Genomic DNA, 135,331 nt, shown 5'->3' on the forward strand with positions numbered 1-135,331 from the left:
GCCCACCCTACCTGATTTCTATTGGGTGCACCCCACACACACCCCATTGAAACCAACTATGGGGTTTTTGTACCTTCCTCTGCAGCATACTAGCCAGAAAGAGGCCACTGCACTAGATGGACCTTGGATTTGATCCTGCCTGGCTATTCCTAAGTAAGGTATATTAGTGTAATGCAGGAGACCAGAGATCAATATCCAAGCTCAAACCCCCCTGCCCTGGAAGTATCATGGAGTCATTACGTCAATTACTCCTCTTAGGGAACAACATACACATGCTAGTGAGTGTCAAAATCTTACTTGGCCATAACTACAGTAGCCAACTGCAGGTGAGGAGGAAACAGGGGGAAAATTAAGGATTATCGCGGGGGGTCTAATAGAAAATTGAGGGACTTTCCTCCCCAGGGAACCCACTCTTCTGGCTGTGACATTTCAACACAGATACACGCCTGTCTGCCATAGTCTATGGGTATGAGATCACAATGATCAGACCAGCTTCTCCCTCTTAGGATAACTCACATCAGGCACAACCTGAGCTTGGGCGGACACTGCAGAGATGCAATGCAGCACGGCCTGTCAGCACATGCCCAGCCCTCCAACCTCACCTCTAGCACGATCACTGATGGAAACAGACACCAGTAGACTGGTCTATCCCATATTTGCAAGAGATTTATGCTTTCCGTATAAATCATTACCTCATTCATATAAAGGACCATGGAGCTACGCTGATCTATGCTAGCGGAAGACCTGATCCCAAAGCTATATCGCTCTTCCTTGCAAGAGATGAGGAACAATCCATCAGTTACAGTACCTGCTCACTTCCCTTGGCTAGCCACTTTGTATTGCCATCATCATCCCTGTCTGTACATAGAGGACTGCAGGTTCCAGGGCTGTCAAGCTAAAGGCGGTCAGGACTTAGGCCAAATGAGAAGGCATTTTGACATGTTATCCCATTGCAATGCAATTTTTCATGGATCATGAAAGCTAATTTGTGACATGAAAATTTTGTCTCCTCCAAAACATGAAAGCTATTCTGGCAAAACAACAATGATCCCAGAAAATTTAGATGCCTCTTCCCAACCTCTTGGGGTAACCTGCTCTCACCAGTGCTCAAGGTCTCTCTTGTATGGAAATGCTTTTAATGTAGCTAGTAGAACACAAATGTTTTAGCAAAAAAAATTTTATATAAAAAATACACATTTTTGTTTCCTTTCAAAATTCAAAAAATTTTGATCCACTCTCCTAGCCAGTGTCTTTATTTGAGAGAGCCATACAAGTCTGAAACTGCAAAGTCTTATTCCAGGGGCTGCAGATTCAGCAGAGATCCCCTTTGCATTAGCAGATCTGGGGGCAGAAACAAAGGTTAGGTCAGACTGGGCTCGTACATTTTCCCTGTGACAACAGTGCCACCAAGTGGCCAAATGTACACTTGTATCTTTCCTATGCCTTCTCCTCTTTCACTATCAGACATTGGTCCAATGAAAGATATTCCCTCACCCCACCTGGTCTCTCATATACCCTGGGTACAACACCGCTGCAAACATTCTCCTTTTTCTCTCATAATGTACAGTGAAGATAGGACACTTTTAGTCATTTAGAACAGTTTAAAAACCCATCTCCCCAAACCTAGGTTAGCCCTTACCACCTTGATTGGACATACCATGTCCAAAATGGGTCTCCTTGAGCAGTGTTTGACAACTGCTTTTTGAGTAAAGCACCATTCTAGACAGGTCTAAAAGGGGTTCATTCCTTCCTGCAAGGTGAGAATCTGTAAATCCCTCCCTATGGGAAAGTGGTGGAGTGAAGGCAAAGATGGGGCATGCACAGGCTCTTAATCCTTAGATAGTGTTGCTCCTGTTTACACACCCCAAGTGACTGCTCTAAGAGTATATTGCAGGACACCCATTTTGCCTACGGTTGCAGCTTGCCAGGATCCACACAGCTGCTTCAATTCTGCATAAAATGGAGATTGTCGTCTCCCTCTAATGTGGAGACAACATATCCCACTGTTCACTGCGGTCTTCCCTTTCAGTAGATATTTTAAATTGTATTAATTCAGTGCTAGTGAAAGGTACCACACCCTCCCTGGCAGGTCTAGAAATGGGGAACCCTCTCTTACCTAAATAGCATTACTCATATGAGTAAAGTTACACAGGTGCCTAAGCGTTTGCAGGATTGGGGCCTTGGACTTTTTACATAAACCAAACTGCAAACACATTGAAAGTGTGTTCTCACGTGCTAAGAATCTACAGTAACTTTATCAAGTAGCAAAGTGTATTTACTGTAAACCCTCCCGAGAATGATGCTTTTTTATTACAATGCCTCATTTGATTCTAAACTAGTCTTTGGCCCAGATACTGCCAACACTTAGACACAAGTTTAACTTTACATGCATTGCATAAAGTTACTCAAGACGTGTCTGTAGGATCAGATTTATTAATCCTACCCTGCTGTTTCCTGTTTATTTTAACTATTGCCATTTTCTGTGTCACCCTATATTTTCTATATTGCTTTTCATATTTAACCCTCGCCTTTTTCTTTATGTTACCTTAACTCTTACCCTCTTTTATTGGAACCATACCCATTTTTAATCAGTTAAATAACTTGTTATTTTTAACCTTATTTTATTTCTGGTATTCTTATAGGTATTTCTTGCTTTATTATTTTTAGCCTGTGCCTATTTTGATTGGTGATAAAGCAGGTGAACAACTCATAGCAGCACAGCAACAGTCATTGATGAAGATGTCTGGAGTCCTGGGGATGATGTTGAATTTGGCAGAAATCAAGCGATCATATCAAAGGACAGAACAGCTGGAATCTGAAGCTGAACCTTCAAGGGAAGCAAGGGCTTCCAAGCCCAGGCCCCCATAGCAGCAGTCAGTACGGGGGGCTACTGATGTGACCCAGTACCATCATCCAGTTGTTAAATTTTCAAACAGGTACCTTCATGCTTTCTCTCAGGCTTGGAAGGAACTTCCTGTAAACACTCACAAAGCTCCTTGTTACCCTCATTAAACACTCACCTTTCCCATGATGCCTACAAAAAACACGACAACAGTTAGACCACTGTGTGCTGACCACAGCCTATCATGCTGACCAATAACATCTCGTTTCCTTGTACGCCCCCATCTGTCTGTATCCATCTGTTATCTCATACTTTTAAGCAGCTGGGGACAGGGACCACCTTTTTGTTCAGTCTTTGTATAGCACCTAGCACAATAGGTTCCTTGGTCCATAACTACAGCTCCTAGCTGCTACAGTAATACAAATAAATAATACTATTCTGGTTGAAAAGTTTGCCAGCCTGTCAGGCAGCAGAAACAATATCATGGTTACAAGTCACAATCACAAACCATCGGTCAGCAAGTAGTTAAAGTTAGTGAACTCAAGCGGTTCACTGAATAGTGATTAAAATTGGAAAATCAAAGTCTGCTCATGTGACTTGTGAGCAGGAAAACCTGCCAAATGGGGAAAATTATAATTTTTAATTAGTAAGTTGATCAGCTCCCCCAAGTAATTCAGAGATTATCTATCCAAAATATCACTTTTCACACCTACATAATCTTAACACTGTATGAACGGCTTGTTATAAATTGTGTGCACTTGGCATTGATGAGTAGTGCAACCACAACACAATTGATTAAGCCATTGTGCCGAGGGTATTTGTAGCCTTATTCTTCCTGTCAGTCTGACCAGAGTCCTTTTACTTAGGAGAAGTGCTCAATACAAAACCATCACAGCTAGCATCCACGAAAGCCTAGTGCTGGAATCCCAATGGTACTTGCCTCCTCACTAGAGGTACACAGAATACAGCACTATTAAATATTTTAAAAGGACTAACCACACATCTCATGGCCTTTCTGCAGTAGGGTTGGCTACTGTATTAGCTACCTCATTTTGAAATGGGAACACACACATCAGTTAGGCAGTACATAAAGCATGAGATTGTTCAGAGCTGCAGGCAGCCTTTTGCAATGCCTAACAATTTTATTGACCCTACAAACTTAGGAACAATGCCACATATCCTTATGTGGCAGTGGCTGCCACTTGTTGCCTGATCTGTTTATTAGGTATCCTTTAGAGTCTCCAATGTAAGATGCCGTGGTCTGGCCGGGTTCAGCTGCCTCTATATCGGCCACAGAATTATTAGAATGAGGACTCTGGTGTACATTGGAGAGGTACTCACACTTAGGGAAGACTTTTTGAACTAATAGTTTTATTAGGTCAGCAAGATGAAACACTACAGCACAGTAGACAGATCATTCAAAATGTCCAGCACTCACATATTCACATAATCCTTCTTGGGGAACTGAAGCTGCGAAGATATCAACAGCAAAATAACTGGCTACACACAATATTATCTTCATACACAACACACAAGCATACACTGCTTTTGTGTAGAGTTTTGTAACAATCCTGATGTAGAGGGCCTCAAAATTCATTTGTAAAGGGCGATCTGTTCCACTTAAGAAAACAAACCCTCCCAGAAGCCACGTGGACAAGCAAGAGATACTCTGAGGAACTCTGATCAAGCAAACCATAACTCATCTTGAAGGGACTGGTCATTCATCTTCCAGAGAAGAAGCCAAAAGTTGTCTCACGCTATGAGAACCCTTGAGATTGAACAGGAGATTTTCTCTCATCTCCTTCGCTTGTGTAGACCTATTACTAGCTAGCTAATCTGGTTTGATTGCTTTCTCTTTCTCCACCAGTAAGTGATGGGTGGAAGTGTTCAATTTTACACCCGAATGTCCCAACATAGGAGTTAAGCTTTTTTTCCCCATTATAATGGGCTTGACAATTAAAAAGGCACTGATCACAGAATTAAAAATTAATGGTAATTTAGGTATAAGTGATGATTTGATCATGTGTATGATGTGCAAACAGAATAAAGTCCAGACTAGTGATATATATCTATAAATATCAATACTGGGTGCTTTAACAGGGCAATTTCACACCTCTGAAAATGATTGAGCCAAATCAGCTGGGAGGAAGAATTTTATCAGAAAAAGGTGACTGATCACTGAGAATTATTTAAGAACACTTTACCAGATGCCAAAAAAGCCACAATCAAGGAAGGAGGTTGTATTGGTTAAAAATCAACCTGGTTTAGAGGGCAAGCGAAGGCAGTTATATATTTTATTTTTTATAACAATGGAAGAAAGGGGGAGTGGAGAGTAATGTATATAAATCAAAAGCTAGGAATTGTAGAAAATTGATAAGGGAAGCTAAGGGGCACAAGAGAAATCTATGGCTAGCAAAGTTAAGGAAAATATAAAATTTAAGTATATTAGGAAGAAAAAGAATCTTAACAATGGTATTGGTCCATTACTAGATGAACAGGATAGAATTATCAATAATGCACAAAAGGCAGAAGTAATAATTATTTCTGTTCTGTATTTGGGAAAAACATGATTAGTCATATATGACAACTCTTTCCATTTCAGTAGAGCTTCAGCAGAATGTTAAATAGCAACTACTAAAGTTAAATATTTTTAAAATCAGCAGGTTGGAATAACTTGCATCCAAGAATTTTAAAAGAGCTGACTACATAATTTGCTGGACCGTTAATGTTGATTTTCACCAAGTCTTGGAACAGGAGGAAAGTTCCAGAAGACTGGAATAAAGCTAATCTTAAGCCAATATTTAAAAAACAGTAAACCAGAGGAACTCAGTAATTATACGCTTCACAGTAGGACATCAATCCCAGGCAAGATAATGGAGTGGCTGACACAGGAATTGATTAATAAAGAATTAAATGAGGGTAATATAATTAATGTCAATCAGCATGGGTTTATGGAAGATAGATCCTGTCTAACTGGATATCTTTTTGTGATGAGATTACAAGTTTGGTTGATAAAGGTAACAGAGTTGATGTAATATACTTACACTTCTGTCAGGCATTTGATTTGGTACTGCATGACATTTTGCTTAAAAAACTAGAAAGAAAATTAACATGGCACAGATTAAATGTATTAAAGAGCTGGCTAATTGATAGATATCAAAATGTAATTGTACAGGTGGACTCAAACAGGTGTGCTTCTAGTGGGGTCCTGCAGGGATCAGTTCTTGGCCCTACACTATTTAACATTATCAATGACTGGAAGAAAACAAAATCACTGATAAAGTTTGCAGATCACACAAAAAATGTGGGAGAAGTAAATAGAGGACAGATCACTGATACCAAGTGACCTATCTCACTCTAAGCTGGGCTCAGGCAAACAATATCCATTTTAATATGGCCAAATGTAAATGTATACAGCTAGGAACAAAAAGAATGTAACACATACTTACATGATGGGGGATTATCCTGAGATGCAGTGATTCAAAAAGATTTGGGGATTGTGGTAGATTATCAGATGAACATGAGCTCCCAGTGCCATGCTGTGGCCAAAAGGGCTAATGCAATCCTTGGATGCATCAACAGGGGAATCTCAAGTAGAAGCAGAGAGGTTATTTTATCTCTGTATATAGCACTGGTGTGACTGCAACTGGAATACTGTCCCCGTTTCTGGTATCCACAATTCAAGAAGGATGTTGATAAATTGGGGAGGATTCAGAGAAGAGACACAAGAATGATTAAAGGATTAGAAAACATGCCGTATAGTGATAGATTGAGCTCCTAGAGTCTATTTAGCTTAGCCAACAAGGTTAAGGAGGAACTGGAGTACAGTCTGTAACTACATACATGGGGAGCAAATATTTGATAATGGGCTCTTCAATCCAGCAAAGAAAGGTATAGCACAATTCAATTGTTGGAAGCTGAAACTAGACAAATTCAGGCTGGAAATACGGTGCAAGTTTTTACCAGCGAGAGTAATTAACAACTGGAACAATTTACCGAGGGTTGTGGTGGATTCTCCATCACTGAATTTTTAAATCAAGTTTGGATGTTTTAGTAAAAGATCTGCTCTAGGAATTATTTTGGGGATGTTCTATGGCCAGTGTTATACAGGAGGTCAAAATAGATCACTTCAATTGGCTCTTCTGGCCTTGAATCTATGATGGCTGTGTTGCAGACTGTCTTTAGGACAGCAGCTAACCGCCCAGAAAACCATCCTCATCTCCACAATTTCTCTGTTGAAGATGGCCCTTCAGGTAATTTTTCCATGGACTAATGATTACAGAATCTGCAACGGGACTGACTCATGCAGAAGGACTAATTTTGATCAACTGATCGAACTGGTATGAGAAGGGATATGCAAGCCCACCTGCTCTGTGGACACACCAATATGACATAAATGAGATCTCAGACAACAGTATAAATGAATAGCGTTCCCTCCTCAGGTACTGGAGATATGCTCACTCATACACACAGAGTCATATGCTCCAGAGAGCTCACTTTCCCCCTAAAAGAAGCTGTCAAATATAAAGAACTGGAAGCGAGAGAAACAGAAAAAAAACCAAGAGGCTGCCCACAGGAGAGCTATGGAGGCAGCAAAAGAGGCAGAAAAGAACCAAGAGGCTGCCTACAGGAGAGCTATGGAGGCAAGGGACAAAGAACTGGAGGAGAAGGAAAAAGAGAGGAATCATGCACTGGAGATGGAGAAGGCAAAGGCTCAGCAGAATATACCAACAAACTTTAGCAATCCTTCTCCAGGTACCACTTCCCATCCCAGAAAGTTCCCCACTTACAAGGCAGGCGATGATACCGAGGCCTTCTTAGAAAGCTTCAAAAGGACCTGCCTTGGGTACAGCATCTTTACAGACCAATACATGGTAGAGCTGAGGCCGCAGCTCAGTGGACCCTTAGCTGAGGTGGCAGCTGAAATGCCTAAGGAACACATGAACCAGTAGGAACTGTTTAAAACCAAGGCGAGAATCAGAATGGGGCTAACACCCGAGCATTCCCGTCAGTGGTTCAGAGCCCTAAAGGTGGAAACCAGACATGTCACTTACCCGACATGCCTACTACATTGTGAAACATTGGGATGCCTGGATATCAGGAGCAAGTGTTAAATCTCCAGAAGATTTGCCCTTCCTAATGCAAATGGAACAGTTCTTAGAGGGTGTTTCTGAGGAAATAGAAAGATACATCCTAGATGAGAAGCCCAAAACTAATCGAGGCAGGGGAAATTGGAGCCAAATGGGTGGAGGTGGCAGAAAAGAAACAGGTCCAATCCTTCTTAGGCTTGGCTGGTTATTACAAGCGATTTGTACAGCAATACAGCCAGATTGCCACCCCACTGACAGACCTAACCAAAAAGAAACAGCCAAATGCCATTCAGTGGACCGAAAAGTGTCAGAAGGCCTTTAATCAGCTTAAAGCGACACTCATGTCGGACCCTGTACTAAGGGCCCCAGACGTGGACAAACCATTCCTAGTAACCACAGATGCGTCCAAGCATGGTGCGGGAGCAGTCTTAATGCAGGAAGGACCGGATCAAGAATTCCGCCCTGTAGTGTTTCTCAGCAAGAAGCTGTCTGAGAGGGAAAGCAACTGGTCAGTCAGTGAAAAAGAATGTTATGCCATAGTCTACGCTCTGGAAAAGCTACGCCCATATGTTTGAGGACAGCTTTTCCACCTGCAAAGCAACCATGCTGCGCTACAGTGGCTTCATACCACCATGGGAAATAAACTTATTCAGTGGAGTTTAGCTCTCCAAGATTTTGATTTCAACATACAACACATCTCAGGAGCTTCTAACAAAGTGACTGATGCACTCTCCTGTGAAAGTTTCCCAGAATCAACTGGTTAAAATCGTCCTTGAGATGTGGAAAATATTGTTAGTCTTTATGTACTTGGTAATATATTTAGAGATGCATTTGTCTTAACTTGGTTTTCTCCTAGAGCTCCAAGAAGAAATCACAGCCAGCGTTTCACCCTATCTGTGATTTGGGGGGAGTGTCATAAATATAAAGGGAAGGTAAACACCTTCAAAATCCCTCCTGGCCAGAGGAAAAACCCTTTCACCTGTAAACGGTTAAGAAGCTAGGATAACCTCGCTGGCACCTGACCAAAATGACCAATGAGGAGACAAGATACTTTCAAAGCTGGAGGGGGGAGAAAAAAAGACTGTCTGTGTGATGCTTTTGCCGGGAACAGAAAAGGAATGGAGTCTTAGAACTTAGTAAGTAATCTAGCTAGATATGCGTTAGATTCTGATTCCTTTAAATGGCTGATAAAATAAGCTGTGCTGAATGGAATGTAGATTTCTGTTTTTGTGTCTTTTTGTAACTTAAGGTTTTGCCTAGAGGGATTCTCTGTTTTGAATCTGATTACCCTGTAAGGTATTTACCATCCTGATTTTACAGAGGTGATTCTTTTACTTTTTTTTCTTCAATTAAAATTCTTCTTTTAAGAACCTGATTGCTTTTTCATTGTTCTTAAGATCCAAGGTCTGTGTTCACCTATGCAAATTGGTGAGGATTTTTATCAAGCTTTCCCCAGGAAAGGGGGTGTAGGGTTTGGGAGGATTTTGTGGGGAAAGAAGTTTCCAAGCGGGCTCTTTCCTGGTTATATATTTGTTAGATGCTTGGTGGGGGCAGCAATAAAGTCCAAGGGCAAAAGGTAAAATAGTTTGTATCTTGGGGAAGTTTTAACCTAAGCTGGTAAAAATAAGCTTAGGGGGTTTTCATGCAGGTCCCCACGTCTGTACCCTAGAGTTCAGAGTGGGGAAGGCACCTTGACAGAAGCATAGTTATTCCCCACCACCACCAAAAAGCACCTGAATTTGCGTGACCTCTATTGATCTCTGAAGCAGTATAGTCCTATATAAAGTTCTCCTCCCTTCCCTGGTATTCCGAACATATGAAAGAAAACAGCTTCCCTCCTTTGCCTAGTGGTACAGGTTCAGGGTCACCTGTCAGGGTTTATAACCTTACACCTTTGTGTTATTTTACTTCTTTGAGGACAACATAATTCTGCGTATGTTTTGTTTACACACATTTTAGACAACTACATAGATATTATGTTAACTGTAGCACGTGCATATTAAACCTATATATCAGGACACATGCCTTGGAACAATATAACCCCAAAATGTTGCTCCATATACTGCAGGTTGCTGAGGCATTAAGTTAATTGGTAATAACTGGTAATGAGAGGCAACATGATCTTGTTCATTGAGCATAGAACTAGAAGCAGATTCCAGAATTCTAACCCTGTCTATGACACTTACACTTGCTACATGGACAAGTCACTTAATTGGGGTCTCAGTCTCTATATTTGAGAAATGGGACTGTATTAATATACATACCTACCTCACAGTGGTACTTGTGTGTTGCAACATGTGGATAAATAAGAGGAGGACCATGTTTAGTTACACCATTGGTAATATTAAAATCTTTTATGGTCTCAGAACTCAATGAAGATGTCTAGCATATAACATATAATTACTGGACTGAAAATTATAGCAAGTTATATTCACTCACTTGAAAAATGATGTTTAGATCATTAGTTCTCAAATAACCATCTGTGATCGTTAGAGAGTATATTTAGGTGATATGAAGAGTATTATTCCTGTAACTTTGTTCTAGATAGAGAAAGATATGTTATTTAACAATTAAATACTACAAGAATTTTTTGTCTATTATATGGAGGAGGGGGCCTACGATTTTGTCACGGACTTCCAAGCCTTCAGCCCCAGCAGCTGGGAGATGCAGGATCACACCGCCTCCCGCAGCAACAGGGAGCTGTGAGGTACCCCCACCGTCTGAGGCAGCAGGCCCCCAGCCGAAGCGGGGGTGGCAGGGGGACCCCCGCAGCTCCCCAGTTGCTGCAGGGACAGGGGCAAGGGGACCCCCGCAGCTCCCTAGCTGCTGTGGGGGTGGCAGGGGGACCCCCATAGCTCTGAGCCCCCACAGGTGGTGGGGGCCCAGGAGCTCCCAGCCATCCCACAGCTGCCCAGCCCCTTCCCATTTTAGCATGGATATTTTTAGTAAAAGTCACAGACAGGTCATGGGTAATAAAGAAAAATTCACAGAAGCCCATGATCTGTCCCTGACTTTTACTAAAAATATCCATGACAAAATCTTAGCCTTACTATTAAGTGACCTGGTTTTCAGAGGTTGTTGAGCATATCCACCACTCCTAGTGACATCATTGGGAGCTATGCATTGTCAGCACCTCTGCAAGTCACTTTAAAAACATACTTAAAAGATTTTTTGGTCACAGTTTGAAAGGATATTGCATACACAGGTCTAAAACTACTATAAAATTACTGACATATGTCCTGTACCTTTTTAGTTATATCCATTCTTATGAATATACTGAAACCAATGAGTGATCAAATTTAATTTTATTTATATGGTACAGAGACAGGCTAAAATAATCTAAACCAGAAGTTGTATCAACAAAAACGTTCCAACAGTTCAACTAATGGAAGATTTGAGATTAAGGGTAACATTTTCAAAAATTATCAAATCCTCTTTTCAAAAGCATCCAAGTTATTTAAGTGCTTTTGAAAACTTTACCCATGGTGACTTTAGAAAGTCTCAATGATTAAGAAAAAGACATTGGGGAAAAAACAGATCCAAATGCAGAAAAGAGGCAACAAGTAGACAAACTAATATTTCAAGTCTCAGTCCTGAAGAATTACAAGAACAGAGCCCAGAAGTATAAAATCTAACCAAAGAAACAGGATAAACAGAATGAGATCTGAAGAGGAGCTCTGAGTAACTCAAAAGCTTGTCTTTCAACAACAGAAGCTGGTCCAATAAAAAAAGATATTACCTCACACACCTTGTCTCAGGATAAACATAGGTCAGACATAAAACTCAAAAACTAAAAATTACGTGAAGGAGAGAATGAACAAACAAGTAGGCCAAAAGAACACAATAGAGAAATTAGGCTATCCAAATCTTTACAGCAGCTATTTAAATGTAGCATTTTATGTTCCCAAGGCAGTCTGGCCAAACATTTTAGAAGAGCAGTTTCAATAGAAACATACAATGAATCTCAATCAATGTCATTTTATTTTTAATTCAGTTATCTGACCAAACATGGGCTTATCCTGTACAACCACAAATGGGTGTTCAATACACACCAAGCAGAGACCATGGATTTAAGCTTCCAGAAAGAGACATTGCAACACCAACTTAAATTATGTAGTTCCCCAATAGGACTCTTTCCTTTAAGGGCTTATTTATTGCTGGACGTCAGAGGTAGAGCGAGCCAGAGTTCGTATAAGAATCCACTCTCCCATCATGATGATCTCAGTAAGACTTGTCCCAAAATCAGATGGAACTTAAGATAATTCAGACTGTTTGATATACCTGGAAAATACTACAACCAAGATCTAAGAAGATACCTCCATTCAAACCAAAGCTACCCCAAACCAACATCCTCAGTGTAGTTTCTGCAAAAACTGTAGTTATGCTAGAAGCTGAAATTAACCCTCAAACTATTTTATATAAGAAAGATAAATTGGTAAACTTATCGCTAGAAGAATCAGAACTGGGAAAGATAATGCAGACAGGATGTTCAAGTCCATTTTTACCAAGGTTAATCAGCTGACAATACCAGGGCCTGTCTAGAATACTAAATGTGTTCTGAGGTGATTAAGAAGTTTCCCACATAAAATGCAGTATTTTAAAACCCAAACATGGAGGATAAATACAATAAGCAGAGTCCAAATGAAAGCCAGTATAACAGCTAGTTCAGGAAGTCTGAACTCAAAGCATTCTCCTCTTTAGTTCAGCAGTTTTTTCATCTCGTGAGACCGCATAGCTCTCTGCTATCTTTGTCAAAGCTTCATGGTATTTCTCCAAGCCAGCCCTCAGGTTAAGATAGATCTCCTAAGGTGAGAAAGTTAGTCAGTCAATTAGGTTCTCCCATCAGCAGTGTTAATGCTGATGCCTTACAAAGGATTTAAGAGACAGCAGGGAAGATTTTGGGTGAATCAGAGCTGCGCTCAGTGCTGCTCAGGAGTATCCACGGAACAGGAGGGGAAAGGTAGAGCTGATGATCACAGAGATGGGAGCGTAATGGGAACTGCAATCTCCTAGAATTCAGGGGAATCCCGCTATACTGCACTCATCTTTCAGCTTTGCCTGGCTCCCCCAAGCCCTGCACGCCTCAGAAGGATCACAGGAGGGGAATTCCCAGCTGCAACAATGCAGTCCTCTCCCCTTCCCAAGCCCGCTGATCCTTGTAAGATTCAGAGGAGAGCACTGATTTAGACGACCACCAATTATCCATACAATTGGGGCTCTCATGCAGTATTATGAAGACCAAATGTGTTGCGCCATAGCATCCCCTTGGTCCACTTCTCCTCCGTCCCACAGACTACTTAAGGGTCACCTGAGAAGAGCCTAGCTCATATGGTCTTTAGCTGGCATAGAGCAGGGCATCAAGTCTGTTGTGGACATCAGGTCTGCTGCGGGAAAAGTGCATGTGTTCGGGGGAGAAAGGGTAGGCACAGGAGCTGGCAAGTTATATCCGAGCTACCTAACAAATTAGTTCAGGTTGAACAAAATCCAAAACTACTGTGAAAAAATTTAGAAGAATCAAAAAAATCCATTTAGGGTTGAACAAAAGTCATTCAAACCAAAATATTTGATTACAGGCATTTTTAAAGGGCTGGAGGAAGAAGTGGTCAGGCCCTCAGAACTTTTGTCATCACTGTGAATTGCCACTATGAATATCCATTTACAGTCATTGGGCCAGGGAAACAGTAAGAACGACTATGGCCTGGTGGTTAAGGTACTCCCAAGGATTTGGTATAACCATGTTCAAGTTCTTGCTCCTATGACTATTTATAAGAAGTGGAACGGATTCAACAGGAGAGACAGACGTTCACACCAGAATATCCCATAGCCTAATGGCTATGGTATGCTCCTGCAATGTGGGAGACCCAAATACAAATCCCTTTTCCACATCAGGCAGTGAAGGGAATTCAGCCTAAGTCTTCCACAGCCAAGTGAGTGCCTTAACTACTGAGTTAAAGTTCTGAAAGAACCATCACTTCCGCACCCTGGTTTGTGAATAGTGCCTAAGTGCCAAAGAGGTTTATGGAGGGGGAAGAGGTGGTTTGCGGGGGGTGAAACTATTTGGCAATTTTATGTCAAATTCACACATTTTCTGGTCAGCTGAAACTGCATTTTCTGGCAAATAAAAACAGTTTTGGCCAGCTCTTCTCTCCAGTACTTAATAGAAAAGAATTCATGCTTACCTGTGCTTTCATTTTTTCCTTTTCAGTGTTCTCGTTCAGCTGCTGGACTTTGAATCTGACTTGCTGGATTTCCTTGTGAATCACCGTCACCTTCTCATAGACAGCCCCTCTCTTCTCCTGAACTCTGTTACAATACCTAAAGGAAGAAGGTATGAAATAGTTTGTGCTGAACCAATCACATCATCCCAAATTAAATACAAACACCAAGATGGATTCCACACTGGATATGAATGTCAAGGAAAGTGATTTTCTAAGTTACAGTTAGAACAGTCATTTGCAAGAGTGAAGGAAAAGCTGCATTTGTGGGATAAGTAACATTTATCCATCTAGGTGTACAATTTATCTCCATCACACTGACATCAGAAAAGTTGACTCCTTCTTAAATCCTAGAGCTATATAGCATCAAGAAACAAAACTCAAAGAAGTTAACATAACTTGTCAAACAAATTGCCCAGTTGACTTCAATGGAGCTACACTAATTTAAACTGGTTGAGGATCTGGCCTTAAGTGTTTTTCTACTGTTGGGTGATGCATTCATCATACTCTAGAGCAGTGGTTCTCAAACTTATTTGATCGTGCCCCCATTCTTTTGGTCTGTAGTCATTTACAAAACACACACGCCACTTAAGTACATATACCTCTGCCCAGCTCTGAAGGCAGAGTGGAAAGTAGCAGGTGCTGGCCAGGTGCCCAGCTCTGAAGGCAGCCCCACCGCCAGCAGCAGTGCAGAAGTAAAGGTGGCATGGTATGGCATTGCCACCCTTAATTCTCCACTGCTGCCTTCAGAGTTGGGCATCCAGACAGCAGCCACCACTCTTCCAAAGCTTTTCATGCCCCTGCAGAATATATTTTGCACCCCCCAGTTTGAGAACCTCTGCTCTAAAGGCAGCATGGTGTAGTGGGTCTGGAATCTTGAGTTCAAAGGCCAGCTCAGACACAGACTTCCTACGTGATCTCAACTTTTCCTGCGTCTCAGTCGCTCCATCTTTAAAATGGGGTTACAACTGATCCATATCACTGATGTGAGAATTAGCTAGTATTGTGCTTCAAAAACAGTTTAAAGATTAGCTGTCTGACAATGCAGGGTCTGAAAAAAGATTTGGATAGTTCATGTTTTCAAAAAATACTTCAGGACAGAATATAGCTAGGTTTTGTACTGAAGTTGCACCATCACTCATTGAAATTGCTATTATGTCTAGACCTATGTATTTTGCACCATTCTCTACCTATAGAACTGGCCATACAATTCAACCAACCACAAAGCTGTGCTGCACAAAATAAGTTTTAATTTGAAAAGTGCAGTAACTCCTCACTGAACATTGTAGTTATGTTCCTGAAAAATGCAACTTTAAGCGAAACGATGTTAAACGAATCCAATTTCCCCATAAGAATTAAAGTGGATGGGGGTTAGGTTCCAGGGAAAAATATTTTTTGCCAGACAAAAGACTATATACACACACACTATAAGTTTTAAACAATTTAATACTGTACACAGCAATGATAATTGTGAAGCTTGGCTGAGGTGATGAAATCAGAGGGTGGGATATTTCCCAGGGAATTCCTTATTGCTATGAAAAACTAGCAATTGGCTGAGCCCTCAGGGGGTTAACTCATTGTTAATGTAGCCTCACACTCTACAAGGCAGCAGGGATGGAGGGAAGGGAGACAGCATGGCAGACAGAAACACACACTCTGTGTGTGTGTGTGTGTGTGTAGTACACTGCCTTATTAAGTTAATCAGCAAGCTGAGACCACAGCTGCTGCCAGGAAGCTCCCTCCATCCTGAGCCCTGTTGTGTGTCCCCCTGCTCTATGGAGATGGGGTAAGCGGGGGACAGGAGCAAGGGCGAGGGGGACACCCTGACATTAGCCCCCCCTCTTCTCTCCCACCACCCAGCAAGCAGGAGGCTCAGAGAGCAGCACACTGCCGGCGGGGTGTGGGGCGGGGGGGAAGGGACAGCTGAACTGCAGGCAATTGATAGCCTGCTGGGCAGCTGCTGCACAGGGAACTTAGGGGAGCAGGGAGCTGATAAGGGGGCTGCCGGTCCACCCTGGTTCCAAGCCCCCACCAGCTAGCTGCAATGGGCTGCTCTTCCTGCAAGCAGTGGACAAAGCAGGCAACTGCCAAACAACAAAAGGGGGCATTGCACAACTTTAAATGAGCACGTTCACTAATTGATCAGCATCGTAATAATGAAACAACGTTAATTGGGACGACTTTAAGTGAGGAGTTACTGTATTAAGTCTCTAGCTCCTGGAGATGCACTGGGGGGGTAGGAGGAGAGATAAAATGGGCCCAGCCAGTGCCACCCCCCCAGCATCCCCCAGGACCCAGAACAGTGCAGGGTAGACCCACCCCACTGTGGGGGCAGTAGGCAGCTGTGTGCTGTCAGATGGGACAAGGCATTCAAACTTAATAAACAGTTTTAAGTCATCTCTGCCCCTACCCACAAAGGGAAAGAAAAGATGCATTCTTCTGCTCACCACCAAAAATCCTTCTGCTCTCCTGGATGCCAAAACCCAAAGCCACCTCCCTCCCGTTCTTCACTGCTAAATCCCATAGTTGTCAAAACACAGGAAACATCTACAAGGCAATTATGTGTTAATGCAAAAATCTACAGCTACACTAAAAATTGAGAAGAGCATTTAGTATCAAAAGCAAACAATTCTATATTGTGCTGCCTTCATTTTTGATTTAATTAAAACCTCCATTTACTTTAAGTTACTTCAAAATTTAGTAGAAGAGTGACAGAAATCAAGGGGATCTGCCACAAATTCTAGGCCCAGCTTTCTGCAGAAAACAGAAGCCCTTAAGTAGGGCCAGAGCACTCAGTTAACTTTCCCCATCTAAATGAAGATGCTTCCTATACAACACTCCATTCATTTGGCCAGTAATGTTCTGTATCCCCTTTGACACTATTGACGATTGGAGTTTAAAATACTATCACGGGCCAGCTCCTCCTAGGTCCTATAGTAAAATCATAGCCCTGTGTTTACAAATATTACAGTCTGCCATCATGGAAAAGGATTGTGGTGTTCCAAGCTCAGCCTTACGACATGCCTGCAGCATCACGTAGGAAGGAAGACGAGCTGGGAAGCTTTGATCAAATGACACTTTTCCTTTTGTTTTAGACGTGTCACATCACGATAATACCGCCCCCCCCCCCCCCGAGATACAAGACCCCATTTCCCTGTGGGTCTTGAATGGCTTTGATAATGAGCAAAAGTGGCAAGGGAAATTATGAAAAATTCATGAAAGACAAATGGGGCTTTGTTGAAGTCTGATGAGTTGGAAAATTATCCCAGTGTGACATTTTCTTTAAAAAGATTTTAAAAAAATCAAGCCTAAGCATTATAAATTGAATTAGTAATCCACTGAAAGAGTTACTATCAACTCACATTGCAATTATTGATCCATGTCCCCAAGTGCTTGCCTGCAGCATTACTGGTCTTCACAGAACTATCCCCCATCACTCTCATTTCATCTATACTACTTGTTACAAAAATTCACATCCCTGATACAAACATGTAAGTGTATGTCAGATAAAGTAGCGCCAGGCAGAAATGCCAACTCATCCGTACTCAAATACTGTGCGCTTGTACTGCTCAACGTCCTCCTGTTTCTTCTTTATCCTTATTTCAGCTGTAGACAGCTTCTCACGCTTAGCATTGACCAGTCTCTTTAAGGACATTTCATCTGTCGCAGCATTCTTCAACTCTATCTGGCCATTCTCAATCTGGTCCTCGAGATTTCTGACCTACAGTATTTTCAAAGAAAGACTGAAAAGCAATTCTATAAAAGCAAAGAAATGCAATATCCCTCTATTGGATATTTGCCAAAATAGAACTTTGTTCATTCTCATTTTGATAGTCTAAAAACCCAGTTAATTCTTCCCAGAAATCCAACAGTTAACACACTTTGTAAATATTTTACAGATCAGGCTTGGTGGATTACATCACTTAGACTTCCAGTAATTACTGCAATATACTACAGTAAATTATGTAGGACAAATATTCAAAACTTTACTATGTTTTACCAAAAGAAATGAACAGAAAGGTAGCTATTTTTATTTTTACTTACTAAAATACTCTGTCATTCTCCAAAACTGTTAGCCCTAATTAAGAAGGTACCATTTATCATGACAAAAAATTTTGTCCAGTGAAAAATGGGCTGGTAATACTGATAAAATTAAGGTGCTTGTTAAAATGATCGTTTTGGGTACAATGATATTTCCTCCTTTTGGCTTCCACTCTTCCCAGAAGTAGAACAGTTTAAAATTCAAACTTCCCTCCTCCCAACCCTCTAGAAAACAACCCTCTAGAAAAAGAGAAGACAGTACATGCTATTTTGGCTTATGTTTCTACGGTAATAAGTGCTTCCACTATTAAAGATGGCAACAAATTTACAGGAGTTTGTCAATGTGACCTTAAATCAAAAATTTTCCCTCCTACCTACAGATGTGCTAAGGGAAGTTACTGTACTCAACCCCAACAGTAGCTGCATTTTGATAGTGCTGCTTATAAATAGTTTTGAAGCAGCTTTGGATCCTTTAGGATAACAGGAACTATTGAAACAGAAGATTATGATTAAGAAAATAGCTACAGTACTGGCTGTTATGTCTAGGTGCTGGAAGGCAACATGCTTTGCTTTGAAATAGATTCCATTTTAGCAAATATCATTTGTACTGTTGCATAGCAGTTTGTTTTTTTCAGATTCATATCCTAAGCAAAAAATTAGAGCAAAGGGGAGCAGCACTTCCATGAAATTAAAACCCAGTAGTTAATTGAGAGCAATTTACTTCTTACATGCAGTTAGAGGGGGACACACAAGTACATAATACAAACCTCTGATGAGATATTGGCCATTCTCTCCACATTTGCTCCTTGGCTTTGCATTTTCTTTTGGTATAATTGCACCTCCAATTGACATGATGGCAGAATCTCAACTAGGTCTCGATAACCTTCATACTTCTCAATAACCTCTTGCTTTACAAAAAACAAGAAAAAGATATTTACTTAAAGAAATGGGTGAAATGTGGTTTCTGTTATGTAGTAATGCATATTTGCTCTTGTAACTAATCCTTCAATGTCTGGAATTAAAGAAATCAAGTAACTTCAAAATTGTTGCTTAAAAGAAGTAAATTTTGAGTTTGCCAACAAGATTATGTATCGGAGGAAAAAGCTGTTGGTTTGGGAAGGCAGGGATGACACCTAGGTGCTGTACTCAACCAAACCTTCAGATATAAGGAAGTAAATGTATCCATTAAATGTGCTACAGTGCCTGTTGGGGAAGAGAATGCAAGTTATACAATGGAAAATCCTATGTCAGTAGAAGTGCAATTATGTTCATTCTCAACTAGCATTACACATGAATGTTTGATTAGAGTCAGATGGCAACAACTTCACACCTTAAAAACAAACCGTATAAACAGAGAGAAATCTGAAGAGCAAGTTGTGAGCTTCACTGATGCATAGATGAATCAGTCTGCTCACAAGACACAGCCAAACATGAACCTCATGGCTGTTGTACTTAAATATATACTGTCTGAACTTTCTCTGCCAACTATTTTTACAGTTAACTGAAAAGATAGGTATATAACTGAAGAAGTTAGAGGAACAGTTTTCCTGTATTTTTCTCCTATTTAGTTTGTGCATTTCACAGATATGTCTGGGGGGGGAGGGGCAGGTTCCAGTGTTGCCCCTGAACAGCCACTTAGTTTCTTCTTGTTTATCATGAGTCTTCACACATCAGTAGGAGTCAAACATTTAAGAATACAAAGAAGCGATTAGAAAACCACAAAGTGGAAAGGGGACTCAGCTTAGTTCCTGAAGCTACTATTGCCTTTTTTTGCAGTTTACTAAGATTTACTAAGATTACTAAGATGAAGTGAGCTGTAGCTCACGAAAGCTCATGCTCAAATAAATTGGTTAGTCTCTAAGGTGCCACAAGTACTCCTTTTCTTTTTGCGAATACAGACTAACACGGCTGTTACTCTGAAACCTTCAAGTTGATTGTGTACCTTACATTATCAGCTTCCTTTTGATTTACTTCCTCTATTTTAACTGAAACGAACTTATGTCAGATGATTTTGAAATTAGATTGTTATTTTGGGATAAAGTGTTCCCAGAGAGCAGAAAGCAAGCCTCCAGATTCAGAACTACTGAGTGAGAACAGAGGTAACCCTGGAGCACCTCGTCAAAAGGCCAGGGCCTAGGAAGAGGTGTCAAAACAGTGCCAGCTATATGTGGTAGTGTCAGGATGATGGATGCAGTCAGCTGGACAGGTTCAAGGACCCAACATTTCTAAGTTTAGTATTACAGGTGGAACAATCAATAACACTACTTGTGATCCCATCCTTAAAGGAGGTGTTCTCTAAATATCAGATGTCTTTGTTTTCTTTCATTATAAACTAAATTCTTAAATTCCTGGCTAGTCACCTATTGCTGGTCTTTTTGAAAATGATGCACAAGCAGCTCTCAATATTATGCCAGAAGACAGACTCATATCATTACTCATGTCTTGCCCATCAGAGGGAATTTAATAGACTGTACTAAGTACAAAGCAGCCATAGTACAGTGATCAAGACTCACCTTGGTTTTCTTGAGTTTCTGGACAGTCTCCTTCATATGTTCTTTGTAATTCTTCAGTTCCTCTGGAGACTCTACAATTTTTGATTTCAATTGCTCTTGTTCTTCTTTCAAAGTAGCCATTGTCACTTTTAGCTGATTCTAATTAGCAAGACAATTAAAATGTGGTTGATCTCTATTTTACTCAATTTTAATAATGCTGTAAGACTTAAACGTGATATAGCTATTCTGCCTTCTGATTAGCTGCTATCTGCCTTCTGATGCTTTAAGTAGAAGGGAGAAAAGAAGTTCAGTGAGGCAGGGTTCTGCAGTGAGCATCTTGTGGAGGAGAGCATTTTACTGCTATCATAACATTTTTGTTTTAGTATTTTTCTTTTAAAAAAACAAAATTCTATTAAATTCTCTTAAGAATGTTACAGTTGCCAAGCAAAGCACTCAGATCAGCAAATGCCAAAGTGAAGGCTGCCTTAAAATCTGCTCCCTTTTGTATGTGTGTTATGGTACAATTTTGAGTTACAGAACTGCATGTTATTTTTGCTGCACTCATACTTGCTGCAAACATTCATGCCAATGAAACTCACTACCCAAATGTTAATGAATAAAAGGTCACAAATACCAGTAGAGCTAAGCTAAGCTGTATTCACAAGAATATTCATAATTTTTTTCCTCCATTTGCCCAGTTCTAGTCCTGGCCAATATTCTCTCGGTAAAATAGGTAATATCTAAGAAGGTACGGGCTACTGCTGAGAATTTAGGGGATGCCCTGTTTCCCCCACTCATTGTGGAGTGTTTTCACATTCTTTGAAGACTTAAAGGTGATATAGCTATTCCATCAAGAATTAACAACTTTAAAAGGATGTCACAGTTCTATAGTTAGGCATTCAAATCAGGAATTTCCAGACGTAGCATATCCGGCCTTAATGCTATCCTTTTATTTGCATGAAACAATATAGTCTTCAGTTATGGGATCATTTTATTTCTTTAATACAGTGCAAAATACAGCTGTTCTACAACTTTAGATACCAGCAATATTTCCACCTTGCATACTTACACAACTTTAAGTGTTCTAATGGTCCATTATCTTTTCTGATTTAGGACCAGATGTACTTAACACCTACATATTTTTCTTTCCAAAGAAGAAAGATGGAGGCAAGGTACAACAGGAATAATACATCCCAGGCACCTTACAGGATCAGTAAGAAGGAGCTCAGCTTCATTTGATGTGCAACATACAAAATGGGCATCATACCAACTGCACTATGCATATATAAAGTGAAATTTTCAAAGGCTCACAATTTAATCAATTTAAAACCCAATTTTCAAATGCTTAAAGGGACTTTTCCATGAGGGCTTCTTCTGTGCCAAATTTCAACTTTATAACTCCAGCTCTGTCAGCATTATTACAGCAGTTCACAAAGTTGTAAGATTTTGTTTTTTATAGCTTCCCACCTCCCCCACACTCTTCACATGCAAACGGCTGAAATCTTTCAACTCAAGCTTGCCCAAAGTATCACTTATGGGCAGAGATCAAGCCTGGAAAATTTCAGCCTGAAAGGTGAAAATAGGGGTTTGGAATGGAAGTGTTTAGGCCTTGGCTACAAACAAAAGTTGTACTGCTTTTACTATACTAGTACAGTTGTAATGTTACAAAACCTCTTGTGTGGGCACAGTTATACTAATATAAAGATGCTTATACCAGTATGTTCTATTCCTGTAAGGGAAAGGGAATAAGCTATATTGGTATTAGCACCATTATTCCAGTATAGCTGCATCCACATTAGGGTCTGTACTGGGATAATTATTTTGGTATATAAAAGTCTCATCCTTAACTAAAATAGCTATACTGGTACAAAAATTGTGTTTAGACCTGGAGTTAGAAACCTTAGTTACAAGAGCTGGAGTCCCAGATATATCAAAACCAAACTTTATTCTTATCATGCAAGTTTCCATGAAATACAAATATAGACGTGGTTTTTAAAATGCAATCAAGTTTCATTATCTGAACCATTCACACCGCACATAGCTAGTAGAAGTCAGGCAGAAAAATCTGATGCTATATTAAAAGAAGCTCCATCACTTACTGCAGGCTACTGTTCAAATCTCATTTAAATTGAGTTATACTTACCAGACTTCGAGTTCTCTCTGCAACTTCTGCTTTCTTTTGGGAAGTCACTTCTTGCAAAGCTGTCTAATGAAGAGAACAATTGTTTGACAATTAAAAGAGGAGAATTATTAGTATGGCTTCTGGTTTTAAGTTTGAACTTTTACTACAGAGAAAAGACTACTGAAAAAAGCAGTTACCAGCTACCTGCACAGCTATCCCTTCTCAGCAAGTGCACCCCACAGGTGTCAGGCTTTGGGTGGAATTCCACAGTTCACCCACCCTTAGACAAGGACCTGTGTTACAGCCCTCGGAGTACCAACCGTGACTACTTCAGCAAGTCCAGCTGCGGTTTGGATCTTGCTATTGATGCACCTGGGAGTGGTTACTATTGATTTATGCACAGAGGCCACACAGCCTTCTCAAACAGTATTGCTGAATATTAACAGAACAGCTTTCAGAAACATGATGGGTTACAAACAACAAAAAGGGAGACCTAACTACATGGATCTTGCCTTTTAACTACTCCTGGCCTAGATGCTTAGGCCCTGCTTAGAAAGAACATGCCTGCCTGCAGCTCCTATCTCTTCCCCCCACCACCCATGTGCACATGCTGACTACTTTCCCCCTCCCTTTCTATTAGGGACATCTTTTAACCAGTCAGTGTCTTTTGATCTTTAGCATGTCCCAGTGATAGCCCCATAGTACTCTTAGCTGCTTTGAAGATGTGTACTTGCTGCTGTCTTATCTCTTAGGGTGTCTACACTGCAATCGAAGGAGTAACTGCAGCTTGGGTAAACACACCTGTGCTAGCGTGGCTAAAAAAGAAGCAGTGCAGATGCGGCAGCACAGGTTTGAACAGGTAGCCAGAACCCCTGGTGTGCTTGTACAGCCCTTGCCCCCACATCTACACTGCTATTTTTAGCCATGCTAGCACAGGTAAAACTAGTATGGGTATATCTACCTGAGCTGCCGTCACACCGCAAACTCCATCGCAGACATACCCTTAAGTCCCTATTTCCTGCCCAAGCCAATCCCTAGCTCTGGTTTGACTTAACCCTTTCAGTTAAAGTAGGCAGCAATACAAAATTAAATGAGGAATCAGTCTCACAATATTCATTATAATGCAGCAGATCTCAGTTCCTCACACAAGCAATGTGTTTCTGTAATGAAAAACAGACTATTTCACACACTGCTTCTGATCCCTATGGACCCAGCTGATAGCTTCATTCCCTCATAGGTACCAGCACAAGTTAATGCTAGGGAGTACCATAGGACTCAGATCAGGATAGACATAAATACCTTAACTATTTTGACTTGCTTTTAGTTTTAATCAAATTTTCATGGGATAAATCCAAAGAAATAATAAATGCCCACAATCAGAAGTCATAGTAGTTTTACTTTGTGACAGAACTTCAGAGACACACGTAAATAGGGCATACCGTTTTTTGACGATAGTCCTGGTTTAGTACTTGCTGTAGTTCTTTAATATCATCAGACAGCTGCTTGAACTCTGCTTTTTGCTCTACTGGAATCGTGCTAAACACAAAGATATGATGTTTGATCTTGTTAGTGCATGTCAGGTGTCAGTGAGCTCAGGCTGTGTAGTACAGAAAGACTTTTCCTGCTCGAAGGGTCTTAGGTTCAGCTACAGACAGTGATCTGGATGAACAGTTGAAGACCTAATCTCACATAGTTTTCTTTTTAATCTTGCTTTGGTGGGTTATTGTTGAAAGATTTCATAGCTCCGGTATAATTTAAGGAGTGATTTAAGTAAAGAGGGAGCACAAGGAGTAAGATCTGTACGTTTAAGAGGCAACACGGAAGAAAGTGCAAAAACAAGAGTGAGAGAATGATACTATGACATATTGCTCTATCTAGATATTTTAATTATAAAATGTAATATTTTTGTAGCAATATAGCTTAAAGTGGTAGACTTAAAGCACAGGGCTAACATCAGACAGGAGACTCTCCCAGTGTGTACTGAGAGCAATTCTTGGGTACTGGAAAACTTCTTAGTTTTCAAATTGGTCTTGGAAATTAGCAAAGAAGAACAAGAAGTGGCTATGGATATGGGGGGGGGAGAATACAGTGCCACAGTGGGGAGCTGGACTGATGAGAATGGGCCAGAAAACATGAGTAAAGGAGGCAGCTAACCCCATGCAGGGAGTCAGAAGTAGTTGTATAATTGTAACTAAGACTCTAGAAATATTAGTCTGAGGCATATTTAAAATAGGATCTTCATCTTTAACATACTTTTAATTCGAACAACCCGAATTTGGAACTAGTGACTGATAGTGGAGCAAGTCACTGGTGGGACATCCCAGAGAGAGAAACTGACCTGTAGTCCATAACGGTGACAAAGTATAGTGATGATAAACTTGAGTACTCTGCCAAAGGAATGGGCATAAGGGAGCCCTATCTGATGGGGTGGAAGCTAACGGAGGGCTGGAGGAGAGGGAAAGTCCATGGAATAGGAGGAGTGCAGACTTGCTTAAATATGCAAAGGGAGTGAGTAAGACAAGGGAGCAAAAAGAATGAGAAATCAAGAGCAGAGAAGTAACACTAGACAAAAAAGTAAAGCGGGACAAAGTCTTAAAGATACAGAACAGAACACTGAAAACTTGATGCAGGACAACTATTTAGCTTTTCTATGGTGCTTTGCAAATACTAGTCTAATTAACCCTCAGCATCTCCTGTGAGGTACATAAGTAGCATAGTTCCCTTTAAGGCGAGCAGCTGCATACACTGCTAGCTGGTCCTGCAGTGCTCCCTCCTCCAGTAGTGTTCACCAAGAGCTACCAGACAGCACAGCTGCAGAGCAGGCTTTGATGTGGCTCCTCTTCCTCCGCATGCTGCGGTTTGAGAAAAAAGCTGACCCTGGTTCAGATAATACAAGCAGCACATACTAATGTATACAATAAATATAACTATTAGAGAGAAGGTAAATGGAGACAGGACTGGCAACTTTACATACAACTGTAAGAGCTGCCATACTGGGTCAGACCATGGTCCATCTTGCCCAGTATCCTATCTCCGACAGTGACAGAGCTTCCAGGGGAGTGTGCAGAACAGGGCAATTATGGCGGAATCCACCCATCTTTCTCTGCTGGCTTCTGGTAGTCAGAGGGTTAGGGTGACCCCGAGCATGGGATTTCTTTTTTGAACCCAGTTATACTTTTGGCAATCAGAACATCGCATGGCAATGAGTTCCACAACTTTAGTTTTGCACTGTGTGAAAAAGTACTTTCTCTTGCTGTGTTAAGCCTGCTGCCTATTACTTTCATCAGGTGACCCCTGGTTTGTGTGTTGTATGAAAGGGTAAACACTTCTCTCTTCACTTTTTCCTCACAATTCAAGATTTTATAGACCTCTATTATAACCCCCCCCTTTAGCCATTTTTTTTCCTCTGAGCTGATCAGACCCCATCTTTTTAGTCTCTTCTCATATGGAAGCTGTTCCATACCTGTGACAATCTTTGTTGCCATTCTCTGAACCTTTTCCAGTTCCACTATATCCTTTTTTAGATGTGGCAACCAGAACTGGACACAATATTCAAGGTGTGGACACACCATGAATTTATATAGTGGCATTATGCTACTTGTCTTATTTTCTATCATTTCCTAACACAGTGAGCCTTTTTGACTGCTGCTGTACATGGAGCAGTCATTTTCACTCTGACTCGAAGATCTTTCTTAGGTGGTAACAGCTAATTTAGAACCTATCACTCTAGATGTATAGGGATTGTTGGGATTATTTTTTCCAGTATACACTACTTTGCACTTAATGTTGAATTTCATCTGCCTTACTGTTGCCCAGTCACCAGTTTTATGAGATCCCTCTAACTCCTCACAGTCTGCTTTGAATTTAACCTCTTGAATAATTATGAATCATCTGCTAACTTTGCCTCTTCAACATATTTATTAATCATCTGGAAAAGGGGGTGAACAGTGAAAACAGGTAGGAGTATGGACCCTTGGGGGACTCCGATGGTCACTTCCGTACATCGTAAAAATGGACCATTTATTCCTATCCTTTGTCTCCTATCTTTCAAACAGCTACTTGTTATACTACATTTTGGTTTTCATTAATAGATTCACAGATTTAACACCAGAAAGGACCATTGTGATCACCTAATCTGGCCTTCTGAAAACACATGGGCCACAGAATTACACCCTGTAATTCCTGTAGCAAGTCTAACTTGTGGTTGAGCTGGAGCATGTTTAGTTCTTTAAAAACTTCAAGTGATTTAGAAGCCACTACACATCCAACTTAGTTACTTGTCCCAATGGTTAATTGCCCTCACCATATTAGAAATGTGTACCTTATTTCTAGTATGATTTTGTCTAGTTTCAAGTTCCAGCTATTGATCTTGTCAAGCAGGCAAAGGAATAATTAAAGAGCCCTCTATCAGCCATCTTCTCCCCATCCAGATACCTTTAGACTGTGATGGAGTCACCTCTCTACCTTCTCTTAAGCTAAATAAAGTGACAGACGTAAGCTCAGTCTAAGACATATTTTCCAGACCTTGAATCATTCTTATAGCTCTTTTCTGAATCTTTTCCACATCCATTTTGAAGTGTGGACATGAGAAATGGACACTAGTGTAGTAATGGTCTCAATGCAAAGGTTATACAGAGAATACCACTTCCTATTCAATATTCCTCTGCTTATACATCCAACAGTCACACTGGCCATCAGCCAATGGAAGGTCACATTTAGCTGGTTATCCACCATGAATCCTAAGTTCTGAAAAGGACTTTAAAGTACTTTAAACTATATCCACTGTATATATGCTCTTGAACACAGCATTCTTTCATTCTAATAAAATGGTACTATGTTTCTGAAGTTACTATCTCCCACAATCAATGCTAACAAGACGCTCAGAATATCAAATCTCTAATTCTAAATACGACTCACTAGGGCATTGAAAGTAACCCCCACAAGCTCTTAGGGAAACAACTCAAAGAGCAACCACCAGCAAACAGAGAAAGATGCCATGGGAAAAGTTTTATGTTTGCCTGAATTATAGTTATGGGCTAGCTAATCAAACGCCCATAGGATTAGCACTAGGTACAAGAGAGTCCCTCCCTCTCTCCACAGCTATGAAACATTTGACCAACAGGAGAAGGTTGATCAGCTCAGGAGACAGAACTTTCATAGGAGCTGGACCTCAACTATGGAAATAAATAAAACTGATCACCTGCTTCATCAATTTCAGAATTAAATGCAAACTCATCTTAACTTTCCCCTCAATTGCTTTACACAGAAAAATAAGTCAATTTAAAAACTTAACCAAGCTATTTCTCCTACAGCCTGGAAGGAAGAAAGATGGTTACCTCTATCTTTAAAATAGATTCTCAGACACTGATGAGGCCACATAATGCCTCAGTTGATTTAGAAAAGTCAGTCAACAACCACATCGTTTCTGTTCTAAGACAACAGCTTAATATTTCCCGTTAGACGTCACGTGCATGTGTTATAACTGCAAAATCCACAGAGGTCAATTACTAGACCCTGTACTCACTCAAGTTTCTCTAGCTTCACTGCTGCCTCCTGATTTGCTGTCTGCAGTTGCTGTATTTTTTCCAGAGCTGATTTCTGTAAATTAAGTTTAAGGTATTTTAGTGATTGGTTTACATTATATGGGAGAACAAGCAGATTTATAGTCAACCCACAACATGCTCCTCACACAGCCAGGTTGGTCCTACAATCCATGTGCATTTCATAATTTATTTGTACTGCTACCCTACCCAGTTGAGATAATTACTGGTAGTTCTTGGTCTGTACTTCGTAGTTAGTGGTCTGTTGTTCTAGCTTCATAGTTTCTGCGTAGTGACCATTACCTGTCATGCTCTCCTCAAAGTGAAAGTTTTCCAAGTATCCAAGTTTTTGCTCCCTATGCTTGAATATTTCACGAGATACTAGAAGGGGGCCCCAGTTGCGAGGCCTAAAAACTGACTTGACAATTACCCTGTACTGAAGCCCATATTTTAAAGATTCCAGTATGCATGTTTATTTCCAGAAATATCCAAATACTAAATTTAATGTGCAACAGGAAAAACAAGCACATTGATAGACAGGTAGTCTAGTTCATACCAAGTTACAAGGATGGATATATTCAAATATTGATTATAACAAACTGTAGTTATGTGGCAACTGGTGTCCTTTAAGATACTGTCACAGAATGGGCTCCTACGCCTACAGAAACCCCCATTCTCTCCTATAAGAAGTGTGACTTTTAACGTTACTGTTCCACATAGTTAGCAAGGGTCTGTCAGTGTTTGTTACGTCTATCCTGTGCCTTTCAATTGCCAAAGACCCTGTTAAGTAAGTGATGAAATCCAGGATGTATATCAGAATCAGCAGAAAAGCTATACACAGTTCATGTACTTTATCTTAACTCCCAAGGCAGCAAGCATATTAGAAATAATCAAGTCTTGAGAAAGACACTCCCCTTTTGTTTCTACACCATGGTTTTTTGGAAGCCATTATTAGGCAAAGGCTTTATTGAAAAGGTTGGTCTTAAGTGTTTGATCTGAATGTGTTTAGGTTTGGGCTCAATCTGATCTTCTCTGGCATTAAGTTACATACCCAAGCTCCATCAGCTGAAAGCATCTTACCTTAAGTGCCCAAGTCTTATCATGGGTATCACCAGCTGCATCACCCCTGTAAGTGCAACTGTCAAAATATTGCCAACAAGGCAGTCCGTATAACAGATGGGATCTAACCAGTTGTGGCTTCGTAGGTTAGCACTCCCACTTCCAAGTCAGATTGGAAATGAAAAAGAAACTAGAGGAAGTCATGGAGCACTAGTCAGGTTTTGTTGGCTAGGATGCAGAGAACTGTGTGCTTCACCAGCTGAATTTTCCACATACTGGTCAGATTCAACACCAGGTGAGGTAAGAAAATAGGCAAATTCCTAACTTCCCCTTCCTCCCATCACCACTACTGTCTTTCCTAGACTGACTTTGACCCAGCTTGTCCTTTATACAGCTGTTTATTTCTTCCAGACACTGAGGCATGCTTAAATGGGCTGAAGTTAGTTGAAAAGAAGAATTGACATGTTTCCACAGAGTACCACACCAAAGTGTTTCTGAAACTATATACCAGTGCCTCATGTTTGATCAAAGCCTACAGCACAATGGCACAATAAGACTTGCCTGTATTCAGCTGGTATCTGTAGGTGCTGCCTTTCCAACAGCTGGAAAAAATTAAGACTCCTTCCTACCCTGTAAACACTTAAATGTTTTCCCTAACAGATAGGCAGGAGTCACCTGGAATTTTATATTTTTTTCTCTTCAAGATCTGTCTTACAGAAAGACAAAAAGTTGTTACAGCCCCTTTAAAAAAAGTTGTAACACATGGCATGCTAGTGTAATTTCCCAAACAGTACTTAAGCCTCCTCTAAACTTCCAGATATAAATTAATATTAATTATATTTTTGATGGTCTTATCTGAGCTGTTTCTTATAAACTATACATAATCTTACATATGCCCACTGGAATTCCATGTAGATCTCACGGCGCGATTCTTGGAAGTGAATAAAGTTAAGAATGCCACTCAAGAAACGAGCTGTCCGCTTTGCTTCTAAAAGAGAGGAATAGCAAAGAATGAGTGTTTTGGACTCTATATGCCCCATAACTGGAAAACTTGAGCATAGCAAAACTCAAACAGCTAAATGGAGGCAAAGACTGAATGAAGAAAAGTACCATATACTATACTCCAAGGAAAGTTAGGAAGTTAATTTACCCATATTGGCTTAGAAGAGAATTTCTTACAGAATTTCAATGCCAGTTGGGGGGTGAGGGGTATTTTAAGAGATATCTATTACTGAACCAATTACGTTTTAGAGAGGAACAAATCTTCCTCAGTCATGAAATGTACTTAAATTGATATGATTAAGTCATGTCAATCTCTGAAAAAAATTAAACAAAACCCAAGTCTTATAGCTATTACCTTACCAGTATCTGAAAAAGATATAATTTGATTGTACGACCAACTGCACCAAGCCATGGATTTATGATGCATCCAAATGCATTGTCAAGGACCTTATACAATCTAAAAATAAATTTCAAACTGGGCATAATGTCTCAGGAAAACAGCCATTCCCCTGAAAACACTGAGCACTGACTAATGTCAGTACAAAAAATATCTGATAAAAAGAAAGAAGGGATAGCTCAGAGGTTTGAGCTTTGGCCTGGTAAACCCAGGGGTGTGAGTTCAATCCTTGAGGGGGCCATTTAGGAATATGGGGCAAAAATTGGGGATTGGTCCTGCTTTGAGCAGGGAGTTGGACTAGATGACCTCCTGAGGTCCCTTCCAACCTTGATATTCTGTGATTCTAAGGGAGGCAAAAAAAGGTCAGCAACCCAAACAGGAAAACTTTGTACTAAACCCTGAAGACAGCTACACAGGGACTTCAGCAAACATATTCAAAGAGAATCCACAGCTAGGTCCCTGAACTGAGAAGGCCCTTCTCTGAGCTCAATTCAAATTGAATTTTGGAATAGAGAACAAGGACATTCCTGGCCAACCTCAAACGCTCTGGCAGGAAAACAGGAAGATGCAGAAATCAACTTAAAGAAATGTCTTTAGCAAATTCACAAAGTCTTTCCTGAATGGCCTGTGCCACACCAGAACTGCAACACTGCGTTGGCAAGAGAGTGGAAGAAAGGAGGAAATACAAGTGTTTTCTATAGAAATATTTCCTGCAGGAAATCCACATTATCAAGTTCCAATCCTGTCACCTACTCAGAATTATTTCTACTTTTTAAGAGTAATTATAATCACCATATATTGCAAAACTACTGTAAAACATACGATTACTATCTAACCTAAAAAGAAAAGGAGTACTGTGCTCAAATAAATTGGTTAGTCTCTAAGGTGCCACAAGTACTCCTTTTCTTTTTGCGAATACAGACTAACTGCTGTTACTATGAAACCTATCTAACCTAGTAGCAAGACAGAACTGTAATGTTTTGTAAGAGAGCTGAGATTTAACAACTAATTAGTTGTAACAGGATTGGCCAATTTGGCTAATAAGCTAATGGCTAATAAGCATTTTAAGAACGCTTTACTGAACTGGTCTTCTCTGCAGGCCATACCATGAGGTTCAAAAATAGGCAGCTACTGGTTCCACTACACCACAATTGTGTACCCCAGCGTATAAAGTAAAACCCAAGAGTCTTCAAAGATCTTTCATAGAAATGGTCCAGGCATCATGTGTGAGCATGTGGAGACATGGATGGGTTAACAGATGCTTGCTTACTTGGATTTATGACATCAGCAAGCTGAAAGTCATTAATACGGCAGACCGGAAGAAAACGCTCCCTGTGGGAAGAAAAAAATTTAAAAAGATACTGAATGTTATTAGTTCTGTGAACAAGCCTACTTCAAATGGCCACTACAGTACTTTTGCCCTATACAAATCTAGAGTACATGGGTGTTCTCCCACAACACTAGTGTCTGAATGTATCCTGGTACTGTACACAATGGTGATCAGATATGGCAGAATAAACTCACAAACAACATTTTAATAGTACTGCATTAACAAACTAGTATTATAGATCCTGAGTTGTTACAGTGCCTTGCTTAAGGATATTTTTTTTTAAGTTACTTTTCACAGGACACTTAAATTTAGAGCATTTTAGTGGGCAGTATCAACCAATGCTTCGTGAGGTGTGTCAAGGTTCCTTTCCCACTCTGAACGCTAGGGTACAGATGTGGGGACCTGCATGAAAAACCTCCTAAGCTTATCTTTACCAGCTTAGGTCAAAACTTCCCCAAGGAACAAAATATTCCACCCTTTGTACTTGGATTGGCCGCTACCACACCAAACAAATACTGGTTACTGGGGAAGAGCTGTTTGGACACGTCTTTCCCCCCAAAATACTTCGCAAAACCTTACACCCCACTTTCTGGACAAGGTTTGGTAAAAAGCCTCACCAATTTGCCTAGGTGACTACAGACCCAGACCCTTGGATCTTAAGAACAATGAACAATCTTCCCAACACTTGCACCCCCCCTTTCCAGGGAAATGTTGGATAAAAAGCCTCACCAATTTGCATAGGTGACCACAGACCCAAACCCTTGGATCTGAGAACAATGAAAAAGCATTCAGTTTTCTTACAAGAAGACTTTTAATAGAAATAGAAGTAAATAGAAATAAAGAAATCCCCCTAGTAAAATCAGGATGGTAGATATCTTACAGGGTAATTAGATTCAAAACATAGAGAACCCCTCTAGGCAAAACCTTAAGTTACAAAAAAGATATACAGACAGAAATAGTTATTCTATTCAGCACAATTCTTTTCTCAGCCATTTAAAGAAATCATAATCCAACACATACCTAGCTAGATTACTTACTAAAAGTTCTAAGACTCCATTCCTGGTCTATCCCCAGCAGAAACCAGCATATAGACAGACACACAGACCCTTTGTTTCTCTCCCTCCTCCCAGCTTTTGAAAGTATCTTGTCTCCTCATTGGTCATTTTGGTCAGGTGCCAGTGAGGTTACCTTTAGCTTCTTAACCCTTTACAGGTGAGATGATTTTCTTCTCTGGCCAGGAGGGATTTTAAAGGGGTTTACCCTTCCCTTTATATTTATGGCAAGGTGCTAGTAATGTTTAAGCAGATATTTGAAGAACTTCCATTCATGTTTTATTTTGTGGGATCTTTTCTTTAAAGATGGATAACTTATTCAAAACCAATAGGTCTCTCAGTAGACTCAATTTAAGTTTTCTGAAACTTCTGTAAGAGTGTATTCAGTTCAGCTGATTCTGTTGCAGCATGCTGCATAGACAGAATGTTTGGTTTTACACACCTGGGTTGTTTATTAGTGCAGTAGAACAAGAAAGGGATTTTTCAGTGCTTTTTCCATGGACTGGCACATAAGAACTACAATATTTGTCAGATCTGGAAAACTTTCTATGCTAGCCTACCAAATCAGAATGATGTCATTCACATTCTGTTCAATTAAGGGCTTGTCTACTTAGTTCATGGCCAGCTGAGGTGTAAATCTATCCTACACTGCCTGCCATGCGCCAAGCATCCGTGTAAACCCCACTGTGGCAAACTGAAAGTTCTGTAGAGAGCTTTGATCTACCCTGACTTGAACAGGAATGGATTAAAGTGCATTAGGGAACTTTTAGTGAGCTACAGCAGGGTTCACATGGACATTTGTGAGCAGCAGATTAGAGCAGGGTAGATACATACCCCAGCTTCCCAAAAACTCAGTGCTTGTGTAGACAAGCCCTAAAGTGATCTCCAATATCCAGCATACTAATTTTAAATTGTGTTTTTGCAAAGATTGTCCTCAAATGCTGATCCACTGTAGATCTTTGCCTCATTCACCATCCCACTGTGCACAGTGAAACAGGGAGGGGTCTGGCAGAAAAAAAAAAAATAGTATATGCTCATTTTATTCAAGGTTGAAAGTAAGTACACAAGGAGACAGATACCATGGAGCAATTTACTTTACAACCTTAACGTTCTCTTATTGTAGCTTTTTATATTAGTATATCTTTAGTAAATGCTGAGTTTTAACTGCCCATTTAGAGCACATCCTCTTCTTGTGGGGAATATCACATTAAATGCATTCTTCAGTTTTGCACTGTTTTCTTGTAATGTCCTTCCTTTTCAACATAGTACACCCTCCAGCTTCTCTCAGAAGCTTAAATTTATTTTTTCAGTGTATTAGGGCATATCTACACTACACTACTCTACTATCTTAGGTCAACTTACAGCCACCACAGTAATTATTGCTGTGGCTGATGTCCACACCATCCTCCTTCTGTCAGTGATGTGTGGCCTCACCATGAGCACTTCCACCAACTGAAGAGGAGCAGCATGGGGTGCCAAGAGCCAGGGCTCTCAGCTCCCCACAGCTTCCTGCTGTGACCCCAGGTGCCCCCCCAGGCTCTCATCTCCATGCTCCCAGCCAGGAATGGGGGGAAGGAGATGGGAGGGGACAGCCACCTGGGACTTCTCTCCTCCCAGCCAGGAAATGGGGGCAGCCACCCAGGGCTACTTATCTCCCTGAGCAGGGAGCCTCTGGGCAGCAGCCTGGCTGGGAGCAGAGAGCCAGGGGCAGTGGGCCTCTAACTGCCCAACTGTCTTGTCAATTTCACGGCTCCAGCATGAAATTGACAAGACAGCTAACAGCCTAGGTAAAGCAGTGTCTACATTTACATCCACGAGAAAACAGTGTAGTGTACACTGCCATAATTGAACATAAGCTGTTGTACACTGACCTAATTGTGCAATGTAGACAGGGCCTTAGAAATGGAAACAGAAAAAAATAGGAGTGGTCTAATATGAAACTTATAAGTCAGTCTGCCCAATGTCAATTATTCCACCACACGCTGAATAGAGCAGTGTCTGTTAGATGCCTCTAACAGTGCCTCTAACAATGATAGACATAACTGGGGTGATACTTCAGGCTTATGTAACAGCTACTCTAAGATCCTCCTCCGTATCATATGCCATAGGCCTCAGTGAACTGCTTCAAGCTATTCCCAATTCAATTGCGTGCTCACTAGCTTGCCATCATTTATTGTTGATCTAAACCTCAGTCTCACAATCCTAAAGCATTAAAGCTATCTCACACATTTGGATAAAAAGCAGCTGGCAGCAGATTCTTAATCTACTAAACTGTTAGCCACTAAACTGTTAGCTGCCTCTTGTTAGTCTGCTAAATTTTATTTCACACAAGTTCAACAAGTTGAAGGACAACCACAATTACACAGAGGCCAATCACCTAAAAATTAATTAAACTACAATCAAATAATGAATGAGCGGTATGAAAAAATCCATTTGTTGTACTCACATATTAATATACAAGTTACAAATAGGTAGGAAGCCTTCAACAATCTGTGGATACATTATGTCAACAGTGACCGGCATCTAAACACAAGAGTCAATAAATAAGACTATTACAAGGAGTATTCATATGGGGAAAATACTAGTTTTTTTTTTATGGGCAAGTCACTCAGAGGTGATAAACATGGGTGGGGAACTATCACTAAACGTCAAGGCAAAGGCAAGTTAGTGGTTCCCAAACTGCAGCCTGTGGATCCCTGTCCTGGTGGCTCACAGAATAATGTTTTGAGAACCAAGTAGTTGAAAACTGGACAAGGTGGGAAGGTTGGTGTTTCCAGGGCGGGGTTTCTCAAACAGCTGCTAAGTGATAACATTGGAAGGTGCTTGCCTAGTCAATACCACCTGGAAACAAGAACGGTTTGCTCACACAATACAAAAATACAGCATCCTAACTAAAAAAAATAATCACCTGGCCCACTGAATCCTTTAGATGGAATCAAAGAAATACAGTTAACTAAGGCTATGGTCAAGTAACATTACAGGCTAGAACAGGTGTGAATGTTCAAGTGCAATAACGGATTTATGATGCACTGCCATGTTTCAGACTAGAATTGAGCCTTAGATATTAGCACAAGCTGATAATTCGTAAGGAAATTCTTGGTTTACCCCCTCAAAACAATGTGGGTCTGGATTCCTGTGCTGCCATGTAATGTTATAGTATTTTTTTACACGCCTGCATTACATTTTAATGCACTCATTCAAGTATATTATAGTGTAGCACCAACTCCACTATAATTAAAGGGTGGAGTGTTGCTTTCTGTTTGAAAGTAGACTATTCTAAGTACTCTAAAATCCACATGCTGGCTCAGATTGTTTTGAAATTTGCTATGCCTCATGGGGGTGCTGAGTAGAGTCCGTGAGCCAAGTTGGTGTCATTTGAGAAAGTGGCTCCCAAGAAACAGCCCTACCCCCAAAAAACAAAATTTCACAAAATCATTTTGTTCCTCTTACTTTTTTTGCACATATCTGGGGCTCAGACTACAGCTCTGATCCTCCCCACACTGATCTCAGTTGCTCTGGATTTATCTCAACTAAAGCATGGCACCCACTGCCCCTGGTGGGAAGGGAGAACATTATACTGAAGAAGTTACTCAATGTTAGTTAAGAACTCCAGATCAGCACATGCCAAACTGACATGCCTAAAAGAGTAGGCAGCAAGTCTCGGGCTCTGCTGAAGCAAGGTTTCCAGGCAATCTTATCACAGTACCTGGGTGACTCAAGGTGACATTCTGTGGTCACTGAAACATGCATTGCGCCCATTCTGCAGAGGCTCATTTTGGGAGTTTTGCCCTGAAACCAAAGTTTCTGGAAGCCAGGAATCCTTACGTTATTCATGGCTATGACAGACTTCCCTTGACCTTGGCAAGTTACAACTTTTGTACCTCAGTTTGCCCATATGAGAGATGTGGCTAGTACTTATTTAGCCACAGGGCTGTTAGGGATTAGTTATTATTGTAACACTTTGGAGATAGAAATCTATATAGTGTTAAATTAATGAGGAATCAGTTTTTAGTTTGCCCAGGCTGTCTATTTCATGGACTGCTTTGTTCTCAACTCTATTTTTAGTGGTATTTTTAAAGTACTTTTTATATTTATTTTGTCTTGAGAAAGGTTAAATCCAAAATACAGCAGACTGGGAAAATAATAGTATCCAGTATTTCTAGCTGTATTACACCTGAAGTTATCCATTAACTAAATGCTGTAGATTCAATGCAAAATACCACAGGACTTTCAAATTCACATTCAGCTACACAAAGTGCTAGAAGGATCAGCTAATTTAAAAATTAAAAAAACCCAGTGCTTTAATAACTGTTAATTTTCATTATTCTGGAAGCTGAGTTTCACTTTCTTTTTTTTTCCCCACTTAATTGTGCACAACTGTATACGCACCATATAGAAGTGCTCCAGACGGATTCCATACACATTCTGCAAGGTTCTCATGAAGATCATGTGCAATACCTCACGCTACAAGAGGGAGAGAGAGAACATTTAGTTCCAGTAATTACAAGTACACTAATACCAAGTGACTTCTATTGATGAGCTTCCTCTCTGTAAATTACTATTTAGACTTCCTTGTGATTTATAGCACACAGAATAAATCACAAACAAGTAGTACTCTGCCCTTAACAAATGAAGAGACATTTCATTTTTTCACAAAGACTATGAAGATTTATGACAATGTGTAAATATAAAGAAATTCAGATATTCAGTGCATTCCATCATTTGAATTCTGCAACTTCTGTACTGTAATACCAGAGCTTCAAATTTCACATTACTGAATACATGGCTAAGCACCTTCACCTGGCGAAATGCACGGTCTTTAAGGCAGAACTGTTGCTAACAATTAAGCAACAGACAAATGGCATTCACTATCATTAGGCTAAATCTGTTACACAGAGGATGGCCTGGTAAAGCAGGTTTCCCAATTTCATAAAACCAAGTTATGGGTTCCAATGTCCTAATCATGAAACTGCATGCAGATGCAAGGGTCTATCTGCTCACCTGTAAGATGGCAGACCACAACTGTAATATTTCCTCATGTGAATATTTTTACCACAGCCAGGACTACTTTTGCAAATAAGTGTTATGTGGTAAAATCCTGAATACACTATTCTATTTACATTGTCCTCCAGCAGCAAGCTACTCTGTTTCCAGAGCATTCTTACCTTGGGATTTGGAAACAAGTCATTTTTGGAGAGGTTTTTAGCTTCGGATCCTGTTAGGATCTGATTGCGGATGTGAGTTATGATGTCACTAGGATTATATCTGGGAAACGTTAAGAGATCCATTTTGCGGGTCTGCAAAGAAAAACAGCAGCACAAAGAATGCACCTTTAAAGTCCCACAACTGTCAGAGCACAGGCTGGGAAGATTATGCAGAGGAGCACAGATCAACAGCTGATCCCCCCAGGGCCTTTGCATGACACCAAGCAACCGCCCAGCAGAGTCGTCTATGGAACTATCATAGAGGTATGGGCTCTGGGCTCCAGCTCTGGTTCCACAGACCCAGACCCAGCACCACCACAGCAAAATTCCTTTTCCCAATGTGGAATTGTCACCCACTCCCATTTCCCTGCGACTGTTCCTCACATAGCCCGACACTCCTCCCACAGGCACTAATGGCCCCCTACCCCACTCCAGGGCCCTCCACAGACCTGACCCAGCCATGAAGAGCACTAGATAAAGTGTGTATCCCGTTAAATTACCATCAAGCAGCAGTAAACCTTTAAAATAAAATGTCAAATCTTGAGGTTACATGACCTATGCTGAGAAAATAATTGGGAAGCATTTGGAATTTGACGGGACATGATTAAGATGTGATCTATTTTTATTTATAGGATTATTTTATGGTGCATACAGATCAGCGATCAAACAGCAAATACACTTTCCTTTGACCTAATCAAACTCCTTACTCCCTTGCTGATCCCCTTGCCATATTTCTTGGAAAAAGTTTTTGGGTTTAATGTTTTTTGCAGCTTGTATGCACAAAATAGGACAAAGGTCAAAAAGAACTGCCTTTTTTTTTTTTTTAAGCCTAAACTCATGATGTTTGATAACCCCAATACTTTGGGGCCCAAAGGCACAACCACCAAATGTTGTCCCATTGCTAAAACTTCAGAGTGAATAAACTGTGCCTGTGAAGCATAACACCTGTCTTGATGGCCTTTAAAGGTCGGGAAGGAATTTTCCCCCAGGGCAGATTGGCAGAGGCCCTGGGGGTTTTTCGCCTCCCTCTGCAGCATGGGGCACGGGTCACTTGCTGGAGGATTCTCTGCACCTTGAAGTCTTTAAACCACTATTTGAGGACTTCAATAGCTCAGACATAAATTAGGGGTTTGTTACAGGAGTTGGTGGGTGAGATTCCGTGGCCTGCGTTGTGCAGGAGGCCAGACTAGACGATCATAATGGTCCCTTCTGACCTTAAAGTCTATGATTCTTAGGGCCCCCATCAACCTTACACCAAGCACTGACAGCCCCCCACCACATCAGGTCCTCCCATGGACCCATGCTAACCTTAACCCCAGTCACCGGGACCCCAGGTGCACTGCTGCCACCCACCACCACCAGGCACTGACAAGCGCCCCCCCCCCCCCCCCCCAAAGGGACCCATCATATCTCTGCCCAAGGGACAGGACCTCAGGCACCCCAAAGGGCCCCATCACTCCTCCTGCAGGCACTGACAGCCCCTCCTGCTCCAGGATGACTGAATTTCATCTACCATTTTGTTGTCCAATGTTGATAAATGCAAAGTAATGCACATTGAAAAAACAATCCCAACTGTACATATAAAATGATGGGGTCTAAATTAGCTGTTACTACTCAAGAAAAATCTTGGAGTCCGTGTTCTCTGAAAACACCTATTCAATGTGCAGCAGCAGTCAAAAAAGCTAACAATGTTAGGAGTCATTAGGAAAGGGATAGATAATATAATATATAAATCCATGGTAACGCCCACATCTTGAGTACTGTGTGCAATTCTGGTCAGCCAGTCTCAAAAAAGATATCTGAATTGGAGAACATATAGAAAAGGACAACAAAAATGATTATACAAAAGAAATGCAGTAGATCCAATCTACCTAGATTTCACTAAGGCACGTGATACAGTTTCACATGGGAAATTATCAGTTAAATTGGAGATGATGGAGATTAATACAAGAATTGAAAGACAGCTAAGGAACTAGTTAAAGGTGAGACTACAATGTGTCATACTGAAAGGTGAACTGTCAGGCTGGAGAGGGGTTACTAGCGGAGTTCCTCAGGGTTCTGCCTCAGGACCAATCTTATTTAACATTTTCATCAATGATCTTAGCACAAAAAGTGGGTGTGTGCTAATAAAATTTGCAGGGGACACAAAGTTGGGAGGTGTTCCGAATACGGAGGAGGACCGGAATATCATAGAAGAAGATCTGGAGGACCTTGAAAAATGGAGAAATACAAATGGGATGAAATGTAATAGTGCGAACTGCAAGGTCATGCACATAGGAACTAAGAACAAGAATTTTTGCTATAAGTTGGGGACATATCAGTTGGAATTGATAAAGGAGGAGAATGACCTGGCTATATTGATCAATCACAGGATGACTATGAGCCACAATACAACGCAGCCATGAAAAAGGCTCATGCAATCCTAGGATGCATCAGTAGAGCCCTGAAAATCCACGGATATCCACTTCATATCTGCAGTCCATTTTTGCGGTTAGTGGATTGGATGTGGAGACAACCGTACATGGCTCTATCCACCAGCGGCACCTGACCCTCGGCATCCAGCTCAGGCAGCCAGGGGGATGCAGCGTGCTCGGGGCCGGCGGCCAGCAGCTGGGGGGCAGGTCGGAGTCACTGATGTCCAGCACCTGCTCACCGCACCATTTCCTATCCAGAAGCTCTGGCCCCTCAAACAACGCCAGCATTCCCACCATGGCCCACCCAGGCAACACTGGCCACGCTCCCAGCCCCCTGGGAAGCAGGGCCTGCCCCAGCCACAGAGATTGGAGCGGGTGGCGCCCGAGTGCCCCATCCCTCTGCCCTGCTGTGATGCAACATACCCAGCTGCTGCCATCACACACGAGCCCCCAGGGAGCGGTATGCGATGCCCCTTCCCTCCAACCCCCATGCCACGCCTTCTCCCCGAGACCCTGCCCCCGTGCCGCCCCCTATGCCCAGTACCTGCCCTCATACCACCTCTTCACTGCAAGACCCCACCCCCTCCTCACTCATCTGCACTCTCCACCCTGTCACTATCTTTGGCCCTTGTGAGACAGCTTGTTGCTGCTTGTGCAGATACACATAAAAGACAGCCAGTGGATAGCAGGTCAGATGCACATTGATTCTGGCAGATGCGGATCTACATTTTTTGTATCCACACAGGGCTCTAAGCATCAGGCAAGGTATTTCCATGAGAGACAGGGAAGTGTTATTACCATTATACAAGGCACTAGTGAGACCTCATCTGGAATACTGTGTGCAGTTCTAGTCTCCCATATTTAAGATGAAATCAAACTGGAACAGGTGGAGAGATGAGCTAGTAGGATGATCAGAAGAATGGAAAACCTACCTTAAGCCAAGCTCTTTGAGTCTCCTCTCACGTTTAGCCGAGTCAAATGAAGGGTCAGGGGAGATATGATTGCTCTCTATAAATATATGGTTAGAGGGAGAGGAGTTATTTAAGCTAAAGGCCAATGCTGGCACAAAAACAAAAGCATATAAACTGATCATCAACAAGTTTAGGCTTGAAATTAGATGAAGGTTTCTAACCATCAGAGGAGTGAAGTTCTGGAAGAGCTTTCCAAGGAGAGTAGTGGGGGCAAAAAACCTACCTGGCTTCAAATTGAGCTGGATAAGTTTATGAAGGAGGTGGTATGCAAGATTGCTTACAATGGATGTGGCTATCTGCAACTGCTAGTAGCAAATATCTCCAACAGCCAGACATGGGACACTAGATGGGGTTGGCTCTGAGTTATTACAGTGAATTCTTTCCCAGCTGTCTGGCTGGTAGGTCTCTCAGATACGGTGAGGGTCTAATCATCATATTTGGGGTCATGAAGTTTTCCCCCAGGTCACATCAGCAGAGACCCTGGGGATGGGGTAGGAGGGTTTCATCTTCCTGTATAGCATACGGCACATGTCACTTGCCGGTTTGAAGTAGAATAAATAGTGAATTCTCTGTTTTCAGAGTAGCAGCCATGTTAGTCTCTATCTGCAAAAAGAAAAGGCATACTTGTGGCACCTTAGAGACTAACAAATTTATTTGAGCATAAGCTTTCGTGAGCTACAGCTCACTTCATCACATGCATCTAATGAAGTGAGCTGTAGCTCACGAAAGCTTATGCTCAGATAAATTTGTTAGTCTCTAAGGTGCCACAAAGACTCCTTTTCTTTTTGGTGAATTCTCTGTAACTTGAAATCTTTCAGTTGTGATTTGAGGACTTCTGTAACCCAGCCAGAGGTCAGGCGTCTATTACAGAAATGGGTGGGCGAGGTTCTGTGGCCTGCAATGATGGTCCCTTCTGGCCTTAAGGTCGATGAATGAGGGTATGGAACAGCTTGCATATGAGGAAAGATGCAAAAGACTGGGACCGTTCAGCCTAGAAGACAGACTCTGAAGGAGGACAGAGCTCCATAAAGTCATGACAGGTGTGGAGAAAGTAAATAGGAAGTATTATTTACTCCTTCTCATAACACAAGAACCAGGGCTCACATAGTGAAATCAATAGGCAGCAGGTTTAAAACAAACAAAAGGAAGTACTTCTTCACAGAACACACAGTCAACCTGCCAACTCTTTGCCAGAGGATGTTGCGAAGGCCAAGACTACAGCAGGGTTCAAAACAGAACCAGATAGGTCCATGGAGCATAGGACCATCAACAGCGGGGAGCCAAGATAGTCAGGGACGCAACCCGATGCTCTGGGTGTCCCAAAAACTCCAACTGCCAGACGCTGGGAGTGGACGACAGGGGCCGGATCACTGGACAATTGCCCGGCTCTGTTCACTCCCTCTGGGGCAGCTGGCACCGGCTGCTGTCGGAAGACAGGGTGCTGGGCGAGATGGACCTTTGGCGGGACTCAGTCTGGCCGTTCTTATGCCCGGGGCCCCGGGCACGGACACCCCCGCCCGGGGCCCCATCACCCCCCCCGCGAGGCACTGACGCTCCAGTGCCCAGCATCATCGACCCCCCTCCCCCTGCGCGCTCTCCCCGGGCAGCCGGGGGCTCGTAGCGGCAAGCCCCGGTGTGGGGGAGGGGTGAACACCGGCGCGCGCCGCTCACCTGACCCAAGAGGAGTGAGGTTCACACAGCTGGGCCGCCGCGCTACCCCTCACGTCACTTTTTCAAATCTGGCGGGCACTCCGCCCCCGGTAACGTCACTTCCGGCGCGACTGTGTCCCTGCCCACAAGCCAGGCAGGCATGAGTTAGAGGCGGGGTTAGGGGGCGGTGCCTGAACGCTCCGGACCCGCCCCCATCGAAGGCGCTGCCTGGGGTCCGGCGCCTGTCGCGCGCACGCCGCCCTGCGCATGCCCGGGGCGCCGCGGAGCTTGGCGAGGCTGTCGGGGGACTCGGGGCGCGTGGGCGCACGGCGCCCCCTACTGCAGGCTGCTGTGCAGGCTGGCCCCGTGCGGATGGGTGGGACGGTGGGGCTCTGGTTAATTGCACGTGCATTTGTCCAAGGGGAGTGACAGAGAGCTCACAGCATTGTGCTCCTCCAGCGATTATTTCTAAAGGGCTTTGAGTGTAGGTGGAGAAAATGCTGGTAGCAAAGTGTCACTGGCACATGTGAAACACAAGGAACCTGACCTGATGGAAACGATCCCATTGACCTCGATGGGCTGTGGTCAGAGCCAAGAGCAAAATCCAGATGGTCAGATTCCACTGTTAATTTACATTCATGCAGGCAGGCCATTGACCTCAATGGGTTTGCCAGGCAAACATTACCCTTCTCGGTAAGGTGGAGATCCTAAAGCAGGGGTGGGCAAATTTTTTGGCCCGAGAGCCACATCAGGGTGCAAAACTGTATGGGTGGCCGGATAGGGAAGGCTGTGCCTCCCCAAACAGCCTGGCCCCTGCCTCCTACTCGCCCCCTCCCACTTCCTGCCCCCGACTGTCCCCCTCAGAACCTCCAACCCCCTGCTCCTTGTCCCCTGACTGCCCCCTTCTGCACCCCTGCCCCTAACCGCCCCCCCTGGGATCCCACTCCCTATCCAACCCCCCATCCCTTGACTGCCCTGACCTATCCGCACCCCTGGGACTCCTACACCGTATCCAACCCCCCCATGTTCCCCGACCCCTGACCACCCCAGAACCTCCGCCCCATCCAACTGCTCTCTGTCCCCTGACTGATCCCCAGGCCCACCGCCCCTAACTGCCCCCTGCTCCCTGACTGCCCCCCCAGGACCCCCTACCTATCGAATCCCCCCACCACTGCACACACTGCCACCCCCTTTCCATGCCGCTCAGAGCGGCAGGAGCTCATAGCCCTGCTGCCCGTGCAGTGGCATAGCTTTGGGGGTAGGGTGAACAGCAGGGGAGGGGCTGGGGGTGAGCCACCCGGGCCAGAAGCTCAGGGGCCAGGTAAGATGGTCCCACGGGCCATAGTTTACCCACCTCTGTCCTAAAGCCATATTTAGGCTGACATTCCCAGATGTGTAACCACCTACTGCACTTCAGAATGTGCATATTCATGTGTAAGCAGGGTGCCCTCTACAAACAACATTACCCTGGGCCTGGCATTTTCCAGACATCGGTAAATAAACATGTAGAAGATCAAATATATATATAGATCAGTGGTTTTCACTTTTTCCATACAGGACCTGCCCATTTAGCAATATGGGAAGGGCAAGATGGTCCCTGATACCTGGTCACATGCCCCAGGCTGAGAACCCCGATACAGATCATATGTGGTCTCTGAAAGTTAATTCAAGAAAGTATCAAGAGGACTCCAAGAGAAACTGGCTTCCACTGGAATTCTCAGCTTGGGGGGGATGGAAGGTGGCCTCTTGGCTGTTATATCAAGGGCTTTTTTATTTTTTTTCCTGAATATCAGCATAATACTAATTCTACACAGAGGGAATAAGGCAGAAATCATAATGACAGAATGAGCTGCTAAAGTGAATAACTACTGAGTATTTCTCAGCATGAAATAAGTTTATATTCCATACACAGAATAACCAGGGGATGGCATTGCTGTACTACCAAAATCCCTGTGTCAGTTCAGCATACAATAACACAGTGGTTCTCAAACAGGGATCTGGGGGGGCTGTTGGCATGTTTCAAGGGGTCCACTAAGCATGGCCAGTGTTAGACTTGCTAGGACCCAGGGCAGAAAGCTAAATCCTCGCTGCACAAGACTGCAGCCTGGGGCCCCGAGCTCCACCACCTGGGACTGAAGCCGAAGCCTGAGCAACTTAGCTTCACGGTGCCCCCTGAGGCATGAGGCCCTGGGCAATTGCCCTGCTTGTTACCCCTTAACGCCAAACCTGGCTTTTATAGGCAGTTGTTGTGGCACAGGTGTGCCATGGAGTTTTTATAGCATTTTGCGGGGCCTCAGAGAAAGGTTGAGAACCTCTGCACTAACATATTAACTCATGACAGGAACCCCTGCCCGTTCACAGTTCTTTGACCACCTTTGGGGGGGAAAATTTTGACCATTTTGTAGCTAGTTTGGGGAACTTTTTAAGAACACATTTTAAACCATTTTGAAGCTTTTTTAAAAAAACAACCTAGCTTGTGTCACTTTGGGCATTTGGGGGGGCAGTTTTGATAATTTCTGTGCATTTTTGGTCCTCTTTTGGGGAATTTGGGAGCATTTTTGAGGGGAAGTTGTTTTCACTGCTTTTTGGTAGTTTGGAGGAAAGTTTTATTTTCTCACCAGTTATTTGGTACATTTAGTGTCTAAAAATTGCAAAACTCTGGCACCACAAATGCCCAATTGAAGTCAAGGGGCTCATTCAGGTGCATGAAGTTAAGCACATCCTTAAATGTTTTCAGGGTGGGGGCCAAAGAGAGGAAGGAGAGAGAGGGGAATATTTTGTTGTTGTGGTGACTGACACGTGCAGGGTTATTATTACTCTGGTTATTTACCTCTCATCGTCATTGCTTGGTAACGGCAGCACTTACTGAAACTCCTCAGGAGCTAGAGGATGCAGTGTTGGAGAGTTTGTATATCACCTGTGTCAGAACAGAGTTGAATGCACACTGTCCAGGATCCATTCCTCACTTTAAAATGCTTTCTCCCTCCCAGTGTGCAGACACAGATTTCTATCAGACTCCAGATTTTCAGAACTTTGATAAACATTTTTTTTTCCTGTTTTTCAATGCTTTCATCGGGTTGAACTTTTGGAACTTCAGATTTCAGTGATAATTTTTCCACCAACTCTATTTCTCAGCACACCCCAAACAAGAAGTTTTGAATGCATGCCTTCGGCTTCTCATCTCCCGTGTCTGTTTCCTTTCAAAAGTTAAGATGGAGGCAACAGTCCAGCTGAAGCAAAGCTGAAGGCCATGCGGATTAGCACCCTCATACACAGGATCTCTCTTACCACAAGGCATCGCACAACAGACTTCATGCCTTTTAATAAAATACAGAAACTAGCCATGAACAGCACCAGCTGGGGATGCCTAAAACATCTGTGATAGGTGGAGAGTTGTAGTGACTTTGTTGAAGAAAGTGCATTTTAGTCGTGAATGTTTAAAAAAAATTAAATTAGACTTTCCTTTTTCAGAATAGCATGAGACTCTGTTCCAGATTATAAAGGAATAAATTACTATAATAAAAGAGCTATTGCAGAGTTTAATTAACGGTGAGTAAAAATGGTCTAAGCAAGCCACAGTGAGACATTAGAACCTATATTTACCAAAGGAAGAGATGAACAAATACAGAGGGCTTTGCAGAGAGCAGGCGTTGTTATGTGCAGCATAGGAATATCATAAATGCTTACAAATTTGGGCAGTGCTGGCTAGAAAGGCTTACAAAGTGCTCCAGTTGGGTAGGTCATTTCAGAACTACATGCAGCTCAGACATTGGGGATCTCAGGTTCTGGGAAAGGATTATTAATATCCAACACTGGCACCCGCAGCAAGTACTTGGTTTTATGGATCTCTGGAAAGTCTCTCTCTGTCATTCCTATTTCCCACTTGGGAAAATCTGGCGCGGCCTTCAGCCATAAGTCTTCCATGGGGTCTTTTCCAGTGAACCACCACTCCTAGGAAGAACAAAAGAGAAATGAGAGGCCAGAATGAGACTGGTTTCAGAGTAACAGCTGTGTTAGTCTGTATTCGCAAAAAGAAAAGGAGTACTTGTGGCACCTTAGAGAGAAAGCTTATGCTCAAATAAATTGGTTAGTCTCTAAGGTGCCACAAGTACTCCTTTTCTTTTTGCAGAATGAGACTGGATCTTCAGAGACAGCATTTCCGAGATGGTCAGGAAGGGGAGAAGTCTGACAAGAGCCACCCTATTCTTGCTATCGATCACTATCTATCCCACACTGCCCCACAGGCAAACCAGGGAACAAACGGATTACAAAAGTTGCAATTTGATCCTGGGTTCCCAGCTGGCTTCGGGGAAGGAAGTAAGCTGCACCACGCCTAAACCAGGCACAGATCTCTTCCCCCTCCATGCTGGCTCAGCACTGCTGGCTGGCATGTTGGATTCCCTGCCTGTATGTAGGAAGGGAAGTAGGACCCCATTGAAACTACTCAGCTCCCCATGCTGTGACCCATGATACAGATAACCCATACAGGAGTGTTGAGGCCCCTTAAGCCCCCTTACTTACACCCTTTTAGGGTGTAAAGTGAATGGTTTTCATTTGATGATTTACTCGTGCTTCATGCTACAGAGGTGCTATACTGGAAGTGTAAATATTGTCGTGATTTATCTTTTTACAAAAGACTTTATTAGCAATAAAGCAGGCCAGCTGCCTTTACAATGACACCAGAACAGAACCGTCAAACCACAGAACTGTCCTCCGAGATGGTAAAAATGCATCTTGACAGGGGAATTGTTCTCTCAGTTTGCCACCAGGGTGGAATTTCTCAGGCTAGGCTGGCAGAGCCTGTGGTTGGAAAGGCTGATTCCAAACTCCAGTCTTCCGCATTTTGTATGGCAGAGTACTGTAAACAAGGAGCCGGAGAAGGATCTTACTCAGGTGGTTAGAACTCTACCTGTGTCCATTTGGATCTGGAAAAAGTTCTCAGACATCCGTATTTCAAATCCCCTCTCTTCCTGGTCCATGTCCTTCTGATGAAAGTAGTTGACCATGATTTATTTGTCATCCTAGCTGTAGACTTCCCAGACTTCTTTTTTCCCTTCTCCTCCAGCTGTGATTGGACCAAACATAATTCTGGCCAATGTCTTTTTAAAAGGCCAATAGCAGGTGCTTCCGGGCTCCAAAGCTGTCAGCCTGCCTATTAGTATTATTATTTATTATTTGTATTGCCTCATTGTGCTAGGTGCTAGACAAACAGAACAAAAAAACATAGAATCATAGAATATCCGGGTTGGAAGGGGCCTCGGGAGGTCATCTAGTCCAACCCCCTGCTCAAAGCAGGGCCAATCCACATACCTGCCCCAAGGAGCTAACAATCTAAGACAAGAGTCAATGGGTGGATACAGACAGATAGAGGAGCACAAGGAAACAGTGAGATAATATTGGTCAACATGGTAGTCTGTGGTCTCAGAGCACTTGGCATCATGGCAAAGGAGAGTTTTAACTCCAGCACCCACACTGGCCTTTGTTGCCTTGGTTCAGAACAGAACTGTGCAGCTGGGGCCATGGTAGAAGGCCCTGTTAAAACAAACCAACTAATTTTGAGTTTGCATCCATAGTAAGCTATCATACCTTTCTTAGCCTAATACTTTCAAGGGATGAGACAAATGTATCCATTTTGCTTAACTTCTAAATTCCAAACTATACATCCCAGCCATTTGCTCCAATCAGCTCCCTGGGCAGGAGAAGAAAATCGGCTCTGCGAAGAAACGCACAAACTACATTAGAGCACTGGCTTTGAGATATTTTCTGACATTACCTCACAAGAGTGGGTTAAAATTAGAGCAGGTACTAATATGATCAATGGAAAACTCTTCCAGTAAGAATGCTTGTCACTGTTATATGTCCATTGCGCCTGTGGTTGCCTTCACTTGTTCCATATCCCGTACATTCAGAGTGTACCATGAAAACGTATTTTAGCGTCCACTGATTTTCATGCATTGCAGGCATGCTACCATCTGGCAGTACGTTCCAATTATACCAGCCTCTTTGCAGGTGCTTCAGGGCACATGGCCCGGCAGATATGTTGTCATGTAGGTGTCTGGGCCAGACTGCACTAGATCTTTAGTAATGCTCCTGTTTTTAAGTCTTTCTGCATTGCTGCTTGTGGGCCTTTTATATTTTTCTCTGCTTGTCTGACATCTCAGAACAGACATCTGCTGTTCATCAGGGACTGGGCATTTCTGTCCCTACTTGGAACAGTCGGCCAGGCAACAGGAAGGGGTGGGGTCAAGAAAGGGAAATTGTGGTGGGGACGTGGTGTGCTGGGACCAACTGACCAGGCGATGGAGGTGTAGAAAGGAAGGAAGGAAAGAGTGGCTTGTGCAGGGCTCTTACAAACACACACTCAGGAGAACCTGGGAATGCATTCCCTTCCCAACCCAAATCAGACCCCATCTGTACATTTTCACAACTAAAAAGCAGCTTACCAGATCTGAATGGCATTTCTCCTGCTCTCCAGGGTTGAACCTGCAGCTGTCTCAGGAAGCACCTCATCAGATTCCTCTTCCCCCTGGCACTCAGATGCCTTCTCCTCTATCACTCTCATAATGCAGTCTCCAGGACAGGGAATGTCCATCTCTGCCTGATGCTGGGAAATGCCACCATACCATACACCTTCCCTAGATGCTGTGGTCATGCAGTACCACAGCCTCTGGCCCTGTCCATAAGGCAGTCAGCATGCTGATGTCAGTGCTGGCCAGCTGGCAGCCTGGTCGGATGATCCAACGAGGCAGTGTAGAGATCAGATCGCAAATCAATCAGCAGAAGAAGCCTGCCTCTGTGGAAGCACTGTGCAGATAGGGGCCATCCATGTGTCCTGCACTGTTTGTACAGGTAGGTGGGTGCTGGCCAGGCTGACTCCTGGGCAGTGAAATGCAGACAAGTGACCAGACAGGCCACCTCTGCAGTATGAGATTGCACTGGGAGGTCCATTTGCACTCTTTGGGCTAACACAACATTACCCTCTTCTCACAATGACACTGAAAACGACTGAGGCTCAATCAAGGTGGACCTCAAAAAACCTGTGACAGCACAGTCTGTAGCGTAACAGAAACCTAAGTGTGTGTGTAGATGTGGAGCATGTTACAGCCATGCTAGGGAGAACATGCTATGTTAACCACGACAAGTTTGACTAAGCCATGATGGGCAGGCAGGCGTAGACAGAAGAACGGACAACAAGAAAAGGAGATTTAATTTTGCAAATATGAAGTTTGCACTAGAGAGAAAACCACTGGCCCCTAAAAATGATGCTCCTATAGATCTTCCATCAAAATTTACTCCAGTCAAGGAGCCAAAGCACAAGTTCCAGGAGGCACAGAGCAGGAAGCAATGTTATTTTGGAATGGTTGGACTTATACTAGAAACGATCCTAAACCTGTTAAATGTTTTGAATGGGATTTTATGCTTCTTAAACCGTAGTCCTGAGAACCAGTCCAGTGACGTCAAGGTAAGTGCTGTGCACAAAATACTGAGTGAGACACTTGGGTTGAAATCTCAGGCTGAATCTCAATCCCCAGCTTGGCAAATGTGGGCTTGTCTACACTTACCGGGTGCTTGACGCATGGCGATCGATACATCGGTGGTCATTTTTGCAGCTCAAGACCTACTAAATCGACTGCAGATCACTCTCCTGTCAACTCCTATACTCCACCAGATTGAGAAGAGTGCGGGGAGTTGACAGGAGAGGGTCTCCCAATAAACATCGCGTAGTGTGGACCCCGCGGTAAACAGATCTAAGCTACATCGACTTGAGTTATGCTATTCACGTAACTCAACTTACATAGCTTAGATTGACTTTTCCCTGTAGTGTAAACAAGGAGTACTGCAGAGTAACCCTGGCAAGACTTGGGGGCCTATTTGTTGGGTTTTGTAAATAGTCACCACTGCAAGGTAAGCAGTAGCACAGTTAATAGAGTCCTTGAGAGATTCTATTCCATTCTGTTGGAGAAGAGTCCTGATGATGTGGGTGGGTGTGGATGTACACAGCAGGGTGAAGGATCAGGTGCTGCGCACGCTCCTCCCCCAAGCCTTGTCCCCGAATATCATGCCAGCCCCGGGCTGTCTGAGAATATACCACAAATGTTAGCAGAAGTTAGCAGTTAGGTGGGCTTGGGGTGTATGTCACAGTGGTGGGGCAGTTCCCTGCCCCTGTCAGGAAGGAGTTAAAGAGCTCCTCTGGCACAACCAGCCTCAAGCCAGCGCAGCTGTAAGGCTTGTCCAGCCTAGGTATGGGGGTGGGGGCCTTAAAAAGGAGGATCCCAACTCAGTTTGGGACAGCACTCTGAAGGAGCAGGACTGCAGTGCACTCCCAGAAGCAGGGGTTGCTGACAGGGGAAACAGCTGGAGAGCCTTGCCCGCCCAGGCCCTCACAGAAAGGAGAAGGGCAGGTACTTTTGTCTTTTTTTGCTTTCTTTTTCTTTGGCTTCCCAAACTTTTTGTTTGGGCTACTTTAATTCCCCCCACCCCTGGGCAAGGGGGCAGAGGCCTTGAACAGCACTGGACTCTGCCACAGGAACAGTGCCCACCCTCTCCCCCAAGGGGTGCTAGGGAGGTATAGCCTACTGCAGACACCCACCAGCTCCATCCAGGATTTTGATCATTTGCCTTCACAACCTCTTCCTTGACTTTCTCTATATTGCAGCCATTGACCTGCAGCCAGCTCCACTTTCTTCTAGGGAATCCTAAATCCCTTCCCAGAGACGAGCTCATCTGGTGCTCAAAGGAAAAAGCTTTCACATTACCAGTTCTCAGGACTTACATTGCTGATCTCCAGCCAGGATTTCTCCAGGAGGTTTCCATATATGTCACAGAGTTTGAATGCTTTGGATAGGTAGATTTGGCTCTGTTCTTCATTGCCCAACACCAGGAAGGTATAGGCTTTCAGGTGGTAAACCCTAGGGTAACAGATAGGGCTTGTGGAGCATCGAGAGAGAACCTGGTCCAAGTCCTAACAAGAGAACAATTGAGATTCATGTCAGGATGACATCCCAGAGCTTTGAGATCCCTTTGCAGGAATACAGTATGCCTGAGGAGAAGAGCCAGCTAGAAAGAAACAGGAAACCTGCAGAGAGATAAAAAGTAGCAGGGGGTGAGATAAAATCCAAGAGGATTCAGACTGTATGAACTTGTCTTGATCATGCACTTAGGCAGCACGCACTAACTTGGCTTTGCACTAGTCTCTTATCCAGCCTACAGGACAATTCCTCTTTGGGAACTGTGTACTCTGTGTGGCTGATTTCTCTTCTACCTCCTGTCCAGAGGCCACTCTGAGGGGATCCTAAAGATATGTTTCTTGAAAGCGAGTGGAATGGGGACGAGGGGTCATCTGTCACAGTCTTAATAGCATCTTCTTCCACATCCTCACAACATCAGAATAATCTGTCATGGTTCTCTCACCCCACAAAGTACTGGCCCTGGAAGTTGAAGGGCTATAATAATGAAATACTGCTGTTTGATCAAGGGTTGCCCCCACTTTCTGAGACCTTCCACTGGCTTCCTGCCTCTTATTGCATCAAATTCAAGTTTCTCTGTCTCCCCTACAAAGCTCTACAATGTAGACATAAACCTAGCTGCACAGTACAAAAATGTCAATGCCTTCTCCCCTCCTCCGTCGCACAGCTGGACACATACAAATATAGAACATCACTTTTGACCAGTTTCCATGTTCCATGCCAAAAATAGAAGTGTGTATGTGTGATTTTCCCTCCTCTCCATTGTAGTGTATTATGGGGAAAAGAGTTTTTGCAATTCTTACCATCAATTTTTGGATGAATCAACTGGAAAGAAGCAAAATTAAGATCAACCTCCCCCTCCACTTGTGATAGACTTTGCATTAGTTATTGCTCATGCTAAGCTATAGTGCAACACCGAAGGGATTTCAAAACCAAACCACCACCTGAACAGCCGTTAAAACCACAGGGGCCCGAATAGGGAACTAGGCAATTCAAGGGAGGAGACCAAGGCTAGTAGAGCTGAGTAGATACACAGGACTGGAATGCTGCAGGTGTCAGGACCCTGGTATTGAATCCAAGTCCATTGGATTCCTCAATGGTACCCCCAGCCTCCATGCCATGGCAGCTTGCTGAGCCACTACCCATGACCGGCAGTCTTAGTGCTAAAGGCCTACGGCCCCACAGCAGGTAGGCTCCTGATTGGCTGGACTGACAGCATTCTCATTGGGCACCTGGACTATATAAAGACCCCGACAGGCAGAGGAATCTGTCTGAGCAGCAGGCCATTGTCTGCTGGCTGGTGCTTGGACCACCTTGCTGCCCTGCTGTTTTGCCTGACGTTGCCTTGCTGCCCTACTGTCTCACCTGACTCTGCCTTGCCTGACTGCATCTACCCTATCTTCCCAACCCACACCCTTGGATTGGATCTCCTGGCTACAGACCCCCTGCGAGAACTCTCACCATTGCCCGGGACTGCCTGTAATACCAATTGTCTTCCCAGTTACCAGACTACCCACATACCACGAGGCCATGACTCTGGACTGCCCCTAGTCTGTGTTAGGATATAGATATTCAGGCCTGTCTGTAAAGGCCTATACTCTAAGAATTTAGGTGTATTCTTATCACTTGGCTAGTTAGGGGTATAAAAGAAAGAATCAAAATCACTGTCTGCTGGTGTAAGGTCCTTCTCTTACTGTGACAGTCTGAGGCCCTGTGCTTAGGCTAAGATCTTTGGCTAAGCAGCAGAGGCAGCCATAAGCTGGGAACCGACCGGTCACATCCTCACATTCCAAACTAGTCACACTGAAATAAGGTGCTATTGGGCTGTTAGGAATACAATCCTGTCCTGATAGTGCCTATCACCTCCAGAGAAAGGCAAACGCTTAGAAAATGTAAAAGGAAACTTAGTTTGATAGCATCCTGTCTAGCAAGAACTCACTTATCAATAGCTGGGATGTGAAATCCTCTCTTTTGTATTGTTTTGTCATTATAGTTCCCACTTTGCTATTGTTTGTCTGCATAATCTCTGTCCGTGAGTGTTCCTGCCTGCTGTATAATTAATTTTACTGGGTGTAAACTAATTAAGGTGGTGGGATATAATTGGTTACATAATCATATTACAATACGTTAGGATTGGTTAGTTAAATTTCAGGAAAATGATTGGTTAAGGTATAGCAAAGCAGGACTCAAGTTTTACTATATAGTCTGCAGTCAATCAGGAAGTGAGTGGGTGGGGGCGTGGGGAGGGGAAATGGGAACAGGGAATGGAGGTGGGGAAATTGGAATCATGTTTTGCTAAGGGCAGGAATGGGAACAAGGACACAAGTGTAAGGCTCTGTGGTGTCAGAGCTGGGAAGGAGGATACTAAGGAAGGAAACTGGAATCATGCTTGCTGGAAGTTCACCCCAACAAACATCGAATTGTTTGTACCTTTGGACTTTGGGTATTGGTGCTCTCTGTTCATGCGAGAAGGACCAGGGAAGGAAGTGGGTGAAGGAATAAGCCCCCTAACAGTCTGCTTCCCGTCCTGACCTACCATAATGCCCAGTGGCAGAAAGGGAGGTGTCGGGAAACTGGACAGATGGCTGCTCTCAATGGGCCTGATTCAAAGCTTGTTGAAACCTGGAAAGACTCCTACTGACATCATGGGCTTTGGATCAGGTCCTCCATGCCCAGGAGATATCAGGCCTCCAGTTGCAGAGGTATTGCATTTTACAGTCTTTCCACACAATGTGAACTTCTCCCGCTCTCACCTTTAGCGTCTTAGTACGAGTGTCCCGGACACTTTCAGGCTTTTCCTCAATGTGTTTCCGTAGCACAAGGACCTCACACTCCAAGAATCTACAGAATCCACTGATAGCAAAGAATGAGGCGCTAGTTCTCCTCAGCAACCTTCTGGCCTTTTCAAAAGGCTCCTTGAAGTTTCCCCACTGATGAAGTCTGGCAAACCTAGATCACCAAGCAAGAGATCCACATAAGATTTGCTGTAGGGGATTAGACTATTGGACTGGCCAATGGCACCAATCTAGAGGAAGATGGAAAACTCACGCTGCATCTAGCCACCTGCACAGTGTTATACAATGGGGAGAGGAATTCTTCCTAATGCATGCAGCAAAGCATGAGATATGATTACCACCAACTTAGATTGTACTTTGGGGGCAGTGACTGTCTCGTTCTGTGTTTGTACAGCGCCGAGCACAGCAGGGTCCTGGTTCATGACTAGGGCCCCTAGTCACAATGATATTGGTTATAATAATTTAGTGCAAAATAAAGATGTTTTTACTGAACCTAAAATTATCCATCCAAGGTATGTGACATGATGACCAAAACTTTTCAGCCACCCACCCCACTCCCCCAGATAATGTGGCCTTAAGGTTCATCAATACCCCATTCAGTCCTTTAGTAGAACTGGCCCAATTCTGCCACCCTTACTCACATTGAGAAGTACCTGATCAGCCAAGCAGTTACTCTGATTTCAGCAGGACTCATGGACTAAGGAGCTATTCAACATGAGTACAGATGGCGGAATCCAGCCCAAAGTTTCCAAGTTCCAAGCCACCATATGGCTAGATAAAGACTAAACTAGTAACACAGCAAAGTAATTTTGAGGAGACTTCGTATATTACCAAATGGCCAGGGATGAATACAGCCCCAGCATGATGCTGTTCTGAGACATAAGGATGCAGTTTTTTTCATTGCGCTGTATGAATTCCAGGCACTCTTTAAATGACTTAAATGAAAATCCTGTAAAAGACATTTGCATTAGAAAAGCCGTTTCCCCTTCTGGTGGGAGTGTACTTCCCTATTCTAAAACTTCAACAGGTACAAAGATAGTCAAGAGGGATGTTGGAAGTAGCTGAATCACCTGGCAGAAAAAAATTCTCAGATCTCAATGGAAATCGAAAAGAAAAGCTGCAAGATTTGGGGTTTTAATTGAGCTCCTTAGGGCTGTCATAGGCTCTGTATCAGTGGTCTCTAGTGCAAGGGGAGAAACCCCGTACTGGGCAAAAAAAATGAAAGCATCAATAATCTTTCACCCAAGCATGCAGTCAGCTTTTAAACTGCCCATGTTTCTGTAACACCGAGACCCTGGTCATCAGCAGCTGGGATTGAACCTGGGACCTCTGGATCTTAGTGCATGACCCTCTACTGCATAAGCTAAAAGCCAACTGGCTATTAGCTAAGGCTGTAGAGCAGACACATACTCTCTCTCTGAGGGTCTTGGTGCCACTAGATCGGACTGAACACCACACCCAGGAGGTGTGTGGGTTATATACTTCCCCTAGGTGATGGGGCATGTCCCGAGCTTCAGAGACTTCCCAGTTGAAATCCCAGACAAGCCCCCACTTGTAACACTGACAGACCCCAGTCATCATTGAACCTGGGACCTCGGGAGCTTAGTGCATGAGCCTCTACTGCATGAGCTAAAAGCCAACAGGCTGTTAGCTAAGGCTGTAGAGCAGACTCATAACCTCTCTCTAAGTGGACTCACAACCTCTCTCTAAGTGGCCATTAGATGGGACAGAACACCACACTCAGGAGGTGTGTGGATTACATTTGTTCTCCACAATGGATGCAATGCAGGGATGGGCAAAGCAATTCCTATGTTGTGGAGCAGCAGCAGTCCTTCCATAAGGAAAGTTGCCACTTGGGTCCCATTATCCATCCCTCTCTTTCTAAAAGGTGTTTTTGAAAGAGGTTCTCCTTAAACTACAGAGCAGAAAAAGAGTTTCAAAATTCTTCCAACTTTTTTGCCACTTTTGTAAGGGATAAAAAACAAACAACCACAACCAAAAACCCAAAGAGAATTGGCTTCAGCAGATCACTGCCTTTGATCACGACTATAAGGTGGGTAGAAAGTTGGCTAGATTGTCGGGCTCAACGGGTAGTGATCAATGGCTCCATGTCTAGTTGGCAGCCGGTGTCAAGTGGAGTGCCCCAGGGATCGGTCCTGGGGCCGGTTTTGTTCAATATCTTCATAAATGATCTGGAGGATGATGTGGATTGCACTCTCAGCAAATTTGCGGACGATACTAAACTGGGAGGAGTGGTAGATACGCTGGAGGGCAGGGATAGGATACAGAGAGACCTAGACAAATTGGAGGATTGGGCCAAAAGAAATCTGATGAGGTTCAATAAGGATAAGTGCAGGGTCCTGCACTTAGGACGGAAGAACCCAATGCACAGCTACAGACTAGGGACCGAATGGCTAGGCAGCAGTTCTGCGGAAAAGGACCTAGGGGTGACAGTGGACGAGAAGCTGGATATGAGTCAGCAGTGTGCCCTTGTTGCCAAGAAGGCCAATGGCATTTTGGGATGTATAAGTAGGGGCATAGCGAGCAGATCGAGGGACATGATCGTCCCCCTCTATTCGACATTGGTGAGGCCTCATCTGGAGTACTGTGTCCAGTTTTGGGCCCCACACTACAAGAAGGATGTGGATAAATTGGAAAGAGTCCAGCGGAGGGCAACAAAAATGATTAGGGATCTGGAACACAGGACTTATGAGGAGAGGCTGAGGGAACTGGGATTGTTTAGTCTGCAGAAGAGAAGAAGAGGGGGGATTTGATAGCTGCTTTCAACTACCTGAAAGGTGGTTCCAGAGAGGATGGTTCTAGACTATTCTCAGTGGTAGAAGAGGACAGGACAAGGAGTAATGGTCTCAAGTTGCAGTGTGGGAGGTTTAGGTTGGATATTAGGAAAAGCTTTTTCACTAGGAGGGTGGTGAAACACTGGAATGCGTTACCTAGGGAGGTGGTAGAATCTCCTTCCTTAGAAGTTTTTAAGGTCAGGCTTGACAAAGCCCTGGCTGGGATGATTTAATTGGGGATTGGTCCTGCTTTTGAGCAGGGGGTTGGACTAGATGACCTCCTGAGGTCCCTTCCAACCCTGATATTCTATGATTCTATGACTGTGAGAGTAACCTCACCTACAATAAGTTATTGAACACGTTTAACAGATACTCCTGTCCAGGAGTGTCTTTGCAAAGCACGCCATTATCTGTTGTCCTCATCACACAGTACTTACCAGCATAAAGCAAGAGTTCTAAACAGTAAGAAAAGAAATAAGCCATCCCAATGATTCTCTCCTCCTTAATGACCAACTCCTCCATCCAACTCAGCACTCGCACACAATCTTGGTACCTAGACACCATGGAGAATTATTGCATGACTCATTTTATTCTGGGGTGTTTCTCCACTATCCCTTCATTTCCTTTCCTCTTTCCATGTCTCATTCTCTATGCTCCCATCCATCATTCCACCCATGTATCTATCCTATTTTTCTCTCCAAGGATCTTCGGCAAACAAGCTTATGGAGAAGGGCTTCAAGGATGCCTGACAAGACAGCGAGTGGATAGAGACATTACACTGTGGTCCTTCCCAGGTGCACGAAGTATCCCTATGTGCATATAAGTGTCTGCAAGGTCCACTGTGACTAGCTAGTTGCCTTTCCAGCTGGTCATTGACAAGGAAAAGCACCAGGAACGGTGCATATAGAAGCCAGGTGGCCAACCTATCACCGCAGACAAACATGCCCCAGCAGAAGGAACAGTTGTGAGAACAAGTGTGTTCAGGAAGCCATTGTGGCTCAGAGAGAGTCGTTATAGAGGGATGTCTAATAAGAAGCAGACCAGTCTTCTAATCTGCTGGGGGTGGGAGGAAATAAGGGTGCCACATGACTCCAGTTGACACTTCTGAGCTATGTGACAGAGGTACCTGTATCCCAAGTATGGGGATCCAAACTGCCTCCTTGTGAGGAAGAAATTCACTTCAGAAGAAAAGTACCAGCCATCCAAAGCAAAAAGCCAAACTTAGCCTGTCCATACTTCCTTACTTCCTGGCTCTATAGACCAGGGAGTTCCTTGGTCCCAGATCTTTCTGTCAAGGGCACATTGTTCTCATCGATAGTAATTCACATTAAGAGCTGTTAGATATTGCTCAGTATTATCCCTCCATCTCCTCCTTGGTCAGCCGTGAGGCCGGACACCATAAATAGGGCCCTGTGTAAATCACATTTTCGTGGAGGGCATGGAAAATGCCCCCAAACTGTGGTCTTTGACATATTTTTCCTTACAGTTAACTACATTTACTTGTCAAATTCATTCCTTGCAAACTGTTGGGAATTTTCTAAAAAAAAAAAAAAGGTGATTTATACAGGGCCTTAAACATAAGGATGCCCTTCCTAGAGACACTAACTTACGTGGTCTGTCTTCTGTCATTGTAACCACATGCCCTGCCCACTGAAGTCATTGGGAATTCTTTACTTTTACTATACTTGGGTCTCCATCGACCTCCCACAGTTCCCTATTAGATTTCTTCTCTACACACCATTCTCCTTAGCCCATCCATATGGGAACATAAATTTGCATCATACCTGATGCTCAGAAAGAGAGCTTTGAAGAGCATGCAGAGAACCAGATAGTCTAGCTTGGGTTTCTTCAGACGCACACACATTTCATGGGCTCGATAGCCTGTGGAGAAAACAAATGTATTAAGTGTCTCTCCCTTAATACTGACACCTTCTCTTCACAGTATATGATGAAAGCAGACTTACCTAATTGAATAGATAGGGGCAGGTTACCCAAGCAGAGCTTCATATAGGCCAATGACTGTGCTAATTTAACTGTTGTTAATAGCCCTCCTCCAATAACCTGGAGGTGAGAGCTACGCTGGATGGCCATCAGCTCATATTTCATCCATTCATCTTGGTAACCCATCATCTGGCAGCAGAGTGAGAATTCCGTATAGGACGAAATGATCTAAAATGTTCCAAACAAGAAAAAACAAGTTCCTGAAACTGTTGACTGAATCGTTATCTTGTGTAGGTTCAAAAGGGACACATGGATAAACCAGAAGCCCCCAAATTTCTTTGTTCCTTTTTCTCTTACAACATTGACCATTAAAAAAAATTAGGATTATTAATACTAACATTTATTATGCTCATGTCTAAAGGCTCCATTCAGGATCCTGCCTCCCGTGCTAGGTGCTAAGGCACAGAATATAAACTAGTGTACATAAAATTAGCAATAGCTTAAAAATCAAAACCAAGCTGAACTGTTACAATAAAAAAATGAAACTGAACCTCAGATCAACTCTTTTGGGAGGTTTAAAAAAGCTTGGTGAACTGTAATTGTTTGTCATTTCACCACATCTCTGCCTCCCTAGTTCTTACCAGAGACAGAAGTGCTGCAACATTACAAGGAAGACCATGGGCATGTTTTACCAGCCAAGACAGAAAGGAGCAAGCATGCCGGAAATCTGTCAAGAAATCTGGTTTTCCATGAGATTTCCAGCCCCAGAGGCTTAGACAGTGTGAATGAGGTTCAGAAAAACATCAGAACATTGGGATGATTATCCAAAGCAAAGCTTTTACAGGTCAACCCATTGCTCGTTGAAATTAGACATCTGCTCCATAACAGCCAGGATGCCCCAATTGCAGGGTGTGTCCTGTCATCACAGTTACTTCCAATGCTGCTAGTTACTTCCTCTTCTTTGGGGGCAGGAGGAGAGGGTTCCCAGCGGCAAGGGTGGACCCACCTGGCTCTCATCCTCCGATTCCTCTGCTGAGTTCACCTTCATGAGCGCTGCCAGACGACAGAACTTCTTGCTGTTTGTAGCAGTGTCCAGGCTGAAGAGTTGCCACAATAAGGAAAGGCAGTGGCCCTGCTGGTACAGGAAAGCTAATTTCTTCTCCCTGTCACACAAGAGACATCTTTAGCCTGAGCAGATCACAGCAGCACAAAGATCTCACTATTGCTACTAATTAAACAGAGAGCCGGGGTGGGAGGAGGAAGAGGCGAGATCCTGAACTGGACTCTTCCTCCTCCTCTTCCTAGGAGAGGAGACATGGAGGATTCCAGGAGCAGGAAAGGGGAAAGGAGGAAGTAGCAATTGGATGATGGGGTGTCAATTGTGGGAGGGTCAGTCAGTGTAGGGATGGCATTGTGGGGGAAGTGGATGTAGAAGCAGGGAGGTTGGGGGTAACTGTGGGCATTGGGAAGGAAGGGGAATTCTGCTCCCCAACTTTGGCTGGCTGCAGAAGGGAGCAGCACAGAGGAACCTGAGGCTGCTTTATGCAGCAATACTGAGAACCCTCCCCCTTCCCTGGCCACTACAGATCAGCTGTTAGGTTCCAGCCAGTGGGGATTAGCCATTGTAGCCCTGTGCCAGTAGGGGTTGCTCTGTCAGCAGAGGGGAGCAGGAGGGGCTTGGCTAGGGCATGAGGCAGCACCATTGGCTGGGGCAGAGGCTTCTCCCCCACCATCCTGCAAGCATGGGGAGGTACAGTTATGGGAAGGATCAGAGGGGACAGCTGTGATGGGGATATGGGGAAAGCCATGCTGTCAACTCTCATGATAGTTGGCATTTTTCTTAAAGCCCCAGCTCCTGGAGTCATGGGATCACAGGAGAACCTTGGCTGCCATTTATTATTTCAAAAGAACAAGGTTCATGTTGTGAAGAAAAGCTTGAGAGACTGGTGATCTTGGGGGAAGGGAAGAGAAGCCAGAAGAGCTGATGGGGAGAGAAACTGACTGGGATGGGAGGCTGTTTGGGGCAGAGAGAACGAGAAGTCTGGGGCAAGAGGGAGAGAAGGAGTGAGTGTGGGGAAAGCAAGAGGGGAGACTGGGAACTGATGGAGGAGAATCTTGACAGGCAGTGCAGCACAGCTGGCTCAGTGGGGAGCTGTTGGGAGTCTGGATGGATTTCACATGGAGAGAAGTCTGGAGAGGGAAGGAGGGTGGAAGCTCAGCTCACCATCTGGAGACTGCTACAGTGTAGGCTGGGAGCCTGCCACTGGGGACACTGTAGCGGGAGGCCAAAGTAGGTGTTGGGTGTTTTGTTGAGGGGTATTGGATGAAAGGCAGTTGTGCTGGGACATTTTGGTGATCCAGGGAGGAGGGTGGCTTCATGGCAGGGAATGACTGTCCATCTCCCCAACCAGTGAGGGCAAGAGGTGAATGTAATGTGGGTGGGGGGGAGTTGTGGCAGCCGGAAGGGGGTTCCAGCAGAGATGGGGAAGAAGGTGAGCAGAAGAGGAGGGTGGCAGCAGCAGGGGGATACGGTGAGGTACGTTGGGGATTCCTAGGGGAGAGGTGAGACAGCCTGACTCTCCCCTGGTGCCTCAACCCAAACTCTGTCATCTCACCCCTCAAGGCCTCACCTACCCCTCCTAGAATCCAGCCTTTTCCTGCTCACTTTTCCCCCCACTCCTGAAATCCCCCTGCTGGACCATCTGTCACTTCTACCTGTCCTCACTACCTCACCTTCACCCCCAAGCACCCCATCTTCTGACTCCCCTTCTCCCCTCCTGCCTTAACCTTTCACCTCTGCCACTTCCTCCTTTCTACTGCCTTAACCCTCACCAGCCGGTACCCCGGGCTGCCTCACTGATCTCTGCCCCCAAACCCTCCCCTTCTGTTCCACCACTGCCTCCCCTCCACTGGGGCTCCCTTATCTCCCCCTGCTTCCCTCTCCACAGCACGTCCCCCATTATGCACCCCACTCTGATATCTCCCCTTCCTGTGGTACCTCCATCCCCTCATGCTGATACCCCCACTGCCTCACCTCTCTCTCTCTGCTTGAATCCCCAACAATACTATCCCGCATGGTCCAAAGGGTCTCTCCATAACACCAGATGCTTTTCCTTGCTTCCTCTGCCCCCATTGGCCCCAAAGCCCATGGCTCCCAACAGAGCTTCTCCTTATCTCAGGTGCCCTTTCACCTAGGACATCCCTGAACCACTAAGATGATGACTTCTTGCTCCACAACCTAAAAGAATGCTCATAAACACATTACACAGCCATGCAGTAGAATACATTCTGTTAAAGCACTGGCACTGTTCAGGTAGATTATTTATAGTGCAAATAAAAACCTTACAAACTTGTTTACATATGTTGCACCCATTTTTAATCACAAACGGGTAAACTGAAGCACTGTTCCCAGACTGAAATATGAGCATTCCCATGACGAGACTGGTTAGCGAGGAGAGGCCAACATTTGGAAATAATGCCTTTAGCAGTAGCAGGGAGTATAAATATATTCTCAAAAGCACATGCATTTCTTTGCAATCGATTCCTGTTTTCCAAAATAAATGCCTTGCTTTAAGGTACTGTACCATTGGGAATGCACATATCTGTAATTCCCCCTTCACTAGAGTATGTAAACACCACTATTTAAAGCCCCCACTCTTCATGTGCTTAATTTGAAGCATGCAAGTTACATGCTTCCAATTAAGCATGTGCTTAAGTGTTTGCAGGATTGAGGTCTAAATGACAACCAGGGACTAAGGTAAAATCCACCCAAGTTGGTTTTACTCCAGTTCTACTTCCTACCCTTTACTGCGACTATACAAGAATTGCTGCTTCTTCTGGTGAGACGCGTGCTTTGACACTTCCACCAGAGTCTTAAAAAAGACTCCAATCAAAGTAAATGGGAATCTTCTGTTTAATAAAATCAAAGCCTTCCTGATAAATTTCTTTGCCAAATTCATTTGGCCCATGTTATAACAGACCTGCAGAGAGGAAGGGAGAGTGAGTCAAAGACCGTTTGTAACATTATCAGCCAGCTGCACGTTCCAAAATGGTCGGGCTCTCAGCTGCCATTTTCTAGCATGACATCAATGCTGGAGCCAAGGGCAGAGGTGGGGAGTAGAGAGTAGGTTGGGTTAAACCTCATTGAAACTGTTGTGACCTCCACCCCTCTTTTAAGATAACTGTGAGAGACAACTCAGTGGCCCCACCTAAAGCAAAGGGGGCATGCAAGCCCATCCAGTTGTTTGGACTTTTAGTTTTGGATGAGGTTGTACGGACATAGGAGGGAGACACAGAAAACCTCCAATCATCTTCCAGGATGGCCCCGACCAGATACATAAGGAGGTTCCTCAATATCTTGCTGTCTCTTTACCTCACCCTTCAGGCTGTAGAAGGTAGCTTCCTCAAACTGGTTAATTACACTCGCTCTGAAGTCCACCGATTTGATCAGATTCTCTGCTGTATTCAAATTGCAAAAGGCCTAAAGCAAAGCAAACCACAGAGAAGGGTGGGTGACCATCTGTGCCGCACACTTTCTCCAACCCCACCACCCACTGAAGAGAGAAGGCTGGATTCTCCCATCTGCTACGGCCACTGCAAGCAGCCAGAGATGGCCAATGGAGAATCCCCTCTGCGCAGGGGGAGGCAGCTCTGTGGCAGGGGAAGGAGGGAGTGTTCTGAGGGCAAGGTGGGAGCAGAATGGGGTCATGGCAAAGCTTTACACCTGATCTTCCACTAGTGGAAGCCTAAGCTAGAGCTGCCCTTGTGCAGCTATCTCACGCCAGGGCAACATGGCACTGAATCATGGAGCTGCAGCTGTGCACCCTGTCTCTTCACCACCCTAGCTATGCTCACTCAGGGGTGAATCAAGCCACAAAGCAAAGGGAGCTCTCTTCACCCTGTCTAGGACAGCAACATTGCTTTCCTTCCCCTGGGAGTAACCCAGGAGCTGCTGGAGCTGCCTGTAGAGCTGGGACATAATGCCCATGGGTTTCTTTGGCTGAATGTATAGAGGAAATGTAGTAGTGAAGGACTGATGGCACTGAGTCCCAGTCACCCTTCAACCCCCCCACCCTCCTCCACACACACAGCCCTGCCGATGCACCTTACTCCTGACCTGTGTGCCACCTCCTCCAGGCTATTCCAGTCGAGGGCCCCTTCTACAGCTCAGTAACATACTCCAATCCTGACTAGAAGCACCCCATCTCTCCCATGAGCTCTCCATGGCAGAGATTGCTAACTCATATGATGAGTTTTGTCATATGACTAAATGTCACCCAGAGACTACAATGGGCTTCCCAAAATCATGTCCCTAATGATCTCCTTATCCTGCCACCCCCCACCCCCATGCCCCCAGCCTCTTGAGGACTGAGGCTAGTGCCCTAAACCACCACGCCTTTGAACATTCCTCACCCCCCTCTCGCCACTATAGTCACTATACTGGGGGGATGGGTGAAACCGCCTTGAGGTCGATGGGTGTTAGAGCCGGCCTTCACTCCAGACAAATGTATAAGGCACTCAGCTCTTTTCTGGAACAGACAGCTAAAGCAATAGGAGCCTCCGCCAAAAACACAGGCCACAGGCAAAGCTGGAGCAGGAGTTGATCCACGTGACCTAAGAGGTTTCCTGGGAGTCTGATAACAAACACAGGGCTGGGGATTGACTGGATTGCACAGGCGTGTGTGGGTGTGAGAAATACCACAGAAAGACCCAGAGAAATCAGAAGAAAGCCAAGGACAGCCACAGAAGGACTTGTAGCATGACCCTGAGAAAAAGGTGAGAGAGAGAGCATTTGGGCACAGTGCTGTCTGGAAAGAAGCTTGGATCTGTGAGCAATTAAGTGTCTCCAGCTGTTTGAGTCCTACAGTGTTCAGGGAAACAGAACTTTATGTACATTCCTTGTAAATAAAGAGGATTGCATCAATGACATGCCTGACTCAGTTTCTCCTTCTAATAGAAACAACCCACAGGATCCCAAATTTTGACTAAAAGCTCAGGTCAAAAGGGGTAATAATATTAAACCGGATGTATGCTTGTGATCTCCCATGTGCTGTGTCTGTGACATTAAAATCCTGCGCCACAGCTCAGGGTCTCTAGCAAAGTAGGAAGGAGAGGCAAGGAAAATGTAGGGCCTAACACCACCATTCTGAAAGAACCAAAGAACATGTGTTCCTAGATGAAACCTGGGACAGTCTGTTAATATGGAGAGAAGTAAGAGGGAGACCAAGGGAGAGGACATGAACTTGCATGGGATCAAGGGAGCAAAGCAGCTCACCATGTAGTTGTTTGACAGATGTAAGTAAGCCGCTGCACACTCCAACAAGTAATACAAGGCTCTGGCGTATTCGCCCATCGCCATGCAGTGCCGGGCCAGGGGCACAAAGACAGACTCCACGATCTCTTCACATTTGCAGGATCCCAAGCGCCTGATCTTCTCCTGGTCCCTGTCGGAATGCTGAATGATCTCGTCCAGCCTCTCCAGAAACTCCTTCTCTATCTCTTCAGCTCTGGCCGGAGACAAGATGGCAGAGAAGGGGCAGGATTCCCCTGTCACAAGGCTTTCTTGTGTGTCCGCGTGCGCAGGGTTCGGTAGAATTCACAGTTCTAATTCCCTGGTGCTGTTTTTATGTTGTTCTCGTGACCCAGAGAACGGTGCTCTCTGTCCCTAAACTCCTAGCCCCTCCTGGGCCTTTATGGCATAGTTCTAGAGGAAGACTATGGTATTCCTTTATGCAGGGCAAGTTTAAGGCAATCTGCAGCTCTTGGCACACCCCCACATGAGGTCTTGTGGCCACTAGAGGGTGGAATGTGGCAATTCTCTCCCACCACCATCTCCAACAGGCACCGCAGAGCCCCCATTCTCCCTGGGCCATGCCCTGTCTGCTGCGGGGTGGGCTCAAGCAGCTTCCTCCCTAGCTACAGTGGCTGCTGCTCCCCTTCAGACTCAGGCAGACATCACATCCCTGCATCAGTTACTCTCTCTTCTGTTTTTTCAAGTTATTTTTTGCAAGGGCTGGAAACAGACTTCTTAAAAATGAAAGCTGAGATGCAGACATCATTGCAGGATTCCTGGAGGGAGCCCAGGCCCACAGCACAAGCCTGTGATGTTAGCCAGCCCTGGCACCCTGTGCTTTTGGCCAGGATGCAGGCAGCCCTTTCTCTGCCTTGCTTGAGAAGACAGAACTCCATCGCCTCTGACAGCACCAGCACCTAATCCCTCCTAAAAAGAACAACCAAAACCATTTCAGCTTGGAGATCTTCCTGTTTCTTAACATGCCAGAGAGAAAGCGGAGCACAAAAGTTGGCTAAAATGTACCTGACTGAACAGTGGCTCTACAAAAGAACTTTGTAAGCAGGCCTGAGTACCTTACCTTGGATAGAAAAGAAATGTGACCTAAAAGCTTGCTTAATCTGTATCTCCTGCCCTTGGCTCATGTGCAGCAGGACTGTGAACCACAGATGGCCCGGACAGTATAGAGCTTTCATGACTACCTGTCTTTCCCAAGCAGGATCTTGAAAATGTGAATTGAGTGTAAACAGATGGAGAGATGCCTGCCTGAGTCTGCAGAGAGCCTGAAACAATCATTCTGAGAGTGTGTTCTACCGTATCCACCTCAAATAGGGCTCCATCGACTCTGCTCTTCATGGCTGTGCAAGTTGCCATTTTTCCAGGATGCCACAGAAACCACCATTTCTGCCATGGAATTCACTGTTTTGCTGCAATCAGGCACTCACCGTTTTATCTTCCTGACCTACCAGGACCTGTCTGCAGCTACCTCTTGCTCTGTAGATTTCCCCACAACAGAGAGTTATTTCAGTGCACGCTCCCTGCACAGTTCCATGGAGCCAGGGACTGGGGAAAGTGCCAACTCCATGGAACAGCACAGGCTGGTGAGCTAAGCAGGCTGGAGAATGGTACAACAGCCAACGTCTGAGAAGATGAGCCACTAAGCCAGCTCCCAGCTTCCCACTTCCCTGGCATCCATGGGGGAAGAGGGCTCTGAGCCAGGCTGGGGCAGGAGCTAAGGTTTGGGGTGTGGAGCAAGGCCACCCAGAGGGTGTAATGAAAAATCCATTCTTGGACTGTTGAAAATAAACAAATTCTACTGCAAGAATGTTTAGCTATGAGCCACAGGGGGATAGGAAGGAGAGTGAGTGGGAATGAAAGGCATTTCCCAGAAAGAGAGAGAGAAAGAGAGAGAGAGAGAGTAAATTAATGCTGCTGTAGAATATAGGATTCCCATTTTGCCATGGAATACATGGGGCCCTGACAGTAGGGATGTTCCATTCTAAGAGAATCCCTCACACCCTCCAAACTCCCAGTCTCCGTGGGTATCTCGCACCCCATCAGATAATGTCTTCCCCCACAGGTAGCAGCCAAACCCATATATTCCACTCACAACCTCTGGAGCCCCTAGGAATCTATTTCTTTGTAAAGTGGTCTGGTGAATGAAGACCTTGCTCCCGTACTTAAGATTTTCCTCTGGCAACATCTTGTGTTTCTTTAGTGCCTTTAGAGTCTCTGGAAAGAAAATCAACCAGGGGGTTCAATGCAACATCATATGTCCTGGAATAAGAGCCGCTTTTTACCATTCTCTAGCACTAAGATAATGAGATGAAATTCCATAACATAGGGAATGTCTTCACTGCAGACTTAGCGTGTGACATACCAGGCCAGGAAACTCCAAAGGCCACAGTTAATGGGAAGAATCCCACCCACCCAAAAATCCTCCAAATGCCGACGGCTTAAAGAGGAGAAACACCCACTACTCCCAAAAATGTTCTTTATGGCCCAGATCTTCAGCTGGAGTAAATCAGCATAGCTCCATGGATGTCAGCACAGCTACACCCACTTACACCAGTATATGATCTAACCCAGTGGTTTTCAACCTATTTACCATTGTGGGCCGCATATGTGGCCCACAACGTGTTATGTGGGCCGCATCCAATACTACCTCTATGACCCTGAGGATGTCACATGGGCCGCAGCTCTGTGCTGACTGGGCCACAAGCAGCCCGTGGGCAGCAGGTTGAGAACCACTGGGTGGGGGTTTTTGCCCAAACCTGTTAGTCCATAGTGCATTTCATCAAACTGTTAAAGGTTCTTTTCAGTGCAGCATTTTAGGCTTTGGCTACACTAGCACTTTTGTTGGCAAAACTTTTGTTGGTCAGGGTGTGTGTGAAAAAACACACCCTGACTGACATAAGTTTCACCAACAAAGCGCCAGTGTGGACATGGCTATGTCAGTGGGAAAGCGTCTCCTGCCGACATAGTTACCGCTGCTTCTTGGGGGTGGTTTAAATATGCAGACGGGAGAGTTCTCTCCCGCCGGCATAGAGCGGCTACACGAGACCTTACAGATTGCCGCTATATGGTCCATAGTGTAGACGTAGCCTTAGTTAGTCAGAAGGAAGGAGGAGAAATTCAGTTCCCCCTAGCCACCTATTTTTGTTTGTTGCTTTCTTTTAAACAATATTTTTCATTCCTGAATTTTTCAGGCTAATATATGATGCTGAGGAGCCAAATTCTGCTCTCTGTTACAAAGATGCAACCCCCATTGAAATCAGTGGAAGTCCAATATCTAATAAATCTGTGATTTGAGCTAGACAAGCACAGTTCTGTTTCAGTTAGAAGATGTTACAGTCAAGCATGGATTTGGTCTTCAATTTCTCATTGCTGCACTGACTGAGTCTAAGAAGAACCCCTGGCTGATCTGTTACATTCCAGGAAGATAAGCTTGAATTTACCTTTCTCAGTGTCTTGTGGAAGTAATAACTCTAACTTCTTGGAGACAGTAGAAGTAGTGATGTCTGAAATTCAGAGAACAAGGGAGAAGGCATATCTAAGGGTGCCTGCCACACACATCCTTTGTTCAAGACAAATGGTTCTGGTACATGCTGCCTACATAGAAAAGAATCTTTACCGGCATTGGGGATCTGGAAAATTTCAGGAGATGGTTGTCTGGACACAGAGATCCTAGTCAAGGGTGCACCTGCTCAACATGAAAAAGAATCAAAGAATAAAGTTCCTCTGAAAAGCCACCTTAGAGTCATCACCTGCCTCTGCTTATTGGAAAGAGAGTGTGATGAGCTTTCATCGCAACCCCGCCTGCAGTCTGCAGATGAGAAAGAGAGTGCTGCATCTGTGAAAGTGACTACCATCCCAATAGACTTGCCATTGGGCATTAGCCATTTTCTGTTGTACTCTTTTGTACATGATGACTTGAACACTCCATTCATTTCTTTCTGCAAAAGGACCACAACCAGCATAGTATGACTGTCTTTTGTATGTCATGTCAAACGCAGGTACTGACCATTCATGGTCATGAAAGATTTCATAGCACTTTTCTCAAAAGTTAGAGATGGCAACCTGGTTGTCCTGGCCTAATTTATTTGTGGAAATGTACATTCGGCTCCATAAACACCTTTCGGAGTGTCATTTGAAATAGTTATTCCTTCCCTCCTACTCCTTAAAACACCCTGTTGGGTAATGTTGCTGACACAGAGCAGTTGCAGTACTCCACCCCAGAGATGGCTGTATTTCATTGGTGGGTGAGTAATCCATGTTTAAATAAACTGTAAAACATGATGCCATTGAAAGACACTGTATAAATACTGTAGGAAGTTTGATTGTATTTTCAGTTCTCTGTTTGGCCCTGTTTTATTCCCACAATAAGCATAATGCCCCTACTCCATTTGTTACATTCTTAGACCTGGTGCGATGAACAGCTCAGTGGTGTAGGGGAGAATATATATAGAGAGAGAGGTTTAATTATTATCACAAAACACTACCACACACGGTACCTCTAATCCACCTAACTCATTTCATTACGAACTAAATGCCCAGTTCTTTCGCAGAGTCTGTGCAAAGCTGTACATTCTCATACATTAACATACTAGGCAGTTTCCACGGTATGCATCTGATGAAGTGAGCTGTAGCTCACGAAAGCTCATGCTCAAATAAATTGGTTAGTCTCTAAGGTGCCACAAGTACTCCTTTTCTTTATACTAGGTCAAATTCACTTTAGTCCAACTCCACTGAAGTAGGCTTACTCTTCTCTTTAATTATTTTGCAATAGGTTTGTGACATATTGCACATATTTTCCTACTCATACTGTGAACAGCAGCGTTCTTTAGAGAGAGCCAATGTTTCAACATTCAGACTGTCTGAACAGAAGCAGGCAGAAAGGAATGACCCAAATTGGAACTTGATCAGAACACCTGGGCTTGGATCCTTCTTGTTGCCTCACTTGCTGTAGGATCTTACAGAGCTCAATTTTACATTTCATCTGAACAGTGGGAAGTCTTCAGCCGGGCAACACTCCCTAACACCATGGTAGGGCACTAGGTAAGTACTGACTCAGGGGACTAGGCCTCAAAGGTATTTAGGCACCGAGCTTCCATTGAAATCAATGGGAGTTAGATGCGTAAATACCTTTGAGGAGCTGGGCCACAGTCAATTGCTCCCTGTGGTGGGGCTTTCTCCCCATCACCTGCAAGGCAAGGGAAAGAACCCCAATTAGTCATATTCCACACTTAAGGAGTGATTAACTAATTGCCTCCTGGCCAGAGGAAACGGAGCAAGGCATTTTAAATAGACAGAGGGTGCTCAGGTGGGGACAGACTACAGAGCACACAGGTTTCTGATGGAGCAAAGCCTTGGAAGCGGATTCAACAGACAGGAAACACCAGAGGAAGAACTCTACAGGAGCGGGTTAGGCCCCTGCAGGAGAAGCCCTGAGGGAGGGCCAGCCAGGGAACTACAGTGGACCCTGGGGCTGCAAAAGAGGTATTAGTTTGGTGATCTGATTGGACTTTCATTTGGACTTCACGTTATCCCTGAAAGGGGTTTAAATTTCCATGTGCCTTGGCCTTATGGCCATGCCACAGCACACCCAGAAGAGGCAAAGAGGAAGCCTGAGAAAGGCCACTGAAGGGCAGAAAATGAGCCCAGTAGGTGAGGGCAGAGACAAGGACCCTGTGCAAGGCAGCATGAGGGGTGCCCACAAGGTGAGGATGTGCTACTAATACTACGCTGCCCCTGAATCCTTCTCCGCTCTCCATATCAGCGGTTCCCAAACTTGTTCCGCTGCTTGTGCAGGGAAAACCCTTGGTGGGCCAGGACGGTTTGTTTACCTGCCACGTCCTCAGGTTCAGCCAATCGCAGCTCCCAGTGGCTGCAGTTTGATGCTCCAGGCCAATGGGAGCTGCTGGAAGAGGCAGCCAGTATGTTCCTCGGCCCACACCGCTTCCAGCAGCTTCCATTGGCCTGGAGCAGCGAACCACAGCCATTGGGAGCCATGATGGGCCAAACCTGCAGACGCGGCAGGAAAACAAACCGGCCCAGCCAGGCCCAGCCGGGGCTTTCCCTGCACAAGCGGTGGAACAAGTTTGGGAACCACTGCTCCATACCAATTCTTTACCTACCTCTTTTGTTTTCTTTTTTGTGCTCTCTCTCTCTCATACCTTCACCCAAATTATTTCACTCAATCTCTCTCCCTTATCAGCCACAATCCCTTTTCATCCCTCTTTCTCTCCACAGCTCCCTGGGTTTTAGCGTGGTGGTCTCGCCTCGCTCCCTCCAGGTTACTGTGAATTCTGTATCCGATGGGGCATTTTACCTTCACTTGTCCTCTGGACACTTTCAGGGGAGCATATAGTGGCTAGGGAAGCCTCAGCTGTCACAGCTTTTCGCTCCATCCCTGCCAAATCGGAGGGAGAAACAGACGTTAATAAAGAGCTGTAGAACAACTCCTCATCGCTATCCGCATGGTAGTGGCCAGCAGAAGCCAGTGGGCCATTGTGCTAGGTGCTATACTGACTCAGAATACAAAGATGGTCCCTCTCCAAAAGCACTTACCCTTTGTCTTTTAAATGTTTAGATTGTAAGTTCTGTCCTCAGTTAGACCCACTCAACCCCACCGACTGCCCATGGGTAGGGCCCTACCAAATTCACAGCCGTGAACAACGTCTCACGGACCGTGAAATCTGGTCTCCCGCATGAAATCTGGTCTTCTGTATAGTATAGGGTAACAGTACACAAATTTTACAGGGGAGACCAACATTTCTTAAACTAGGCGTCCCAACCCAAAAGAGGGCTGTGGGGGGGGGTCACAGTATTGCCACCCTTACTTCTGCCTTGCCTTCAGAGCTGGGTGGTCGGAGAGCAGCAGCTGCTGGCCAGGTACCCAGCTCTGAAGGCAGTGTCCCACCAGCACCAGCGCAGAAGTAAGGGTGGCAATACTGCGACCCCCCCCTAGAATAACCTTGTGACTCCTACACAACCCCCTTTTGGGTCAGGACCCTTGCAGTTACAACACCATGAAATTTCAGATTTAAATATCTGAAATCATGAAATTAATGATTTTTAAAATCTCATGACCATAAAATTGACCAAAATGGACCGTGAATTTGGTAGGGCCCTACTGGTAGGAGTTCCACAGCCAAGGCCCGCTGTGCTCTGTGAAACAACTGTTATTTATTATTTGATTGGCATAGTGCACAGGAGACCCAGTCACAGATCAGGACCCCACTGTGCTAGGGGCTGTACAAGCACAGAACAAAAGGTCCCTGCCTCAAAGAGCTTGCAGTGGACCAAATCCTGCAGCAGACCAAATCCTGCACCAGAACTCCTAAATTCTACCAACAGGATGAATTCCTTGGAAAATTCTATGGCTGCTGAAACAGAGTCCACAGGGCCCTGATTAAGATGAATGGGACACGTCACACCTCTCACAGCCATTTTTCCTCAAAGCCATTGTTTCAGGCTCTCTGCAGACTCAGGCAGGTGATACTGCATCTGTTTCCATTTTCTCCACCATCATAAAGCCTATAAACACATCTGTTCCAACAGAAGAGCTCAGATTATGAAGAACAGTTCTGGGGCAAGGACACAGTTCCCCAGCAAACCCTGCAGCCATGGAAGTGTGGAGTACTCTAGGCCCTGTGTCTAGGTGTAGCTGAAGGCAGAATTTGGCCCAGCCCAGGTATCCCCTTCACATATCATCAGCCCAGCTAACATAGCCTCCTTCCCTGCACACAATCCTTCCATTCCATACCTCTGCCTGCTTCCCACTACTCCTTCACAGCCCCATGCTGTCCCCACCACAGCCCTGGACTTTCCCCTACCCTTCAGCTCCTGACACCAGACCTAAAGGCTGAGCAGAAATGTGAGGGGGCATGGAAAGGTTACAGCATATGTGGGGCTTGAGGAGTAGAGTGGGGATATAGGGGAAAATAAGGGGATTGGGAGGGCATGGAAAGGGGGCCAGGATGCCTCTCCACATTTCCCCTAGGGCGGGAGGGGATATGGAGCAAACGGGACTACTGGAGGTGAAGGAGAAGGGAGAGAGGGACTTGGCAAAGGTGTCTGGTGCATCCCACCAGCTAGGAGCAGAAGAAGCCCAGAGGTACACTTAGTCACACCCTCCAGGCCCCAGGTCTCAGAGAACGCTGAGGCTCAATACATGCCCGTGCAGATGCGTTGAGGACTGTGCATTGTCTGCATAGCCCTAGTCTCTGCAGCAGTGAGCAAAGCCCTCCCAGCAGCACGGTCCCTTGGGGAGCCCAGTAGAAACCGGGGCTTCCATTTACCTTCAAATGAGGGTGCCTGAAGATTTTTCAGGGTTGTATTAATGATCAGTGAGGCTGCTTCACTGAATGGGTATTCCTTGCGCTGCTCAGAAATGTCTTCCTGAGACTCAGTGTTCACCAGAATCATCTCCACGGTGTGGCGGTGAAATGAAATGAAGTCCCCTTCTCCGCAGCGTCTGCATTTGTGAGCCTGCCCTTCTAGATAGCTCACGCACTTGAGATGTAAGGCTTTCTTCTGGCTCTTCAGCCAGACCTCATAGGCTGCTTCCTGCAGCAGCGGTGTGCAGAACGCCATGATGCTGCATTGCATCACCAGCTGCTCTTGCTTGATTCGGTTATAAACAGAAGAGCGGATATCTGAAAGACAACGTGGATTTATCCATAAACTCTCAGCTAGGCCAGCTCTCATGCAGGGCTCTGTTTCTGCTGCAGCCACTGATGGAACTGTCCACGCTGAAGGTGTAACACTGTCCTGGGGAGTGGGTGGTAGGGATTAAACCCAGAACCACCAGATCTGAAAGCATGAGACATTACTGCCTGAGTTAAAAATTGCAGTCCTTAGCCACGGATGTAGTAGGCTTCTCAACCTCCACATTTGGGCCAGAGTTCCACACTACATGGATTATCACCACTTGGTTATACACCAGCAGACTCCGAAATAACCTCATCCACTTTAATTCACTCCTGTTGCTATTGTTGGTGCCAGACTTGCACTGAAATAACAAAAGATAGATATATGGTGATTTCTCTGCCAATCTGTGTGTAGACAAGCCCTTAGACACCATAGGGAGAGTTTGGTGGAATCTAGGTGAGGTAGGAGGAGAACAGAACAAAATAAATTCAGGGGTAAGACATATTAGCTCATACCAGCCCATTTTGACAGTACGTTAGGGGGTTTGGAATGACTATAATTTAGTGCTTTAAAGTATATGCTGCCACATCATGGTTATTATTATTTGTATTAAAATAACTCAACAGAGATCTCAACTGAGCTGAGGGTTACATTGTCCGGGGCACTGTATAAATGCATAATAAAAGATCATCCCTGCACCAATGAGTTTATAATCTACATACGAATCAGACAAAGTTGGGGATGGGAAACTGAAACACAGAGCCAGAAGTAGAGCTTAGGTTTCCTGTGTGTGTCAGGTCAGTTTCCTATCCCCTGCACCCAACTGTCTCTCTCTAGGTAGCACAGGAGTGACTTGAATGCATTTACAATAGCATTCCTAATGCTGCAACAGCTGAGTTTTTTGTATAGAATATTCCTTTATTTTTTTAAAGAAAAAAGGCATTGATGATTACCCTGAAACAGATGCTTCTCAGGAGTTTATTTCAAAGCATGATGCGAGATTCTGTTGTGTAGGCTGTGACTGTCAGTAAATACATTTAAGATGCAAGCAAGTACTAAAGCTACAGGCAAAAAAAATCTAATGATCTGTACATTCCCTCCCTACTAGAAATAACCCTGCACTTTATGCATGTTAACAAGATGGATTCACACAGCACTCTGGAAAGATCACCAAGAACACAGACAAGGAGCAGTGGGATTTCAGCACACTCTGGTGCCCTCAGTCCCTGGCCAGCTCCACATACCTGACTCTTGTCCAGTTGATCTGACCATCCCTCGGCAAACAAGTAACTCTATGGAGGGCATATCCTGTGATTGTGCATTCTGGGAGTCCTTTCTTTTATTAAAACACTTGAAGATGTGGGAATCCACCAGGGTTGCAAGCGTCTGGTTCATCTTCCTCTTGGTCCATTCAGGAAGGATGTGGAGCAGCAGCTCAGTCGTGAAAGTCAGCCCGATGATAGCCGCACACTTCACTACCATCTGCTCCGAAGGGCTCATGTTGTCTAACTCAGCCAGTGCAATGCCTACCGAAAACAAGTCATCCAGTAAATCATCACTTCTCCATGCTGGGTGCTCCTGAGACACCAAGACAGTAAGATTACAGTGGTTAGCTTTAGCGTTGGGGGTGAGAGGAGGATGGACGTCCTATCTGGATCCTGTCCTTTTTACCCTACAAATGAACTGACCTGAGTAAAGTCTGCTGCAGTATCCACGGTATGCATCCGATGAAGTGAGCTGTAGCTCACGAAAGCTCATGCTCAAATAAATTGGTTAGTCTCTAAGGTGCCACAAGTACTCCTTTTCTTTTTGCGAATACAGACTAACACGGCTGTTACTCTGAAACCTGACCTGAGAAAGCCAACACCTCAATTATCTCGTCTGGAAGCTGCCTTCACCAGCAACTACTGGTAATGGCCAGTCATGGGGAATTCACCCACTGGATTTTTGACCATGAGTTGATCCAGGATCCACCATAACTGCTCAGTAGCTTGATTTGTAGAATTTATTAGGAGGGCTGTGTTTATATTAATTCTTAATAGTTTGTCGTTTAAATGAGTTTTAAAGCGGCTTCCCAGAACAGCATCAGGACTCTGCTGCGCCGAGCTAGAGTGCCGACTACTGGACTGGAAGCTTGGCATGACTCCAAGAGCAGACCAGCATATTCAGGGATTAGACTGGGGCAAAAGGAGGGGAGAACCTTTTACAATACAAACGCCAGAAGAATGCCTGTTCAGCAGACTGTAGTAAGGCTGAGTAAGTGAGTGAGTGGCCTCCCTCCAAGCTGGAGAGCGAGGGACCACTACACTCCCCCTGGTGGGCAGAGCTAAATCTGCCATTCCCTCCCTCACCGGAAGTCCTGGGGCTGGACAGAAAGTATAAAAGGAGAACCCCAGAGCTCATTTGTGACTAGCAGGGCCGTCCTTATGCATAGAAGACTGCGTAGGGCACCTGAAAATTTGGGGCACCACTGAGTCTTAGTGTCCACCCTCCTGCCTCTTCCTATCCCTATTCTGACCCTTCCTGCAGGCTCCCACAGCTAGGTGCTGCAGCCTGGTGACTCTTACTCTGGAGGGGATCTAGTAACTTAAAAGTGAAAAAGCCTGCCATCCCTATTAGCACAACATTGAAACTGTTAAAGAGACATTCAAGTGCTAATGAAGCCATTTAACTGACATTTGCCAACCCCAAGGTATATACTGTCAGTTTCTGAATTTACTGACAAAAACAGTTGTGCATTACTGTAATATTTACTCAGAACATGTTAGTCTACATTTAAATTTTCTTTAAAAATATTTCATTAGTGAATTAGTGAAGATTATAAAATCACATCTCTAAAAATTCCTTGCATACATTTTTAGATGCACAATCTTCTTTAGCCTTAAATGCTTGGATCTTCAGACATAGTTTTTTAAATAAATCCTTCAAAAGACCACCCTTATCTAAAATACACATTTTAATTTTAATTACTATAGTAAACAAAACTTGCTTCCAAAGTCTTCCTGTCCTTTATGTCCATCCCCTTCTCCCTTCAAAGCCCACCCACCTTCCCACCCCTGTTGAAGAGAGCCCTTAAAGGGACAACACACCTTTCCTTTCAGATAGCTGGACAAAGAGTTTCCCTTTCTTTACTTCTGACTATATGATTAATTAGTTTTAAGAGAACTCTCCAGCAAAATCAGTACCTAGTAAGATATAAAAACCTTTGTTACGCCTAAAATCTTTGGAAACATATTTTTTAAAGTGGTAAAATTTCATAAACACGTCTATTGTTATGGAGATCACACAAAGTAAATTAGTGTTCCCTTTTTCTAAAAGCAATGAACATTATTATGAACACACTAAACCTCTGTGACTAATTAATTTAAAATAATGTCTTTGTTTCAGTGAGTTAAATATGTAGTAATCTGGAAGTATTACTTTATGAAGGCTTAAGAGTACATTTAAAATATTATCAGTATTTCTAAGCTGATTTTAAGAAAATGTAGAACAGAGAAGAGCTGCATCATGTATTCCATAATATTTGATATTGTATTCAGCAAGCCAGCTGACTCACCCTTACTACAAAGTTTTTGCAAATAAATCTCTGACAAACTTTAGGGCATATCAAAAAACCTGTGACGGACATTTTTTATTCCCAAGTTTAGTGCTTTTAATTAGGTACCTTCTGCATGTCCAGTCTTCACCATCTGGCATGCAGTGGAAAACATGCCCCCGTTTTCTTTAGAAAGAAATTGCAGAAGAGTGGTTTTTTCAAATGTGATTTGCTTCATTTGGTTTCAGGGATTTGGCCCGAAGGGGGTGAGCAGGATGGGGGAGGGAAGAGAGGAGGGAGACAGTGGGGAGAGGGCGGGGTTTGGGTGGAGTGGGGTGGGGCCTGGGGCGGAGCAGGGGTGGAGTGTGGGTGGGGCCACAGGCGGAAGAGGTGGGCTGGGGAGCTAGCCTCCCCAGGCGGCCGCTTCACCCACAGCCAATGACAGCAGGTAAGAGCAGGCTGGCTCCTGCACACCGAGCGTGCACTGCAGTCTCCTTAGGCAGGGGTTGTATTCACAGAGCTGAATGCCCCGGCACTGCACATTCTGCATGAGAGAGAGGGTACGGGGGTCTCTAGGGGGAACTGTGACTCTCAGCCGCTGTGAGGTGGGCCATGGGGCTCGGTAGCCTTTGCTGCCTCGTCCCTTCCCCCCCGCCTTTCCCCCCCCAGGCAATGAGCCTGGGCTGCCGTCGGGCATAGGGGTACCAGTTTAATAATACTGCGTAGGGCCACATAACTCCTAAGGACGGCCCTGCAGACTAGGCCCTGAGTGGAGTTGTGCCCTGCGGTCGGAGGAGACAGACGAGAATCCCCAAAGACTCCCCACCACTGTTAGGGCCCTGGGCTAGGACCCGGTGGAGTAGGGTGAGCATAGGTCTCCCTATCTGCTGCTGCCAACCCCACCCCTGGGATGGCAATCTACCCACCTTAGGCCAGATGGTCTTCACTTGCCTGCTTTTGCTCTGCCCCAGTCAGGAGGCTGTGAGCCATAGACTGCCTGTGCTCTGCCCCGCACCCTCACCCCCCCCAACCCCCCCCCCCGAGGGCCAGAGCTTCCCCGTAGACTATTGATTACTACCTGCCTGTAGTGAGGCAGAGTGGCCTCCATCCCCACTTGAAAGTGAGGGACCACAACACAGACTTCTTGCCTAATTGGAAGGTCTGGCCTATTCTGCAAAGCTCAGTCTCGTCCTTCTCCGCTTTGCTCCAAAGTTCAGACCTGCGCTGTCTGCTGCATTCAAGCTCCCAGGCCCTCTTTAACTGCTGCCCTTAAGGAACAGAGTCATTGTGTCCCCACTGGCTGGAGACATCAGGATCAGACCCTTACCTTTTAACGTAGGGGGCAGCATAATATTTTGCAACTTAACGTTCTGGCGAATGGTGCAAATGTACAAGTCATTGTCTAAGCTGGAAAGTGATTCTGTTTTGGAGGGGATGACCTTGATTGCATTGGCTGCATGGAGAGAAAGAGGAGAAAAAACAATTACGAGAACTCACATTTTAATTTGTTTGCTTTTTAAATATAACCAAAGCAAAATAATACTTGGCAAGATCTGATGGGAACAGCCTTTTAGCCATTTTGGTGTGAGAGTAAACTCTATCACCCAGCATGCAAAATGGGTTCCGTTGCATTTCTACTTAATCACAACATTCCGAGGCCGGCTGTTCTGGGGGCCAAAGCTTTCGTGTTTGGTCCCTGCCCAAAGGGATCGCCTAGATTTTCCAGATTTATCAAATCAATGGCCCATCCAGGCCAGTATCCCAGCCCCACCAGCTGCTTAGAAGAAAGCCGTAACACTTCTTCCCTTATGGAAATTTGGTACTAATATGTGGGGAAGTACCATCCTAATCCCAGGAAGTAAATGGCTGGTTTATGGCCTGAAGAAGCTGGGCTGCTATTTTTCTCTTCCCACTTATTTATTTAGGAAGTTTTAAAAGGCTTACAAAATCATTGTCATGGAATTATCATCATTTTGTTTTTGATATTTACAACAGCTTTTATTTAAAGAAACATTATTCAGCAATATAATCATCAGATCTCTCTAACAGGGTGTGTTACCTTTTCACTACACAAGACGTTTTGTTTCTGGTGATTGTATTATTCTGATTACCCATTTATCAAGCCAGGCATGTCCATCAAATGTTAATAATAAAAAACATGGACAGATGTGCTGGGTTTGGTTTGGTTTTGAGGCAAATGTACTTTGTCTGAATATTGAACAACATATCTAAGAATCTATCCCCTACATTTCTCATATCTTAGCTAGTATAACTGCAAGTGATACTATTCCCATAAATATCAAAATCTTTTCGAATATATTTGTCTCCATATTATCTTATATCAATTAGTCCACAGATTAACTGTGTGCTGAGTAGGAAAGTGTTTCCTTTAATGTTTTAAATATGTTGCTTTTTCATTTCACTGGATGGCAGCATAGTCTATTGTGGGAAATTATAACTATTCACTATTAGAGGGGTAGTACATAGCTGAAACCTTTTAAGGTTGCTAACAAATTGCATTATAACCCTCTTTTTCTGTGATTTATAGCTTTGTTAGGCATTAAGCTTTGGGACTGAAATTTTCCATGCTTGGTCTCTGCCTCAGATTGTTTTTTTTGGAAAAGTTAAGATTTAAAATGGTTCCGCAGTTTTTTAATGTTAAAAAAAATGCATATTCCCCCCCCCCCCAACACACACCTCCTTTTTGAGCAGCTTTAGTGTCCCAAAGATTTGGAGCTGGAATAGAAATTTGTCAGGGACAAATAGCATCCAAAGGTTTTAACTCAGTCCCATGCTTTAACCAGTCAACCTTACTCCCCTCCTGGAGCCAGGAATAGAACCCTGCCACCCAGCATTCTACTGCTGCCTAGCAAAGTGCTGCTCAATGTACACCTCTTACCCTCTGCTGCCTCCCCGACCCTAGTCTCTCCTCCTTTCCTAGCCTGCGCAGCTACCCTTTCCATTCCCCTCAGCATTGCCCCTTGCACGCTCCTTCCTTCCTGAATTCCAGCAACCAGTGCCAGGCTGACAAACGTTCCCAGAAAAGATGAGAACTGCCTGGGAGGGTGATACACTCTCCTGCGAACAGTATACAGTGGGCTGTGGCATTTAAGAACGTAAGAACGGCCATGCTGGGTAAGACCAAAGGTCCATCTAGTCCAGTATCCTGTCTTCCGACAGTGGCCATTGCCAGGTGCTTCAAAGGGAATGAACAGAGCAGATAATCAAGTGATGATGAATTAATGACAAGTAGCTTACTGAAAAGGATCTCCCACTCATCATCTACTTCCTCCTCCTCCTCCCACAGATGGAAGATGAGCATGTTGTTTAAATGGAGGTTCCGCAGCAGCTCCTCGCAGTAAAATGGGATGCCATGGCTTCTCTGTATCAAGAACCTAAAGAGAGGCAAAACTATCACTACCCATTAAAATAAAGGATTGCGATGCTCCTCAGGCGATGATGGGAATGGTAGCTACAGAGACGCCATCGTGACAGGTGCCTTCACAACACCTAAGGTTGCAGTTGAAATGGACAAGGCTGCACCAAGTGTCCTGTATGCCTGCTATGTGGTAGATTGCAGGGCTGCTACAAGTACAGAGTGTAAACCGTACTGAAGATACAGAGTGTGTCGTGGGGTGAATGGGCATCAGGGCAGGGGGTCAGGCTCTTAGGAAAGCATCTCAATGTTCAAATGACAGTCAGGTGTAAATCAGCACTTAACGTAGCTATGGCCGTTTACAACAGCTGAGGATCTGGCCCCATGTTCTTTTTTAAATGTTACTAACAGCAATTAGATTACTAAAACTGGACCCATCCATGTCAAGCCTAAATATTCTCTGCTAACTCCTCACATCAGTGGCACCACCTTCCTGCAGAGTTCCAACCTGTCACAGCCAGCCTCTTCCTCAGACACCTTCTTCCTTTCTCCCATAAAGCCCCATCAGTCACAGGAAAAGCTCCCTGGCAAAGTCCGTCTAGTCCCCACCTTTTCCTTCTTCAAATCCCTCCTTAAAAGTCACTTCTGCCTTTATGCCTGCAAGACACTGCCAGCTCACATTGGCTAGGCCATCTGCGAGCCATAAGCACTGTTCATTTTGCTAAAATGTACTTGTTTGACTCTCACCCTTCCCATTCTCACACAACCATGCTCTTTGGCTACGTGTTGTAACATACAGTCTCAGTGTTTTTAGGGCAGGGACACTGGAGCCCTCATCCTGACTGGCACCCTTAGGCGTTACCGTAATATAAATAAATGCCAAGATTTTCAAAAATGGGAGCTTAAAGTGAGGATCTTAAATCCACATTTGGGCACTTACATAAATTGCCTGATTTTTTCAAAAGTGCACCTAGCAGCTCCCATTGACTTCAACCATGCAACTTTAATTGTGCATATACACACTGATTCAATCTTTAATTAATTATTGTCCCCCGCTCCCCCATGGGACTCCTTGCTTCAGTCAATGCACACAAGGGAATCTAGGATCCTATGGTTACACCAGTGTGGGGGTCTCACAGGAGTCCTTGGAGTAATTTTAAGGGTTCCTTCTACATATCCAAACCAGGAGGAGGGTAAGGAGATTCGCTTAAGCACATACAGCAGTTAGGCATCTAACTTCCGGTTGCTCTTTTGAAAATCTCTCCATTTTATATCAGGCTTTTTGTTTGCAATGTTATAAACTGGTTTGGCCAATATCCATTGACCGGGTTGCTATGACATTTGCTGTCTCTCAGCCACTTGAACTGCAAAGATTCAACATGTCAGTAAAGCTTCCTATGGCACAATATCCCCCAAGTCCGCTCATTACCTGATGTTTCATCGATTCACAGATTCTGAGGTCAGAAGAAACCACTGTGATCAGCTAGTCACACTGCCAGTGTAACACAGGACATAGAATTTCCCTGAAATAATTCCTGTTGGAACTAGAGCACCTCTTTTAGAAAAAAACATCCAGTGTTTTCGTACCATGCTTAGCTTTAGTATCTTAGAAAATATGGAAACAGTACTGGCATGCCCATCTGCATTACAGTAGTAAAATGGAAAAAACAATGATAACATTTTAAAATGCACTGTGCAGGGTTTTTTTAGTTGATTGCTTTTAGCTGAAGGCAGGTATCAAATAAGGCTTAATGCATTTTTAGCCTTGCAATTTGAATAGGTGAAAGGGCAACCTGGAGATAGACATTAGCTAAGTCTGTTTATAAAGCTGGAGATGGAAGCCTAGTACAGACTGGGTTTTACTTAAGCAAAAAGGGAACTGCTGATACAACCTTGAGGACTCTCGGCAGGTCACAAATGGGTATAGCAATAGGCAAAAAGAGTCTAAAACTGGAATGAGTTGCCCAAATTTGAGGTACTGGCAGCTGTGTTCAGCTGGCTGGAATAATGAAGACAGATGGGTGGGTAAGTCCCACAGGGGGCAGGTGGTGACATGTTGAGAAGAGGTGTAGGAGCCACTGGCACTAGATGGCTGGGGGGTTACTCCAGAAAGCCTATGCTTTACTGTGAGGATTTTACCTTTGTTTGTGGGCTCTGGGAATTACTCTGAGGACATCCAGGCTTCACCCAGACTGGTGAGGACTTTGGGCCCCATCACGGGACCACTGGATCCCAGACTGCCTAGGGGATGGGAGACTGAAGATTTCTGTTGGTTTCTTCTCTCTCACCTGTCCCCGCTGCCTGATTCTGTGCTCCTCCTCAGCTACCATCCAACCAACTCTGAGGCCGACTGAACCACATTGCACCATCATGACAGGCCAAGACACCGTCTCAAGCTCTGCAAGCCAAACATGCCACCGCTGAACCTGTCTGGAGCTGCCCTGCCTGCACTGATTCTTGGGACAACCCCAGACAAAAAACCGCATTTCCCCAGCCTTTGCTGCCGCACCTTCCCTCCCCTCCTGTGCCAACCCCTTTGCCTAAAGAGCTGGAATAATCTCTGACCATGTTGACCTGAAATCCAGCAGCAAACATAGCCTTTCCTTCCCTTCCCCAAAGGGGTGGACCCTTTAATATCACCAAAAATTCTGACCACCTTCTCAAGGACTCTAATAAACACTCCAGTCAGACTAGTCCCAATGCAGAGCCACTATCCTGTCACAGCTCAGAGAGCTCAGATTGTATTTTCCCTCTTTGCATTGAGTGAGTGTGATATTATTGACATGAACTGTGACCGTATAGATCATTGTTGCAACCAAGGTCCAATAGTTGCACCAAATCTTGTACAAAGGAAGTCGAGTAAAATGTCTATAGAAAGATTGTAATTTGCTGGTTATGATTATGCTGTCTGTATGTGTGTATCATTTTTGTATTTGAAGTTATGAATATTGGCTATGTACTTGTATCTCAATGTGTCTGATACTAAATAGCCTCAGTGAAGCATTTGGTCAGCTTCTTGAGAAAGGACTATTCTCAGTAAGTGCCCAATCAAGAGACACTTAACTGACAATGGACTTTGGGAGACGCCAATCCATATCTGAGCTTTCCTGAGAACATTCAAACTAACATGTAAACAATGGTGTCAGCCTGCAAAAAGCTGAATAATTCATGGGCATGTGACTTGCCCAGGTGGTTACAAACTCCATCTTGTAGCTGTGACTTTGCACAGAAGAACAAAGGGGTTTCCGCCCACAAGAGAGAGAATATAAAAGGCCCCAGAAGCCCCTCTATTTTGTCTTCAGCTGGCTCAAGAGATGGCCTCTCCACCCCAAAGAGATGCCTGAAAGAAACTGGGACAAAGGCCTGTAACTATGGGGGTGTAAGTGATTGCTGGACCCAGGCCATAAACCACAACATTGGTCTGAAAAGGATTGGGTCCAGACTAGGAAGGAGTCTAGTCTGTGAAAGAAGTTTATTGGGACATCTCTGAGAGTGAGATTTACCTGTATTCAGTTTCCTACTGTATTAGGCTTAGACTTGCTTGTTTTGTTTTATTTTGCTTGGTAACTTACTTTGTTCCACTTGTCATTATGTGGAACCACTTAAATCCTACTTTTTATACTTAATAAAACCACTTTTGTTTATTAATTAACCCAAAGTAAGTAATTAATACCTGGGGGAGCAAACAGCTGTGCATATTTCTTTATCAGTGTTATAGAGGGCAGACAATTTATGAGTTTACCCTGTATAAGCTTTATACAGAGTAAAACAGATTCATTTGGGGGTTGGATCCCATTGGGATCTGGGTTTCTGGGTGCTGGAGACAGGAGCACTTGCTAAGCCGTTTTCAGTTAAATCTGCAGCTTTGGGGGCATGGGTCAGACCCTGGGTCTGTGTTGCAGCAGATTAGCATATCTGGCTCATCAAGGCAGGGTTCTGAAGGTCAAAACTAGCAGAGAAAACGGGCTCAGAGGTAGTTTCAGCACATCAGGTGACAGTCGCAAGGGGGTCTCTGTGACCAAACCCATCACAGTAAGTAGCTGAAGGAATTTTGACAGGGCGGTTTCTGTACTAAGATGCACTCACACCTGACTGATGAATGGTGGGGCAGGAAACAAAGGTCAAGTTAACATCTTAGCCTTCTGTGCTCACCACTCTTCACCCAAACAGAGGGGATGGATGGTACCAGCTTAACTCCCTGCCTAGGGAGCAAACTGATTGAGAGATCCCCCGAGCAACTGCCCTGAGATGTACTTGCAAGCCAGAACATTAGAAGGCAGTGACAAGCCAAGAACTCAATGTTAATAACAATAATACCTGGACTTTCTATGGTGCTTTTGTCAGTAGATCTCAAAGTACTTCACAAAGGAGTCAGTATAATCATCCTCATTTTACAGATGGAGAAACTGAGGCACAGAAAAATGACATGACCTGCCCAGGGTCACTCAGTAAGCCAATGACAGAGCCAGGAATAAACCTCAGGCCTGCTGAGTCCCAATCCACTGCTCTAGTCACTAGGCTACAGTGAATCTTTGCCAAGCCACTAGAACAGCATACAGTTAGGGCCGACCATGTTTTACTAGGTGCTAGGCTATTGGGCTGTTTTGACCCTGCTTTCATGGACCCTACAGAGTCAGTCACTTGGCCATGAGCTATGTGGTTTCTCCTTTTCGGACCTGCTCCCCTCTGTTTTGTGGGAAAAGGTTGGTTTGCAGCTAAGAGCACAGAGCAGGTGCCTATCACTTACGTTTCTAGCTCCCGGGGGATGCTGACCACCCCAAGGTCCTGGCAGGCTTTTTGCAGGATCACAGAGGGCTTTAGCTCCTGCAGCTGAACGTAGATGGTTTTTGCATTGTTAATGATGCTTGCAGCAGAGACACAAGGCAGCCGTGCTTGGCAGCTGAAAGGAGCTAGAGACATGACCATAAACACTGGGATGCTGGAGAGCAAGTTGTCCAGAAATTCCCATGAGGCAGGATCAATGAAGTGGGCTTCATCAATGACAAAAATGAGAATGTCTTTCTCCACTGCCTAAAAAGGCAAAGAATCGCCTGAATAAGGTGTTGCTTCAGTTACGTATATCTTGCCTTCAGGCCAGGGCCCGGGGTGTCATACCCACAGCCCCGTGACTGCTACTCCAACCTATGGAGTGGAAGAGCAGCTGCAGCTCCTTTGTGTTGGTTAAATAAGATACTGGGGTCTGCATACACATGGATCCATGGCCCCTCCCATGGCCTGACCCCCGACTACCTCTAACATGACTTTCTGTGCTGACTAGGGAGGAGACAAGGTCCAGAGCTTTCCTCCCAGCCAGCTCACCCCACCTCATTCATGCACCTGTAAGAGGGCTGTGTCCACGCACACCAGGGGCAATATCACCCAAGATGATTACACTCTTTTGGAAAAGGGGGTTATTTATGTTTTTCCACTCTGGGGGTGTAGTCAGTGCATTTTGGGAGGAGATCCAAGCTTTGGGACAAAGCGTGAGCCAGTTTCATGGAGAATCCATCCCATAATCTGAATTTGAGAAGGGCCAGAAAGTGCACTCGGTGCTACAGAAAGACATAGTCCCTGCCCTCTAACTTTAGACATCACACAGTGAGCGCAGATAACAGGAATTAGGATTGAGGCGCGATACAGAGGATAAGGACATAAGGAAAATGGCTGGGGTACACCATATTCCCAGCCTGCTAGCCAACTGCTCATTAGCAGAATCTGCAAGTCCAGTGCAGTCTGGGGAATCATTTCTCTCTGTTTCACAATGAAGAGAGTGGTTCACCTTCTGTAGTATTTTCACAAGAAATAGTTCCATCTCCTTTGTCCTTGTTTCATTGTCCATTTTGGAAACCTCGGCAGAGGTGGGAAACTAGTCAGAAAAAAATGAGAACAGTGAGCAGAAGAGGCAGCGTTCCTGTTCATAATATACACATTCATGGGAAAAGCCGTGATTGAAATGTCCAGCCTAGTGAGACACACACGTTCATCTCAGTGTCTATCCTTTTCACACAGGGATTGCATCATCTGGGCATGCGTATGTGACTATACCAGGCCTCTGCTTCTAGATCCTCCATCTAAGTCCAGCTAAACAATTAAACTACCATCTGACAGCTCTTTGGTGACCTGTGTGAAATAAACTGTTGGTCTTAGTCCTGCTCTGGGTAGGAGGGTGCCTAAAGCAGAGGAACTATGGGTGAAATCCTGGCCCCACTGAAGTCAATGGGCATTGACTTCCCTTGTGATTCAGTTCACTCTGGTTGACTGACAGTGGACAGGCTAAGAACTGGAGGGGCTGTGATCGCTGAACTGCCCTCTCACCTAGAGAGGTGGTCCTTTCAGAGCAGAGGTGGGAAGTTGTGTGTTTACTGAAGGCTCACTCCGCCATTGTGGGAATTCTGTGGATAAGGAAAAGGGTTTCGTTCTCCAGGGCTGCCGAGCCTGCACCTTTCACCCAGCTTCCATTTTTGAAGCCTCACCCTCCATGACACCTTTTTCCCCTTACGCCTCTTTTGAAATGATGTTTCCGTGCTGTGCAGTGACAGGCAGCAAAACCAAATCACTGAAGTGTGGAAAACAAGAAATAACACCACACCACCCCCCATTTATTTTTATGGCAACTAGTGCAGATATCAGAGTGAATCTTTCCCTCCACATTCAACTTTTCTCCACTCCTGTTCCCCTTGAAAAGTCAAATGCAACTGCTCATTGGAGGGGTCCTCTTACCATAACTGACTAGCATCCACCCATTCCCTTAACTACTCTGTAAATCCCCTAAGCCCCCATCTGACCCCCCAACTCCCCAGGTGCTGCTTTCTAAGTCTTTCCTGGAATGAGTAAGAGCTTTTTCTTGCCACCTCACAAGTCTGGGTGGAATTGCTTCCCTTCCTCCTGTGTAGTTGCAGATGGTAGACATTCTGTGAATATCCTTTAGAAAGTATAGGAACAAAGTCCAGTGTGTGTGCACAAGCTAGGATTCAGGCTCACCAAACAGGTCAGCCTCATGATTGCAAGAAGGCCAATCCCAGAATAAGAGTGAGGAAGTGGGACAGATGAAGTGGATGGCATCAGATCGACAGCATGATGCCACTAACTCTTCCATGCAGATTTAGGAACAAACATTTCTTCAGCCACACCCAGCATCCTATTTATCCCAATTATAATGACTGTGTTGAATTTCATGAGTATTCACACCTTTGATTCAGTGTGCAATTTCAGGGCAAGAACAAAAAATGCTGAGATGCCGAATTGGTGTGAAGCAAGGTAAATAACAGAACCCAGTTCCACAGACAGGCTTTTCCCCCAGAAGGTGAGGGCTTTCTCCATTACCTTAACAAGAAAGATGTTATTCAGGAGGCAATAGTAGGTCTGTTCTACCACACCTCGGAGTTTGCCTTGGAGGATGTGCTGTCTTGCATCGTAAGATTTACAAGCATCAATCCCCAGAAACATGGCCATGAGTGTCCGGATGGCAAAAAAATTCTGCTGCACATTTACCTTTGTCAGCTCCATAGCAACAACCCTGCATGGTTAAAATGAAGAGAAATTATAAGGAAGTTCTAATGGGGAGTAAGGAAGAGCCAGCACATTCTGAGAAAGAATTACAGAAACACAAACCTACCGCTTACCACATGGACATCTAGACACACAGAAAAAGCTTCCAAATGAAGGAGAAATAATGGAACCAGCGTTCTTCAGCCCTTTCTGATCGACCTCCAAGACAACTACAAGACATTTCAGCACCTGATTTTCCTTATGGATAAATGGCTGAGGATCAGCAGTGGATTTGAGCAATGTCTCCTGGTCTCTGTTTCCTCCATGGCTGGTGCAAAGCAACCTAACCGCAGAGCTCAGCCTCTCCATTTTTCGCTTTTGTTTGAGGGACACAAAAGATTAACAGCCCTGAACTGATCTCCAACCACCTTTCCCAACCACACCCCTTTGAGTTTCTGGCAGAGTCCAGACTGATCAGCCTGTTTATTGTCTTCTGGAGATCACACCCTTGTCAAAAGCACCTGGCTGTTTTCAGTTCAGTTCCAGGCATCCCCCTGGACTCTAAAGTCATCCTGCATTGAAAGACATGCAACCATACATACCCGTGAGCATCCATCCCATTAGAGCTGCTCTCATTGCCACATCACATGCATCCAAAAATGTCTTCTCTCAGTGAGGGGCCATCTCCCAGCCCCTCACTAATGACATTTTTAAAGTCTGTCCATTTCTCTTGGGGGGGAAAAACCCAGCACACGCATGAGCTTTCGTCCACAGTTTAAAAGTTGGATTAGCCCATGAAAAGCTAGTAACGCTGTGTCCAGGTAGACAGAAAACATGGGCCAGAGTTGATCAACACCTTTTGAATTTTGAAATTTCAACATTTTTAATGTTGACATTTGAAAAGTAAAAAGGACTTTTTTTGTTAATATTGACAATTTTCATGGAAATCTTTCCCTAGCTTTCAACCAAGCACTAAGCTGTTCAAAATATTTCAAATTTTTTGAATTTTTAAATTAAAGGGGGGGAAAATGAGAGGAGAATTAATAAAACAAATTAGCAGAATGCCCCCCAATTTATTTTTTAGCAGCTCTATTGGATACACTGTCTTGCTAGACATGTTTCCTCTTTAGCATCAAATAGCACTGAAACATGAATCCGACTTGATCTGGGTCATGACAGCCTCAACCAAGGAGTCTCTCACAGGATGGATGGGAGAAATAGCCAGCAGTGTCTCTTTCTGATGCGTATTCATGCCCTGCTAGTTTTGAGGTTCCCAGAAATCAACTTTCCATATGCTGTCAGAAAACAGATGGACGGCTATGCCTTCTGATTCACGGGGGGTGGCTGGGTCAACAAATCAACTGGACAAGAAGCCACAGTTAATCAAAGAGCTGGTGAGAACCACAAAAGGACCCATCCAACCACAAGTGAATCTCTCAGATTGCCTCATTTATTAAATGAAGAATTAGAGCAGTAGACAGACATTGATAGGTACAATTGGACCAATGGTTGTTTCACCTCCCCTGTGACTGTGCTGGCTATTCCTGTATGTGAAATAATAGCTGTACTAAAGGAGGAAGTTACTAAAAGCTCCTCTTCCCCATGCAGGGCTCATTTAAGCCATTAGAGGTCAGTTTGCAGCCAATTAGACACCGTCTCAGTCTGTGCCAGCCTGACAAAGCCTCCTACCATTGGCATTATTGCAATCTCTGTGGGAATGTTGCAGCTCAGGATCACCATGCAGGGGCAGAGGTGTGTGGGGCACAGGGGTCAGGTGTATCAAAGTGGGCCAGGTGTATCAAAGTGAAGTTAAAGGCACTTACCTGTGGCCAGCCTTCTGGCCTAAGTAGGCAATTTCAGCAAGTAACTGGCTTTTTCCATAGCCCATAAGGCCTTCATACATTATGATACGGCCTTCCGTAGACCCCACAAATCCTTTCAATAAAGTGTCATAGATTTCAAGCTCTTTTTCCCGACCTAAGAAACATTGAGTGACTGTAAGAAAGCAAAGACCAATGCATTTCCCTTTCCCTCTTTGCTTAGCAGTGGCAGCATGTCTCCATCCATATTGAAAATGCATCCATAAGTCACTGGTTCATTTCCACCTCTGCTGCAGTCCTTATCCATCCCTTTCTCCCCACTCATTTTGATAATTGCAGCTTCCCTCTGTAGCGTAGTCCCAAACCCGACTGTCCAGATTCCAGCGGCTTGCTGCTACCGTCCCCCGCAAACACACAAAGAAGTGTGACTACATTATCCCTATCCTCACACAACCCCTTGTTCATTCCAATACCTGGGGTCCCTCTTCAGATTTGTTGCCAGCCTCCCTTACAGACCCTGAGCTACATTCACTGGAGCTGGCACAGGGAAGCGTAATTTACATCTCTCCTTACCAGCCTGCCAACTAGGAGATTCACCTCCAGGGAGGGCAGGTAGTAGTTGAGTGCATCAGCTCCTACAGGGCAACAGGATTAAAACTTAGAGACGAGGTGGGGCTCACCCAGTATTGGGGTGCTGGGATCTAGCATTTTGCTTTAACCCCATTTGTCAGTAAAGTGAAAAGCCCTTAAAATGAAAACAACAAGGAGTCTGGTGGCACCTTAAAGACTAACAGATTTATTTGAGCATAAGCTTTCCTGGGTAAAAACCACGATGCAGCTGAAGAAGTGGGGGTTTTACCCACGAAAGCTTACGCTCAAATAAATCTGTTAGTCTTTAAGGTGCCACCGGACTCCTTGTTGTTTTTGTGAGTACAGACTAACATGGCTACCCCCTGATCCTTAAAATGAAGTGGGAAGTTAACACCTCTGCTCGAAAACTTGTTTCTTCCACTAACAGGAACTAGTCCAATAAAAGCTATTCCCTCACCCACCTTGTCTATCCTGGGACCAACACAGCTACAACAACATGGCAAGCATGTATTCCATACTCTTGTTTGACCATGGACAGGTCCTGCACTCCTTAGCACCATATAAGGCCTGCAAGATCAGGCACCACAACTTCAGCGTAAAGGCCCCGTATCTTTAAGAGCATCCTGAGCACATCTCACAGCTTTACATTTCTGAATGATCCCAATGGTCAATTACTTAATATCCTCAAGTAAAAAGAAAAGGAGTACTTGTGGCACCTTAGAGACTAACCAATTCATTTGAGCATAAGCTTTCATGAGCTACAGCTCACTTCATCGGATGCATACTGTGGAAAGTACAGAAGACTTTTTTTCTGTACTTTCCACAGTATGCATCCAATGAAGTGAGCTGTAGCTCACGAAAGCTTATGCTCAAATAAATTGGTTAGTCTCTAAGGTGCCACAAGTACTCCTTTTCTTTTCTGTACTTTCCACAGTATGCATCCGATGAAGTGAGCTGTAGCTCATGAAAGCTTATGCTCAAATGAATTGGTTAGTCTCTAAGGTGCCACAAGTCCTCCTTTTCTTTTTGCAAATACAGACTAACACGGCTGTTACTCTGAAACCTATCCTCCAGTAGTGGCTCCCCCTCAGACATTTCCCCCCACATCCATCTCTTCCCCGGGCATCATCTTCCCAGCAGCAACAACTGCTCCACAGGTTCCTAAAGACAAACCAACTGGAATTCTGAAGAGCTCTGTCCACCTACCCAGTAAGGGATAATACTCAGACCTCTCCTTGGTGAGATACGCTTTGCCAATCATTCTGCAAGGAGTAAGAGAAAGGAAAGCTGCAGTTAAAGAGCGAAAATACTCCTGGTCAGAATCTACATGAGTGGGGGCGCAGCTGGGCTGCCCACTCTCTCTGAATCCAAGCCCTGCTTCCAAGAAGGGTTTCATTATTCTTAAGCCTCCTGCACCCAGAAGCTCAAGTTGAGATGGGGTGAAGTAGTGTCATGGGGTTTCCCTTCGGAAGAGCGCTAAAGGAACATCAATAATTAAGGAGCCTAATGAGCCTGGTGTAATGGGAGAGTGGATTAAAATCCATCGGAGAGCTAAGAAGGAAACGAGGCACAGCAGCCTACGATTCCTCTGGTAAAGAGCAATACAATGCCCACCAGTCTGGTTTCCTGAGGCTCCTCAAGGATCTGAAGGTAACAAACAATTTTGTACTGCAAATGGGCAAGAGATGAGAGACAAGTAGGAATAGACAGAGTCAATGAAGCTTGCAGGGGAAAAGATAAGGAAAGCAAAAAAAAAAAAGCAGAATGAGTTAATACTAGGCAAAGGCTGTAAGGAGAATAAGGAGGCTGTAAGGAGAATCTATAAACATGTCATGGGAAAAAGAAAGTAAAGCCATTAATAAGGAAGAAGGTTGATGAAATCGGTGATTACTCTGAACTACTGCGCTGCTTTTTAAAATCTCTCTTTAGCAAGCTATATATTAACAACAGCCCGGCTCCTGCAAATTGCTTCCCACATACGGACTCCCACTGATTTTAATGGGGCTCCTTCCACAGAGAGGAACTTGTAAGAATGTAGCCTTGGATTTGGACAATGAGAGCAAGGCAGTTCTTGTATAAACAGCTGTTGATGAAAGGAGGTATCAGGATATATGAAAAAACAAAACACATGCAAACTTGGTCTCTGAACTCAATAATTAGCTAGCTACACCACAGTTGCTATGAACTTGGATTTTTCTGTACTGCACCTTTAAATTTCTGCCAGCACAGCTGATGCAGCATGTTCCCAAGAAGGGACCCAAACTGTGCTCCCTCATGGAGACTTTACATTCGTTCTTTCTTAGTCTGTTGTGCCCCTTAATCTGAACTGAAAGTCATTTGGACTGAGACTACAGGGCTGTTCTAGGTGTATGGAGAAACACTGCATGCGTCTACATTTCCATGGTGCAGTTCTCAGTCTCCAAGTAGCTGGAGCTGATGAGGGAGTGGGAGAGAGATGCAAATGAGACACTATAGTTACCCATTCTCTCAAACATGAGGCTTGATTGAAGATATGCAAGTTGAAGCTATTTTTACACTAAGCTATTTGCTGTCCAAGCAGCTGTTTGTCTCCTTGACTAAGTTGCCTTGAGTCTATCTTGTGTGGGGGGAAGTACAGGACTTTGGAGATGAAATTTCCTAAGACAGCTGTGAGATGATGCTCTGGATTTTGGCAAGGATGATGCACATTGTGGCTTTGAACAGACAGGATAGCACTCACACCCCTTTGTGCTGATCAAAGGTAATTTGCCCTTTCATCACACCCACCCCACCGTGGTAAAATGGGGGTGTGACTCTGGAAGCCCCTCAATGCCAACTAGCAGAGGGCCTCCCTACTGTAACTCACATCAGGTCTGACATACTCATTACCCCAACACACTGTTGTCATGATATATATCTCAAAGATGTCATGAAAGGTATTGTATATAACCTGGTGACATGCTGGTTCCAAAAATCACTGTGTGATGTATGTACAGGTTGGGTACAAAGTGTTATAGATGTGTGCTGGAAATATATTCATGAAAAGTGTTTGGGAAGTAGAGCGTAAAACCCAGTTTGTCCTAGGCAAAGGCATGCATATTTACCTGTCTTACCTGGGTTACCAGCAGAGAACAATGGAAGTATATTTACATATAAGGAAAATAAAGACATCAAGCTAAACAAGCGGGGGAGAAGACTGTGGACTTTGAGTAATATAAGGGGAACAAAAAGACCTTTTAGTTCTCTATCACTGAGGGGACAGTGGAGTCCAGCACCTTTTGACCTATGAAAGCTGGATTCTCTTGGCCGGAGAGGCAAGAGCTGATGGAAACATGATGTGAGAAACTGCTTAGGCAAAGATTGCAACTTGCTCAGATTGAGTTTTCATCATTAGAAAGTGTGTTTTGTTTTGTTTGTGACCTTGCCTGTCTCTTTTGCCCTTGCTTAGTGTCACTTAAATCCAAGGGCTTTGTGCATAACCTTTTTCTTGTTTTATTACAAAACCGTCTCAGTTCTGTGTATTAAAGTGAAGTGTGAGGCCTCAGCTAACCTCACAGGCTGGTGTGTGCTCTGTCTCTTTGGAGGCAGTGAGCGTAACATGAGGGACCGGATGCTGCAGGGAGACATCTCTGGGGAACTCGCAGCTGGGACTTACTGACTGTTACCAGCAAGCCAAGGTTTAGACTGGCAGAGTCTTGAGGAGTTTGCTGGCAAGGCAGACAGGCTGCTGTGTCAGGGACCTGCCACAGAGCTTAGCAGTACCAAAGTTCTTGCTCTTGCTAAGGCAGAGTGGTAACAGTGGCTCACAGTTCTGAGTGTTCTGAGCTTAACAGGGGGCACTTACGTTTTCTCACTGATGCCAAGATAATGATAAACCACGCCGGGATTCACAACTCCTTTCATCTCAGTCTGGGGGAGCTCTTCGAAGAAGTAATGAGGCAGCCTGGAGTTGGCGTAGGTCACTGCATCACAGGACACTAACCCTGGATAATACATCATCATCCGGGCAGCAAGATTCACCTTCTGGCCAATGACTGTGTCGTGGAGAGAGCAAGAAAATGGGCACTGAAAAGTTAACTGAGTTCCCACCCACCGTCCTGTGGACAGCTCCATGCATACATACCCCTCCACCAGCAAAAATATGCATCCTACACACACACTCCATGGGTACCCAGAGGATACCAAACATGCACACGACCAGAGAAACAGACTGTACCTGTGTATTCATGCCTTACACGATGGCCAACTACTCCACAGAACACTGGCCCACTGGTTACTCCGATGGAAACTAGCCTAGCAAGCAATGAGAGCAACATGGAGTCGGCAATCCCAAATGTCCAGTCCCTCTTGCCGCATCTGCTCACGCACCCTCTCCCCACCCGCACTCCTGTAGTGCTAATTTGTATTGACTATCCCCACATCAGCCAGCTAGGTCTCCGAACAGCCTGTGTGCAGCTCTGTGTGTGCACAAAAGGGATGGAGAAGGATGCAAGGAGGTTCCCTCACGCACATCCCCATGTAACGACAGTTCTTGTGCTTCCCAGAGTGCAGAGTGCTATGAGCTACCATCGCTGTTGGAACTAGCCTCCCCAGAGAGATAGACCACAGCCCCACCTGCTCGCCACCCCAGCTAGCAGAGCTGACCCCAGGCCAAAGGGAGCCCCTGTCCATCCTTTGCAAGGGTGCCACGGAGGCCACATTCCTTAGGCAACTCCACAGGCACAATGTCTCTTTGACCTCCCCATGGGTTGTGAGTCCCTGTTCTCCCTGTAATGCAAAGCCACAATTGAGCCCTCATTTCCTGGTGTGGAGCTGGAGGTGAAGCCCTGCCTGAAAGTTCAAGGAAGTATTCACATTTTCTCAACACATGTATCTGCCCACAGTAGAAATCCTGCATGCTTAAAATGCTTCCATGGGTGAGGGAGTGGTGAGATGGGTGTAGAGTTTCAGCCCTCCCTCCTTGCATCATCCAGCTGTCCAGTCTGTTATACCACACCCATCACTATGGTATGTGTATGCTTCCCATATTTATAATGGGTGCACACAGCAGAAAACTGCTTAACTGTAATTGTCACTGGACACTGATCTTGCAGTGTACTCATGCCTGGAATTTAATTCTCTCACATGTGACTGGTTGAATTTCCCTGGCTCTTTATGGTTGGCATGCCCCTTAAAGGGAGTGGCTACTGAGCAAAGCACACACCCCTATTGACTATCACGCACTGTTCCCAGCTGAATATAAATGCTGCCCTCTGAGTGCACCAGTCTGAATTATCCCTGCTGGAGAGTCAGGAGCTGGAGGGGCGTCAGAAAAGGAGAGTCAGGTTACACAAAGACTCAAAGAGATCAGTGCCAGTGGTGTGAAAAGGGAGTGGGGTTTGGTCTGGTCTTGTCATTTATAGACACAAAAGGGGACAAAGGCTCTGGTCCCACAAACATGCAGGAGTTTAATTTGAAGCCTCAGTGAAATCAGCAGTGCTTGCATGCCAAGGCACAGGCCTCAAAAATTCAGGCCAGACCAGAGCGTGCTGGAAGGTAGGAGGGGGTGAAGTGCTCTCTCCAAGCACTGCTGGAGTCCTGCCAGCGGACGGGCCTCAGGGTCCCCTTCAGTCGGGAGCTCCTCCACCAAATGCAGTCAAGAAGGGCTTGATGGGACCTTTGGAGGCCAGTGGGGTGGGGGGTGACAGTCAGTAGGGGTTTGGCTCATGCTCTGTCCTGTTACCAATGCTCTCAAGGAGCAAAATGCCTTTAGAGCTCAAAAATTTGCCATTCTCACACAAATGGAGCTGAGAATTCTGCACAGCTGGTGTCAGGTTAGTGAAAGACACATTGCTCTCTCTTTTCTGCAGGGCCTGAACTTGGGGATTGGAGTTTCTTGGGCTGTTGTGGGATGGGTCAGTGAAGGTGGTTGGCTTTGCAGTTCGCTCTTAAGGCTGCTGAGGTTCACGGTCATCCTGAGCAGGTTCCAGGTTCATGGCCAGTCGCTATAGAAGTTCCATCACCTGCACCCACCAGTACCACCCCTGCGGCTGCGGCTCTATTGCTCCAGTAGCATGTAGCTGTCTTAGGAGCTCAGGGTCACGTAGCGTGAGGGGGAGCCCAGGTAAACTGGGCTAATCCCAAATTTTGTCTCCCAGCTGTCACGTCACTGCCTTCTGCCCACTAAGGGGGCCTTCCTGTTGGGATGAGGGAGTTTAGATGGCAAACAAGCCCAATAGCACCCCTGTAGACAACGTGGAGAACTTCACCTTCCTGCTTACTTTATTTTCATGAGCTTCTCAGAACAGAAGTTGAAGATTTTAAATGCACTGTCCAAGGCGTGGGTGCTCTCGTCAGCCTGCTTGTCCCCAGGGAGCCCGAACACACACAGGAACGTGCAGCCCTGCCAGGGAGGGGAAAGAAAACACCAGAGGGGGGAGGGTTTTTTCCAAAGAGCAAATCAGTAACAATGTCTGTAGCAAACAGCTCCACTGTGCTCCAGCTCTCCCACCCACCCTGTTAGAGTTGTGCTGTCACACACCACCCCCAAAATGCTCTGGGAGGCCCCACCACCACCCCAGACTCAGTCTCTTCAGCACTGAGCTTCTTATCATTCCTCCTGATGGCTGCTCTCCACCTCCCTTCTCTATCCCTAATGACAACACCACTGTCCTTCCTGCCTCCTACTAGTCCTGCACTCTCAAGGGAATGTTTGCCAGCTCCGGCTGCCTGGCTGGCATGGCCTTGAAGCTCTGACTCACTTTGTCAAACATAAAGACTTTGTTGATTTTGCCACTGAAGACGTGGATGGTGTCTGAGATCTTCATGTTGGCATTGTGGATAGCCTGGCACAGATGCAAGGTATTGGCACTTTCATCAAACTGCAGGTTTACAAAGACAATTGTGACTGGCCGAAGCTCAGATAAATATTCCAGAGGTTGGTTGTCATCAATCTGAAAAAGAGCCGGATGTACTCAACAGTCCGTACTCCTGGTGAGCGGGAAGCATTCGCTACTCCATATACCCCTCCTCCAGCTGGGCTGACTCTACTCTCAGATACAGGTGCTAACTTCATGAGGGCAAAGATGTTAGATCAGCTATTGCCATAGGAAGGAGTGGGCCCCCATCAATGGGAAGCACTCTCCAGGCTCAGGAAGATGATCCTTTCAGCACAGGACTGGGAAATGAGGCTAGGCACCAAGGGGACAAAGGGGGAGATAGCTGAGCAGAGCCTGTCAATGTGACTTCGCTACAACCCAGGTCTCCCCATAAACTTTAAAATTTTAAACGGAACAAAGAAAAAACTTTTTCATACACCTTACAATTAGCCTGTGGAACACATTGCCTGCAGTCAAGAACTCAGCAGATTTCAAAAAATGATGACAACGTCCAATGTTACAATAGTAAGGATATTTTTAAATAAAACCCAAGAGTTTTGGAAGGGATCTAAACCCTCATGTCTCAGGTCATAAGCCAAGGGAGCGGGGAGGAGAAAACTTTCCATGTGAACAAGTTGATCCACAACTACACACTGCAAGGTTTCTTGTATTTTCCTCTGTATCATAGAATCATAGAATATTAGGATTGGAAGAGACCTCAGGAGGCCATGTTGTCCAATCCCCTGCTCAAAGCAGGACCAACACCAACTAAATCATCCCAGCCAGGGCTTTGTCAAGCTGGGCCTTAAAAACCTCTAAGGATGGAGATTCCACCACCTCCTTAGGTAACCCATTCCAGTGCTTCACCACTCTCCTAGTGAAATAGTGTTTTCTAATATCCAACCTAGACCTCCCCCACTGCAGCGTGAGACCATTGCTTCTTGTTCTGTCATCTGCCACCACTGAGAACAGCCTAGATCCATCCTCTTTGGAACCCCCTTTCAGCTAGTTGAAGGCTGCTATCAAATCCCCCCCTCACTCTACTCTTCTGCAGACTAAATAACCCCAGTTCCCTCAGCTTCTCCTTGTAAATCATGTGCCCCAGCTCCCTAATCATTTTTGTTGCCCTTCGCTGGACTCTTCCCAACTAGACATCGAGCATCAGCAGAACCTCAGAAAAATTCTAGCTGTGTAAAGCACAGACCGTCACGCCAAAAAACAAAATTCTATGAAGTTACTGCACTACCTTCTTCAGAATGTTTCTCATCACAAACTTCCGGAGGGACTTCTCCAGCTCATCATTAGGAGACAATGTGGAGGTTTCTCTGAGGATACCTAGGGGAGGAAATTTAGTGCTTTAAATAGGAGAAGGAAGACTTGTGGTTAAAGCGTAAGGTTTTATTCCTGGCTTTGCTCAAGGGCAGACTTTTGCCAGTGAGGACTGGACAGTGCTTGGATGGGGCTGGAGATTCTTGTCTAACCTATTTCACTTACAATCTTGAAAATGCAAATCACAGTTGCATAGGTGCTGAGTTTCTAATCTGTCGGGGGGTGCTCCCCCCGGCTCCCTGCAGGCCCCGCCCCCACTTCACCCCTTCCCCCAAGGCCCCAGCCTTGCCCTGCTTCTTCCCACTCCTGCTCTGCCCCACCCCGCCTCTTCCCTGCCCCTTCCTGCTCCTTCCCTGCCTAGTTCTGCCCCTCCCCCAGCACACTACACCCTTTCTCCTCCTCCCTCTCCCCCAGCACCTCCTGACACAGTGAAACAGCTGATCCGTGGTAGGCGCTGGGAGGGAGGGGGAGGCGCTGATCAGTGAGGCCCACGAGTGGGCAGAAGGCACTGGGGGGAGTGGGAGGTTCTGGTAGGGGGGCTGCTGGTCAGTGAGCAGTACCCACCATTTTTCCCCATGGGTGCTCCAGCCCTGGTGCACCCACGGAGTTGGCACCTATGCACAGTTGGGGTTTTTTATTAGAAAATTCCTTGTGTGCTTATATCAGCACCACTGAAAGCTTGCTTGCCCAGAAAGACTGTAGGCACTGAGCAGGGGTCCCTATAGTATCTCTTCTTGCCAGCCAGGGGCCTCCATAGAGCTGACCCAGAAGGTAGGGAGAGGGTCTCTTCTCCTCCACAGTCAGTGTACCCCTTGCTGGTGTCCACACAGGTTGAAGCCAGCAGGGGGGAGAGGGAGTTGAAATTCAGCTGGCTGCCTCGGGATTTTAGTGGCAGGTAATGGAGGAGTACACAGGAACTCAAAGGGGTACAGGGCAGGGGCCCACATGTGCAGTCCATTCACCCTCTCACATTTACACTGACGGAAAACAGGAATTTCAGCCTGCTGTCTCCCTGGGGTTCAGCGCAGTAGAAGGAAGAGGGACTCACTGTTACTTTCACCAGTGGGGTAGTTCTGTAGGTATTCAGTACATTTCCAGAAGAACTCGTCAAACTCAGTCTCAGAGATGTTCTTTATGTATCTAGCCTGAAGGCAGACAGAATTAAAGGCATCTGTCCGCTTCCCCAAGCCTAGTGTAGAATTATTCAATAAAATGCACTCCCATCCTTCACTGTCACCTCCATCATCAACCTCCCTGTCAGCTGGATGGAGGACACAGCAGTAATCAGCAAAGATTTTTTGTCTGGAGCAAAACAAATGACTACGCTCCCAACAAATGCAGCAAAGTGATTCTGCAGCCTCCAAAGCTGGCTGCAGAGCCTTCCAGTTCCACAGTCTTTCTCCTGCTGGGTATCTGTCCAAGCCACCAATCCTGGAAAGGCTTACATACGTGCTTAACTTTAAGCACCTGATTGGCCCCAATGATTTCAACGGGTTTACTCCTATGCAGGTGCAGGAATGAAGCCCAGTTTCTTCTCATGACGTCTGTCGCTGAACTATCTCAGTGCCTCCAGAAAGATACTAACTAAAATCACAATAGGCCCACAGTCTGATTCTCCTCCCCAGCCTCACAGCTGCTCTCCAAGAACCAGTGCAAGGCGTAAGAGGGGGATGCTCAAAATAACTGGTGGGCTGCAGGTAGCAATGCTCCCACTTCCACTCCTTGGCAGGTTGATCGTATTTTCAGAGTTCAAAGTGGGGACACCGGGGTTGGTGAGGGGGATGGGTCAGGGGAACTGTGTGTTATCCTGTCAGGATGAGTACTTGGGGCCTTTTACAGGAAAAGGTTAGGAAAGTGAGAACAGTATTTACCCCTCTGTGACCCCTTTCTTGTCCTGTCCTAGCTCTAATGTCTCCCATTCCAACCTAGCTGTACCCTACCACACCCCAACCGCCCCCTCCACAGTCACTGATCCACCTACACCCTCAGTCACAAACCAACTCCATCAACCTTCCCCCCAAACTCTTCCCTCAGCTCCCCAACTGCTGAGAAACACGCCCCACAAACACACCTTTTCACCCAGGCTGAGATCCTCCCTCTTCCTAACAGGCCTCCACAGCTCAGGCCCACACCCTCAGCTCTGAGTCCTGGCCACCAGATAGCCCCAGGCTCAGAATGCCCTCACACACTCCTCCAGCTCTAGCGAATCCATTCCCAGGCTCCAAAATCTTCCCCCTCCTACTTGACACCCACCACCACCAATCTCAGATGCACCCCAGGTCGGAACCCTGCCCCCTGCTGAGAAAGCTCTGGTATTCACTGCTCTGCACCTCCTCCCTCTGCCATTTGCATCCCTTCTCTTGCAGAGTCTCTTGCAGGGGCTGGAGGCTGCAGGGAGCATGGATAAAGAGCCCCAAATTCTGGCTTTGTGGCTCTGTCCTCTGCAGTACAACACCTACACTACCCAGGTCTGAGATCACTGGTGGGGCTTGTTGGATCATATTAAAGAAGTTCTGTATTAAAATCACAAATGAGTTTGATTTCCCACAGTTTAAATTCCAGGGTATTACTAATTAAGAGATCTCTTGGTTTTTGGTACTGTTTCTCTCCCTCTGTGTGTGGAACTTGCAAGCAGCTAATTGCGTTAGTACATTCTAAGACAGAGTCTGTTCTCAAAGCAATTCACAGAGAGAGAGATTCAAAGCAATACTCTGTAACAATAGAAACAGCACCCAGAGACTCCCCGCCCTTTTGTTGTATTAACAATTGTGATTAAAATAGAGCTAGAGGATGTATGTGGATGGATGCTTGGTGTGGATAATAACTGAATGATCAGGGAGGTGCCAGCCTAAGAATCCAATGTCCATTGGCTGAAGAAGGCATCAAGTGGAAATAACCAGAGGACACCCCCCCCCCCGGAGGGCAGACTGGAATCCACCTAACAGCCTCAAGAATGGAAGAACCAAAGAACAAGATAACATCTAGCAGCACGGAGCCGTCAGGAATGTGCTATCTGCTGATTGATTCAGCAACAGCATGATGAAGCAATTCCCATAGATTGGCATAGGAAGAAATTCCTATGAAAATAGACTCTAAAAAGTGAGAACTTTGGGGGGTCTGATTCTGCAAACCAACTTCCAGGAGCATCAGATGAGCATCTGACAAGGCCCTGCTCCCTCCTCATGTCCAGGCCACCTGGCCAGTGGCTTGGCATGAGCAACCCTAAGGCTGGTAACTATGATAACAACCTTGCAGAACCTCTGTGTGTGTGTGTGTGTGTGTGTGTGTGTGTGTGTGTGTGTGTGTGTGTGTGTGTTTGTATGAATGAATAAATATGAGATTGAATGGAATGTTATAACTATAACTAACTGCTTACTATGATTCTTTCTGTATTCACAATAAATGTGGTATTTTGTCTTTTTCCCTTTAATAAGATCCTGCTGGTTTTTATTTTATTGGTATAACATTTTGGTGGAGAATTGCGAAAGGGGGAATATTGGTAAAAAACCTCAGTTATTGTAAATATTGGTGTGCACACAGCCAGCTCTATTGAGCTAGGCATTTCTATTAGATTAAACCAGACCTGCTGGCCTCCGGGAAGGTAGCAGGGGACCTGCTGGCCTCCGAGAAGGTAGCAGGGAAAACAGATTAAACTAGACCTGCTGGCCTCTGAGAAGGTAGCAGGGAAAACAGATTAAACCAGACCTGCTGGCCTCCAGGAAGGTAGCAGGGGACCTGCTGGCCTCCGAGAAAGTAGCAGGGAAAACAGATTAAACCAGACCTGCTGGCCTCCTTGAAGGTAGCAGGGGACCTGCTGGCCTCCGAGAAGGTAGCAGGGAAGAACAGGTTAACCGGACCTGCTGGCCTCCAGGAAGGTAGCAGGGAGAAATAGGTTAACCGGACCTGCTGGCCTCCAGGAAGGTAGCAGGGGACCTGCTGGCCTCCGAGAAGGTAGCAGGGGGAAATAGGTTAACCGGATCTGCTGGCCTCCGGGAAGGTAGCAGGGGACCTGCTGGCCTCCGAGAAGGTAGCAGGGGAAAAACTCATAGATTAAGCTATGATTTCAGAATCTAGGCTGTGTCACTTGCTAAGTAATACCAGCAGTGACAAAGAGATTGAAATATCCATGTTAAGATGTTTAAAAAAAAACAGGGTAAGCCAGTACCAGAGGGAGGAATGGAGTCAGAAGGAACTCCAACCTCACCTTTTATTAAAGAAATTATACCTTTTAAACAAATCCTTCAAAAATTTGGGCACAGTCCTTGGACTAAACAAGCCCTAGCTGATGTCTGCACTATTTCGGACCTGGAGGATAGATTGGCTCAGTATATCCTCATATACAAACCTTCTAGTGCTGCCAAAAGAGATGCAGCAGCAATTTGGTCGTTGTGGGAGGCATGTAAGGATTCTTCCCTCTGCTTGTCTTCATGAAAGGAGGAAAAGGCACAAATGGAAAAGGGAGCCACAATAAGTTGGGTTTTCTTTTTTTAGATTGCTGTGTGTTTTGGAAGCAGAAGTTTAAAAAGTGACCAAAACTCTGGTGAAAGTTGATTGTGTCCCTTTTAAGATAGTCTCAGGAAGTGTCTGCGAAAATGCAAATTATCTAAACGATAAAGGAAGGAAAGAACTAGCAGCACAAAGGAGCTGCAGATAAAGGACACACCTGGTCAGCAAACAAATTGACTAAATAAAAGGCATGGGATAACAAGATAATTTTAATAAATTTAATTTTAATAAGTATCCCTGTAACAATGTATAGTGTGTATGATTTTTGGAAAAACCCTTTAAGGTCGTATGGTAATGATGCTTCACAGTTATTACCTGTAAATAAAACTTAAAGCTTAACACAGCAGGAAAAACATTATAAACTTGGTCTGCTGTATAAGAAGGAAAACTCAGGGATTTAATGACTAAACAGTGGGATAATTTCCCCATAACCCTTAAAAGATAAAAGCCATTGAAACCTGGCCTGCCTATAGAACAATAACAGGAAAATGTGGGGGCAATTCCTCTGTTTTGCCTGCAATCAGCAAGGGTATTTGTAAAAGAAATATTTTAAGCAATAATCTGCCACCCCAAAAGGGGTAGAAACATGTTCTTTTTGTCTTTCAGAAAATCAGGAAAAGCTGATGCCAGCTGAAGAGCAACCCAATACCATGAATCTACTGTCACAATAGAAATTGTGTTTTGTGTTCTATGTTTTGTCTTCTCTTTTGTCTTGTTGCTAACACTGTTGTGTGTTTAAAAAAAAAAAATACTAAACACCTGCAGGTAATTAAAAATAAATTAAGCTGTCCCAGCTACAGGACAGCCTGATACAAAAACAAGTACATGCCAATATAGACTTGGTCCAAATTGGTCTGGGTAACCTAAAAGGCCGATGGAATCTTTGGTAATGGCTTAATACTACCACATGGCTTATGCATAAGAAAAAAATTTAGAAATAGGAAACTACACAGCCATAGCTATGGGATGCACTGAAATGCAGATACTTGCACTAGCTACTTTGGAACACAAAATGTTCTGGGTCATATTGGGAAATATTAAGGGTTTGAGGCATTTGTTAAAACAAAGAAAGAGATCATTGTTTGACACTTATCAATATGAATGGATGCAATACATTTCCAGTATTGTAAAACCAGACTTGTTAATGGGAGAAATTGTTGTCAAAATTGCACACCAACAGTCCCTGGAGGCAAAGGTATTGAAGGTTAACCCACTCCCCATATTACACATGGGATCCTTCTGGCTACCCTGGACCTCAAGCCAGTGGGCTGGGGAGGGAGGGAAGCTATTGGACACTAGAGGTTGTACCGAATGGACTCCTCAAAAGTGGGCGTGCCTCACCTTGCCTCTTGCCCCAGAACCTTGTAGTAAAGATACATCACTAGGATCATGTATGTGGCATGAATTGGAATCACAAACTCAAATTGCCTCACAGTACCTTCTCTTGAATAGGCTACATAGAAAGTGACACTGACTATTATAAATCTTAGCGTCAAAAGGGGGATTATGTTGGATCATACTAAAGAAGTTCTGTATTAAAATCACAAATGAGTTTGATTCCCCACAGTTTAAATTCCAGGGTATTACTAATTAAGAGATCTCTTGGTTTTTGGTACTGTTTCTCTCCCTCTATGTGTGAAACTTGCAAGCTGCTAATTGCGTTAGTACATTCTAAGACAGAGTCTGTTCTCAAAGCAATTCACACAGAGAGAGACTCAAAGCAATACTCTGTAACAACAGAAACAACACCCAGAGACTCCCCGCCCTTTTGTTGTATTAACAATTGTGATTAAAATAGAGCTAGAGGATGTATGTGGATGGATGCTTGGTGTGGATAATAACTGAATGATCAGGGAGGTGCCAGCCTAAGAATCCAGTGTCCATTGGCTGAAGAAGGCATCAAGTGGAAATAACCAGAGGACCCCCGCCCCAGAGGGCAGACTGGAATCCACCTAACAGCCTCAAGAATGGGAGAACCAAAGAACAAGATAACATCTAGCAGCACGGAGCCATCAGGAATGTGCTATCTGCTGATTGATTCAGCAACAGCATGATGAAGCAATTCCCACAGACTGGCATAGGAAGAAATTCCTATAAAAATAGACTCTAAAAAGTGAGAACTTTGGGGGGTCTGATTCTGCAAACCAACTTCCAGGAGCATCAGATGAGCATCTGACAAGGCCCTGCTCCCTCCTCATGTCCAGGCCACCTGGCCAGTGGCTTGGCATGAACAACTCTAAGGCTGGTAACTATGATAACAACCTTGCAGAACCTCTGTGTGTGTGTGTGTGTGTGTGTGTGTGTGTGTTTGTATGAATGAATAAATATGAGATTGAATAGAATGTTATAACTATAACTAACTACTTACTATAATTCTCTCTGTATTCACAATAAATGTGGTATTTTGCCTTTTTCCCTTTAATAAGATCCTGCTGGTTTTTATTTTATTGGTATAACAGGCTTACCCCCCTTATTCCCTAATGACCAGCCACTCCTGGCAAGAGGAAGCCAAAATTAAGCCCATGTTTCCAGGGAACAAGATATTTCCCACATTCTACTATGCCTTCTTACTTCATCACCACTTTCAACTTTCGCATCACCATCCCTCTCGCCCCGCTCTGCCCAGCTGGTCCATTGGATAGAGGCCCAATAACAAATATACACACAAGCATACGTGTGAGATTGCATCCAGCAGAAGACAATAAGGCACGTAAACATACCCCAACCTAGATAACAAGGCAATATGAACTCCACTGGTTATGAACCATTGTTGCACACTCCACATTGCCTACCTTAACAGCTCTTTGATCTTTAATTCTTTCTATTTCTATCATGCTCCTGTTACAGAGTTCCCAGCAGTTCGGCGATAGAATAACCTCGCTTGCTTTTGCTAGGTTTTGGGCCAACCGAACTTCATCCACTGCTCGGCCAATTACCAGAAAATATTGGTGCTTATTGTCTCCCACAACAACTTTGGAGATGTGACCTGCAGATAGCCCTGAGAAGAGAAACAGGATTGTTATGGAGCGCATATTTACTTTACCATTTGTAATATATGTATCTCATTTATCTTGGAAGCGGATTTTGGAGGCCAACCTATTTCTTTTGAGGTGGGAGGTTTGGATCAGTTCTTGACAATATGTGATATTTATTCTAGGAATCTGAGGATTTCTAGAACAACACTCTCCAATGAATTAAACAGCACGTCAGTTAATAAATAATAATAATAATGCACACATAATTATAAGGGTCACACAGTAGCATCTGTTATAAGGCTGCAAATCGGTTTCCGTTATAACAATCTGTTTATAGCTGAAGAAGAAAGCAGTGTGTTATAATAACATTTAACATTCCTGTGGTGGGAAGAACACCTCAACAGCCCAACACTGTGGCATTTAATTTCAGAAAGGGGAACTATGCGAAAATGAGGAGGTTATTTAAACAGAAATTAAAAGGTACAGTGACTAGAGTGAAATCCCTGCAAGCTGCATGGACACTTTTCAAAGACACCATAATAGAGGCTCAACTTAAATGTATACCCCAAATTAAAAAACACAGTAAAAGAAGTAAAAAAGAGCCACCGTGGCTTAACAACCATGTAAAAGAAGAAGTGAGAGATAAAAAGGCATCTTTTAAAAAGTGGAAGTCAAATCCTAGTGAGGTAAATAGAAAGGAGCATAAACACTGCCAAATTAAGTGTAAAAATGTAATAAGAAGAGCCAAAAAGGAGTTTGAAGAACAGCTAGCCAAAAACTCAAAAGGTAATACCAAAATGTTTTTTAAGTACATCAGAAGCAGGAAGCCTGCTAAACAACCAGTGGGGCCCCTGGACGATCGAGATACAAAAGGAGCACTTAAAGTCATTGCAGAGAAACTAAATGAATTCTTTGTTTCAGTCTTCACAGCTGAGGATGTTAGGGAGATTCCCAAACCTGAGCCATCTTTTGTAGGTGACAAATCTGAGGAATTGTCACAGATTGAAGTGTCACTAGAGGAGGTTTTGGAATTAACTGAGAAATTTAGCAGTAACAAGTCACCGGGACCAGATGGCATTCACCCAAGAGTTCTGAAAGAACTCAAATGTGAAATTGTGGAACTATTAACTATGGCTTGTAACCTGTCCTTTAAATCAGCTACTGTACCCAACGACTGGAAGATAAGTAATGTAATGCCAATATTTAAAAAGGGCTCTGGAGGTGATCCTGGCAATTACAGACCGGTAAGTCTAACGTCAGTATCGGGCAAATTAGTTGAAACAATAGTAAAGAATAAAATTGTCAGACACATAGAAGAACATAAATTGTTGGGCAAAAGTCAACATGGTTTCTGTAAAGGAAAATCATTTTGTACTAATCTATTAGAGTTCTTTGAAGGGGTCAACAAACGTGGACAAGGGGGATCCAGTGGACATAGTGTACTTAGATTTCCAGAAAGTCTTTGACAAGGTCCCTCACCAAAGGCTCTTATGTAAATTAAGTTGTCATGTGATAAGAGGGAAGATCCTTTCATGGATTGAGAACTGGTTAAAAGACAGGGAACAAAGGGTAGGAATAAATGGTAACTTTTCAGAATGGAGAGGGGTAACTAGTGTTGTTCCCCAAGGGTCAGTCCTAGGACCAATCCTATTCAACTTATTCATAAATGATCTGGAGAAAGGGGTAAACAGTGAGGTGGCAAAGTTGGCAGATGATACTAAACTGCTCAAGATAAAAGAAAAGGAATACTTGTGGCACCTTAGAGACTAACGAATTTATTTGAGCATAAGCTTTCGTGAGCTACAGCTCACTTCATCGGATGCATAGAAATGGAAAATGCAGTGAGGATGTTTTTATACACACAGACCCTGATAAAATGGGTGTTTATCACTTCAAAAGGTTTTCTCCCCCCACCCCACTCTCCTGCTGGTAATAACTTATCTAAAGTGATCACTCTCCTTACAATGTGTACATCATACACATCACACATTGTAAGGAGCGTGATCACCTGGAGCTTGGTACTTAGCATGTAGCACAGGGGTGGGCAAACTTTTTGGCCGTAGGGCCATATCAGGCTGCAAAACTGTATGGAGGGCTGGGTGGGGAAGGCTGTGCCCCCCAAACAACCTGGCCCCCGCCCCCATTCGCCCCTCCCACTTCCCACCTTCTGACTGTCCCCCTCAGAACCCCCGACCCATCCCACCTCCCCTGCTCCTTGTCCCCTAACTGCCCCCTCCTGGGACCCCCCCGCCCCAAACTCCCCCCCAGGATCCCACCCCCTATCCAATCTCCCCTGCTCCCTATCCCCTGACTTCCCCCACCTATCCACACCCCTGCCCCCTGACAGGCCCCCTGGGACTCCCATGCCCTATACAACCTTCGCTGTTCCCCGACCCTTGACCACCCCAGAACCTCCACCCCATCCAACCACCCTCTCCCCGACTTCCCCCTGGGACCTCCCAGCCCTAACCTCCCCCTTCTCCCTGTCCCCTGACTGCCCTCCGGGACCCACTACCCAACCCTGTCACCGCTGCACACACTGCTGCCACTCCCTTACCACGCCGCTCAGAGCAGCAGGAGCTTGCAGCCCCACTGCCTGCGCAGCGGCATGGTTGTGTGGGAGGAGGAGCAGTGGGGAAGGGGTTGGGGGCAAGCCTCCTGGGCCAGGAGCTCAGGGGCTGGGCAGGATGGTCCCACAGGCCGGATGTGGCCTGCGGGCCATAGTTTGCCCACCTCTGATGTAGGAAGTGCCCACTGAGGAATACATTCATGAACAAGTTTGAGAAACGTTGGCTGGATAGCAATAAAGTGATATGCAATTCAATAATCCCTTCTGAACCTGCTCAGTGCAGCATCTACTAAGACTTTGAGTAGAACTCAGTAAAAAGCACTCTCTCATTTGGGATATCACTGCACATTCTGTCTGTGCGGTCTAACCAGGAGGCCAGCAAGCAGAAGGGTTTTCCTCTCAGTCTGCTGCTGCTGGGAGTTTGCATGAAGGGAGCTTGTAAATGTCTGCTTGAAAACACAAACAGAAAAAACATCCAGATGCAATCTAAAACTCCCCAGCTTAATATAAGGAAATGGCAAAAGAGCAAGTTCCTGAAGATCCCAAACTTAAGTGGCTTTACATTCTGTTGCCCAAACAGACAGTTGTGTGAACAGAGGTACTGTGAAGGGACTTCCCACAACCCTAATGGCCAGCAACTTCCTGTTGGTTTCCATGGATGTGAAATAATCAGAAGTAGAGCTGGTAAAAAAAAGGGGGTACTCTTTCCACTGACAATTTCAATACAAACAAAAAAGAAAAAATTTTTGTCTAAATTTTCCATAAAAATTTTTGATTTTCAGCAGAAATTCAAATGCTGAAATACTTTGGCTGAAAACAAAACAAAAAAATTGACTTGGAAATACTCCCACTTTATTTATGGGAGTTGTAGTTCTGATGCCTCAATCTCCCATTATCCTTTATATGTTGGGCTCTCTAGTTTGACTACATCACCCAGGATGCTTCTTAATGTCCCCTCTTAGTGAGGGGAATTGGTTAATAATCAGAGTCTTTGTTTGTGGTGTGCAATGGGAGATGTAATCCAGCTGGGGAGGACATTAGATGACCAAAATACAATTCCCATGAGCACTGTTCCCTCTAAGCTATGCACATGTGTGTGTGCACACAGATCCTAAACCCCATGCACATGGTGAAACAGCGCACACACAAAAATTTGCATAGAAGCACAACAATTTGCACAGAAGAAATTTTTTGCGCACATGGCCTGTCAAAAATTAGAGGGAACATTGCCCATGAGACACTGTGGCAGGATTTCTAAATCAAAATATTTCAGTTTTCAGCTGTTTGGGGGTTTTTCGATGGAAAATTGAAATATTTCATGGAAAACAGACACTCTTCATAACAAAAATTGTTTAGTAGAAAACCCAATTTTCCATTGAAAAACAGTTTTGATGGAATTTTGTCCACGAGTGCTAGTCAGAAGCTCCTCAGAGACAGTCATAACTCTGTAAAAATAAACTAGGTACAGTTAGCACCAATGAAAGGTGCCAGACTGACAACAATAAATAAATTGAAGCTGTTTATTCACATAATAGATGCAGAATGGCCAGCTGTAGGACCAACTACCCCAAACTGCCTCCCTAAGGTACTTCAGCAGTTTGATCCTCAAGGCCCATTCAATCCTAGGCTTCTCCGATGAAACTGTTTCTGAATGTAAGGATGGTTTATGTGTCACAGATACCTGTCTGCTAGGAACTCAAACGAGACCTGCAATGCATTTCACATGAGCCACTAGGCAATCAGATAGGAATGAGTCTCGGTCACCACTTCCACAGGCTGAATTTGAACCAGCAACTTAGAGATGAAATGCTCTTTATTCCAGTCCCCAAAAGACGCTTCTCTCTGACCAGAAATACATTTTCCCTACCACAGAAGCAGCCTTCCCATGCAGCTGCTGAAAAGGATGCAACTGATCAAAGCACCAAGCAATTCATGTCTTCTACAGATTCCTGGCCCTCTAGAAATGGAACAAGATTTGGGCATGGTGTTTCTCAGAGACGTATCTCGGGAGCACGAGAAGTGAGTGGGGGCTCATGTGACTCAGGAAGCAGAACTGCCTACTGGTTAGGGCAGGCAATTGGGAGTGAGGAGTCCTGAACGCTCATCCCATCTCCACCACCAACTCACTGTGTGACCTGAGACAAGATATTTCATCTCCATTTGCCTCTGTTCCCTCCCCTGCACAATGGGGTGAATGCTTCCTATTCACTTTTGTAAAGTGCTTTGAGAATGTGCTCTCTAGTTACTGCAAAGTATTGTTATTCCACTAGTAGCCATGGTACCTATCTTCACTCGGAGCTCCAGACCCACTTCAGTCTCACGAACCCCATACTCTTCCTGGATCCTCAGGCTACATTTCAGCGCCAGGGTAATGATATCGCTCAGCTGGCTTCGTTGCACTTGCCACAGTGCTAGCAGTGCGTCCCCTGGGGAAGGCAGTGTGACAGAGACTTATGGGACACATGCTCTTCTTGTTTCGAAAGTGCTGACAAAGCCACAGCAGATCCACCTGTACCAGCCCAGCACTCTGACCCACAGAAAGATTGCTCACTAACCACCCCAAACTCCTTAGCAGCTGCTGGCTGTGAACAGACCAACCCCTCTATGCTTCTAGCACAGGGCTAGGCAACCTATGGCACACATGCCAAAGGCGGCACGCAAGCTGATTTTCAGTGGCATTCACACTGCCCGGGTCCTGGCCACTGGTCCCAGGGGCTCCGCTGCCAGCCTGGGGTACCGTCCGCTGGCCCCTTGCCTGCCGGGGTTCTGCTGGCCCCGCTCAGCCCGCTGCTAGCCCCGGGTCCCAGCCACTGGTCCCAGGGGCTCCGCTGCTGGCCTGGGGTACCGGCCACCAGCCCACTGCCAGCTGGGGTTTTGTCCACTGGCCCCCTCGGCCCACTGCTGGACTCAGGTCCCGACCACCGGTCCGGGGGGCTCTGCTGTTGGCCTGGGGTTCTGTCCATCGGCCCCGCTCAGCCCGCTGCCAGCCCCAGGTCCCGACCACCAGTCTGGGGGGCTCAGCTGCTAACCTGGGGTCCCAGCCACTGGCCCGGGGCTCTGCAGCCACCCTCAGCTGTGGCCCTCTGGCCCCAGGCTGGGGCAGTGAGGGGTGTAGACTGGGCCAAGAGGGGGCGCAGCTCAGCATGGATCGCATGGATTATTATTACTAGCACGTGAAACCTTAAATTAGAGTGAATAAATGAAGACTCAGCACACCACTTCTGAAAGGTTGCCGACCCCTGTTCTAGCAGCTGTCGGTTGTGACTACCTCTTCCCACCCAGTAATCCCTGCAGCTGCTTTTTACAAGTGAACTCTCCTTCCTGGTGATCCCTTATAGACACTGACTGCAAGTGTTCCTTCCCCGTCAGTGACCCCATGCAGTGGCTTGCTGCATGTTCCCCTCCCCTCTCCCACACACACAAACCTGTGTCCGCTGGCTCAGGTACACCTAAGGCATTGCACCTCCTATTGTCCTTGGGCAACTGCTAGCACAGTCATTCAGGCCCAGATCCCCAAAGGTATTTAGTATCAGAGGGGTAGCCATGTTAGTGTGTATCCACAAAAACAACGAGGAGTCCGGTGGCACCTTAAAGACTAACAGATTTATTTGGGCATAAGCTTTCAGGATAAAAAACCCCCTTCTTCAGATGCATGGACTGAAGAAGTGTATCCATGCACCTGAAGAAGTGGGGTTTTTTGCCCACAAAAGCTTATGCCCAAATAAAGGTATTTACGTGCCTAACTCCCATCTGATCTCAGTTCTAAAGGAAGTGCCAGCCAGGGTTTCTCAATCAGACACAGAGGAAGGGGAATCGGGGTTGTTTCTAACTGAAAGATATAGTGTAAATTCTTGCTTCTTCCAAATCATGGATCAATCCTGTGGGAATAGGAGCCAGAGGGATGGGTACAATAGAACAAGGAAAGGGAGTCGGCTAGTATGAGTGCTTTCACTGTCCAGAGCCTCACAAGTCAAATGACAACGGGAAAATAGGCCGCTCTACCCCACCCCAGTGCTTCCTCCTTAGATATCACAAGCTAATAAATACCTGCAAAGTTCAAGATATCGCCTCCGTAAATCAGCACCTCTGCAGCAAGAGAAAAGGCAAGAGAAGTTACACACAGCTCTTGTCAAAGAAAATCACGGAACAAATTGTTCTGTCGATCGGAGGAGGGGTGGGTGTGTGTGTGTGTGTGTGTTTGTGCGTGTCATAAATATAAAGGGAAGGGTAAATATCTTACAGGGTAATCAGATTCAAAACATAGAGAATCCCCCTAGGCAAAACCTTAAGTTACAAAAAGACACAAAAACAGGAATCTACATTCCATTCAGCACAGCTTATTTTATCAGCCATTTAAACAAAACAGAATCTAATGCATATCTAGCTAGATTACTTACTAAGTTCTAAGACTCCATTCCTTTTCTGTTCCAGGCAAAAGCATCACACAGACAGAGAGAACCTTTGTTTCTCCCCCCTCCAGTTTTGAAAGTATCTTGTCTCCTCATTGGTCATTTTGGTCAGGTGCCAACGAGGTTATCCTAACTTCTTAACTCTTTACAGGTGAAAGGGTTTTTCCTCTGGCCAGGAGGGATTTTAAAGGTGTTTACCCTTCCCTTTATATTTATGACAGGAGAAACAAAGGTTCTCTCTGTCTGTGTGATGCTTTTGCCGAGAACAGAAAAGGAATGGAGACTTTACTTAGTAAGTAATCTAGCTAGATATGCATTAGATTCTGTTTTGTTTAAATGGCTGATAAAATAAACTGTGCTGAATGGACTGTAGATTTCTGTTTTTGTGTCTTTTTGTAACTTAAGGTTTTGCCTAGAAGGATTCTCTATGTTTTGAATCTGATTACCCTGTAAGGTATTTACACATCACCATCCTGATTTTACAGAGGTGATTCTTTTACTTTTTCTTCCATTAAAATTCTTCTGTTAAGAACCTGATTGCTTTTTCATTGTTCTTAAGATCCAAGGGTTTGAGTCTGTGTTCACCTATGCAAATTGGTGAGGATTTTTATCAAGCCTTCCCCAGGAAAGGGGGTGTAGGGTTTGGGGAGGATTTTGGGGAGAAAGACGTTTCCAAGCGGGCTCTTTCCCTGTTATATATTTGTTAGACGTTTGGTGGTGGCAATAAAGTCCAAGGGCAAAAGGTAAAATAGTTTGTACCTTGGGGAAGTTTTAATCTAAGCTGGTAAAAATAAGCTTAGGGGGTTTTCATGCAGGTCCCCACATCTGTACCCTAGAGTTCAGAGTGGGGAAGGAACCTTGACAGTGCGTGTGTATGTGGGCGCACACACATTGAGAGGGCATATTTTGCAGAGTAGGTGTGACTGAGTGAGCAAGATGGTGTATGCTTGAGCATTTAATCACAACAAAGCTCCCAGCTGCTGAGGACTCAGAGCAAAAATCAGGGAGTTAAACTCCATCCCAAAAGCCACCATAAGGAGGCAGAGCACAGTGTTCTCTATGGCAACTAGAAATATTCCCTCCCAGACCCACCTCTTCTCCCAACCCTTCAAATCCCCTACTGCTCAGTTTTCAAAATGTCACATCCAACAGGGAGGGCTCTGGGGACAGCTTCAGAAGCACTGCTCAATGGGAAGTTTTGAAGCAAGTTCTCAAAAGCAATGTGACAGCGAGAGATAAGGAAGGACGATCCAGTGGTTAGGAAGCTAAGCCAGAGACTCTTGGTTCCCTGCTCCATTATAGACTACAGGTGTGACCTTGGGCAAATCAGCTGGCCTCTCCATGCCTGGGTTCCTTATCCATAACATGAATAATAGCACTCCCCTACCTCACTTCCTCACAGGGGTGTTGGAGCCATATAAGAGCCTAAGATAGACAAGGAAGGGCCACACTGTGCTCTCAGGCTGTTGAGGCACTTTCTAGATCCTGAGAGGGAATTAGTAACTTTTGTCAGAGCTCAGCTCCCCAAATCATTAGCGTGCTGATGTCACAGGGGCATCTTACTCCTTGGCCACATAAACAACAAGACATTGCTCTTCCAGTGAAATGGGGTGGAAATCAGTGTTCCCTCTAATTTTTCCCACCCATGTGTGGAATTAATTTTGTTATGTGCACCAATATGGCGGTGATGTGTGACACATAACAAAATTCATATGGTGGGGGTGGGGTCGGGGCAGAGGGGTTAGGAGTCTTGGAGGGGGTCAGAGCTGGGGCAGAGAGTTGGGGTGCAGGGGGTGAGGGCTCCAGCTGGGGGTACAGGCTCTGGGGTGGAGCCAGGATGAAGGGTTTAGGGTGTGGGAGGGGGCTCTGGGGCTACCGCGGGGAGAGAGGAGTCCCCCCCAGCTCTTTCTCCCCGCAGCAGCACCTGGGCTGGGGGGGAGAGGGGCCTCTCCTCGCCACTGCAGCTCTGGGGCTGGAGCCGCAGGATAAGTGCCCCTCCCCTAGCAGGTCCAGGCCGGAGACGCAGCAGGTTGGGGCCAGGAGAGGGGCGCCCCTCCCTTAGCCGCGGCAGGTCCCCTGGCAGGTTCCCTGAGCACCAGCATGGCTCTAAGAAGGCTGCCATGTGGCTGCACAGCTTACAGGGAACTTAGGTGGAGGCATATACCAGGGTAGAGCCACAGGAATAATGGACCCTTCAAAGCAGGACACATTGTGCCACTGAGGAGCAGCAATGACTGGTTCCCAAGGCAGCTCCATCCAGCCCTCCTAATCTTGGGAGATTTTCAAGGCTCCCTAAGTGACAGAGAAGATCCCAACCTCCAAGTAAAGAAGGGCCCACGCTGCTTAACAGAACACCTTTCTGATGGGCATTTCTTAAGTTCCCCAGACCTGAGCCAAAGAAGTGCTCTCAGCAAGGGATCGTGCCGCCTGGTACTTACGTTCTACAATATCTCCTACGTAATGATTGAGGGTCTGCGTTAGCTGGTCAGCACCACGGTCCAGACTGGTGTCCATGCTAAACTTCTCTGTCAGTGCAGTAAAACCTGTAACACAAACGGCAGTCAGGCAGCCACTGTAGGAGGCAAGAAATGGCAGAAGAGCTCAGCGACTGCAGTCAGACATGCTTTGTGTTACCTTAAATGTGCTGGATACATAAGAAAAAAAGTTTAACAAAACTTATTTTCCATTTAAAATTGATTTATTAAGCAAAGGAAGTATTATCTGTAGTTAGTGAATTGAACTGGAGTTTCTAGGTCACCACAACCTTCAAGATTTTAGAATAAGTTGATCTCATCCTCTTACACCTTGTTTTTGTTTGCAATTGGAAAAGGAAAACAAGCATTCCCTCTTTTGCAACTTCCAACTGGTTTCTTGATTTTGAATGAACTAGTCATTGAACTGAACTAGCGGAATAAACTGAAATGAAGAAAATATTCTCTCTGCACCACAACAAGAGGCTACTTCTGCCAAAAACTGGTTTAGCACATCAGCTAACTCTGGTTCCAGGTGCTTAGCCAGTGACTTCCACCGGTTCATTTGAAATGAAATTTGACTTTCGTTAAAACTTGGCAACAAACGTGTACTGCTATGTATTATTTTTGTATGTGATTTAAATGATTTTAATAGGCTATAAGTTTAGGCCTTAACATAAGTTGTTAATTTCAAGTTTAATTTTAAATAGGGTTGTTTTTTCTTAAAATAAATCTATATTTAAATAAAAAAATCTTTTATATTTTTAATTAATTTTTCTCCACCCTGCATGCAACATTCCCTGATTTCAAGTCCCTAGTTCTTTCAGATTTCAGAGTAGCAGCCGTGTTAGTCTGTATCCGCAAAAAGAAAAGGAGTACTTGTGGCACCTTAGAGACTAACAAATTTATTTGAGCATAAGCTTTCGTGAGCTACAGCTCACTTCATCGGATGCATATAGTGGAAAATATAGTGGGGAAATTTATATACACAGAGAACATGAAACAATGGGTGTTACCATACAGATTGTAACAAGAGTGATCAGGTAAGGTGAGCTATTACCAGCAGGAAAGCGGGGGCGGGAGGAACCTTTTGTAGTGATAATCAGGTGGGCCATTTCCAGCAGTTGACAAGAAGGTCTGAGGAACAGTAGGCAGGGGAAATAAATATGAGGAAATAGTTTTACTTTGTGTAATGACACATCCATTCCCAGTCTCTATTCAAGCCTAAGTTAATTGTATCCAGTTTGCAAATTAATTCCAATTCAGCAGTCTCTCGTTGGAGTCTGTTATTGAAGTTTTTTTGTTGAAGAACTGCAACTTTTAGGTCTGTAATCGAGTGACCAAAGAGATTGAAGTGTTCTCAGACTGTTTTCTGAATGTTATAATTCTTGACATTTGATTTGTGTCCATTTATTCTTTTACGTAGAGACTGTCCAGTTTGACCAATGTACATGGCAGAGGGGCACTGCTGGCACATGATGGCATATATCACATTGGTAGATGTGCAGGTGAACGAGCCTCTCATAGTGTGGCTGATGTGATTAGGCCCTATGATGGTGTCCCCTGAATAGATATGTGGACGCAGTTGGCAACAGGCTTTGTTGCAAGGATAGGTTCCTGGGTTAGTGTTTTTGTTATGTGGTGTGTGGTTGCTGGTGAGTATTTGCTTCAGGTTCGGGGACTGTCTGTAAGCAAGGACTGGCCTGTCTCCCAAGATCTGTGAGAGTGGTGGGTCGTCCTTCAGGATAGGTTGTAGATCCTTGATGATGCGTTGGAGAGGTTTTAGTTGGGGGCTGAAGGTGATGGCTAGTGGCGTTCTGTTATTTTCTTTGTTAGGCCTGTCCTGTAGTAGGTAACTTCTGGGTACTCTTCTGGCTCTGTCAATCTGTTTCTTCACTTCAGCAGGTGGGTATTGTAGTTGTAAGAATGCTTGATAGAGATCTTGTAGGTGTTTGTCTGAGGGATTGGAGCAAATGCGGTTGTATCGTAGAGCTTGGCTGTAGACAATGGATTGTGTGGTGTGGTCTGGATGAAAGCTGGAGGCATGTAGGCAGGCATAGCGGTCAGTAGGTTTCCGGTATAGGGTGGTGTTTATGTGACCATCGCTTATTAGTACTGTAGTGACCAGGAAGTGGATCTCTTGTGTGGACTGGTCCAGGCTGAGGTTGATGGTGAGATAGAAAATGTTGAAATCATGGTGGAATTCCTCAAGGGTTTCTTTTCCATGGGTGCAGATGATGAAGATGTCATCAATGTAGTGCAAGTAGAGTAGGGGCATTAGGGGACGAGAGCTGAGGAAGCGTTGTTCTAAGTCAGCCGTAAAAATGTTGGCATACTGTGGGGCCATGCGGGTACCCATAGCAGTGCCGCTGATTTGAAGGTATACATTGTCCCCAAATGTGAAATAGTTATGGGTGAGGACAAAGTCACAAAGTTCAGCCACCAGGTTTGCCGTGACATTATCGGGGATACTGTTCCTGACGGCCTGTAGTCCATCTTTGTGTGGAATGTTGGTGTAGAGGGCTTCTACATCCATAGTGGCCAGATGGTGTTTTCAGGAAGATCACCGGTGGATTGTAGTTTCCTCAGGAAGTCAGTGGTGTCTCGAAGATAGCTGGGAGTGCTGGTAGCGTAGGGCCTGAGGGGGGAGTCCACATAGCCAGACAATCCTGCTGTCAGGGTGCCAATGCCTGAGATTATAGGGCATCCAGGATTTCAGGTTTATGGATCTCGGGTTGCAGATAGAATACCCCTGGTCGGGATTCCAGAGGTGTGTCTGTGAGGATTTGTTCTTGTGCTTTTTCAGGGAGTTTCTTGAGCAGATGGTGTAGTTTCTTTTGGTAACCCTTAGTGGGATCAGAGGGTAATGGCTTGTAGAATGTGGTGTTGGAGAGCTGCCTAGGAGCCTCTTGTTCATATTCTGACCTATTCACGATGACGACAGCATCTCCTTTGTCAGCCTTTTTGATTATGATGTCAGAGTTCTTTCAGTTCACTTTGTTCCTATGCTGGAACTCTCCCTGCTTTCTAGTTCTGATCCTTTCCCCACTCCATTTGACCCTGTTTGCCATGAGATCATGCTGACTCTTCTGAGAGAGGTGGCAGAGATGCAGGGGAACATGCTAAAAAGCTTTAAGGCCTTTCTTGGTAGTGATGGGAAATTGCCCGTCTCCCACCAGACCTTTCACTTGCAGAGTGTCACAAGGATCAATTCTCTCTCCAGTCCTATTCAATACCTACAAGCTAGTCAGACAACAGGGACTCAAATGCCAGCAATATGCAGATGATACACAGCTCTGCTTCTCCTTCCGCATATACATATGACTATACCCCTACCACCAAGATGACCCAGTGCTTAGAGGAGATCAGTTCATGGATAGAGAACACCTGATTAAAGCTGAACCTGAGCAAGACAGAGGAGATGCCAGTGGGTAGAGACGTTTGCAATCACAGCGCAGTCTCCTTTGGTTGAAGGTACACATCCATCATTGGTCAATTCAATCTGTAGTTTAGGAATGCTTGCTGATGATACACTCTCACACAGTTGCATCCACAAGTAACTTTCTCTACAACATCCACTTGACTAGGAGAGGCTCATCGTAGAGGATGAAGACCTGGTCTCTGTTATATATATTTCCTCACCTCCCAGCTGGGCTACTAAAATGCAACATACCTGGGCATAAAGCCTTCACGCCTTAGAAAACTGAGAATGCGGCAGCAGATCTCCACAGCAACACAAACTACCACAACCACATCAAACCTATCCTCCCACATAATATAAAGTCAAGTTCAAGGTCCCAGTCCTCATCTTCCAGGTACTCTTTGACCTGGGCCCATCATATCTAAAAAATTGCACAAAGTTCCAGGATAGGGACAGCAGTCGACAACTCTGCCCTGAGCTGCTGCTGTAGCATCCTCTGCTACTCCTGTCCCAAACTCTTCTGAGCCTAAAGACAGCCAATTCTGCAAAACCGTCCAAAGTGCTGTAATAAAGATGAAAGTCCCTAAGCCATTTCAGCTGTGACTTCAGCTAGATTTGGGCCCAAGCCTCCCATTACTACAGACAATATCTCTTTTAAACCTTCCATGTACTAAGGCTGGGCTTTTCGGAAAGGCCTAATAAAGGAGTTAAGGCTTGTCTGCACAGTGAGTTGCTGCACAATAAACCAGGGTGTGACTCTACAGCATACAAGTTTGCCACCCAGTCATTCATAGTATGGACACTGCTAAGTCGTAGACACAGCTTAGCATGCTGCTGCTTGAGAGCACAGTACATCAAGCCACACTCTGGAACTTTTCACTCTGCTGTAGCACTGTCCACACACCAAGTTAGTACATGGTACGCTGGCATCCTACTGATTCACACTATCTTGCTGCACAATAACTTCCCATGTAAACAAGCCTTTATGCACATAAATCCCATTGATTTTCAATGGAAGTTGGGCACCTAACTTCCTTGGGCCCTTCTGAAAATCCCACCTGAAATGTCTGCAAAAATCTCTCTACCCACCTGAAATGTCTACAAAAAGCAATACTCCATCAAAACTCTCAATGAAAGGCACCTCCTGGGAGAAATCGCCATATACGATGAGATCGGGGACATGAGCTGCTACTTTCCCAATTATAGAGCTGTCACTAGACTTTCTTTGCTCCATGTTGGCCATGAATGCAACCTGCTGCCCAGGGCCCTGGAACACTGATGGATAATTCAATATATGATCCTCCCACGCCGGGAAGGAGGTGACTCCCACTAGCCTGCCATATCCATGATCACTCTTCTGATGATCAGACAGCAGCACCATAAAGGACAGGTCACAATTCACTGACGGAAGGGTTTCAGCCAGTAACATTCTCTGTATATCACAGTCTATGTAGCAACAGTTGCTAGGTGAGACAAGCTTCCTTCATTAATGTATTTTAAACCCATTTACACAGAAATGGTACAGAAACCCCACACAAGTCTGGGCTGTTTTGACTCTTGGGCCTACAAGAGGCTCTCCTCTTGTAAACTCAAATGTAAAAAGTATGTAAAAGTTCTTAAGATGTTACAATAACCATGAAAAATAGGTAAAGATGTTTACAACCCTGAATGTTGTAACAAGTCCAAAAGAACCAGACAAAGAAGCCAGATTAGTCTTGTGGCGGTTCAATGACAAGACAAGAACACAGCTTTTAGCAAGCAAGCGGCTGGTCTGCTAACAGGCTTCTGCCTGTCAGCTTTCCACCTTCCCCTTTATTCTTTCTCTCCCCCCGCACATTACATTCTCCAACAGATAAAAGGAATACACTGGCTTTGTTTAACATTCTTATTTACCAGCTTCTATCTACCGCATTCCTTGCTCTCGGGCCTTGAGCCCAGTCCTGGGAGGCTTCCCACGGTTCATGTCATCTGGGCGAGATTCCAAGGTTGATGCCCTTGAAAGGAGCTGTGTGTGCACAGGTCCAGCACAACACTCCGGGTGTGCCCTGAATGTTGCCAAGCGCATAAACCTTGTATGAATCCTACATAGTCTAAACCAAAAAAGGCCATGTTGACATAATCCAAGAACAGTTGAAATTATGACTGGTAAAAACAGAAGATGTGGAACCAGAAGTTAATAGCCCAAAACTGGTGTGATGGATATGAGGCCTAACTGGTGAGAGGGATGAACTATGACTCCTACTTCTCCCTTTTTGGTTTCCTTAAAAAGAAACAGTGAAAAAAAAGACACGATCAGTTCTGTTCAGATCAATTCAGAGCTCTCCCTCTCATCTCAACACCTTGCATCCCAGCTCATCCCCCGATCTGCCAGCACTGCAACTCATCCCAGCTCACCTTGATTCACCGGAAGGACTTTCTTCCTGAGAGGAATGCTGGCCGGCCTTAATCTTGTTCAAGGAACTTTGTTTTCACCTGTGAGTGCTGAAAGTCATCACATGATCATGACATCTGATCCTCAGCCCATCAGTGGGGATATCCAATTGCCAGTACAGCGGAGGCATATGTAAGAGCCTGTATTGTTTTCCCTCCCCTTGCGTTATTTTCTGCCTCCCCCACTTCTTTCCTATCTCTCATTCTCTTGGCTGTTTTTCAAATTCTGAAATCAACTATGGTGTATTCATCCAAGCCTGCCTTGTCTAAGAAGAAAAGATCCAACCAGATGAGGTCCCTGACCAAATCGTAAACCAGGATTCAAGCTGCAGGTGTCATAGTTGACTTGCCAACCAAAAGCACCCACTCATAACTAACCAGCAGTCCAGTGTTTCAGAAACATCAACAAAAGCCATATTTCACCCATCTTTTCTATCCTCTCTCTTCTCTACATTGTGTCTGTTAGTTAAGAACAGGATAAGTAAATGCCCTCTACACATCAAAACTGAGAGTAAAATTAACTCTTTCCTTTTAATCAAAGAACAGTTGTTCTGAAAATATGAGTCTGCTATTTGCCTCCAAAAGAAGGGCTTTCAAGGTTTTGCCTAAGCTTGTTTTCCATAATCATTCAATCATAGTTTGACTATAAATGCCTGTTTTGATTTCTTGTTCTTTCTTGTTTTTAATCAATAAACTTTTAATTTAAATTAATGCTTTTGGGTGTTTGCCAAGTTGCCGAGTAAAATCAAGCCCTCTGTTTAAAATAACCTCAAACCTACCTATCCCTGTTTGAAGTTGGACAGTGAAAGAGTTTATAAACACCTTTAAGTCTTTGAGCTTTTGAGATCAATATCCGTAGAACAAGGCCCAGTCCATCCTGCCCTGTAACACCTGAACCAAGTGTCAAGCTTCATGGGAGGAACTAAAAAGGGAGAACCCAACACAGTTGTTTCCTGGCTGGGAAAGAGAGCAAGTCTGAGGCTTTCATGGTGTGAGAGATTGGTTGGAGCCAGAAACTGGGGAAGATGGCTGCCTACCAAGGGAAGGGAAGAGTTTATGCTTCTTTGTGTTTATTTTGGACTTTGGGCACCCCGATAAGGTGGAACTGTTACATGACCTAGCTGAAGAGCTAAGTCACTTCAATCCAGAAGATGTTTGAGACTGGGTGGAGCAATGGAGGACCAGGAGGAAAACAAGGCAGAGCCATGGCCACACAGTGCCATGCCATGAGGGGATGTAGCAGGAGAGCACGTGGGCCACAGGTGGCTAATGCCATGAGACTCCACTGGTCTTCCCTTTCGAACTCTGGGCTTCCTATGCTTCCCCACTCAATAGTTGAGTAGAAATAAGGAGGCTATATTACCTCTGTATTTGGCACTGGTGTGACTGCTCCTGGAATAATATGTCCAGTTCTGATGGCCACAATTCAAGAAGGATGTTGAGAAATTGGAGAGGATACACTGGAGACTGTTCAGAGAAGAGTCATTAAATTGATTTATGGATTGGAAAACATGCCTTCCAGTGAGAGGCACAAGGAGCTCAATCAGTTTAGTTTAGCTTTCTCTTTGTTAAGGGGTGACTTGATCACAATCTCTAAGTACCTACGTGGAGAAGAGAAATTTGATAATAGGCTCATCAGTCTAACAGAGAGAGGTGGAACAAGATCCAATGGCTAGAAGCTGAACCTAGTCAAATTCAGACTGGAAAAAAGGTGCAAATTTTGAACAGTGAGGGTAATTAATCACTGGAACAATTTACCAAAGGTTGTGGTGGATTCTCCATCACTGGCAATTTTAAAATCAAGATTGGTGATTTTCTAAGAGCTATGTTTAGTCCAAACAGGAATTAATTCAGGGGAGTTCTCTGGCCTGTGTAATACAGGAGGTCAGATTAGATTGTCACAGTGATCCCTCCTATCCTTTTAATAGTCCTTATATTTCCTCCAGCTCCCTCAGATGATATCTCTCTAAGTGCTCTCTCCATTGCAATACCCCAATTTCCCCAGACTGCAGCCCCTGCAGAGAAGCTACCCAATTGCTGCCCTATTGTTCCCTGTCCCCTTCCAATAGAGACAAGGGAACAAATGGGAGTCGGGGAGCTCACTAACCTCTGTAAAACCCCTCCACACAGTGTCCTGTTGCCTCTTCCATTGTGACCCAGTCAGATGTGCTATTCCCCCTAGAGAACTTCTCATAATGACCATCACCAGGGCTACCCCTGTACATAAAGACCTGCTGCTCTAGAGATACCTCATTTGCTGTCCACCCTTATAGAGAATACTCAGGCTGTTACCACTCTGACCCATAAGGGCCTCTCACACACCTTCTACTCAAGAGATCTTGCTCAGAAGGATCCCTCAACAAACCACACACACACATAGCAATGACCCTCACCTTCTATTTCATGCAGATCCCACCCAGTCACATGCTAACCCTGCAGAGATTCCCACATGGCAACCACTGTTCCACTGACAGCTCCTAGACACTTAACAGATCTCTGGGTTATCCAGCAGTGCAAGTATGGTGGTATGGTACGTCATGCCATACCAGCAAGATATTTATAGCTGACACAGTGTAACAGAAAGACACAGGAGGAGCCGGCGGTTCCATGCCGGCAGCTCCTCTGGCACGGCTGTACTTCCCCCTGCCCTTCCACAGAGCTGCATCTCCTCCGTCTGTATGGCAGTCTTGACGGAGGGCAGGGCTGGGGGCGGTACAGCCACCCAAGGAGCTGCCAGGGTTCTGCTCCTTTTCCCGCTGCCCCTCCCAGCGGGGAAAACTATCTAATAATTATCAACATAGACGACACACACAAACTAGGTTAAAAAGAACATGATTAAGGTTGCAAAGTCAAGCACTCAAAAATTATGAAATGGCAGAATTAGGAGGTCAGTCTTAAGGCAATAAGGGTAATATTTTCAAAAGTACTTAGGTCCCATTAACTTTCAGTAAGGCTCTTAAGTGACTTAGGTGTTTTCAAGATAGGACTGGACTAAGGCTTCTAAGTCACTTAATTTTCCCTGATTGAAAATGCATGTGAAAGCCTCCTTTGCATAGTCTACGTATTCAAGGAAGGAAAACAAAATATACCCACACATTTCCACTGTACATATTATAGAAATGCAAAGAAACACTCCTAAGCACTGTATACAGGCTCTTAAAAGTGTAAAATGCACACAGCCAAAGTCCTAAAGAAGAAGGCCTTCATCCTAAATAACACACAATACAATGTAATTGTTTGAGTAAGGGTTTGCAGAATCAGACCCTCTGTAAGAAAAGAACAAAGAAAGGGAGCTTGGAGGCTGGTGTTACTACAAAGCAGAGTTGCGTTGAGTAACTCAACTATGCATTCTGTAAGCCCCTGAGGGTAGAAAGATTCCTTTGTCATGGGTCTGTAAATGCTATACACACCTATGAACTTTGTAAAGAACTCATATTCATAGCAATAACATTGTCGAAGGGAGACAATGCACTGAGCCTTTTACAGGAGTGTAAGAAATCATGTGCATTATTATAGGCACCAATACAAAAGAGGATTACACCAGATGACTGGCTGCATCGGTCTCAAATGCAACAGCAGTGGGAAACCGCGGGCTTTGGTGATTTGTGTTTAATACTAGACATATATTTCTTGGATGGGGAGAATGGTTAATCCCCATATTCAAATGATAGATTTCTCGTGAGTGTTGAAGACATTCTGGTGGGGGAAGGGAGGAGAAGTAGCAGCCCTTGCTAGAACAGGGTGGGATTTTCCCAACAGCATCATCCTGCTGCCAGAGAGGGGTGAATGAGGAGTTGAAAGAAAAGGCAGAAGCCCTATATGTCAACTAAGGCAGCTCTTATTCTCTTCTCTGTCGGGCTTTGCTGCCTTCTAGCAACACTTTGTGTGTGAAATAAACAAGAGGTTTTGTGTTTCCCTGGTGGGACTAGTGTGAGAAGTGCAGTTAAACTTTAATGCTGTGGGTGAACATAACCAGGCCGATTGCCTTGGACCAAGAACACCTCTCTCCTAGCTGGGAGGGAAATAAGAAGCAACCTGTTCATGTGAGCCACTGCCATAGATACAGATGAGATGGCTCAGATAAGATGGATGTTCCATGCATCCAAGCCCATCCCACCAATGAAGGAGGATTAGAGGGCAGCTGCAAGGGAAAGTAGGAGAAATACAGTATCAGGTGCATAACAATTAATAATATACAGTCAAGGGGTGACTGGAATGTTACATGTGTCTTTGTTGGATCATATTAAAGAAGTTCTGTATTAAAATCACAAATGAGTTTGATTCCCCATAGTTTAAATTCCAGGGTATTACTAATTAAGAGGTCTCTTGGTTTTTGGTACTGTTTCTCTCCCTCTATGTGTTAAACTTGCAAGCTGCTAATTGCGTTAGTACATTCTAAGACAGAGTCTGTTCTCAAAGCAATTCTTTGTAATAACAACTACTCACACAGAGAGAGACTCAAAACAATACTCTGTAACAACAGAAACAGCACCCAGAGACTCCCTGCCCTTTTGTTGTATTCATCTTGCTTTGTTAACAATTGTGATTAAAACAAAGATAGAGGATGTATGTGGATGGATGCTTGGTGCGGATAATAACTGAATGATCAGGGAGGTGCCAGCCTAAGAATCAGTGTCCATCGGCTGAAGAAGGCGTCAAGTGGAAATAACCAGAGGACCCCCACCCCCCACCCCGGGGGCAGACTGGAATCCACTCAACAGCCTCAAGAATGGGAGAACCAAAGAACAAGATGACATCTAGCAGCACGGAGCCATCAGGAATGTGCTATCTGCTGATTGATTCAGCAACAGCACGATGAAGCAATTCCCACAGACTGGCCTAGGAAAAAATTCCTATAAAAATAGACTCTAGAAAGTGAGAATTTTGGGGGGTCTGATTCTGCAAACCAACTTCCAGGAGCATCAGATGAGCATCTGACAAGGCCCCGCTCTCTCCTCATGTCCAGGCCACCTGGCCTGTGGCTTGGCATGAGCAACTCTAAGGCTGGTAACTATGATAACAACCTTGCAGAACCTCTGTGTGTGTGTGTGTGTGTGTGTGTGTGTGTGAATAAATATGAGATTGAATGGAATGTTATAACTATAACTAACTGCTTACTATGATTCTTTCTGTATTCACAATAAATGTGGTATTTTGCCTTTTCCTCTTCAATAAGATCCTGCTGGTTTTTAATTTATTGGTACAACATCTTGATTTACCATTAAGACAATAGTGACGTGAGAATTCACCTCTCATACTTAAGTAGCAATTTTTCCATCCATGTTTCCAATGTCAAGTGTAAAAGCTTAAGAGTGCAATGTATTAAAAACAATAGCAACCCAATACGCTTAGTAACAGAGAGAGAGTTTACATAAACAAGCAACAGCATTCTTTCTTTAAAATGCAAAACCTTTTACATTTGGTATGTGTCTAACTGGAATCTTTACAGTACAGTCTTTAGCATTACTTCTTCCATCACAATCATAGAATTATAGAATCATAGAATATCAGGGTTGGAAGGGACCTCAGGAGGTCATCTAGTCCAACCCCCTGCTCAAATGTTAGATGGGGTAGGATCTGAGTTACTACAGAAAATTCTTTCCTGGGTATCTGGCTGGTGAATCTTGCCCATATGCTCAGGGTTTAGCTGATCGCCATATTTGGGGTCGGGAAGGAATTTTCCTCCAGGGCAGATTGGAAGAGGCCCTGGAGGTTTTTCACCTTCCTCTGTAGCATGGGGCATTTGCTGGAGGATTCTCTGCTCCTTGAAGTCTTTAAACGACGATTTGAGGACTTCAATAGCTCAAACATAGGTGAGAGGTTTTTCGCAGGAGTGGGTAGGTGAGATTCTGTGGCCTGCGTTGTGCAGGAGGTCAGACTAGATGATCATAATGGTCCCTTCTGACCTTAATATCTATGAATCTATGAATCAAAGCAGGACCAATCCCCAACTAAATCATCCCAGCCACGGCTTTGTCAAGCCTGACCTTAAAAACCTCAAAGGAAGGAGATTCCACCACCTCCCTAGGTAATGCATTCCAGTGCTTCACCACCCTCCTAGTGAAAAAGTTTTTCCTAATATCCAACCTAAACCTCCCCCAGGAGGTTTCATGAAGAGAAGGTGCCCTTTACAGGAAGAGAAATAAATGGTCAATCTTGCCTAGTAATCTAGTCAGAGTTTTGACACTCTGCATTTGTTCTCTCACCTGAAATTATTGACAAACTGCCCCTAAGTACATTACAGCCACTACTAGAACCCTGCTGTTCTCCCATAGTACCGAAGAATAGGTGTATGGGTCATTCCTATCTTTTTTCCTGCTTCTGTCAATGGCTAAGCAGCATCATTCTGTTCCCCTTAGTTCCCACTAGGATCTTTACGTTGTATAATTTCAAAGAAAATGTAATTTTCTGGCACAAAAACCTGGAAGTCTCCAACATTAGGGCTTTGACCTTAGTCTCTTAGAAGTTTTGTTTGAAAGTTCAGAATTACTGTGATGGGGTCCTCGCACCACAGAGGCGCCTCCTACCGGCCTTCACAGGGAATAACTCTGCCAGCCAGTGTGCCCTCTTCAGGTGGTGCCCTATTATCATCTTCTCCACCTGCAGACTGGCCTCAGTCCAAGTACCACAATGTCCTCTTCATGACTCAACCCTCCAGCTGACTCAACATCTGTATTTCCCCCTTCAAGCCAATCCCCAGTGGCAAATGGCAGAGATCCAGGCCTGCCCACTACTCCGTGTCCTGACCCAGGGATCCTATAGATAACAGCCTCCTGCTGCATCTCCTTAACTTCCTTCAATGCTACTTCAATTCCCTGGGCCACTTCCCCACACTCTGGTCCTTCTTCGCTCTTACCTCAGGGCATTCAGCCAGCAAGTCCCAACAGCCAGCCAGGAGCTCCCTCTTGATCCCCCTTCCCTGCCAGCAACTGTTCTGTCTCCAATGCTACCCTTGCTGCAGCCTGTTAAAAACACAGTCCTCCCTCCTTGGGGTCCCCACAGCAACGGAAACTGACTCTGCCCCTACAGAGTCTTTTGTACTAGCCTGCTAGGCCCTGATTGGCCGCTCTGTGCAGCCTCCCTCCAATTGGCTGTTTCCTGTGCAGCCTCCCTAGGCTGCGTGGAGGACTCTCCTCCCCTGCTCCTTTCTGGGATGGGGTATGGCAGGCCCCCGAGACCTCCATTAACCCCTTCCATGCCAGTGTGGGGTGAACACCCCATCACAGTTATCTTTTCATTCTGCTCCCTTTTGCTGAAAGAAGTCACGGTTATCTCATCTTCACCTACACAATATGATCCCATTCGTATCTTATTTCTGAATGTTGAGAATTATTTTTCTTTATAAACAAGCATAATGGGGTGGCTGTTATGTTCCCAGCATACATATAGAAGTTAGATAAAAACCTAAATACTCTTGTGGAAGGCTGTAATGTAACATGACTTTATTTTTTACAATTCAGCACAATAACACACAAGACCCAAAAACAGGGAGAGACAAAGCAGGCTGCTCCCTGAGGCAGAAAAGCACCACTCAACCCGCCTTGCTTTGAGCTGGTTCTTTCCACAAAGACTCTGCTTGCATGCTTTCACACAGAGCCTCCGAGCAAGGTTGCCAACCTCAAAGCTCGAGGTTTTGCCAATCACATGTCAAAAGTACTCAAAATCACTTACGTTGGCACCATTGCATTCTTCCACACCTCTCCCCTCCCCAGTAATACTCTCCCCAACCCCAAAAGTCCCCCCTCAAGGTGAGTCTGGGGTGTACACACAAAGGCTGCAGAATCCCTGTTTCCTTCCCTCCTTCCCCCCCTCACCCCACGCTACCCTCTTCCTGCTGCCTGCCTGGCTCTTTGTTTCCTGCCACAGACTGACAGGAGAGTAGCTCCCACCACCTCTGCTGGCTCCTCACTGAAAGCAAACAAGCATCAGGGAAGCAGCTGTGGGTAAGCCACTCCCCATCCCCCACACAACTCCACCCACTAAGACTGCCCACACACATCACACCCCATTGGTTGTGCGAGTGCACTGCCTTGTAGCCCCTCACAGGCTTGCAGGTGCACCGCCCTTAGCGCCCACTCAGATTCTTCCCATCAGTTGCCCACCCCAGATTACTTCAAACAAAATACCCCACTTCATAGTTATGGTTTATTAATACTCCCTTTACAGAGCACAAACCACTTCTTTAGTGTGTTGCATTCACACCCACTGTGGGGCTGTGTAAGACTCCTGACAGATTTCCTCCCACTGTTCAGGAGGCCCCAGCCCTCCTCCTGGCCTGCCACGAAATGTCTGTACCGACCGCAGGAGGGTTTGTGGTTCCAGGATCGGACTCCTGAGTCATCTCAGGACCCATATGTAAATCCGTGGTAGAGATCATCCTCAAAATCGAGGGATCACCAATCATCATCAATCAGTCATATTACTGTGTGTGTGTGTGTAAACCACCAATGCACAACAACCACCTTAGCGGATCTAAATATTAACAAATCAAGTAAAGTAGTTTATTAATGAATGGAAGGCCATTTCTAAAAAAATTGTTAAGGATTCAATATTGCGCCATTGAAATCAATGGGAGCAGAATCAGGCCCCACAATATAGCCCTACAGTTGATTTTCATTTTAACTCTAGAAAATGAAAAAAAATAAAGGAAAAAGAAATTAGTCTGAGAATTAGTGATGCAAATACCCAGAGGTAAACACCGCTGTGTGTATTTTCCAGTATTACCTCCTTTGTAAAGCACTTTGAGAGCTACTGATTAAAAGCTCTATAGAAGTGATCATGAAATGAGAGAGTTTCATGATTTAAAAGAAAGGAAGGAGTGAGAGCAGCAGAATAAAGACAATGGACTTCAAAAAAGCAGACTTCAACAAACTCAGAGAATTGGTAGGTGTGGTCCCATGGGAAGGGTATCTAAGGGGGAAAGGGAGTTCAGGAGAGGTGCCAGTTTTGAAAAGAGATAATACTGTATTAAAGATACAACAGCTAACTATCCTGATGCAGAAAAAAGATGGGAAGAACAGGAAGAGACCAATATGGCTGTACCAGAAGCTCTGTAATGCCTGAAAATCAAAAAGGAATTGTATAAAAAGTGGAAACAAGGACAAATTACTATGGATGATTTCAAAAGAATAGCGCACGCATGTAGGGAGAAAATCAGAATGGCTAAAGCACAAATGAGTTACAACTAACAAAGGACATAAAAGGCAATAAGAGGTTCTATAAATACATTAGAAGTAAGAGAAAAGCAAAGGACAGTGTAGGCCCATTACTTAATGGGGAAAGAGAGCAAATAATGGACGACACAGAGACAGCAGAATTATTTAATGCCTTTTCTGCTTTCCACATTTACTAAAAAGATTTATTACCAGATGCTTACCACAATTACTATTGACAATAAGGGGGAAGTAATGCAGATCATAATAGGGAAATAACAGGTTAAAACAGTTCTTCTCAAACTTTTGTACTGGTGACCCCTTTCACATAGCAAGCCTCTGAGTGCAACCCCCCCTTATAAATTAAAAACATTTTTTATATATTTAACACCATTATAAATGCTGGAGCAAAGCAGGGTTTAAGATGGAGGCTGACAGCTCGCAACCCCCCATGTTATAACCTCACAACCCCTTGAGGGGTCCCGCCCACCAGTTTGAGAACCCCTGGGTTAAAGAATATTTAGATAAGTTAGATGTATTTGTTAGCCGACGGCCAAGGATGTTTGGTGAGGTGCCAGCTATGCCTGTTTATACCATCCGTGACTTTAACCGCTAGGACGCACTGTCCCTTCGCGGCGAGCAGCCCGGGCTAGGCTGACGGATGCCCCAAGGTCCTAACCACCCGTGACTTTAACTGCTAGAGCTCAGAGCTCCTTCGCAGCGGGCAGTCAATACTGACTGACAGGTGCCCCAATGGCAGCACTAAGAGCCTCTCCACACCCGTGACTTTAACTGCTAGAACTCAGAGCTCCTTCGCAGCGGGCAGCCAGGATTGACTGACAGGTGCCCCAAGAGTTTGCCCCGTGGAGGCGGCACAACTCAATGCTAGGCTCTTAGTAATCTCACCTAATGGCCAGGCTTTAGAGCCAAAACGGCTGAGGTTCTTTAATTGTGTTGGCTGCTTTACAGTAAACCAGAGAAAACAAGTCAGGCTTATGCATAAATGGTTACCAAAATTTATTAAGCTAGATTCTAATCATGTGGTTACAAAATTGCTAGTGCCTATTTATTTAAATGTAGAGATGTTACACACACAAACAAGTTACAAAACTGAAGCCACAATCCCAAAGAAAGAAAACAAAGTATAGAGCTCTATTTCAAAATATGTAAAAAGAAAAGGAGTACTTGTGGCACCTTAGAGACTAACCAATTTATTTGAGCAGCATCTGATGAAGTGAGCTGTAGCTCACGAAAGCTCATGCTCAAATAAATTGGTTAGTCTCTAAGGTGCCACAAGTACTCCTTTTCTTTTTGCGAATACAGACTAACACGGCTGTTACTCTGAAACCTTTCAAAATATGTGTACACTAAAGATAGGAGATCAGGTGTGGGTGCTTCTTACCCTCCTTGCATCTCTCAATTCCAGCGGTGCCAAGCCAGGATTGGTCACTCAATTCCGCGGAAAGACGAATAAGGGACAAGGCTTAGGGACCCTCTTAGCTGCAGAAGCCTTGGGAGGCTGTCACTTATCTGACCAGCAGATAGATAGTGAAAAGCACTCAAAAATCATGGTGCTGTAGGTCCCCTACTTATACCTCTGTACTCCTTTATTCTCTTTCTCCTTTCTTATGCCAAATTGAGGCTGGTCTGTCGGGGTGACACCAGCTTTTGCAAGAGTAGTTTACACTTGCAAGGGAGAGAAACAATAAGTTTCGACTACTGGACATTTCTTTTATCACGGTAAATATTTTCCCACCTAGGATGTTGGTGTGTGTGCATCACGCTATTTAGTAGGGGCTAAGAGCCATGTCTGTCACAGGGCCTCTGCCTGCTGTGAGCTTAATTGTTGTATCTGCTCCCAGAGGCACATTGTAGCAGCACACCTGTGCTTTTCACAGCTTCAAAGGCTGTGCTGGAATATATGTTAAGTGCCCTGTTCTGGCTTCCTCCTGTGTTTCCAGCAATGCTGGTCTGAGGGGGGGGGGCTGGCTGTCTGGCTACAGTATTCAAATTGGCAGAGCCTGATGAAATTCACCCTACATAAGGAACTAGCTCAAGCAAACTCTGAACCATTAGCAATTCTCTTTAAGAACTACACAGAGCATGGTGAGGTCTCAGGGGACTGGAGGAAGTCAAACACACTACCTATATTTAACAAGAAAAGGGAGACCCAGAGATTAAAGAGCAGTCAACCTAACTTCAGTAACTAAAAAGATACTGGAACAAATTATTAACCAATCAGTTTGTAGGCACCTACAGGATAATAAGGTGTGAAGCAATAGCCAACATGAATTTGTCAAGAACAAATCGTGCCAAAACATTGTAATTTCCTTCTTTGACAAGGTAACTGGCCTAGTGGATGGTGGGGAGGGACGGCTGATTTGATATATCTGGACTTTCATATGGCTTTTGACACAGTCCCATATGACGTTTTCATAAACAAACTAAGGAAATATGTTCTGGATAAAATTACTGTAAGGTGGGTGCACAACTGGTTGAAAAGCCATACTCCAAGAGTACTTATCCATGATTCCCATCAAAGTGGGAAGACATATCAAGCGGGGTCTTGCAGGGGTCAAGTGGAGTCTTGAGCTGGGAGACGTTGCAAGTACTTTGGAGAACAGGGTTAGAATTCAAAATGACCTGGACAAATTGGAGAATTGGTCTGAGGGTTTCTATAAAGAGGATGGTGATCAATTGTTCTTCATGTCCACCAAGAGTAGGACAAGAAGTAATTGGCTTAGTTTGCAGCAAGGGAGATTTAGGTTAGATATTAGAGAAAACTTTCTAACTCTGAGGATTGTTAAGCACTGGAACAGGTTACCAAGGGAGGTTGTGGAATCCCCATCATTGGAGGTTTTTGAGAGCAGGTGAGACAACACCTGTCCAGGATGGGCTAGTTATACTTAATCCTGCCTCAGTGTGGGAGGATAGACTAGATGACCTCTTGAGATCCCTTCCAGCCCTACATTTCTGTAAAAGTAAGGAATAATAAATAATAATAATAATTAATAATAATTCGGGTATTTTCTAATTTTTGAGGTCTTGACTTTGCAACCTTAATAATGTTTTTAATGTACTTTGTGTGTGTAATTTAACATATATATTGCAGTGGCTCCTAAAGGCCACAACCAGGTTGGTCCCCACTGCCGTTGGCACTGTGCAAACACATAAGTGACATTTCCGGCCACAAAGAGCTTTCAGGCCAAAAGACAACATAGATCTTCTCAATAAAAAGGCTGGTGTGCAGAGGACCATCAAGGGAAGGTTCTATAACACAAATGAAGCTAAAAGGTCTAAGCAGTTTAAAAATTTTACCTTGAGTGTAAGTGCATGTGAAAGTCTCTTTTGTGTGATCTATGTATCCAAGGAAAGGAAACAAAACCAAGACACACACACACACGAGCATTGTAGATATAGATACAAGCCTATTTGTTCTATCAAGCAGAACTATATATCTACCAGAGCAAAAGAACACCCCCATTATATCACCATTACATAAATACACACTTGTATACACAGGCACTGCACTCACATGGACCTCGTTGCATCAAGCACTAC

The 135,331-nt window shown here is 44.8% G+C and overlaps 2 protein-coding genes across 2 annotated transcripts; both read right to left on the reverse strand.

The window, feature by feature from the left end:
- Window positions 1-11,272: 11,272 nt before the first annotated feature.
- NUF2 (NUF2 component of NDC80 kinetochore complex) lies at window positions 11,273-43,506 on the reverse strand. Its single transcript, XM_077824057.1, has 15 exons — window positions 43,443-43,506; window positions 41,733-41,808; window positions 38,348-38,479; window positions 37,572-37,646; window positions 35,629-35,705; window positions 32,071-32,132; window positions 30,292-30,389; window positions 28,327-28,400; window positions 24,242-24,338; window positions 22,824-22,886; window positions 20,702-20,839; window positions 18,956-19,096; window positions 17,693-17,868; window positions 14,112-14,247; window positions 11,273-12,735 (listed from the first exon to the last, which is right to left on the reverse strand). The coding sequence occupies exons 3-15, from the start codon at window positions 38,468-38,470 to the stop codon at window positions 12,613-12,615; spliced, it is 1,383 nt and encodes a 460-aa protein (XP_077680183.1). The 5' UTR covers window positions 38,471-38,479; window positions 41,733-41,808; window positions 43,443-43,506; the 3' UTR covers window positions 11,273-12,612.
- Window positions 43,507-47,183: 3,677 nt separating this feature from the next.
- On the reverse strand, window positions 47,184-121,422 carry ADCY10 (adenylate cyclase 10). The gene is made up of 33 exons (XM_077825341.1): window positions 121,278-121,422; window positions 116,735-116,839; window positions 113,935-113,973; window positions 112,170-112,313; window positions 107,136-107,341; window positions 100,886-100,982; window positions 99,755-99,843; window positions 98,392-98,583; window positions 97,912-98,033; window positions 95,868-95,944; window positions 95,496-95,685; window positions 92,879-92,934; window positions 91,085-91,238; window positions 89,097-89,289; window positions 87,553-87,639; window positions 86,521-86,804; window positions 81,656-81,792; window positions 79,725-79,850; window positions 76,107-76,388; window positions 74,511-74,867; window positions 72,539-72,619; window positions 71,353-71,410; window positions 66,193-66,424; window positions 64,291-64,398; window positions 63,720-63,898; window positions 60,925-61,081; window positions 59,942-60,146; window positions 59,762-59,858; window positions 58,415-58,530; window positions 56,014-56,131; window positions 55,141-55,336; window positions 52,195-52,383; window positions 47,184-47,372 (listed from the first exon to the last, which is right to left on the reverse strand). The coding sequence occupies exons 1-33, from the start codon at window positions 121,420-121,422 to the stop codon at window positions 47,184-47,186; spliced, it is 5,007 nt and encodes a 1,668-aa protein (XP_077681467.1).
- Between the last annotated feature and the right edge of the window lie 13,909 nt (window positions 121,423-135,331).

This window comes from Eretmochelys imbricata, chromosome 8 (genome assembly GCF_965152235.1).
Source record: "Eretmochelys imbricata isolate rEreImb1 chromosome 8, rEreImb1.hap1, whole genome shotgun sequence".
NCBI classification, from domain to species: Eukaryota; Metazoa; Chordata; order Testudines; family Cheloniidae; genus Eretmochelys; species Eretmochelys imbricata.

What these genes read in the sequence shown, in the direction of transcription:
- NUF2 (XM_077824057.1), bottom strand. Translation starts at nt 38,470, where the DNA reads ATGGATCTCTTAACGTTTCCCAGATATAATCCTAGTGACATCATAACT. An exon ending in GTCTGGAGCACTTCTATATG is followed by an intron (nt 35,706 to 37,571) that starts GTGCGTATACAG and finishes TCTTGTGTTTAG; the next exon opens with ATGCCGGTCACTGTTGACAT. An exon ending in TGGAATTCCAGTGGGCATAT is followed by an intron (nt 28,401 to 30,291) that starts GTAAGATTATGT and finishes CTTAATTTACAG; the next exon opens with AAATCAGCTCTGGAAAAAAT.
- ADCY10 (XM_077825341.1), bottom strand. Translation starts at nt 121,422, where the DNA reads ATGGAGCAAAGAAAGTCTAGTGACAGCTCTATAATTGGGAAAGTAGCA. An exon ending in TCAGGCACCCTCATTTGAAG is followed by an intron (nt 72,620 to 74,510) that starts GTAAATGGAAGC and finishes CCGATTTGGCAG; the next exon opens with GGATGGAGCGAAAAGCTGTG. An exon ending in TTGTATAGTCGCAGTAAAGG is followed by an intron (nt 61,082 to 63,719) that starts GTAGGAAGTAGA and finishes CTTGTGTGACAG; the next exon opens with GGAGAAGAAATTAGCTTTCC.